The sequence below is a fragment of the Chelon labrosus genome (genome assembly GCF_963514085.1).
Source record: "Chelon labrosus genome assembly, chromosome: 13".
Classification (NCBI taxonomy): Eukaryota; Metazoa; Chordata; class Actinopteri; order Mugiliformes; family Mugilidae; genus Chelon; species Chelon labrosus.
The window spans coordinates 1,470,652-1,614,830 of record NC_140346.1 but is presented as its reverse complement, the minus strand read 5'-3'; the positions used below and the strand labels follow the sequence as shown (position 1 = coordinate 1,614,830).

At 39.8% G+C, this 144,179-nt stretch overlaps 1 protein-coding gene across 1 annotated transcript; it reads left to right on the top strand.

The window, feature by feature from the left end:
- Positions 1-39,570: 39,570 nt before the first annotated feature.
- Positions 39,571-133,181, top strand: gria4a (glutamate receptor, ionotropic, AMPA 4a; the record flags this gene model as incomplete). Its single annotated transcript, XM_084559394.1, is given in 19 exon segments — positions 39,571-39,664; positions 42,612-42,770; positions 81,300-81,539; positions 84,498-84,550; positions 84,819-84,950; positions 87,683-87,736; positions 88,519-88,677; positions 93,315-93,482; positions 96,660-96,764; positions 97,787-97,897; positions 107,173-107,379; positions 108,502-108,717; positions 109,443-109,603; positions 121,194-121,392; positions 126,161-126,408; positions 129,235-129,379; positions 129,382-129,437; positions 131,339-131,453; positions 132,936-133,181. Coding segments are annotated over 19 exon segments (2,868 nt in total).
- Positions 133,182-144,179: the final 10,998 nt, after the last annotated feature.

Genomic DNA, 144,179 nt, shown 5'->3' with positions numbered 1-144,179 from the left:
GACTCTCTTTCAAAAGAGATTAAATAAATAAATACATTTAAGGGAAAACTAGCAATATCAAATCCAATTCACCTCAGGTATCAAAATCCCGTTGAAAGCTATCAGCGCCACTATAAACAAAATAATTATTTTCTTTTCATTGTAATGCTGCTCATTCAGGTGTCACTTCATTGGCAGTTATCAGAGTTATTGCCTAAGAGGAAAAAGGGAATAATACACAAAATGGAAACCACAATGTTTTCTTTGAAATATTAAAAGTTCAAATGGAGTCACAGAAATATATTTGATTGAGTCTCTACTCAAAAATATCTTAGCAGCAGACCGTAAAGTGGCTGTCAAAAACACATTACAATACGAGATGAGCCCATATACTATACTTTGCATATGAAATAGGTAACAAGTGAAATGGCATTTTGAATATGCTATGGTTTACTAAAGCTTTCCTTTAAAGTCGAACTACTGTTTTTTACAACCGGGACCTTATTTCTGGCATAAAATACGATCGTTTACTCACCCATATAACTTGTTATTTGGAGTCATTCGTCAGATATTTACATACGCGTATATCCATATAGTGGGAGTGACTGGGGCACCGTAACACAGCCTCTAAGTAACGCATTATCTGCTGGGAAACGCGTTCATTTCACGAATATTTTGTCATGACATGCTAGTGCTATTCTCCGCTGAGTCCGGAGTTAGCTGTTATTATCATCCGGGGTCTGTAGGTTGACCTACTAACCTCTGACCTGGATGATTTAGTTCAATTCAATTTTATTTATATAGTTTCAATAACAGTACAAATCGTCTCAAGACGCTTTACAAAACCTGGCCTGAAACCCCCAGAGCAAGCCCGAAGGCGACGGTGGCAAGGAAAAACTCCCTTTTAACAGAAAGAAACCTTGAGCAGAACCCAGCTCATATGGAGGGACCCATCTGGTTAAGGCCAGCCGGGTACAGAGAGGAGAAAGAGAGAAGAACAGCAAGATAAACATACATCTGTCATAGACTCTGACTAAAGAGTACATGTGGAATCTTATGATACAAACTGATGATGTTACATGACAGTTTGAAAATGTAAGAGGAATCATAGGCAGGTTGAAAAATTGTTCATTCAGGTAGGAGTGGATAACTGCAGGAGGCCATGATGTCATCTCTGAGCGCTCATCTCTGGAGTTATTTAACCCCAACTGATGCAATGAGTAGCTTCTAATTTCTTAAACAACCATGTCTAAAGACATATCCTGTGGTCGTGGAAAAGACGTTAGTCTGTTTGAGAAGGGTCAAATCATTGGCATGCATCAAGTAGAGAAAACATCTAAGGAGATTGTAGAAACTACTAAAATTGGGTTAAAAAATGTCCAACACATTATTAAAAACTGGAAGGATAGTGGGGAACCATCGCATCAGAGTAAGAAGAGAGGCAGATGAAGTGATGCACCTATCATGCCTAGTGCCTACTGTACAAGCCTGTGGGGGCAGTGCTATGATCTGGGGTTGCTGCAGTTGGTCAGGTCTAGGTTCAGCAACATTATGTGCCCAAAGAATGAGGTCAGCTGACTACCTGAATACTGAATGACCAGGTTATTCCATCAATGGATTTTTTCTTCCCTGATGGCAGGGGCATATTCCAAGATGACAATGCCAGGAGTCCAGACCTTAACCCTATTGAGAATCTTTGGGATGTTCTGGAGAAGGCTTTGGGAGAGTCTGACCACTGCGGTCAGACTCTCCCATCATCAATACAAGATCTTGATGAAACATTAACTTCTGTCTGTACCCGGCTGGCCTTAGGCAGATGGGTCCCTCCATATGAGCTGGGTTCTGCTCAAGGTTTCTTCCTGTTAAAAGGGAGTTTTTCCTTGCCACCGTCGCCTTCAGGCTTGCTCTGGGGGTTTCAGGCCGGATTTTTGTAAAGGGTTTTGAGACGATTTGTATTGTTATTGACGCTATATAAATAAAATTGAATTGAATTGAATTGAATTAATGCAACACTGGATGGAAATAAATCTTGTGACACTGCAGAAGCAATGCCACAGTGAATGTGAATGTAATCAAAGCTAAAGGCGGTCCAACGAAATATTAGAGTGTGGGGCCTTTTTTTTGGGTGGCGACTTTTTTTTGGCCGGGCAATGTATCTTCCGAAGGACTAAAAATGACACCAAAGTTATATGGGTGAGTAAACAATTGTATTTATGCCGAAAATAAGGTCCAGGTTGTAAAAAACAGTAGTTCCCCCTTAATTTATTGCCTGGCAATTTAGGGCCATGGACTGAATTAAAATTCCGTAATTAAATTCTTTACTTGTTGGACATTTCACACACTATTCCGGCATTTAGCCTTAATGTATTTAAATATCACAGCCCAAACTATTAAAAGAATAAATATTTCAGACCCTTTGGGAGCAGGATTCATCCGTGGCAGACTGTAAAACCTGTATGAAACCCGGTATGAAAGTTTTTAATAAGTCAGAAAATACTTTTTGTGAACATGTTAGCTGCCCTGGGATTGTTGTTTGTTATTCTCATTGCCTCAAGTGATCCATGAGTGTCGACACAGGCGGCATTAAAATATTGACCTTTACATTCACCACCATTTTGGAAGTGCTGCTGGAAACTGATTCACAGCCATTGCCAGAATGGATGGAAACAAATATTTTAAAATGGTTCTGCTGCACAGTCTCTGGTTAGTTGTCCAGACTGCTTTATCGAACTGCTTTTTAAAGAGCAGTTGTAGTCTGAGCTCCAGTGTGTCTGTGATCATGTGTCTACTGACCTGACAAGGGAAACTAATTTCTGCTACCTGAATTCAGCATCCTTCTTTCAGTCACTACCCGGCGCGTGTGATCATATAGATTGATTGGTAAACTGAGTGCTTTGCTTTGAGACTCAGCCTATTCACCCAGACAGATCTGCCTGCATCAGTGTAGTGGTGACTACTCCGTTCCATTCCTCTCTCTACTCTACCCTCACCCATGGGGGCAGCAACCTCCTCCAGTTTCAGTTTTACTCTATGAGTGTGGGAGTATAGTAAGATTCTTGTTTAGACAGATCGATTAGCATGACTGATAGTTCAGTCATGTGTGAGACGAATGACTGAAAAACAGAGCCTTATTAAACCTTCTAAGCCACTATTATTACAGTAGATATATACGTATATATTTTTTGATGATATGCATTGTTTACCTTTTTTACTATTTAACTTTGTAATAGATAAGCATTACTCATTTAATGCTTCAGTGTTGTGTGTTTAAACTGTTGTTTAAATTAATATAGAGATTTTCATCTTCACCCGTTACCCGACCATACACACTCACACGCACACAAAGGTACAGAGAGACAACCATCTCAGTCTTAATTGAAAGATGTAATCTTGGAAATGGAAGCCATGAAACATTCATAGAGAGAGAGAGAGAGAGAGAGAACGAGGGAGAGAGAGAGAGTTTGTGAGGGTGAGTGTTTATGTGTATATACTGAATGTGCATAAGCCTTAAGAGACTCACTAAGAGACACTTCTGTTTGAATAGAAAAAAACACTGACCTCCCCTCATCTCTTTTTATCTTCTTCCCTCATTTTTATACTCCCTTCCTCCATTATGTTCTTTTCCCCTACTGCTTCCTCTATCACTCTCTTCCTCAACTCACTCCCTTTTCCCTACCCTTATCCTTTTCCAAATCTGAGTCTCAGCTGTCCTTTCTCTCCACCACTCTCCTTCATATATATATCCTCTACTTCTCCCATCTGCTCTTCTCCTGCTGACTCTTTTCCCTTTCTCTTAATATCCCCTCTTTCCTGATATCTGTCCCCATCTCTCACTTCTATTGAACCCCTGTCATCCCACACACTTGTCCACTCAATCACTCTAATTTCTGCTCCTCCCATTCATACTGGCCTCTTATAGGTACCATGTCTCACAGGCCCTGCTCATGTTTTTTTTATGCCGTTTTATATCTGTCCTTTTTTATGTCCATGTGTGTTACATCTGTCACTCTAAACAATGTTTTGCAAGACAGTAATAATTTACTGTGTGTCTGTGTGGTGCTGTTGTTGTTGAAGAGGTACACGGTAAGGGCTAAATTTCTGCACCTTCAGCCATTTCTCCTGCAAAAGACAACTTATAGTCTTGTGTTTTTGCTGCGTTTCCTATTTATGTAGTGCCAACAATATAATTTCATACAGTGTATATATATATTGACTTCTGTCTTTATTTCTTGTACATTTGTTACTTATACTATTTTATTTTATCTTACTAGAGTCTTACCTGTATTTTATTTCTATTTTTTTTTTTTTTTTTTTTAAATATCTTCACCTATTTTTACTTTTACGTGTGGTTCCCAAGAGTGTTTTTTGTGTGTGACTCAGCTACTGTGACCAAGCAATTTCCCTTGTTAATGAATAAAGTCTGTCCAAGTCTCAGTCTAAGCAGACACATACATACATGCATCTGGGTAAAACATACGAACAAAAAATGATTACATGCTGATACAGTAGGTGACCCATGACACATGTAAGATTGATGGTTTAGTGACTTAGGGGGTATACAGTGTGCTCCCAAAGTAGCTGTTATAAGAATAAACTATGTCAGTGATGATAATCATTTGATTTACAGGTGATTCGGCTGACAGAGTATGAAAGAAGTATCAAAAGCAGAATTGAATGCAAATGTATTCATAATAGTTTGAAATGAATTAACAAAGGTGTGCAAGGGCACAAAGTTGGTGGGGCCAGGACTAAAAATCTGAATCACGCAGCTTCAGACCAGAGACAGAGAGACAGAAAGACAAAGAGTGTATGACCTGTAATAATGGCATGTGAAAACATGAAAAATGGGAGACAGGGGAGTAGAGGAGAGGTGTTCTGACATCATGGGATGTCCCCCACTCAGTCCTATAGGCCTATAGCAGCATACCTAAGGGATGGTTCATGGTCACTTGAGCCGTAATCTTTATCAAAAAGGAAATTTTAAACTTAACATTAAAAGTAAAAAGGGTGCCTGCCTCCCGAACCCCAAACTAGGAGCTGCTCCTATATGAGAGGAGGCTGATAGCTGAAAGCTCTGCTTCCTATTCTACTTCTGGAAGCTCTGGAAACCACAAGTAAGCCTGCACTTTTTTTGTTATTTGTATTGGAGTAGGAAGCGGTAGTGCTGCTTCTACCACCACAGACTGTGTATACAGACAAGAACCAGATTTTAAATTATTATCATGTCATGTCAGATTTTTATGTAGTGTTTATTGTGCTGATTCTCTAAAGCTAGCTCATAATAAAAGCTAGCTCGTAATTTCCCGTATTTTCTACAATTTACTTCTACTTCCGTTGATAATTTCCTGAAAAAATGAATATATACTGTATCTATATTAGTGTGACTGTACCCTTCAGTCATAGTATGCCTTGTGGCAAAAATCAGATGCTGCTGTTGTTAGAGAATTTGGAGTCTAAACCTCTACTGCAATTGATTTCTGACTGTATCTTGTTCAAGCCTTAGGAATGAAGAAGTCAAAGATGAAGGGAAGAAAGAGCAGCAGGTGGACAGAAAGAAACAGAGAAGGCTGGGCTTGGAGGACGGAACAAAGAATACACAGTGTCATCGATTTGAAAGCCTGGAGCTCTGGTCCTGCACAGTCCAACCCCTGCTGCTTACAGTCAAGAAAAGTGATAGCTTTACTTGCACCACCGGCAGGCAACCAGTGTTACAGCTACATCTTCCTTTCTTTTCATTCATTCATTCATTCATTCATCTTCTGTACCCGCTTATTCCTGTTGAGGGTCGCAGGGTCTGCTGGAGCCTATCCCAGCTGTAATCGGGCGAGAGGTGGGGTACACCCTGGACAGGTCGCCAGTCCATCACAGGGCTCTTCCTTTCTTTTGTTTTTTGTAAATGCTTTTTTTGGGCTACTGGAATTTGCAAAATTAGTTTTATTAACTGGAACATATTTGCTGAGTTTATACGGTCCATACACTCAAGTGGATGAACACCTCTGGTTAAGTTTGGTTCACTAATAATATATATTCTATTACTGTTTTAACAAAATCTGCACTAGCTAATATCTGATGTCTGAAGGAACATACAGTATAGGCCATTTGTCTTTGCCCTCTGTTTTTGATTCTGTTTGGGTAGGTTTAGGCACAAAAAGCTTGGTCATATTTAAGAAAAGAAAGATTTTTGTTGTCATGGTTACAATAACAAACAAATTGGGTAACCCTATGTATGGTTTGAAACGGAAAACAAACAGCAATCCCTGAAGCACAGTCTGTTCATTATCCCATCAATCCACTGCAAACTCCATAAGTGGATGTTGTGGTTTTACAACTACTTTGGCTGACTTGCTTCATTTCTGCAATACTACAGAAATAGAAGGCTCGTACTGGTCATAATAAGGTCATTGTGCAAATGACCCTTGGCACTGCTGTTCATAGGAAGGCAGTCTCGGGAACGCTGATGAATTTTAATGTAGCATTCGATTTCACAGACTAGAGAAGACGTAAACTGTAGCTTTTTTTTTGAGACATTCAAATGATAAGCTCTGGATGCTATGCTCTGGAAGCTATGCCTGCAAGCGGTGCAGGTTGGTAGGACTGAACTGACCTGACAATGACCAAACAGTTTCCCTTTGTGCAGTCTCGTGTAAATGTCTGTGAATTAAATGTGATCCCTCATTCACTGTATAAATGGATTGAGGTAGTATATTTTCATGGCTGTTATGTTTGTCTTAACAAAATAATAATCCAAACAGGTTCAATTGCCAGTTATATAATACAGAGAAAATGGAGGTGTTGCTTTTCATAATTTTTGCTCAGAGGCAAAAATCACAGTCAAATTGGAAACTTCATAGTGGTCCACCCTTTCTGTTCAAGCAACAATCAGCACAGTGAGATGTCCAGCCATGTTCGATTGCAGCCACTGATGTTGATACCAGCATGAAGCTAAACACTGTAGCTCACTTTAAGGCACTGAATCATTGAAGTTACAGGGCTCCCCGCTGTCTGTTCCGCTTACCACAATGTGATGGATGACACAGATGAGCTACAACAAGTTCTTTAACTAACCAGAGGGAGAATCAGACATAAGACATTGTTTCTTTATCCCACGTATGGGAAATTTCCTTGTCACAGTAGCGCGGAATTTGGCAAAAATACATACAAAAAACAATAATGAATTTGACAAGAATATTACAAAATAAATAAATAACAAATTTGAAATATATATACACACAAAATAACACTGAAAAATATAAGACAGTGAGGTAGTGGCTTGTACAACATACGGCAGTGCAAAAGCAGATTTATTTGTGCAAAGAACAACTATAAAAAAAACAAAAACAAAGTCTAGGGTGTGGGTTATTGTTGACTCAGGCTGGTGTTGTACAGCCTGATGGCAGTTGGGATGAAGGACCTGCGGTAACGTTCCTTCTTGCAGCATGGATGCAGCGTGGATGAGCAGTCTGCGGTTGTCCATGATTGATGTCAGCTTGGCCAACATCCTCCTCTCATCCACCTCATCCATGGAGTCCAGAGAGCAGTCCAGGACAGAGCCGGCCCGCCTGACCAGCTTGTTGAGTATTTTTCCTGTCACTGCTCCAGCAGGATGGCAGAAGCCACCACAGAGTCATAGAAAGTCTTGAGCAGTGACCTGCTCATCCCAAAGGCGTTTGTATTGTGTTCCCAGTCCATTTTAGTGTTGAGGTGAACATCCAGGTATTTGTATTCCTCCACGACCTCAATGTCCAAGTCCTGGATGTTCACTGGTGCAGTGTGAAATGGTTTCCTGCTGAAGTTGATCACCACCTCCCTTGTCTTGCTGGCATAAATGTGCAGGTGGTTCAGTGCACACCAGTTTTCAAAGCTGGTGATGACCTCTCTGTACTCCAGATCGTTTCCTTGAGATACACGCCGACAATGGCTGTATTATCAGAAAACTTCTGGAGGTGTCAGTTGTCTATACTGTGTCTGAAGTCCAATGTATACAGGGTGAAGAGGAAGGGAGAGAGCACAGTACCCAGCCCCTGTGCTGCAGACTACCACATCAGACACACAGTCGCGAAGCCTCACATGGTCTGTTGGTGAGGTAGTCGGTGGTCCATGCATCCAGGCTACTGTCAACTCATGCTCCTTCCAGCTTCCCCTTGGTGGTTGGTTGATGGTTGAATGGTGTTGAATGCAGTGGAGAAGTCAAAGAACATGACCCTCACAGTGCTACTGGTGTTCTCTAGGTGAGAAAGACATCTGTGCAGCAGAAGACTTTAATCAAAAAGTGAGCAAAGAAGCATGAAGAGTCACAGAATAAACACATGTAGAGGGGGAACAAAGTTCAGAAATAAACAAGAAAAGGTTAGGCTTTTTAAGTAAGCTCACAGACCTCATTGGAGCAGACATCAGAGCTTTGTTAAGTGAGAGTCACCACAAAATAGTCACAAATTTGTTGCATGGCCACACACTCTGCCACACCTGCAGCAGCAGGAAGCACCTTCATTCAGACTTGGCACTGCTTTTGCAACAGTGGGAGCTTTTTTTTCGGTTTTATTTTTTATAGGTCACAGCATCAAGCAAACAGTAGTGACAGTAGAGTAAGAGTAGTCAGTCATAAGAGCTGGGTGATTCCAGCTGGGCCTATTGACTTTTAGGCATAAATAGTAACAGAAAGTACCTGTGAGTAACGTTTTATGGACACACTCACTTTAAAATTGGTGCACTTCCTGTTTTAAAAAACAAGGCATGAGTAAGACATGTCACTTCCCTTAGACATTGCAGGGATTGTACATGCACAATTAGTAATCAGCAAACATCGTTTTCTTCTAATGGCAAATCAAAGTGTTTCTTATCTTCAGTGACAAGGTCATCGTGGTCTGTCTCAATTATCTGTTCTCAGATCAGTGAATCAGAGCCAGATTCAGAACACTTCAGACTACTATACTAATTATATATTACTATATAATTCATAAAGTGACTGTTGCAAGGAGATAGAGTCAAATACGAAAAGAATAAAATAAAAAAGTTTTACTTGTCAGTAAAGTGTCTTGTGTTTAGTGGCGATCGAAGCATGCATAAAGCTGGAATAATTCAATCATCCAAGGTTGTAAATCAAAATCAATAAATTACACACATGTATGACACGTATGGTCAGTTCATTGCATGAAGCCACATAGGTTCACAGAAAATGTTTTCTCATACATTATGAGACAGAGATTTATAGAATGGAATAGGGATGAAGGAACATCCACAGCAAAGACAAAGCGATAAAAAAAAGGAATAAGAAAGTAAGATGTTTCGGAGGATAAGAGAGGGGAGTGAATAAGGGCAAAGGGAAGAAGGAAATGACACAGAAAAGGCAGAGGGGACAAGGGTGTAAACACATACATAGATGAGAGCAGATGGGAATGCAAGAGATGTGAGAGATAAACAGGTCGAAAGCGGAGAGGCTGCTAAAATGTCACTTGGAAAATGTGATGATGGTCCACAAAAGACTGTCAGGAAATTCTACAGGGAGGATTCCTTAGAGGGACAGATAAAGAAGAAAATTGGGGAAAGAGTATGGTGTGTGACTGGGGGAGGGGAGGAGATTTAATGTAGAGAATAGGAAGTAGCAAATGACAATGAGCATAACAAGCGCTATTAAGTAATGGTGATAGTGAGTGAGGGTAAGTTCATTGAGCATGAAAAAGGAGACAGTTGAGAGGATAGTCCAGACAGAGAAGGGTAAAAAAAGGGAGTAGAAGGGTGATCCAGAAAGTGATGGGGAGAGGGTGGGGGTGCAGTAGGCAGAGACAAGCTCAGAAAGGGGCACTTCTTCCGCTCAGCTGTGTGTCTTGGCCGGCTGTGAAAAGCCGCTCTCTTCCTGTCAGCACAGGAAGCCCACAGGGCGCCATTGTACCAGACTCAGAGAGAGAGATGTGGACAGAGAGAGCGACAGGGGATTGCATAATTTAGTGGAGTTATTGATAAATGTAAGTTTGAGAAGGTTAAGTATTAGTTGATATTCAAGCCATGCTGGTTTGGTATATAGTACCTTATGCTTGATTTCGCAGTTGCATATCTCCATGGCTAATACCAGACTGGTCTCATTAAGACTAATAAGAGACTGATTTGTGTTTGTTGGATGGATTCACAGTCCAAATCACCATAAAGACAGAATGAGGCTGCCTTCAAGCATGACAGTCACACTCAGTCAAGCTAAAGCCCCCTTCTCACTCCCTATGTCTGTGTTGACTAATACATTCAATTACAGGGCCATTTTTCTGGGTCACTTCTTCACAGACAGTCTATTGTCCTCATTGGTCACATTATCCCTAAGGTCAGTCAAATTATTTGCCAAGAGTGGGAATGAGAGCATCTTTCATTTCATTACACTTGTTTTTGTAAGTAGTTGAGCAGTCACATACTACGAAGAGGTGTCTCAAATGGTGTGTTGGTACAAAAATGTGAATAATCTCCCCTGCATTATTCATTCATTCATTCATTCATCTTCTGTACCCGCTTAATCCTGTTAAGGATCGCAAGGGTCTGCTGGAGCCTATCCCAGCTATCATCGGGCGAGAGGCGGGGGTACACCCTGGACAGGTCGCCAGTCTATAGCAGGGCTAACACAGAGAGACAGACAACCATTCACACTCACACTCACACCTACGGCCAATTTAGAATCATCAGTTAACCTAATGAGCATGTCTTTGGATGGTGGGAGGAAGCCGGAGTACCTGGAGAGAACCCACGCAGACACAGGGAGAACATGCAAACTCAGTCGGCCCATGGATTCGAACCCGGGACCTTCTCGCTGTGAGGTATCAGTGCTAACCACCTCTCCACTGTGCCGCCCCTCCCCTGCATTAATTGAAGCAAATTGCTCATCAGGAGATTACAGTACATAACAGTGAATCTTCTAACTTTCATTATTTTTTTTGTCATTCATGGTACGACATCCTTTTTTTGTTATTTGGTTTAGGGATACCATACCAATAGTATCCCTCACTGATTGTGTGCTTGAAGCATTGGTTAAGCAACAATGATGGCATTGTCTTTTAAAACTGATAAGAAAAGCTAGCTCCATACCCTAGCAGTATTTTTATGTTCTGTTTGTTGCTTTCTGAAACATGTTGTGTGCAGCATTTACAAGAATAAACTAACAATACACTGTCAGTTATGGATGCCCTTGGTTTTCAGCCGTACTGCATCAGGTCAACTCCTTCACAACTATTCCAGCTGTGCCTATGTTATGTTTGAGTTCCTGGCTAGGGTCTCCATGTCTCGCTCTAACTATCATCCTTACTATTTGAACTAGGGCATTTGTCCTTGTTCCTCATTCTGCCTACCACCGAGTGATTGGATTTGTGCTCTTGTCCTTAATCCTGGTCCCACTTGCCTCTGCAACTGACTGGACCTCTCCCTGCTACTATGTGCTAATCAAATGGCAGTAACATCTGCACCAAGGGACTCTAATTTTTTATAGGAACATTGCATTGTCACAAGATGGTCAGTGTTAATCACTTCGCCTGATCGCTTTCATCAGTATATATTAGGGGTTGTACCAACTAGTCAACTTTACTGCTGTGCCATGACGCTTTAAGTGGGAAGTCGACTAGTCGACGATCACGTGACAATAACAACACGGACGCCTCCAAGACAGGCTGCAAATCAGCAATTTGATGGTGAATTTCATTGTCTAAAGTTAATAGACCTTAAGCTGCTATACACGGAAATGGCTTCGGAGACATACCACTTTTTTTTTTTCACCAATTTATATAGGCTAAACATATCTGCAGCGCACGGTACTGATAAGCTCATGTGTTTATTTTCAGTTCTGTTGTGTTTTATTAGTTGACATTGTTGCTGTGGTTGCTGAGCATGTGTTTTTTTTGGGGGGGGGGGGGCTGAGCGAGAGTTGCATGTCAGAAGCGTCAGACTGACGCTGTTTATGGTGTTGACGTGGGTTACAGACGACAGTAGTCCGTGTTCCACCTTCAGTAACCTTGCAGAAAAGCCTCCGTAGCTTCATCTGTGTGAAATGCAACAATATGTATTCAGGTCAAGAATATAGATTTCATTGTTGCAAAGCATTACTTTCCATTGTGTTTTTATGTGTGACGTCGACTCGATTTTCACTACATATTTGTCGACTTTAAAAAAATCGGCAGTTGTTCAAACCCTAGTGTATGTGCATTCTTGCTTCTGCTTTTCATCTTATGGGTTTGTGAAATGTCATATCACTCACTGCCCAATTCTGTTTCCATTACAAGCATACACATCTCAATAGTACAGTCCAAATATGTGGATGTGTACTTGCTTTGCCTGTTTTATTGCAGAAGGCATCAGGAGGTAACTTGTGTGGACTTGGGACAGCCAGTTATCCCAGAATGCAATTCGCGGACATCATCAAGAGCGCTGCTGTTGCAGTAATAGAATGACAGCCTCCCTTCCTTTACTCTACTTTAGAGTCGTACTTTTGAAGTTCCAAGTACGCAAGTCTGTATTGATAAACGCCCTTTCCTCATTCTGTTATCTCTTATGAGTTGTTCCTTCTTAACCTCATGTACTCTATAAACCATTCCTACAAGCTACTTCTGGAGCTGCTTTACCTGTTGTCTTCACATATTCTTTAGCTGCATATCAGTCCTGTTCATGTATTCAGACACCTGCGGAAGTACCAGAGACTAGACGAGGTTTGATGAATATTTCATCCATGGACACACTGAGATCAGTTTAGTGAGGTTGGGTAGTTGGGTTTGGTTGTGCTTATTGTAAAGATAAGAACAACACTGGGATATGTAGATTTAGTTTGGCCTTATTTCTTTCATTGATTTAGCAACACACACCTGCTCTGTTTTGTTTTGCTTTTCTTTTTTTTCTTTTTTTGCCTCACTTGCTTAATTGTTAATCCCCATCAGGTCTTACGTTACTTACCTTGACTCTAGCTGAGCTGGGATGTATGACAACAATGCAAAAGATGCTTTATATGTGGACAGAACTTTACTATTAATGCACACTGTCTACCATAGCAATGGGTTCTCACACATATCGGTTTGTAGAGAATGATATGAAGATATGTGACAACAGAAGAAAATAGTTTTTTTGACTATTTGTTTATTTGTTGATGTGTTTATAACTGCGTGTTTACATGACTGCACTCAGAATCCCATTCCACAGTGAAATAGCGCATCTATCCTGCCCGATTTACTATGCGTGTGCCTTCTCTTCCAGTTTCTTGTATGTCACAGTGACACGACTCCAAAAATTAGAGTAATTGGCAATGTGTGTGAGGATGAATGGGCAGAATGAAAGCAGAAAGAAAGTTAAATGCTACAGAAAAAAAAAACAAAAAAACAGTTGAAGACATTTTCCTGAACCTAGGAGCTGAAAAGAAAACTGAAAAGAAAGGGAGATGATGAGCAAACAGGGAGAGAAAAAATGGCTGAGAGGAAGTGAAACAGCGGATGAATTAAATATGTTTCAGGAGACACATCATCAAAAGTGGGGCAGAGAGATCCAGGGATAACCCTCTGTCATTCTGCTCCTTCATTTGCTGTAATTTCTTTTCCCTTGTCACAGTTTTGCTGTGTCCATTCCTCTAACCTTGCATGTTTTAAACTTTTTCTTCCTTATCTTTTCTCTCTGTACTCAAACATACTGTAGTTGTTGCAAATGCAAATATTGAAAAAGAACTTAATCATTTGGGTGCAAAATTATCCAACATCAGTATTCTTGACTGGAATTGGGCTTGCCTTTGTTCATATTTCCTTCTTCTATCATTCTACTATCGCTTCTTTTTCTCTTCACACCAGTTATTTATCTTTTCTTTCCCACTCCTTACTTGTTCCTCTCGACAATTTTCTACATTCCAACTGCCTGATCTACTTTTTTCTCTATTATCCGTGCTCTCTCATCTGTGTAATGTTTTGTTCTCTTTATTCTGCTCTGTCTTCTCCTTTTGTTTCCAAGTCTCTTGCTTCCCATTTTAAGCCATCCATCCCTTTAATGTTATATTTCTGTATTCCCCTTATTCCATTTCATATTTTGTCTTCTCTGACCCATTCCAATTTCCCCTGCTGTCCACTCTCATGTTTGCCACTCACTCCTTTTTTGGTCACACACATGCTTCTTCCATTACCATCTACTCCTCTTATTTCCCTGCCCATTCTTGACTTCTTCTTTCATCTTCACCCTATCATGAACCATTGTCACCGTAACTCCCCATAACAAATAAAGGCACGGATCAGCTATAGGGTAGTCACTCTCTGCGTTTTCACTCCAGTGCCTTTAAACTGCAATAATGCTAAGCCCTACTAACCGCAACTGTGACTATTTTACACATGGATGCTAATGTTAGAACAAAACACCTCAGGCAGATGTCTTAAACGCTAATTCTAACTAGCTGCTAACTACTTCAGGCAGAGGCTCCACTGTGTATTAAAATGTTGCACCATAACATTGTCAGCACAGGGTTTCCTCTGCTCTTGTTTTCCTTTCACTTGATGTAACGGCTTCCATCTGCAGCTATTTTCTGGTGTTCAGATTTATTCTCAGCATGAGGTTACAAAGCTGACCTACACAAAGTCTGACAGTTTTCACCCTCAAACGGTTCTCTCAAGAACAAATACAAAACCAGACATTTCAGCAAGTGCCCCAAAACCACATATGTTTGCTTGTGAAGGAGCTGCTGATGATGATGGTGTTCGTAAATTAGGGGGAAGTTACTTAATATAGACCAACAATAACTTCATATGTAGTGAGCTTTGGTGGATTGAGGATATTAATGCTCAAAGAAAAATAAATAAAAGCTTTGAGGTAACCAAACTACTTGATGGAACACCCTGTAGTGGCAAACATGCTGTAGTGGCAAACATGTTCAAGTTAATGTTAATTTTCAGTAAAGCCTCTTCAGGTGTAAAAGTGTTCAGGAACGCTACACATTCTTAAATTGCTTTATTTTTCTTCTGCAGAGTGATAAAATACATGACAAAGTACCGCTTTGCTAGTATTTGCTGTGCCAGGAAATAAATGAAAAGGATGAAAAATACTGTTGCTCCTGTAAAAAAGAATTGTATTTGTTATCGTAAAGTTCATACTCTGCACCTTTGTTACTGTAGCACAAGTAATGCACTGTGTCATATGTACAGTCTTAATTCTGTGTTACTGTAGCGAGGCCACTACATGTGTTAGAGTGGTGTTGACAGCCAGCCAAGCACAGACACGCATGTAAACCAACATATGATGCCTACGCACACACACACACACCCCTCCTTGTCACCACAGATTATCATCATGATCATTTATTAAACGTGGCTTCCGCCAGAACGAGTGAGACTAAGAGTGAGGGAGCTCAGGGGAAGGAGGGATTGCTTTCTTAATTAAACGAGAGGAAAAAAGAGAAGGAGCACGCCGCCACGGGCTGGGCTCCTTTGAAGAAAAAACATTTATCTCATTCACTGCATTCCCCTGCTCCTCGTTTCTCCCTCTCTGAGTTGGCTTAGTCGGCGGCAGAGAGCAACACAGCGGTACACACTGCACTGCGCTACTGCAGCTCATTTTCTTAGTAGAGGTGTTATTGAGCAGCATTGGTTTCCACGTCACAACAAAACATGTTAAATTGTATAACATTTAACATTTTATGCACCTGCCAGTTTGATTTGTCTCGCACTCACACACACCCACTCTAAATACAAACATATTCATGCCTGTAATCACAGTCAAACTCTGATATACCCATGTTAATAGTGTCATTTAAATACAACGTGTATGTAAATATTACTACTATTATTATTATTATTAGTACTTAATGATAGTTCTGTTCTCTTGGTCCTTTCAAATGGTGGTGTGTTTACCATGTGCATAAGAAAAGAACGCATACTTCCTGTGGCATTTACAGCCTTGTAAGTGAAACTTTTTCCAAGTTCAATTTGAAAATAGCATCAATCCACCTGAGTTTACCAGTTTAACCAATGTCCTTTGCAATACAGTGCTTCCATGTCACAAATGGCTCAAATGTCTCCGCTTTCTCTCTAATGTGAGGTGAAGGGTAAAAGGCATCGGTGAAGACCTAACAGCTGCAGTACTGCCCATTTTGTGGGAAAGCAGATAGCATGAGATTGGCCGAATACATTATAGTGGGGCTGACATTTTTTTGAAATATGAAACTCCACATAGAACCAATAAATTATCATTTTTGGAATTTCTTTTTTTCAAATCTTTTTAATTATTGGCACAAACAAACAAAAACACTGCTTAGTAAAGTTAAGTTAAGTTTAAGTCAGTGGTAGCTGCTAGTGCAAGGTTTTCATTTTCAAGTGTGTTTTATAAGCAAACTGTACACCGGTGGTACTTCTTTCACATCTTTATGCTTAGGCTAGATGATGTACCCAAAATAACAAGCAACTTGCGTTTGTAGTGGACTCACATTTTTGAGGCCAAAGCCAGCGTAAAAATTGGTCTTGATAGAAAATGAAATCTACTCGATTTGCTAAAACAGGACTCCAGAGAGCACTGAGCTCCTTTGGATGCTCCCACTGAGGGGATTTAAACACACACTGTGTGCATGCCTCACTCCCTGCAGGAAGCATGCTAAGATAAAGTGACTGAATACAGCCCTCTTGCTAAACACAAAATGACAAGGGGAAATAGATGACACACATACACACCAGATAGCAGATAGTGACAAGCCTCTGTCCGGTGGAAGAGTGGAGGAGGACAAAAACGATCTTAAACTAAGTGGACAGGGTGAGGAAATCCCATTTTTGTTGTAACATTTAGACAAAAGCCTTAAATTCAACAGGCAAGTCCATTCATATCCCAAACCATAAGAATCTACCTTCAAACAAGAACTAGTGTACTAGTCAGATTGTAACACTAGCACCATTAGCTGAATTATTCCTGTCATGTACTTGGTTATGTGTGTTCTCCTCACCAGCTGCTTGTGCCTTACCCTGGCCAACGGGGGGGAGATCCGATGTGGCAGGAAAAGTTTTCTGGAAATGCAGAGACACCCCAGAATGGATTGCCATATTGATTCAAGGAAACCCAGGGGACAATGGATCTTCAGCAATGATGTCTCCACTGAGGATATGCCTGGGAAGTGGAGGGCTAAAGAGGGCACAGAGAGAAACAGATAAGTGTCAGATAAGTGATTTTTTCATCTAGGCCTGAGTATTTATACTGATCACAAAAGCCCAGTTCCTATGGCGACAGCTGATGAGACCCAAACTTCAGATCCATGCACGGAGGGAAGACCAAAACAGGTACAGTGGGTGGAGGCAAAGTTATTTTAGACCTCAGCAGTCACAGACTGGTGAGAAATAAAAGGAAGAATCATGAATCATGAAGTGTCTGTCTGTTGAAGAGTCATCTATAGGAGTTCAACTGGATTGGATCCTCTCAAGTATGAAGACCTTTAAAATGATTCACATAATTTTCATATCCATCCAACAGTTCACTTGCCCTCTGTGGCTTTATGGAGGAATCTACAGTTGCAATGCTTCTCCTTTCATTTATTGAGGAAAATGGATGAACTGCGGGCGCAAATTGCAATGATCATACAAGGGGAAATATTTAGGCACGTCCTGATTGTGAGACGTTGTATATGTCTTTTAAAAGAACTAATCCTATAAAATTATATTAATGAAATGTTCATTCATTCACTCATCTTCTGTAACCGCTTGTCCTGTGACAGGGTCACGGGGTCTGCTGGAGCCTATCCCAGCTGTCATTGGGCGAGAGGCGGGGTACACCCTGGACAGGTCGCCAGTCTATCGCAGGGCTAACACAGAGAGACAGACAACCATTCACACTCACATGCACACCACCACCCGATTTAGAATCACCAATGGACCTAACCAGCATGTCTTTGGACGGTGGGAGGAAGCCGGAAGTCCCAGAGAGAAACCATGCAGACACAAGCATGCAAACTCCACACAGCCCATGGATTCGAACCCAGAACCTTCTTGCTGTGAGGCATCAGTGCTAACCACCAAACTACTGTGCCGCCCATTAATGAAATGTTGAAAGAGGAAAAAGTTATGCAGGTACAACATTTATCTTTTTTTTCTAAAGCACATTTGTTTTACCAATGTTCTGGCCATTAATTGAAGGTTAAGACAGCATGGAGCTATTTCCAGTTCAAAACAATAAACGGTTATTATTCTTTAAGAGAAATACCTGCATAGAGAAAGAAAGCTGATTGTACTGCTGATAAAGGTCATGAAAGGTTAGTGACTTCTCCCACTGCTCACAGTCAGGGTTCAGTCAGAGAGTGTGATGGGGGTGGGGAGATGGAAAGAGAGAGAGAGACACAGGGGTGGAGATGTCGTAACATAAAAATAAATGGTTGGGGAGAGAGAGAGAAGAGAAGGTAAGTTATGTAAATGCAAGGATGGTTTAGAGAAAAGGAAAAAGGGAGGGCAGAAAGAATAAATAAAGCACGGAAAATAAAGGGAGGCAATAAAAATAAAAATTAGAGGAGAGTGGAAATAGGATGAGAGGTTAAGAGAGAGAGAGAGGGTTTCACACAGTAGACCACTGACGGATGGTTGGCATTTAGCTCCCCACTATCTTCGGAAATAACTAATTAAGCTTGGTCTAGTGTGTGTGTGGGTGGGTGTGTGCGTGCGTGTGTGTATGTGTGTATATTTGTGGTGTGTGCACGTGGGCAGCTGTGTTTCTGCTTGAGGACAGAGTTAGGAACTGTGAAGGGAGATTAAATGATTTTAACAGTAACTACTGAATGTTTAAAGCCCATGTTATTTATTTGGTAAGAGTTGTGATCTGACAGTTTGCCCTGCCTGCGCCTGGTCTGGTAGGTGTGTATATTTTTTGTTGGAAGAGTTTGTAAATGAGCCAAAGGCTGTTGGAATGAGATTTGACTGGGTCTGTTTTAGAGCCTTGTAAATACAGTGTTTAATTGAGCAATACTTTGTGAATAATGCTGTCTCTTCAAGGTTTGGCGCACTACTGTCTAAACTGAAACACACACTTGCAGCACACAACTGATGCTGTAGATGATGATAACAGAGCAAAATGACAACAGGCAGTTTGAAGAGACTCCATTAGGAGGATCTGACTTTTGCCAAACACTACCATGGTCGCTTTAATTACCATCTCTGTGTAGTTCACATTTTAAATCGTCAGACTTTACCCTGCTGGAATCATTTTCTTCTTTGCATTCCCCACATATAGTTTTTGTGTTGTTTTTTTTCTGAGGCTACTGAGTCTGAGAGCTGTGGGACTGCTTTTGTGGAAGTAGTCCAACACAGCTATAGTAAGCCAGTGGTGTAGAACCTCCTGGCGAGTGACAAGGCGATGTTGGAAGATACTTCATATCCAGTATCGACGCCAGAGCTCTACATTTCTGCACATCTGACATTAGCTCCATGGTTCAAAGCGTATTGATAAAATACTGTTAAACCAAGTAAAGAAATTGCATCATTAGCATAAGAGATTTATTTATTTATTTATTTATTTATTTTTTTTAAATTCTTCCTCTAGATTCAAGTATAAACCCCTCTGGGTACATTGTTTGAGTTATGGGCCTTTATGAGAGGAAATGAGAGACTGGGAAAAAAATAAGTAATTATAAATTAATACATTTATCATCATGGAAGATTGGTTCTGAGCTATTTTGGGAAGGAAAGTGCACTTGCAGAAACTGTATTTACCACCTGAGATTGACTGTATGCATTTTATGATAAAATTCTATTATTTTATGTTTTGTTTGAATTTTTGTACTCATTTAAGATGCCATGCTATGTATCCAATTCACTGCATCTGTCCCTCGCCCATTCCTTGTTCTGTGTAGGCATTTGCTATCAAAGCAAAAGACCCATGAACACACCAGATTGCATATTAAGAGAGACCCACTGTTTATTTAGCAAAATACAACATATTGCCTGGCTTTTATGTGACTCTGTCAGAAAGTATTAGTATGATTTCATAGACAGGAACAGATTGCCTAGATTATGCAAAACAGCTTATTGTTGCCAATGTTTATGTTGTATATATTGTGCTTGTCAAGTTTTGTATAGTTTTACCACAGGCTTTCTTCTTAGACACTTTTTTTCTCTCATCCATCTGGTGTCTTTCTGTGTGGGTTGCTTTTGCTGTTTATTATATGGAGCATTGCCAGTGAGTAAACAGAGCTGTCCTCAGACAGATTTCGTTTTAATAGGTTCATTAATTTTGATATATTAAAAGTGCAAATTCAGACAGTGAGGCATTAGCTGTGAGTTTTGATTTAGCGGTGATGTTTTAAATGTCTAAGAGATTTCATTGTCTTCTTTACTAAACTATGTGATGAACAGAACACACTGTAACATAATAAGTGCACTACACAGAACACATTACAACAGCAAAATATATTATTAATATGTATACCTTAAACTGTGTGTATATTAAAAGATACTAATACGCAACTCTTAAAATGCGGTAGTCCATATAAGCTTGTGTGCATTTATAAAGTACTTCTCCCAATGAGTTTCAGAAAAAAAGTGATTTGATTCAAATTACTATTTTGTGTTTGAATTTTTAATAAGAAAGTTGAATAGTAGACATTTCTAATGTAAACAGATGAACTCACTGTTATAATCACACCTTACATCTTGTCCTTAACATACAGAAACTGAAAGTTTAACAGTATTTACTCATAACCCTCTTTTGTCTGATCATTTCCTCATAACATTTAAATTTACAATAATAGATTACACAAAAATTGGAAAGACATTTCATTACAGTAGATGTTTATCTGATGATGCTGTAACTAGATATAAGGAGTTAATTCCTTCTTTATTTACCTTTGTGCCATGTGCCAATGATGTGGACGACAGCAACCACAATTTAACTCCTACACAAATAGATTATTTTGTTGATGGCACTGCAGCATCGCTTAGTACAACTCTAAACTTAGTTGCCCCTCTGAAAAAGAAGGTCATGAATCGGAGGAGGTTAGCTCCCTGGTATAATTCACAGTTGCGCTGTTCAAAGCAGGCAGTGCGAAAGCTGGAAAGAATTTGGCATTCCACTAATTCTGAAGAAGCTCATATAGCCTGGAAAGATATTAGAACAGCATATTATTTATCATTAATAGAAGAAAACAAGGACAACCCCAGATTTCTTTTCAGCACTGTAGCCAGGCTGACAAAGAGCTACAGCTCTGTTGAGCCATCTATTTCTTTAGCCCTCAGTAGTAATGACTTCTCTACAAGTAAAATTATTTACATTAGAGAAAAAAAATTCAGACAGCTGTCAAAGATGTAAGTACAGTGGCATTAGAAACTTCTGTAGGACCTTATCAATATCTGGAATCCTTCTTCCCAATAGATCATTCTGATTTCACTTCAACAGTTACAGCATCTAAACCATGAACTTGTCTTCTATATCCCATCCCAACTGAATTGCTCAGGGAGGTTTTTCCATTAATTAACACCTCCATATTAAACCAGATCAATCTTTATTAACAGGATATGTGCCTCAGTCATTGCTGTAATTAAACTTGACTTAAACCTACTCACCTACTCTAGACCCAGATGTTTTAGCCAACTATAGACCAATCTCCAACCTCCCTTTTATTTTCAAAATTCTAGAAAAGGTTGTTGCTAATCACTTGTGTGACCATTTAAACAGGAATGGTCTGTTTGAAGAGTTTCAGTCAGGTTTTAGAGTTCATCATAGTACAGAAACAGCTCTGGTTAAAGTTACCAATGATCTCCTCATGGCTTCAGACAGTGGACTTGTCTCTATACTTGTTCTGCTAGATCTTAGTGCTGCATTTGACACTATTGATCATAATATTTTACTACAGAGACTTGAAAGTGTGATCAAGATTAAAGGAACTGCATTAGACCGGTTTGAATCCTATCTGTGACACAGATTCCAGTTTGCCCATGTCAACAATGATTGTTCTGTTTATACAAAAGTAAGTTATGGAGTTCCTCAGACTTTTGTGCTAGGACCAATACTCGTTTCATTATATATTCTTTCCTTAGGCAATAATATTAGGAAACACGACATAAAACTTCCATTGCTATGCAGATGACACCCAGGCTGGGTGACCCAGCTATATTTATCCATGAAACCAGATGAAACTAATCAGCTGGTTAACTCCAAGCATGCATTAAAGACATAAAGGCTTGGATGAACTGTAATTTTCTACTAAATTTAGATAAAATTTAGATAAAATTGAAGTAATTTTGGGCATTTGGCCCTAAACATCTCAGATTCATTATTTCTTTGGATGGCATTACCTTGGCCTCCAGTACTACTGTGAAAAACCTCTGTGTTATATTTGATGAGGATATGTCCTTTAATCTGCACATAAAGCAGGTAACCTGGGGCCTCATGTACGAAGACTTGCGTGGATTTCCTTCTAAAACATGGCGTGCGCTCAGATCTAGAAGGATTTTTCCTTTGTACATTCCAATCGAGCCTACCCGACCCCTCCCTGTCCACGCCCCTTTTAAATATGCAAATTAGATTTAAATTGACCCTGCACCTGAGATTCCCCTCTCTGCACTTTAATGTTGACCTGTTCAGATGCATTGTGGGAATTTGATATCCCTGACTGACATGCGGATAATTCCGTCCCACACGGCTGGCATGGCTCTACTCAGGGTCGACCGGCACAGTCCCGATCGGTCGGTCTAATAGTTTTCACATTTATGACAGTTTCCCGGCATCACCTCTAAGTGTCGCCAAAAGATCAACATCTGTAGAAGCCAGCGTACGCCAGCCATGGCGTTGGCGTAGGCACGTTCAAGTTTCCGGACATTTCACTCTTGATACATCTGAACTTTTACGTGAGCGAGTACGTACGGAACGTTTTTGTGCGCACACAATCTTTGTACATGAGGCCCCAGGACTGCTTTCTCAGTCTGCTTTCACCTGTGTAATATCGAGAAATTCAAGGCTGGATTACTGTAATTCATTACTGTCTGGCTGTCCAAATAGCTCGTTAAAAAGCCTCCAACTGATTCAAAATGTCGCAACAAAAGCATTGACATGAATTAGCAAAAGAGATCATATTACTCCAGTTTTAACTTCAAGGCCATTAAAGGCCTAGCGCCATCATATCTGAAAGACCTCATTGTACCATATCATCCCAACAGATCACTTCGATCTCAAAGTGCAGGCCTACTTGCGGTTCCTAGAATTTCAAAAAGTAGAATAGGAGGCTCCTCTCCTGTGGAACCAGCTCCCAGTTTGGGTTTGGGAGGCACACATCCTCTTTACTTTTAAGGTCAGGCTTAAGACTTTCCTTTTTGATCAAGCTGGACTGAACCATCCCTTAGTCATGCTGTAATAGGCTTAGGCAGCTGGGGGACGATGCACTGAGCACATGTCCTCTTCTGTCTTTTCTCTTGCACCAAACTCCTATTCTCTCATTTTTTTTTAAATTTCTAATTTCTTCTCTATTACTAGTCATGGAATTCTGTGCTACTACTGTATAACATGTTAACTGCTGTGTGTCCCTCTCCCGTCCATGCCCTTCCCTCCCCTCCTCCTCCATCTTCTTGTGAGCGTCTCTGGCCTGGAGTTGTGTGTTTTCTGTGGATCTCCATACTACATCTGTTGTCATGGTCTCATCAACCTGCTTAGTCTTCATGGCCTGCAGTTATGCACTCCTGCCTGAATGAGCAATTCTCCAACCTGCCTATGATTCCTCTTATTCTCAAACTCTCATGTAACATCATCAGCTATAGCTTGTATTTGTATCATCATCAGATTCTACATGTACACTTGTAGTCAGATGTACACTGCCTGGCCAAAAAAAAAACTTGCCAACTGGATTTAACTTAGCAAACAGGTACAAACCTCCTATTGGATAATTACTGCATGGGTGATTATCTTTCAGCTGGCAACAAGTTATTTAACCCCAACTGATGCAATGAATAGCTTCTCATTTTTTAAACAACTATGTCTAAAGACACATCCTGTGGTCGTGGAAAAGATGTTAGTCTGTTTGAGAAGGGTCAATTACTGGCATACATTAAGCAGAGAAAACATCTAAGGAGACTGTAGAAACTACTAAAATTGGTTTACTGTCCAAGAACTGTCCAACACATTATTAAAAACTGGAAGGATAGTGGGAAACCAGCACATCAGGGTAAGAAGAAAGGCAGATGAAGTGATGCACCCATGATGCCTAGTGCCTACTGTACAAGCCTGTGGGGGCAATGCTATGATCTGGGGTTGCTGCAGTTGATCAGGTCTAGGTTCAGCAACATTATGTGCCAAAGAATGAGGTCAGCTGACTACCTGAATATACTGAATGACCAGGGGCCTCATGTAAAAAGACTTGCATGGATTTCCTACTAAAACGTGGCGCACGCTCAGATCCAGAAGCACATTTCGTTTGTACATCCCAATCAATGTGGAATTGACCACACATGTTGTACCCCCTCCCTATCCACGCCCCCTTTTAAATATGCAAATTATATTTAAATTGACCCTGCACCTGAGATTCCCCTCTCTGCACTATAAGAAAATGAAAACATAAGAATGAGTAAGACGGGAAAAAAGAAGAACTTCACAGAAAGGGAACTGGAGACAATGTCGGTTAATTGCATTTGCTCATCACACATGATCTGTGCATTGATCGAATGAAAATGTTTCCTATTGACATATACAAATTCATCATGTGATGCCGCTTTTATAGCAATGTGTGTGCAGTCGATAGCTCCAATTACATTCAGAAAACTGGCTCTCGCTGCAAATTGCATTTTAATGTTTAGCTGTTCAGATGCATTGTATGGGAATTTGATATACCTGGTTGACATGCGGATAATTCCGTCCCACACAGATGGCTCTGCTCAGGGTCGTCCGGGACAGTCCCGATCGGTCGGACTAATTGTTTTCACATTTATGACAGTTTTCCAGCATCACCTCTGAGTGTCGCCAAAAGATCAACAGCTGTAGAAGCCAGCGTACGCCAGCCATGATGTTGGCGTGAGGCACGTACATGTTAGTGGTCATTTCACTCTTGATACATCTGAACTTGTCCGTGAACAAGAACGTACGGAACATTTTTGTGCGCACGCACCCTTCGTACATGAGGCCTGAGAGGTTTGGGATGTGCTGGAGAAAGGCTTTGCGCTTTGCGCAGTGGTCAGACTCTCCCATCATCGATACAAGATCTTGGTGAAAAATGAATGCAACACTGGATGGAAATACATCTTGTGACATTGCAGAAGCTTATCGAAAACAACACCACTGTGAATGCGTGCTGTAATCAAAGCTAAAAGCGGTCCAACAAAATATTAAAGTGTGTGACATTTTTTGGTAGCAACTTTTTTTTTGGCCAGGCAGTGTATGACAGATGTATGTTTATCTTGTTCCTCCTATCCTCTGCCTTCTTTCTTTATCTGTATCTACCGCCGGCCTTAGGCAGATGGGTCCCTCCATATGAGCTGGGTTCTGCTCAAGGTTTCTTCCTGTTAAAAGGGAGTTTTTCCTGCCACCGTTGTCTTCAGGCTTGACTGGATTTTGTGAAGTCTCTTGAGACAGTTTGTCCCAAGACACTTTACACTTTATTGACGCAATACAATTAAAATTGAATTGAATTAAATTGGTTGATGTTTTCATCAATAACATTTCACAGTCCTCACTATTAGAACTAAAGCAGTATTTATTAATGGTCAAAGATTTGAACCAATCAAGGTTGTGTTCTTTCTCTCCTGCTTTTCATCTTGTACACAGCGTCGTAACAAATATATCTCCTTGGTCACATGGACATTTAAAGCAAAAAAAATGTGGACTGGAATGACAGCTCTTTTCTAGATTCGTATGTATCCAAAACTAACAAAAACATGCTTATGGCTTCCAAAACACGTAGACAAAACTCCAACAATCATTCATGGTGTAAGTGTTGAAAATGTCCAGACTCATAAATCTTCAGGTGTTGATGACAGAGTGAGATTTACTGGTGATACAGATGTTATTATGAAAAAGGCTCAGTAGAGTCTGTCCTTGTTGATTACTTTAATCCAAAGTATTTATGAATCTTTATTTATTAGGTGGTTCCCATCCAAAAAGACAAGAGCCAATTGAAAGATTTTGTTAACCTCAGTTCAAAGATTGATGGCAAACCACAAAGATCCCCAGTACAGCTTAGTACTGTGCAAGAAACATATACGATTGTAAATGACATATATCCCCTATAATAAAGTAGTGTTAATATAATGCTGTCAGAACTGTGTTTAAGATAACTTGTACTGTATCCAAAATTAACAGAGGGAAGTTTTGGTTACATTGTGACTGGTGCTCGACTATCATTCAAGAGATGGTCTCTGCAATTGGTCTTTGTGCTTAGGCTTTTTCATGTTATTTGGAATGTTTCTTTCTTTTCAATATGTGAATTGACTGTGTATGTAATGCATTCTTGTGTAAGCTCATGTTAACTTGTTTGAAATTTTCTTCTTATGGTTACCTGTTGTGTAGAACCTCAGAAGGTATGCTGGTGCAGTTTTAGTCCTTTATTACCGTTAGAAAGTACTGCACTTTTCAAAATAACATTGTTACAGTGATTAGGAATAACAAACCTTTTGGTTGTTTCAAGACATCGTGAAGGCCATTACCAAGATATAATGAGTCCTTCTAGGCTGCAGGGGGGAAGTTTTAGTGCTCAGAAGAAGGAGGGTGTGGGAATGATGGCGAGGGAGCGATATCAAGACAGGTAACAGAAATGAAGAGATGAAAAGGAACTCACAGACAGAAAGCTTTTATATCGAATGGTAAAGTGGCAAAGTGCTCTGTAGAAAGAAGAGGGAAAAAAGGTCTAACACACAGATAAAAAGGGACCAGTACAGGTTTCCTACTAAACCCCACCCAAAGAGACAAAGTGCTCATTGAGTATTTTCAGCTTTTGGCAAACACTTCTCACGCTCACTCTCAAGTAGGTACATGTTCATCCAGCTCTGTTTAGAAAGCTTTACTGACAAACCGCATAGACCTGACCTGCATTCACACTCACACACACATGCTCCCTAGGGAGAGATTAGACACAACATGCTCACGCCTTCAATATATATGGATCAGCTGGCATTAAATCTACAAACACACACAACACAGAGACCAAAAATAGTCAGTGTGTCATGCTGAGAGCAATATGACTTTAAAATATTTTATTTTATTTATTTATTCACTGATTGCTGATCGCTGTTGCATTCATTTATGCATTGCGAGGCTGAGCACACACACACACACATTCACCCTCCTCTTTGTGTCTTGACTCACACATGCATGCAGTAAATGTTGAGGCATGCACAGAGTACAGACATAATTTTCTGCTGTTTACAGTGAAAACAAACAAGTGTTCCATTATTTATGATGATCAAGGAACGCCTCTGTTTCCGTGTTCCACTAACAGGCCAAACAAGAGGAGAAGCAGACAATGAAAATGGCATTGTCCTCATTCCCATCAATGCACTCATAGTGGCAAACGCTGACATACTGTACAACACATGCACAGCCACATTCTGCTGGCTTAGCATACAACTGAAATTTGGCATTACTGTGTTGAGATGCCTGGAGCAGCCCTTTGTCTTTATTGTGTGGGCTTGTCCATGATACTGACTGGATTTTCATTTAAGTGATTTCCAGCATTCCAACATTATTATGCAAATATTAGGGGTAATCAGAGGTAATATGCCAATTTGGTGCCAATGAAGCATCGCTGAAGAAATAATGTAGAAAATGTGAGGGTAAGTGGTTTTGTCATCTATTAATTTGAGATTTGTGTCTCCTCATCAGTCCATCCCTCCAAATCAATATGCATTTTGTGTTGTTTTTTTTCCATGTTATTTCATGTCGTATCTTAAAGAAAAGGCACCTGAGCCTGCTTGAGTTTTCCTGAAGATGTTGCACCATTCATCTAAATGGCTTTTGCATTTCTAAATGACTGATGGAGAGTCAAGCTTTTTATTTGGACATCAATGGGTGGTAAACACCTGAATTTATGTGTCTGACCAGAAACACGTAATCCAGATTAACATGGGTGGTATCTTCATGTACCAATTAAGAGTTCTTTAATGAATAGCTACAAACTCAAGGTGTGAAGGCTGGTAAAACGTTTTAGGAAGCAATGTTAAGAATGGGTTGTAAGTGGCTGATGAGTAGTGTTTCACTCCACTTCTATTCATAGAGAGATTTTCCAATTTGTCATAGATAGCTTCCCTTACTCCTCTTTCACTTTTTTTATGTCAGTGACAATCTTTATGTGCAAATTCAAGATGTGTATAAAAACATGCACACGGCAATGCACTCAACAAATAACAGACATTATGCAGCTTCTTAAGCCAAAGTGACTGGACCTGTGAAAGGGCAGCCAATTCACTGCTGTTACTTGTTGAAATGGTTGAGGTGAAGTTTATTTTGCGTTTTGTATATTTGATTATTTTACTTTATATCAATCTGCTTTTGCTGTGACACTAATGAGTCTTTTTCTTGTTGATCACTGTCACATTAAATCAGATGTGATTCTGTGATATTAAAGGGGAGCATGAAATCATCCAAGAACACTTTTTATAAGTACTGTAGTAAGGGTAAATGGCGCGTCTTTCTACATTTTGGTACTCAAAGCGCTTTACAGTCACAGACACACCTACCCATTCAGACAAGCACACTCAAGTGCCACGAACTGGGAGCAACTGGGGGTTCAGTGTCTTGCTCAAGGACACTTAGGCGTGTATCACATTCCGGGGATCGAACTGTGGACAACCCGCTCTACCTACTGAGCCACAGCCGAGGAAGGAAAGCAATATTCCAAAGGATAAAACGTTTATATACTTGTATACTGCATATACTGGATAACAACCAATTTGAGGATGTCTTATGATGTGTAATATCTTATAAATGGAGTATTTTGTTATGTGTGAGAGGGCAGAGAGGAGGTATGATTTGTGTTCTCAGCATTTTTATTGAATAGGCTTTTAAGCATTACCAGGAATGTTGCTTACTACAAAAATTACAATAATAAATAAATAAATCTGAGGGTGACCTTGTTGAAATCAAGCAGAAAACCCTGTGCATCATAATAGATCATTGGAGTTCATACCTGGTTGCCACAACACAATTAATGTAATTTCTTGGATGCACAACGGAGGAAAATAACCTTGAGATACCTGTATGAAGGCAACATTTCTGGCACCTCGATAATTCTCACAGTTCCCTGCACTCTTGCAGGCTGTTGTGAACAATTCCTGCTGAAATTGTGTTTCCCATGGTGAACCCAACTGTGCATACTGATAAAAGACAAGGATCAAGAGGAGAAGAGGGTGTTTTGATTCTGAACTCCTGCTGGAACCTCTGAAAAAATGATACAAGAACACACACGTGCATGAAGAGTTATACAAACAGATATGTTTCACACATAGTCACTCCATATACCTTTAATATACTTCCACACACACAGGCATGTGTTTAATGTTTGTTAGGTTGAAAAGCAGACATTTGGACCACTTCCCTTCATTTAAATATTCATGAGCACCTGTTTTCTACCAAACACTCACAAGATCGCATACACAACATTACAGACACGCTCTATATGTGCTTCTGTTAGGCTTAGTCTTTTTGTGTGTTCTGTTTGGACTAAGTTAAGTTGAAGTAAAAAAAAATGTTCTTGAAAAGTTGGATCAGCAACCTCAGAGGAATTTGTTATGTGACAAAACAGGTTTTATCATATGCACATTTTTCACTTTTTGCAGATGATTTGATTTGTAGTGATGTCCAGCATACGTGGGACTAAGGCGAAAGTAATGTTAAAAAAGAAAGAAAGAAACTTTCAGTATACACATTTTAATCAAAACTTAATTACAGCAACAGATTATAACCTAGAGAAATTATTCAGCATTCAGTCTCTTTCCGATGCTATCCTTTCTAAATAAGTTAAAGTAGTCCTGTATATGGCTGAACAATGGAACTGCTTAATGCCAGCAGCCAGAGTTGTCTAATACATACATTGCAATGCTAAAAAGCAATGGCATTGCCCTTTGCTGTTGAGATGAGGGGGTGGGATGGAAGTTGCATTTTTCATAGACTACTGTGACATATGGTATCGTAGTAGTCTATGATTATCATTAAAATAAAACACCAAAATACTGTACAAAAAAAGCAAAAGAAACAAGGAAAAATGAGAGAAGTAACACACACATACTAACATATTTCAGCCTATATAGTTGACACCATCACCATCTAACGCTTGGATTCCTGGTTATATTTACAAAGTTGTGGATGTTTTGCCCCAGCAGCCCTAAACACTTTCCAAATGTGATTTATCTATGTGCAGCAGTAGTAGAGGGATAAAGGGTTGGGGTGGGGGTACATATCTCTGCCTTTCTGCGTTATCAGGCCTCCACTGCCATCTTGTCCCTTTTAAAAGCAGTGGTTTGCTTACAAGGCACGTTTTTAGAAATTTTAAATTATTGGCAACATCGCCGGAGGGGGCCATTAAACATATTCATTTGTGCAGTGAATTAAATCTCAGAGGATTTTTTACCTACCAACACTGTGAAGTATTTATTAGACCAGAGAAGATGAGCTCTATCAGTATTTCTGATGACATAAGGATTATCAGTGAAACTTGCTTTGTTTGGGCTTTTATAATATTTTCAGATCAGTAAAAGAGGCCTGCATGTCTCCCTTTGGGAACTATAAAGATTGATCGTATTGAAGAATAGTTCCAGGAGGTGAATTTTAACACGCTTCAGGTCAACAGTGTCAATGGTGTAAATGGGAAAGTCATAGTTTTTTGTTTGTTGTTTTGTATAGTTTAAACATGCAAGCTGTATAGTTTATGTATGTTAATAGCTAGTGATGGTTTATATTTCACACACGCACACACACATTGCATGTCATATTAAAGGTTAGGGTTTCCCTTAAACATACATCTTCTCAAAAATATCCAACAGCCATGTAGTGGCGACACGTTCACTTGCACTCACCCGGATCACAAGTTGTATTCAGCTGACACAAAAGCCCTGATGGAAACAACCTCCTCCCCCCATCAAGCTGGTATTTTCGCTGAGGTCAATTCTCAGCAGGCACATTCACCTCAAAGAAAAACCTTTCCTCTCTCCCTCTCATACTCACAGCTGTACATCATGACTGCGATGAAGCCCAAGGTTATTATTGTGAAGGTGGTGTTGGTGAAGGGAACATAGTGATGGTCAGAGGTGTTGTTTGTATGGTTAGGTGTGTAAAAAGGAGGAGGGAGGGGATTTTGCTTTTAAATCTGCTGCAAAAGACTCCCTGAAGATTAATTAAAATGGCTGCTGATAAGGTCAGAGCCATGGGATCTCAACAACAGTTATAAGTTATTACTATTACTATTAGTATTGTGAACGTGAATTACTATTCACGTTCACATTACCAAAGCAGTTCATTCAAATGACATGTATAACATTTCATTTTGCTTTGAATAAATGAATTAGTACTACAAGGTAAAAAGAGGAAAGGATAGGGTTGGAGGTAAATGAGAGAAGAGCAAGAGATGGGTAGATCATCGTACTAGCAGGGAGGTAGAGAGATGGAGGCAGAGGTTTGTGACCGCTACATTAGCCTCTGTGCTTGTCTCCCTCCAGCACCATTAGCATATCATTAGAAAACATCTGAACTCACAGATGTTGGGCTCTTAGCCTGGCAGGCTTTCTGAGAAGCCAACACACACTAAAGCACGCACACACAGGCTCCCTGCAAATCAACTGGGTGAACTCACACACAGTTACACACAGTGTGAAATCCCAGATGTTTTAAGTTGGCCCATGGCAGGATTAGAGCAGAGGAGAAAGGAGTTGGCACAGATCTGACTAAGGCATATATAGAGAGTGAGAGTCTGTGTGGAACCATTCAGTAAAAGCAAAAAAAAAATTTAAAAAAAATGGACGTGCAGCCCCACCAACACTGGCCATAGTCTCCTCATTCCCGTGCGTGTTCAATTGTATATGGATGCATGCACTGGCATCAGAGCACATTTGTGTGTTTATGTGTGCGTGTGTGTGTGTGTGGGGGGGGGGGGGGGGGGGGGGGGGGGCTGTTTACTGTATAGCCATCTGCCAGCCTTGGGGACAGAGCTGTCTATGATCTGTCAAACTGTTTGCATTTGGTCTGCCTTGCCAGAACCCGGGAAGAGCATTTAGACAAGGTGTGTGAAGATCCAGGACCACAGCACAAGAGGGTAATCATTATCTGACAGGCACCCGGGATAGAGTTTAATAGTTTTGGCAACAAGCCCAGCTAAGTCATTTGCCTGACGGCACCATACCATCTCCACAAGGATTCCTCACAAACAAGGCAATGAGGGCAACTTAAAATGCAAAAGTACAGAAAATTAGGATTTCATCAAGTCCCTTGGTACATAATGTGATACGGTAAAAGCTAAATAAATCAATTTCAAAACTTAGTTTGAAACCAATTATAGTTATGCATCTAGTATGCTGAAATAAATTAGCAGAAGCACTGCAGGTTACTCCTTCTGCACAAAAGAGAGATTGTGAAATGTGGCATTTAACAAGCAAACAAGCAAGAGTGCAACACTTCAAATTTCACATATTCACAAAAGTCCAATAATGAGAAGCCTTCTGCATAGAACGCTTTTTACAATAACTTTGAAAATAGCAAAGAAATGAACACTTACAGAGCAGTCTGTATTGCACCCAAGACTACAAGGTTCAATCCCTTGACTTGAATGATTTTTAACATAGAATTTTAAAATGCAGTTTTTATTTAATTTTTTCAATTCAATTTTATTTATATAGCGTCAATAACAATATAAATCATCTCAAGACGCTTTACAAAACCCGACCTGAAACCCCCAGTTCAAGCCTGAAGGGGACGGTGGCAAGGAAAAACTCCCTTTTAACAGGAAGAAACCTTGAGCAGAACCAGCTCATATGGAGGGACCCATCTGCCTAAGGCCAGCCGGGTACAGACAGAAGAAAGAGATTAATTATTTTAATTAATTAATTAAAATAAATGTTCTTCCCACATTAGACAATGTCACTCCTTAAAAACAACAGTGAACTGTGTCTTGTTAAGATAATAATGAGCTCAAATGTGTGGCCTTTACCTCCGAATTACGAGCTACCTCACAGCTCCATGTAGCTGCCTGTAATTTAGCCTGACGTTTATTCTTGCCGGTAGTCATATTGATGCGGCGCACTGCCACTCTGTCAGTGAATCAAACCATAATACCATTTATTTACAAGTCACGGTTTACTGGCACAGAGGGCTGTAATTTCACAGATCTGAGAGAGACAGTCTGTAACCATAATGAGCACACTACTTCAGTCACACATCAGTGTGTTCCACAAACACCTTCAAAGCTCTTTAAAGTTTTGTGAAACTACCTGATGCGAGGTTCTTGCTTTAGCCTTGCACTGCTTCAGAACACGTTGCCATGAGCTGTTGACACATTTATTTGGACTGGAAATTTTTTATTGATTTTCCTAAACCGCAAGGGCCATCAAAGCATGCTTTTCACAGAATATAGAATTGTATTTTACCCAATTCCAGGAAAGTTGTGGATAAAAAATGTTCTGAACTGGCATGGAGCAGCATGGATTTGCATGACAATGAGAAAAACAACAACCATGACTATGTTACATGCCCACTGCCTTTACTAAACATCCATCTTTTCAGTAAAGGAATCAGCCTGAAGTCAGAGGGGCTGAACAATAGCCATGGCATGTTATAAATGCATTGTTCACCAGCTGCCATTGACTTGCATCGATCCTCACCTTACTTAGAGTAATGCGATGAGTCCCCAGCTGCAACCTCACAGTGTAACACCATCAATTGATTCGTATCTGCTAATGTTCTTTTGTCTGTTTCCAATATGATACTAGATAGCTGCTGCTGCTGCTGCTGCTGCTTCTGCTGGTACTGCTGGTGGTGGAGGTGTAACAAAAAATATATTTTCCATTCAAAAATAAGAAAAAAAGAAACTATTTTGCTTGGGTTAAAAGAGGGAAGTGGAAAGTTGGAGGAATGCAGTTAAGGGGATGAGTCATAGGGTACATGGCTTAGGTGGGGGATAAGGCAGAGAAGCTGTAGGAAGAAGAGTATGAGGACGGTGGGCAAGGAGGAGGAGGTGATGGGAGGAGGAAGAGGACATTTAGATTGATGAGTCATCACACGCCGGGGATGGAGAGTGAGAAAGGGAAAAAGGATGGATGGATGAATAACCAGAGATGAAAGTGGAAGGGAGGAGGGTTATTCTTGTAACCTTTCAGGCAGGAGTTGGCAGGAAGTCTGCTGGCACCAACACAACTTACAGCTTGTTATGAAAAGACAGACAGACAGATAGAAAGAGAGAGAGAGGGAGAGAAATAGAGGGAGAGGGAGACAGAGAGACGAACATAACAGGAGCGTTAATTTAAAAGTTCACTGTCTCAGTTGCTCATTTCTGTTTGATTTACAGTTTGTAGGTTGTCTACTAATGACATGGTTCACCCTTTGATTCGTGGCTCCTCCTGTCCATGTGTTGAAGTGTCCTTGGCCAAGAAACTGAAGCCCAAATCGATGCCATCTATGCCTGAGTGTGTAAGTGGGCTCGTAGTAGCAGAACAACTAGTGAGTAAAGTAAGATTTTGATGAATATTCCTTCCATTTTTTTCTGACCCTCTGACAAAATAAGTTGTTTTAGCCAGACAACTTGAAAGCAGCTGAGATGCTGGCATTAAGCCAGAAAGGCCTTGACATTTTTGGCCGGTAGAAATTGGCACTGGGCTTGTTCATTTTTGTACTGCTGTACGACTATAAGGATTATAATCTTAATCCGGGAAAAAAAAAAAAAAAGACCTTCGGCAACATGAAATGGGGCTAAATGTGGAAGCTGATGCGATTTTGTAATATCCAATTTGAGAAGTAAAGATATTCACCTTGTTATCATAGTCTTAATTTAAACCATTATGGTTGGAATCAGAGTGGAAAGTTAACATAAGTGTGTCCATTACCACATGCCTATAGGATTCTGTCTTGATGGGTCTTTATTACCAAGGTGGTATATTGACTGTGAACTAAGTAATTGACTTCAATCCAGCAGACAAAAGGAAAGCCTGGGAGGCATATGGATAAATGGATTTAGATACTGGATACAGATATATAGGTTATATGTGTCACAAGATATGGGAGGTGGAGTAATATTCTTCTACTGTGACACATTGATTTGCTGCTATGCAGGAAGAACAGAAACATACAGAAAGCGTATTGTCTCTGTCCATATACATATTTTTCCAAGTGTGGTTTCACTAAATATTATTTCGATTTTTTTTTTCTTTCTATTTGCTACTCTCACACAATATTCAAACTGAGGATTTCTTAGTGACATTACTGTAAACCACCCCTGCTTTACTTTTATCACCTAAAACTCTTGCTTAGTCAAATGTACAGTTCACTTAAACAGTGTAATGTTATATATAAGCAGTGGCATTTGTTTGAAGCAGCACAGTGAAGCACTAAACGGATGCTCTAACTGAATTCAATTAAATTAGTGTCAATAATAATACTAATGGTCTCAAGACGCTTTACAAAATCTGGCCTGGAACCCAGCCTGAGACCCCCAGAGCAAGCATGAAGGCAACGGTGGCAAGGAAAAACTCCCTTTTAACAGGAAGAAACCTTGATCAGAACACAGCTCATATGGAGTGACCCATCCGGCTAAGGCCTGGCCGGGTAGAGACAGAAAAGAGAGAAGAGAGAGGATAGGAGGAATGAGATAAACATACATCTGTCATAGATACATACATCTGACTAAAGCATACATAGAGTGTGGTGTAAGCAACAAAAGAATAGTGTATGCTGGGTTCAACAAATCTATTTTATTCCTAACGTTTTATGTCATCGGATTGCATTGATAATGTGCCCCTCGGTTGTGATGCATTTTACGCCTTTTCGATGCAGTGGAAAAATGTCAGCGGTACAAAATGAGGAACACTAGAGATGCAGCGTTTCAACATTTCAACAAAATACAGTTTCCCAAGCGCATCGACAGCACCTGCACAGGTTGTGTGCTAGTGTGTTAAACAAATATTGTTTGGTTATTGCTGGCTTGGCTGATTGCTTGAATCTTTCACTTAATTCCTTACAATCCCATTCTTTAAAAAAAATCCTGTTCAAATATTTAAAAGTATTGTTTTTATGCAGTAAAGCACAGGTATGTTTTATTTCATCACTGATGGTGAGCAGCGAGAGGTGCATCTCATCGAGATCCTGAAGAGACATGAGAATCCGTTTTTTCAAAAGTACCACCACACCACTGCATTTTAAAAGAACCGTAAGCTCATGGATCAAAAGAAGTGAATTTAGTTAATGGCATCATCATTATTTGTGGAAAACAATTATTGGCTTAGTATGTCATAAGAGACTTGACCATTTTTGAATAGGATTCTACCAGAGCCAAAGCCATATAGGTTTCACTTCTCAGACCCTGTGGTTAAATGTTGGTCTATGCCATAGACCAACATTTAACCACCAAACATAGACCATAGACTCTATGGTCTATGTTTTAAGACATAGACTCTATGACTCGTCTATGTTTGAAACTCAGTGTAACAGCGATCTGTATATTGTTACATGAATGAAGACATGTGTCACATGCCCCTAATCTTTGAAAATAACCAAAATGAATCTGAATGTTTACAGTCAAAAAATAATCCTGAAGCACTAGTACAAGTAATAGCTTTTTTCTGTTGGTTACACACATGCATATGAGATAGAAAACAGTGAACCAACACTTTGAGCATCATACTATATTCTATTGCTTGCTTTTGGATTCTTTGCTGACCTGGGACACAACATTATTAGTAGGTTTTGTTTTCATGTTTAATATATTACAAATGAAGGAAACAGCTGAGAGTTTGTGATAGATATGTTTTCTAGAAGCCACTGATGTAAGAGGCCTTTTCATTGTATCATGTGAAGTTGCAGCAAGATATGTGGCACAGATCCTTTTCAACTCCAAACAAGTGGCGCTACTATGACAGGTTTCCATGGGGCACAATTCACAAAGGTAATGTAGTGTGTACATGTGTGTGAGTATAAGTGTGCCATTAGGCTTATATAATTTAACAGAGGGGAAAAACCCATAACTGCTTGACTGTGCCATTATCATTAACACCATTTACACCCTATGTATGCATAGCCCACTCACAGTAAAACCTAAGGTCCCACACAATGAAAAATCACTTTAAGTGACATAATTATCACATTCTGTTAGCGTTCACAGAACAGAATTTTACATCTAGAGTGATTGTGGCCTAAAAATAATCTGCAATGAATCATCATTACCATCAAACTAATTAGTTTACACATGGCTTAACCCTGGTCCACTAAGAAAAGTTCCAGAAAATTACTTTATTTTAACTCAACTGTGTCTTGCACATTCAGTTGTAAAAAGCCACACAAAGTACAGTGGCACTGCAAGAACTTTGTTATAAATGGCAGTTACATTATTAAGTATATAATAAATAGCAAAGAAGTAATTAAACTGTATATCTGAGAGAGTTAACTGTATCTATGGCTCAGTCCATATGAACTTTTACTGGTTGGGTGCACAGAATTTTATTAAAAGAATTATTGAAAGGTGCATATTTAGATGCCATATTGGAGATGCCAGAGAATGTAACTAGATGTTAAGTGTGGGCCATAGGCCAACACATTAACGTCCCATCGAGGCAAGGTGGAAGTGACACTTTGCAGCAATAGATGATTTTACTAAATGGTGCACCTTTGTCCAGAGGGAAGCAACTAATCAGCCTTATCTCCTGGTGTGGTGATTGTTTTCAGAATTACCTATAAACACTGCGCTGTCAGTGGCACATGCTGTGAAAGCAGCGGAGAGCCAGTTCTCATCTTCATCCTGCAGTCTGTCTGCAGCACAGTTTGACTTCAGCACCATGGACAGAGACGGTATGGTGGGGAAACTGGACGATGGAAAAGTTTAAACAGACTCGATGCTGGCTTGGTTTAAAGGATTTCATAAACGTCTAAACCTATAGCATGTGTATCTTATTGTGCATTCCATACTCACTCTTTTATACACACACCGTGCACACTGATCCATTCAAGCGCATTGAAGCAGATCTGTCTTTGGGCAGCAGATGTGTAAAGTCATACACATCCCATACTCATCTGTTATGGATGGAGAATTGGGACAATTTAAGTACACGAAGACTCTGATTTCATAGGAATGTGTAGCCTGGTGAAAAGTGTCAGAAACGTTGAACACGCATTTTCCCCACACTATTTAATTTACTCACATACTCTGCAGCCGACCGGGAAAACCCTTTCAGAGATGGACAGAACGCATCTTTCACCGGGACATGCCGTGAAGCATCCCTTTCGTTTTGCCATCTGGAAAAATGAAACTGTGCTCTCCACCGTGTAACTACGCGATCCCAGACCGTCTGTCAGTTTTACCGACCTGCTACCGGCAGGCTTGATTAAACGACTCTGAATAGGATACGGCTGTAATATAGCGTACTCTAACAGAATGTACTCCGGGCTATGATTCCCCTTTTCTACCGTTTTATTATCGTACTTTCAGCTAGTCAGAACACCTCATTATTTCAGTCTTTTATCAGTGTGTCGCTGAATGATCGCGCTGTCTTTCTCTAGAGTGTGTGTTTGTTTGTTTTTTTCTTTCCGTGGCCAGATGTTTGCTCACATTACGTTGTACTTGTCGTTACGTTGAAATAACGACATTTTTAGCAGGTCCCCAGGGCGCCATCAGCGTCCCACAGCTGAAGGCGGCCTGAGGTTTCCCTCTGTCAGCTGACCTAAAGGCTGCCGCCTTGGTGGGACACCATAGTCTGCTCTGACAAAGGAGTGTATAGGGATGGATTGGCTTTGTAATGCAATTACAGTAATTTGGCGCAAGCACAAGGTCTCTGTCACTCATTCTCACTTGTGCTGCCTCACTAATCAAAACTCAACAAATCAGCAGTAATCATGTCTCATCTCTTCTTCCAGGTGAAACGTTTTCTCTTGCATACCTTATTTCATGCGCTCAAAAGCATTACTATTTTAAACACAGATCAGTTAGTGAACGATAACAAATGGTTTTCGGTTAAATGCTGTCGAGCGTCCATGGATAGGTTCCACGACTACAAGTGTGTGTGCGCAAACACACGTGCACACACGAGCCAGCGAAGCCTTATCAATTGACAGTGTTACAGCAAATCAAAGAAGAATCGGGGAAGTAAAAGTGGGAGAAGAGAGGTAGGTGTGTGTGTTGGGGGGGGAGAAAGAAAGAAAGAACGAATAGGGAAGGGTGTGTGGGAGAGAGAGGAAGAGAGAGAGACGGGCGCGCATGTCCAGTTCTTCCATGCAGCCTGCTCTCCCGGCTCGCCAATCGTTCTAGCGAGTTTCCCCACTCTTTCTCTCTCCCCGTCTTTACATGTGCACCGGACACACAGCTCTCTCCCGAGCGGACACTGCAGGGGAAGAAACCAGCGAACCCACCATGGAATAGGAATACCACTGTGGAAAAACGGGGGATAACGCCTCTTTTCATCTTTCTTCCTTTTCCCTTTTCTTGACGCCTTTTCTCTCTTTCGCATCTCACCCCTCTCTCGATGTCTCTCAACAGTTTCTGAAGGGATCGAAGGAAAGAAAAAAATGAGGATTATTATTTTTTCTTGGCACTTTCTCGGGGTGTATTCCGCCCTTTGGGGGCTGGCGACAGGGGCTTTCCCCAGCTCAGTGCAGATAGGTGAGTTGGAGGATTACTGTTTTTACGCACGGACACACCACACTGATCTGACACACTACACCGAGTATTAGTGGATGTTTAGCGGGCAGTATTCACCGCGGAAAAAAACGGGAGGGGGGGGCTCGCTGGTAAATGCAAGAAAATCACTCGAGAATGATTGGGTGCAAGAACACACAACTATAGAAACAATTTCTCTGTGGCGCATCTTTTTCCACTTGCTTCTTAATAACAAGACATTCCTCTTCTCTGTTGTGACTCGTAAGGTTTGTACATTCACACAGAATTTTTTTCACTCCGTCCATCCAGCATCCTTACTGGATTTGGATGTATTTTAAAAGCTGTTCTTGGCTCATGAATGTTTCAGCGAGCTTTGTTCCCTTCTAGTCTTCTTCAGTGTTTAGACACTGCAGTATTCTCTCTCTCTCTCTCTCCCTCTCTCTCTCTCTAACTCTCTCTCTCTGCCCTTTTGCAGTTAACCCGTGTTAGTGCGAGATAAAGCTGCCTTTCAACCATCCTAACACATCAGAGATAAAGTTAACAAAATCTGGATGATCATTGGTCTGCTCAGTGCGTGTGGACCACACATGCATGGAATCGCTTTATCCCCTCTTTCTTAAACACAAGTAGGCATGTGTGTGTGATAATGAATGCACTGCATCACTCGTTGTGGGGGGCAGCTGGGAGGTCCTATAATGAGATTCGGCTCCTTGACTCTGTCTCCCTACAGCTGCCAATAAACTTAATGCGCTAAACATTTTCTGCTTGGCACACACATATCTGCACTGCTCTTCAAACGAGCATGCATCTACATGGTGCACATGCAGTCAAGAATGCACACAATGTATATGACATTCAGTTGCATGTGGGTGCACACATCTGCACAGGCAAGAAAACATGCACAGAGTGAACATGCTTGCATGCACACAAATGTAAAGTCTATGTCATCACACAGAAGCACAGGCGGCCACTCTTTCCTTCCCTCCCTCTCACATCCTTAAACACTCACATACAGGACCATTCACTTGGCTCTCCGGTTCACTTGAGGATTCATTTGCATATCTCTGCATTGCACACAAGTGAACTGTCAGTGGAAGCACTGACAGTTACACATGTGTGTGAGCGTGTGTGCGTGTGTGCAGGAGAGAGACTGACAGATGAAATTTCTTTGAGAAACTGGCGCAATACCATGTCATGTCTGGACATATCTAGACTCATCTGGATGAAGTGTATGTGTATGAATGCCTGAGCTGTAAGGTGGAATTCCACCTTAAAATGCAAATCACCTTTTTTAGTCCTTGGGTAATATATTGCCAATTTTCAGTCACAAACAAGACAGTGTCTTGTAATATGAATTTTTCTTAGCCACAGTTTTGGGAATTTATCTGTCAGTGCAAAATACTTTTTGAGATTTGCGCATGGCCCACATGTACTCCAGCTGTCAAAGCTGTGTGTATTTATATGTGTGTCTTAACACAAGGCTTTACTAAAACAATTTCTAAGAGAAAAAATGTTAAACTTGGTAAAATCCAAACCTTTAAGGATGAACAAGACACATGCAGACACATACACAGTTTAGTGACCTGTTGTAATGACAGTTGCTTCAGTCAATATCCACTCATCCACCTGACTTCTCCTGTGTCATCTTTTTACCCTCCCTCCTTTATTACTTCTTCCCAGAGCAATGTCAAGGCTCCTCAGTCTGCCAGTGTGATCCAGTTAAGTTGAACTGACTCTGACCTTAAGTCTCATTAGTTAATTTCAGCCCATGAAGCAAACTTGAACAATCGATTAGATTAGCATTTCAAACATAATGATAAGTGCTATGCTACAACAATAAATAAAAAAGGACTATTCTGTTCATACAACGATAAAAACTATGCACAAAACAATAATATGACATTTCATGTTTTCTTGCAGTTTACATCTCCATAGTACCTAGTGAATGTTCAGAAACCAAAGCCTCAGTTTCAGTCTTGCAGCACTTCAGAATGCGTGTTTGTGTGCTTTTTGTTGCATCCTTCTGGATGTTTGTGCTTCACTGTGCAGAGTTAGAAGGTTGTTTTCACATTCATCCTGTAAGAAAATCTTCTCCATGCTCACTTCTTTTTAATATGAGAGATCCGTCTGTGGGCAGAACCTGTTATTTTTTTAAAAAAAGATCACATGGTGTCTAATGAGTTGGGTTACTGACCTGTTAGTCTTTGTCATTTCTTTATCTTTCTCATCTTTCTGTCATCTTCCTACATATTTTCAAAATTTTTATCAATCCTTTTTGATCATTTTGCTTTTTTCCCTTCTACTCTATACTACAAGCTTGGTTGTTTCCTATCATCTCTTTTATGCCTTTCCTTTCTCATCTTTACCTGTATAGGTGGATGGTCTCATTCTAAAAGCCAGTGACATTTAGCCCTTGGCTTCTTTTTTATAGTATGGCCCATGCCCCTCCTTTATTTTACTGACACTATGTGATCCAGCCTCCATCGTCTGTTTTCTTTTATATTCTCTTGGACTCATTATCTCTTTGACGGCTTTCCTGTGAGCTTAGTTGTTTCTCTTTTCTCTTTGTCTCCTCTCTCTCTCCTCTCTGTCCTTCTCAGATTTCATCAATGAAATGTGCAGTGTGAGCATCCACAAGTGTGCGCTTGTGTTCATGTTTGTGCGTGTAGACAAAGAGGGAGGATGTGCTGAAAGACAAATTACCTTTTATAACCAGGCTAATGAAGATCTTGGCTTTCTTCTCTCTGTTTCCCCCTCTGTTTTTCTCTACCCTCTTCATCTATCTTTCTATCCCCACATTACTCACCTTATTCCCATCTCTCACCCCCTCTCTCACCACATCACCACCCCTCACCCCCACTCCCACCCCTTTGCTCTACAATAACTCACTTCCTCTCCTCTCCATCATGCTCCTTTCCTCCTTGGCCTCTCTCTTTTTCCCTCTCTCTAGGTGGATTGTTCATTAGGAATACTGATCAGGAGTATACAGCATTTCGACTTGCTATCTTCCTTCACAACACCAGCCCTAATGCTACGGAAGCCCCCTTTAACCTGGTTCCACATGTCGACAATATAGAGACTGCCAACAGCTTCGCAGTCACCAATGCATGTAAGTGTTTAAATGTGTGTGTGTGTGCGTGTGTGTGTGTGAACAAAAACAAGTCTGAAACCAATGCATTCAAGTATTTAGTTTGGTTATTACTTTTTCTCTTTCTTGGACTCTCTCCTCATTTGGTTTTCAGTCTCTTTGCTTGCTCTGTCCTTGCTGTTGCACAAAGATTGATTTAATTAGGTAACCCACGTTTTTAAAGGCTCAGACCTTATTGCTTTGTGAGACACAATAAAGCAGCTGAGTGGTCTTTGGTGGACATTGGTGGGTGGACGAAATGGCAAATTGCCATTTTAAACATTGTAAAGTACAGTTTAAAAATCCTAAATACGTTTGTAAAAGGCAATGTCAATTATAGCCCATTTGTTAATCACACTCACCCTCCCATGTGTAAAAAGGTAATATTTCCCCGTCACAAAATATTGTAGAACAGTTACAGGCCGTGTTTAAATTGGGTCGTTTGTGTTCAGAACAGTATAGAACAGTTGGAACGCGTGTCCTCTCTGATCTTTTGAAGGATGACAGCTAATCTTTCACCATCCCTGTCTGTTCTCTCTGAGCTGTGATCTAATCCATCACACTCCCTCTCGACCTGGAAGTCTGAGACGAGGAGTTTGTATGGGCAAGTCAGTGGTAACAAGACTATGCTGGCAGCCAGTTGCCGATATGCTACAGGTGTCTGTGTGATTCATAAAAAAATGTTAGAATGATGAAAGAAAAAATTTAGAAGCATGGTTATCGCCCATTTGGGATATATTAACCAAATCTACAGATTTTTGTGTGAGACCAAAAAAACAAAAGATTTACATACGCTGATGTTTATTTGGTTTAGTTTTTCCACAGTGTCAGTTCTGATCAATTGTAATTCTTTGGTCTCTGTGTCATCGCTTGTTGAAAGCAGTACAGGTTACTGAAAATGATGTAACTGGTCATATAACATCATAACGCTAAATGTTATTGATGCAGTCATTGTATTGTCCCGACTTGGTGATTTGCTCTCTCTCATTTCTTGCTCTCTGCGGTGGAGCTTTGTTGTGGCTGTCTGTGTGTGTGTTCAAGTTGACCAACATTTGGTTGTTTCCTTTGTGACATCTGCTTAGTTATACTGGTTTATGCCACTATAATCTAAAAGCCTACATTGCAGTGTGGTGTGGGCCCCCTGCATATTTTTAGCCTGTTTGTGTGTTCTGGTTTCGATTGGGAAAAATATTACTCTTACTCATCTTCCCAACACTGGATTTGTTTAAATATTTCATCTTGACTGAAATCATACTGATCAGAGATCCCAACTTATGCTTATATGGACAATAACATAAAATGATGAAATATTAATTTATATGTCCTAAACCATTAATTCAGCTATACTTTTTTGACATTCACAAATGGGTTGTGCCTGTTGTTTGTCAAATCTGCCGGAAATATGAGATAAGACATATTATTTTTGCAGCTTTACACACTACACTGATTTCATTCAACAGTAAAACATGACCTAGACTGATCCGGGTTCAAATCCAGGCTGACTGGGGCCTTTCTGTGTGGAGTTTGCATGTTCTCCCTGTGTCTGCGTGGGTTCTCTCTGGATACTCCAGCTTCCTCCCACCGTCCGAAGACATGCTCATTAGGTTAATTGGTGATTCTAAATTGGCCATAGGTGTGCATGTGAGTGTGAATGGTTGTCTGTCTCTCTGTGTTGGCCCTGCGATAGACTGGCGACCTGTCTAGGGTGTATCCCACCTCTTGCTCCAGCCCTCCTGTGACCCTTCACAGGACAAGCGGTTACAGAACATGAATGAATGAATGAATGAATGAATGAATGAATGAATGACCTAGACTGACTCACATTTTCAATGGTGCTGCCCACATCCATTCAGGCTTCGTCATGTACAAGTCATTGCTTTGCTATTGCTATATTTCTGTCCCTCCCAAAAAAACCTTTGCATCACCTGATGTTTACCTCACAAACATGCTCAGAAAGAATGTATTTATTCCACCCAGAGAGAAATGATTGGAGCAAGTGTTGACATGGTTATTAGGTGCTAATAATTTCCTGTCCAGTACCAAAAGTTTACACCACCCCTTTGTATCCAACTGAAAATTCCTTCTTATTGGGCCAGTTTTTGTTCTGATTGGGCCATGATTCCAATTAACAGCAGATGATGTAAACATAGTCACTATCTTCTGTATTAGTGCATTAAAAGGGCCAAATGTTCTGTTTATACGCTGTTTAGTTTGTTATGTTTAGTTTAGTCTCTGAATAAGCTTCTTGGACCTTGATCTTTGGTGAAACTAAAAAAGTAGAGTAGTAGGACTGAGCTTTAGTGAACACTGTGTGTTGTTTAAATGATTAAAAAGAATACCTTTTAATCATTTAACATGCAGGTTCTATTGAAGGTGTGAATACTGGAGAAAGTTGAATTTCCCTCAAGGGTATCGTATCATATCTCATCCTCTCGTTAGCACAGTCCTGTGGCCCATAAATCATATTTTAAAATATTTTTGTATGATTATGGTGTAATATTTTGTCTCCTTATCTCATTAAGCTTTAACAAATCGACCACTGGGGCTGCTAACTAGGCACAGCAGAGAAAATCAATACAGTATTATACAACAATACAGTGCTTCACCTTACAATATTATATTGGTGGGTTTGACAGGAACAAAGATACGTTTCTCACAGGGGTGCTTCAAAGTCTGAAAGGTTTAAATGATCATCTGGCAATTGATTTATGCGGTGTTAAACATGAGTAAAATATATTTAGAAATTTAATATCCCTGGATGCTCTTATTATAAGATTTAACTGCAGCCGAAGGCAAGTCACATATTGTCATAAATCAGAACGTTGAAATGCAATCTCCAGGTTTGTCTCCTAACAACTGTATTATAGACCCACATGAATGAATAGATCAGTTAATACAACTTACAAGGATTGGAAAATTAATAGTCTATCCACTACATCTGTCCCACAAATAGTATTACACGCTGCATCTATTCCTGTTTACTGTGTGAGTGGTGAGGTACACAATGAATCTGTGGCTTTCTTTTAATGTAAGGGGAGGAGTATAAAACAATCTGGCAGGCATTTTATATTCCAAATGCATGCATTGAAGCTGGACTGAGGTGTATTGTAGTGAACTCTGTTTGTAGTCTCCACCCTGTTTCTACTGTTTCTACTTACATCCCAGTGACTGACTTCAGTTAGCTTCAGATGTGTAGCCAAACAGTGGTAAAGAGAACTAAAGATTACCCTCCAGTAAACATTCATTAATGCATTCATCTTCTGTAACTGCTTGTCCTGTGAAGGGTCGCGGGGGTGCTGAAGCCTATCCCAGCCGTCATCGGCCGAGAGGCAGGGTACACCCCGGACAGGTCTCCAGTCTATCACAGGGCTAACACAGAGAGACAGACAACCATTCACACTCACATTCACACCTACGGCCAATTTAGAATCACCAATGAATCTAACGAGCATGTATTATATCAAATGTTGTTTTGGAAGGAATGCCACTATTGGCAAATTTGGAGGGAAAAAAGTGTATAAAATGACACATCAAGGCAGGCACTGATGATATATAATTTTGACACAGTGGTGCAGCCAAGGAAAACATGAAGACCTCAGTGTGAATATTTCAACATAAGGGCCACACTGTATAGCTTTAATGAAGAACTGAAACAATATGATGGAGAATTTATACGTGATGCTGTCATACAGCTTGGAGTTCGTTAATAAAGACCAAGCTTTAATTGATTACATATAAGTTTTTTGGTAAACGTGGATAGAGGGATGAGAAGCATCGAAGAATGTGGCGTGAAAATGGGTCGAGGGGATAGGTTGAAAAGGGATAAAAGGGACGGGATGAAAAGGGGTCAAAGGGATGGGATGAAAATGGATTTAAAGGAAGACATAAAGGGGGCAGAATATATAAAGAGATGATGGTAGAGGAACCCAGGGTGGGGACATATCTCAGGAAGCTTTGGATACTTGTGCCCTGGTTCCTCAAATCAACTGAAAACAATTTCAATGTGTCAAGAAAATGTTATAAGGGAGGATGCAATTCATCCTGAGTATGACATCAATGCCCCTAACCTCTACCTAGTACTTTTAGATGAAGAGTTAGAGACTCACTTAAGTCAATTGGGTTAATTCTCCATATACCATTGATGTGAATGGGGATAAAGTCTTGGCAAAATGATAATCCCACGTCAATAAAACACAATATTGCAGTTTCTGACATGCTCCTTCATTGCCAGAAGCTGTTTATTTTCAGTAAATCCCACATATGGGTATTCATCTGTGGTTGGAAATAGCCACAGATTTTCTCTCCAGTTTTAGAAAAGTTATCTAAAAGCTACAGTGTCTGTTTGAGGAAATTAAGAAGGCTAATTAAACATGAAATCAAACATTTATGACCGAATTTAAAAGATTTATGTCTTCAGTTGAAATGAATGAGCTTACGGCTCAGGGCCAATAACATGAAAGTTGAGGTAAGTTGTTAGGATTTATTTAAATTTAAAAGAGAAAAAGTATACACACAAGTAGCACAACATAAGCCAAATCCAGATACATAATATGTTTCTTCTTCCTTTCCATTTTTATTTCATTATGTTTCTTCTTAGCTTTAATATATCTTGCTGTTTATCCTCCTCTTTTACCTGCTTGTCTCATCCAATTTCCCTTACTTGTGCTTGTGTCTGCAACCTATCATTGATCTAGTTCTCTATCACAGGTGTACAGGCACGCACACGCACATGCACACACACACAGTGTGTTTGGAAAATGACGCTCTTCTATGTGAACAGTCTGCTCTCTCTCGCTCTCTCTTTCCGCAGGCTGCACATAACAAGAGGAACCACTTCCCTCTGTCTCTCCCTCACTGTTTCTCTCTCACACTTTCTTGCTCACGTTCTTCCTCTCTTGTTTCATCTCTCCCTCTTCATCTCCCCTCTCCTCTGTCATGCTCCCGCTTGTCTCCCGATCTCCTCAGACACTTCCTCCTCTCCCCTTTTTCTTCATCACATTTGCCGTCTCTCCCCTCCGCACAGGCGTGGTGAATGGATCTCTAAATTAATCCCTGACTCTTGCTCCGGGTGGTGAGCAATGCTCCGAATTAGAATAGGGAATTCTGCCTCTGACCTTGGCTAGTTCCTCTCTATTCTGGTATTCAGAAAGCGTGAATGGATCATAAAAATCCCTGGTCCCCATCGTTTTTCCCTTATGCACCCAGGGATACAACCAATTTTCTTGTACCAGGGTCACATATTTCTTCTGCTGCTGTCAATCTGCCTTTCTTATTTCCTCTACGCGCATGCATACATGTCTGTTTCTAGCATAATGACACATTAAACGTATCCAAGTGTGTATTTATGTCTTACTTTGTTAAATTTGTCTATATATGTATTATTTTGATGTCCTTTAACCAGAGAAATCCACTATTCCAGTGGGCTCACTGCTGCGTCTCTACTCACTAGCTTGTATAGATTAATGTATAAGGATTATCATGACCAAAGGCTGCAGTTAATGTGTATGTGACATTACTGTTCATGCAGAATGCATGTGTGCAAACATGTGTGTCATTGAGCACAAATGAATATGGCTGTGTGAGTGCGTTGTGAAAAAAATCCATTGAGACAGAGGATGATGAAGATAGACAGAAAGTGATAAGTTGAATTAGGGATGGAGGTGACAGAAATGGAGAGGAAAGGATTTGTAACAAAGAGGTGGTTATGGCTCTTTTGTGGTGCCAGAACTGAGAGTCACTGTACGATTTCATTCCTTGTATGTAGGATTTAAACTTCTATTTTAATGCATCTGTCCATTCTGCTCCATGCTATTCTAATCCGTCCTGTTCTGTTCTATTGCTGTGCAGTTGTAGAGATAATAATAATGATGTGTGGCTTGGTTTGGTTTGCGTGGTTGATTATTGCGATGATGCATAACCTCATTCATCATCTAGAGTTGATATAGATTGTGCCTATAGTGAATCATTCACAAATCAATACTGTTTATGTAATATCGACTGCCACCAATTGCATTTACATGCAGGCTGCACCTGATTATCTTTGCAGCCTGACTCAGTCAAACTGTTGGAGTCTCCTTGATGTGTCAGCCTTGTTTTGTCCTTCTGCTGATAGAGATAAGGACAAAATGAATCAGCTTAAAGATGTGATGGCAAATAGTAAGAAAATGGTTGTGGCACCTGTGCTCATGACAAATGGGTTACTACATTTTGGACTGATGTAAAGAACATTTGCATGTTTCAATACTGTATCAAAACATTGCTGGTGTAGTGCACTTAGTGAGGTGTGTGATAATGTGAACTCAGCAGTATGCAGTCAGGCATAAATATAATATAAAAACAGTAAACAATCAGAGAGGGACCTATTGCATCAGGTTTAAGTAGGTAAGTTGAAAAAAACAACTAGTGTTAATTAAAGGTTGAAGTGGTAAGGACGCTGAATATACATAATGACGTTCACAAATATCATGAAAAAAGACAAACTCCAATAGGAGTTGCACCAAGTATTGCACCAAAATGACATGAGATAATGATGTAGTGTCAGCTTAGTCAAAATTATATTTGGGCACCAGACAGGAGAGTAACTTATTTTTCTTAACTTAGTAACTTATTTATCAGATTAATATGCCATGTCATCAAAACCAAACATTTTCCCAAAAGGTCATAAATCAAACAGAAATTCCCATAAATTCAAAATAAGGTCAAAATAACAACCAATTACAATAAAAAGAAAATACGTCAAACATTTACTCTTCAACTTTTGAAACAAAATCCAAAATGTCCATGTGGGAATGTATGAATCTGAGATGTTTGTACGTCATTTTCAGTTTGAGGCTGTCCAGTTCAGTTCAGTACAGTTCAGTTCAGTTCAGTGTTTGTGGGTGAAAATGTAGGTGTGTACATGATTGAGAGTGATGCGCAAGGAGGCAGGAGTGTAAGAAGCCTGGAGAGTTGGCAAGATAACTCAACTGAACGAGAAGGTAAAGTCCACCATGGGAAACCAAGTCAGTCCATAAGATCCTCATGCAGTGTCATAGGAAAGACTTATAGGTCTTCTTTATTTTCTTTGAAATAGGTAATTAATTATTTTCTTTTTAAACGTATAATTCCCAAAAACTAAATTTACCATTATTTATCTTTTTTGTTGCTCTCACTTCTCAGTTCTCCTCCATGTTGCTTAGTTGATTGAGAATTTTTTTTCCTCAGGTGTGTCCAATTTATCTCCCCCTTTGCGCCTTCACTTCCCGTCTAGGTGGAAAAGGACTGGTTGCTCTGTAGTCCCATGTCTTCAATACAGTGAAGTAATACAGGGATGAGTTGGTATATATACATATATATATATATTAATATGTATATATATATAATGTCCATATACAGTAAATACAGAACTCGGAGCACTGTTGTTTTTCAGTGACTTGTTTTCAGTGTTTTCCATTAAATATGCCATGGAAGAAAGTCTATATTCCCCTGTGGATTTGATAAAGATGACTAGGTCTGTACTGATTAAATTGTTAACTGGAAGGGCGTTAATACATCCACATTCGAACACATGTTTCCAAAGGGTCTATCAATGCTTCATATTCAGTCTACATATTCAAGCTTCAATTTAAACAGATTCCTGAATAGTCGGTTACAGCTCAGCAGCACCACCCACCCACACACACCTACATAAATAAAATGTTTTACTCTCTCTCATTCTCTACCTTTCTGACACATAACAACAACAACAACATTTATTGGCCCACCTGTCCATATATTTCTAAATTCCTTACACACAGCATTCCTCTGTGCTCTTGCCTCCCTCGCTTCTTTCATCAAATGGCTCAGTCATCTCAATGATGATTTGAGACGTTCAATAATAGCACTCTGCCATCATCCTTATTGGTGACGCTTTGCATGGTTGTATGTCTTCATGATGACCATACTGGGGACAATAGAATACAATGATATTTAAAACCCTGACAAGGCAAGCTGAGTTTTACTTTGCAGCAAACTTTTAACAATTATTCCTGATATGAGTGTCAGTTCTGAAGACACCCTGATTGTTTTTCCTGGTATTAGACACTAGACACGTTATATGGTCTATTGCTAATACTACAGCAATAAAAAGTCATTATTTATTTAAACAGTCTTAAAAAGTCTCCCTGAAGAGTTTCACCGGCTAGTAATTAAACTGTAATTTAAATATTTTAAAGGCTAGTTTTTGTGATAATTAAGGGCAACATATCCACACTGGGGTGAGACAGAGGTGTGGTGGTTAGCACTGATGCCTCAACTCTGGGGCCTTTCTGTGTGGCGATTGCATGTTCTCCCTGTGTCTGCCTGGGTTCTCTCCGGGTACTCCAGCTTCCTCCCACCGTCCAAAGACATGCTGGTTAGGTTCATTGGTGATTCTAAATTGGCCGTAGGTGTGCATGTGAGTGTGCATAGTTGTCTGATTATCTGTGTTAGCCCTGCGATAGACTGGCGACCTGTCCAGGGTGTACCCCAATAGGCTCCCCCTCGTGACCCTCCAGAGGGTTAGGGTTAGCAGTTACAGAAAATGAATGAATGACTATATACACTGTTCCTTCCATAATACCATGAGCTTGTGAGCTATTGAATCAGATGGGTATTATTTCAAACAGTCAAGCAAAAAGATAAGCACGGCAACTGCTTCAAAACAGCCTGTTCTTCCAGGACGTTACACGACTTCTTCTAAATTGCACTTAATGTTGGTCATTATGAGTTTGCTGAGAAGTGCTGTGACTGGAAAAGACAAAAATTGACATTCTGCTGAGAAATAACAGCAGTAACACAGTGGGTCATATTTTGCTTGCTGTGATTCAAACAGACAGTTTTGCTTGTAGCAGACCTGTGAGTGATCAGCTGCGCATGGAGTGCAGTGGATACAGAAGGGTCAGAAGTTTGGCACTCACTACAGTGAGCAGATGTTGTGGTCACTGTGGCAGGCTGACATGTACATGATGCAGGGGGAGTATAGTGAGCATTCCGGGTGTTTTAGAGTCAATTTAACTGAGGTGAATAATGAGTGAAGAAAATTAGGTTCATAGCCCATAGTGTACATACTGCATGCTATTACCATGCATGTGAACCTAACCAAGACCACACCTAGATTGATGCAAATAAGTTTAATTGTTGACAGTTCATGAGACAAATAGATGGAGGGATGAGAAGGACCAAAGGGTATGGGATCATAGGGGATGAAAGGGGTTTGAGAGGATGGGATGAAAAGGGGAATGAATGTGCAGACTGATGATGTGGAACCCAGGGAGTGAGGCTTAGGGTGGTGGTACATTTCAGGAAGCTTCATATCCTTGTCCCCAGTTTCCTGGATTGAAAGGTGGAAGAGGAAATGAAGAAACAAGAGAGATGGCGTTGAGAACTAAGATGAACAGAGAGCGAGAGAGGGTCAGGATACACCTTTGTAGGTAAGCGCTGGAAATAGAATTCAGTTCCTGAACTTAAACTATAATAACTTCATTTCATTGTCTATTATAGAATTTGCAGCCCTTCCCTTTAAAAACATTCAAGAAAACTGCCAAAATAAGATATCATGGCATAGTGTGCATTAAGTGATGAATACCACGGTATCAGTTTTCACATTTTCTCATTTTCTTTTAGTCACCACTGGAGCTGAACATTTTTCTCTGTGTTCATCATCGCTCATGAAGAGTGCTGTAAGTGCTCCCTGAAGAATTGTTACGTCCTTTTACTCTAGCCTCAACTGCGATGACCAATGAGTGAGCAATATTATCAGACCACGCAGCATTTTGCAATAAATCTGCAGATTTCGAGCTTCAATAAAACAAACTGTTTCTCAGTATCTAACTTATTTAGTTTAAAAAAAAAAAAAAACACTTGACATGATTGTAGTTGTGACACAACATTATGTGGTGTGAAACCTTGAGATGTGTAACCTGTCATTTGCAGCTCTTCATCTTATCTTATCTTATCTTATCTTATCTTATCTTATAGTGTGAAGGCAATGAAAATCTAGTTCAATAAAATTAATAATTATTATTAATGTATAATAAAACAACAATTTAGAAAGCTAGTCACTTTTAAATACAGAATATTGAAGAAAACCATGGATAACTCAAAAGATTATCAAAAATTGAGGTCGATTTCAGGAACATCTTTGGGATGATAACTATAAACATAACTGTTCACATACAATAGAATAGCAGCACGAAAGTAGTAAACAGTATGAAAAACAGAAATCAGAGTAATTATTCGAGAACTTACAAACACATTAGAGTACACTACAATTTGTCAGCCAATATCAACATGGATGTGTTTTAAAAAGTGTAAATATTTCAAAGCAATTATGATAACTGAATGTGCATCTCACTGATTGAAAAAAAAAAGACAATAAAGTAGAACATTTACTGTGTCCTAAAACCACTGGTGGCTATGGTGCAAAAATGTGGGTCTGCTGTTCCTTGAGGCAAGATAAGAGTGAGACACCCTTATTGCAGGTTTTACAAGCTACCAACCCTGAAGCTGGTTGAGTTAAATCCTCCTACATTATATGTATATGAGTAGTCTGGTTCATCCAAGTGATATTAAAGTAACTATGAGAAAAACTGTTTAATTAACTTGATATCGTCAGGGAGGGAATATCAATCAGACGAAGTTTTTTTTTTATCTGGATAGAATTTATGGGTTATGGCCTCATTCTCTTACCTATTTGTACAAGCTCTGGTAGTAATATACAGTGAATAATATTATTAGACCATACAGTATGTCTCAGTGAATAGCAGCGTTCCCTGCAGGTAATTTGACTTTCCAGGGATGAAAGGCTGACTGGGTCTCTTTAACACACTGACCCACACCTACACACGTACATGCACTCACACAGTAAGTCTCTGTCTGTCTAATGTGTTTCAGTAAGACCTCTATTGTCCCAGCAGGCATGATAGCTGCACTGTAAACAGAAAAAAAGTATGTTTCCTCTGTGTTTGTTTTTCATGCTCTGGTGTTTGGAAGATGAAAAGCACGAGAAGAGATGACAGCGGATTTTAAGTGTTACGCGTCGCCTTAGCAAAACGCAGGGGTGTTTATACTGAGTGGAGCCATGTTCGCAGTAATTGTCTGTGACATCTTTTTGTTGTTCTTCACTCTCTCCACTTTGCTGCTGTTGTTTTTTTTTTTTTTGATCTGATCAAAGGATTTACATTTGCAGACATTCATCCCTTTCTCCTCTGTTTCCTCTCACTTTGCTTCTTCACACCCATAAGTATATGCAATTACTCAGACATAATCACAAACACATTTGTGCTATTCTCTTTTCCAGTTTCATCATGTATTTTTTGTTTTCACCATGCTTGCAATATTTCCTTCCTCTCTCACTTTCTCCATCTGTATCACACCCTCCGCGGTCTTTCTCATTAGTGATTAGCTGTTAAAAGGCTTTCAGTGTGGGACAAAAGCTGCAATGTGTGACTAGTGGGTTTATCTAAACTGAGACTGACACATATCTGCTGAAGCACACGCAGAACCTACACCAAGGATTTCACATCGGTCACCTGCAGCATCTACCCCTCTCTTCCTCCTCCTCCTTTTTTTGGTTTCCCTGTAGTCTGGTACTGTTGATTTAGACTTTTCTTCTTAATCATTAGGCTCAAACTGCAATCTGAATCCCACACACAACAAGGACTTCCCAAAACCCACATGTGTGTGTTTGTCTCCATGGATTTATGATGTGGATGAAAGGAAGGGCATTAGTTAATATTGATGAGTGCTGCCACTCAGCCTCTCACTTAGAGATGAGAGACATGACCTTTACACACACACACACACACACACAAACACACGCACAGGCACACACACACGCACGTGCGCACACACACAAAACAAACAAATACAACCCACACTGTTTTTGTTCATTCATAGGTGAACAATCCCCACTCTTAAACTGTTCCCAACTCCTTTTTAATTGTAGAAACATAGTGGTCATGTGGTTATGAAATTGCGAAGGCATTATTTTCATGAAATACTAAAGTTGCGGGGCCATATTGTCACAGTGAGTGTGTGTGTGTGCACGTGTGTGTGCGTGCATGTGTGTGTGTGTGTGTGTGTGTGTGCTCTTGTACAGCTGTCTTTCTGGGGACCAGTTTCAGTTTTACACTTTACACAATAGGAGGAAGGACACATGTGCAAAATCCTCACGTCTTTACAAGGCTGAGGGTTAACAATCAGTTTTAGGGTAAAGGTTATGGTTAGCATTAGGGTAAGGATTAGAGTCAGGATCTTAGCTGAGATGATCAGGGTTAGGATATAGATAGCCATACAAACGTGTGTGTGGGTGTGTGTGAGTGTGTATGCAAACACATACATGTTGGTATGTATAAGATTCTCTCAAACATTAGGGCCGGTGTCGGTCTTGAACCAATTCATTCCTAATGGCCCATTGGTATTCAGCAAGGGTAATAGATTCCAAGGTAACCAGCAGGTAATTCATCACACTTGCAAATGGGAGGAGACAGAGTAGGAAGCAAAAAAAAGCGATTAAACTGATCGGAGCAGGAGCAGGGCTCATATGAAGAGAGAGAAAGGCTCTCATGGAAATAGAGGGAAATAATTAATTATGCACTCTCTGACCATTACCATGAGGGCAGATACACATAAAGAGGCAGGGAGGGCAATCCTATGAGCACAGGACCACACACAAACGCACACACACACGCATACACACAGGCATCTAACCTTTGCGCTAGACGGAGATGGCTGCGTTTGGATGTGCCTTTTGTTTATGTGTTTACTGGCTCTTAGAGGTCAGTTTTTTTTTCTGACAGCATTGGTATTTATCTCCTTAAGCTCAGTGGTTTACCTGTGTGTGTCCATGTGCATGTGTGTCTTAGTGTGTGAGAGCAAGCAGTCTGTGTTCAAAAGTCACATCACAGTTTTCCCACTCACATTCTGGCTCTTCTGTCTGAAATAGTGGTGTGCATCAAACACCACACACACACACACACACACACACACACACACACACACACACACACACACACACACACAATCGATCTGGTCCATCATACAGTCACAGTGATGGATGGACACTCCCTTGCTTCTATTTTTACCCCTGAGCACTCTGTTGGTTTGCCATCTTCTCTTCTTCTCTTCACAAGTGTGGTAACATAAAGAAAGACAAGAAAACCCGTGTATCATATTAGCAGACTGTGCTGGGGGGATGTGCGTGTCCTTATTGTGTCTGTTTCACCAGCAGGTTTTTCCTGGCTGAAACACATTCGGACTCCCGGCTTTCCTACTTATGAGGCAACAGTTACGCACAGCACCACATGGCAAAACATGCCGCCTCACAAGGCGGTTCCTGAGGAGAGTTTCTTCTATAATCATACGAAAATCTGTCAAAACAGGGTACACTGAAGCACAGTTGCAGCGTCTAATGGGACGTGGATCTGCAGTGCTCAAGAATCTATCTCTCTGCGCTTCAGCTTGACAGCAAAGACTCTAGAAAAAAGAAGCATTTCCACGCTATTAAAATATACACAAATGCCATCACATTGATCAGCTGATCATTAAAAAAACCCTCGTGACTAAATAAGGATGGATTCACACTATATTTTAATGGTGTGAAACTTTATGATTCTATATCACTTCAGAGGGGAATTTTGATGTTACTTTGCAAATGAAAGACTGCACACCCACACGGTTCATCTGGCTGATTGGACCTCTAGTTATGTTGGGCGGAGCTCTGTTGGAAATGACGTGATGTCATGGTACCACATGTCACAATAAGGACAGCTGTAGGGTTGTTCCTTTTTAAAGAAAAAAAAAAAATTAGTGTGAAGACATTTGAACACTGTCTGGAACACAGTGCAAGCTGATTGTAGTACCTGTGAACCGTTTTAATATGTTGTTTTTCCCCATATTAAAAAAAAGTAATATTTTCAAATAATATTTCAAATGACATGTCTAGTTTTTTGTTCCACCGTATGAGGTGCAACAGAACAAAGTGTGCTTTATGCACTAATTATTAATTACAGTGGGTGGAATATCTTTTAGTTGTGCTGGGGCTGAGTGTGAATGGTTGTCTGTCTCTCTGTGTTAGCCCTGCGATAGACTGGAGACCTGTCCAGGGTGTACCCAGTCTCTTCAGTTACAAACAGTAAAAAAATTTACTCAAACTTTTTACAGTGTATGTTAATGACATAATCTGTGACATTATGAATGCAGGATGCAATTTATTATTGTTTGGCAATAATCTTTAAACTTACAAAAAAAGGGGGGGGGGGGGGCATGAGAATATAGATGGTTACAGTTAACTCAAGGGTGTCAAAGCTCCTCATGACTGTGATCAGTCTTATTACTGTTGTAATCTTAACCAACTGTGAACAGGGCTAGTGTTTCTACTCTGCTGGCAAATCTATGAAACTTTTGAGACTAGAGGCAAAAGGACACGCTGTAATTAATGACAACCATATTTCCTGTGCTCGCCCTCACTAAAATCCTGTCTAATATTACATGAAATATTTCTGTATAGAAATATTAACGCTGTGTCATTGGCAGCTTTAACGCCCAAGGACACTACAGCTGTTTATTATTGTACTGATAATACATTGTGTTTCATTGTTAGACAATAAAGTATGATTGAATGCTAACACAAATTCATGTAAGCCAAGTGGCTTTATTAAGTGTACCAAAGTCACCATAATAATATAAAAACACACTAATTTCCAACTGTGGGTTCAGTCTATGTTAGAATCACAGTGACACATTCTTAATCACGGCTCTATTTAGAGGGGCATTGAGTTGGGAAATGCAAATTAGCTGAGCATCCACATTACCTTTTGGCTGTGCCGAAAGAGTTCAAAACCAGGTCAAAGCCTTCCCATCTGGGGCCCTCCTTTAGTTGGAGGAGTGACCAGAGGGTGCTCACTAAATGGGATCACAAACTGCCTCGAGAATCTCACTGCTGTTGCCCCCATCTTTCTTTCGTTTTATATATATACACAAGGCAAGTTTCTAGAAGTGTCTAGTTGGTGTTCTTTTTTCTATTCATAAGTATGTGCTGCATTCCGTTTTAAATACCTACATACCATTCATTAGTAGCTATTACTGACTGTCGACTGAGCAGCTGGAGGGAAACACTCCACTCTAAAGCCCTTGACTACGACACTTGTCAAAGTACATTTAGCAATTACACTTAGGCGGAGCTAGAGCTCCCATAGGTACATGTGAAGCTGTGTATTGGAGATTGGAGTGTGTTCAGTATCTCCAGATTGAGACTATTATGTTTCTACATAATCTCTGCAGTCTCTTTTTTATCTTTTGGTGTCTGAGAGAGAGAGAGAAGCATCAAAAAGAAAAAGGTTAATGATAAAGCTGAATCAAAAAGGTTCATACTATGTGGTGATCGTAAATTCTGATATTGCCTTGTTGGCCTCCAACAGGCCTTCTGTCCTCAGTCATGTTTCCTTTACCATTAGAAAATACAGTTTTGTTTGAAATGTTTCCACAGACAAAGAGCAAGAACTGTGACAATCAGCTCTAGGCAGAGATTATTACTCTGTCTTATCATGACAGTGTTATACACTGAGTTTAGATGCGCACACAGACACACACAACTCCCCTTGCGCATTTTCCCACAGGCTCCAGTCTTCATGCACACAGAAACACACACACAGTCATACACTCAAGGGGATGATAGGATGATAGTACAGATGGCATACTAGAGTAATATTCTCCATATGGGAAGGTAATATTGTCAGAGCAGTCATGTGGGGAGACAGAGAAAGGGAGATTTGATCTGCAGTGGGTGAGAGAGGCTGGGCTTCTGTTGGCTGAACATGGTGAAATTCATGCAGGACTGCACTTACCAATGTTAAATATCCACTGTTTGTGGACTATGGTAAGTAGTATAAATGATACCATACGATTCAGTGCGATAACAATGTGATTTATTGTCCATCTGGGGAGACCTTAAGTGCTGCATATGTGATAAGTTTTACCATAGCATAGCAAGAGCAAACAAACAACATATACACAAAACACTACTTTATCAAATCACAACCACAAATTACTTATGTTACACATTACACATACTGTATGTAGACTGCTCATATCACACATCCAGTTATAAGAAATGATAAGAACAATGTGAAGCAATTGAAAATTCAGGTACTCTAAGTCATGAGCAAGCGCTCATAGCATGGGGAAGCATATTCAGTGTGCTGGCCTGGAATCATAGGAAGTATAATCTCTGCTGCAAAAATCACACGAGAGACACTCACAGGGAAGGGACATAGCTGAATACATTAGCCTCAGGCAGGAATACTGAAGAAAAAAGTGGTGCATTCCATAATGCGCCTTTGTCTGACACAATCAGCACCATGGATAGCGCTTTTAACACAGCATCTCCATAGAACACAACCGCCAGCCAGTTATGAACTCTGGTTAGACTCAAGAGTCGAAATCACATATGAAAACAAAAATAAGGGTTTATTTAATTTATGCAGCTATTGTCATTTACACTACAGTAAGTATTCTTTTTCAAATTGTGGCAATAATGCGATTTATATCTTCACACAATTTATCTTAATGGTAGCATTTCCTTCACCTTTCATGCACCACAATTTTTTATTTGGCATCCAACCATATAAATTTCAACAGTTGTGGAAACAACTCACAAAGACTGGAGTGTATAGATTGTGTGGCTTTTCGAGTGTATGCCGACTGTGAATGCTACATATGTACAATGCTGCCAACCAGGACAAAATGAGAGCAATACTGACTTGCATGACATAAATACAAACACAGCTTTTCTTATTAACTGTAACAAGAAGGGATCATTTCTCAGAGTTGGAATATAAGCAGCAAATTAGTATCCACTGTATCTGGGTGCTTTTTTACATTTTTGCTCATCTAACTGTCCATCCAAGCAGTTGTTCGTATTATGTGCTTGGCTTGGCACATTCTTCCCCTTTCTTTCATTTTCTGTATACAATTATCTGCACTGTTTGTTTGGGGTTATCTGCATGCAATCAGCTTAGCCTTGAGAAAGATAGATACATATTTGCAGCTCCTTAAAGCTTGATGAGTAGATAATACTCTGAACATGTGTGATGATGTGTGCATATCATAAAGCTTTGTTTTTATGTAAATTGAATGGTTTCTGCAATTTTAGTGCAAACTATATTAGTCCCAATACCAACATGTAAAAATGTTGTTATAGCCAGAGCGGGATTTGTTATGTATAGATACGTGACCCCACAGCTAAGGATAATGGCAAAAGCTTTATTCAGCAGATTCAGTCAGTGAAAAGCTTTTTGCTGACATACAGCTTTCTTCAACTAGTCATTGTCATTGAGGGGACCCAAGATCCCAAGCCAATTATATCAAAATTGATTGTGTTTACTGAAGTCACAGTGCTAAATGTATCTATTTGTGGTTTTGCTTGGATGTTGGAAGTGGAAGTGTTGAAGTGCATGTGTTTGCTGTGGTTGTATTACTGATTAAAAACTGCAATATTAATTAGCGCAATGTCTGAGCTGAAGAAAAGAGATCTACTTCCCATTTAGCTTCACAGAGTTTCTCTGTCTGGAGACAGCTTTGGAACTATGAAATTCTGGTGCTGTGCGTCTCTGATAAACTTTATTCAGTGCATTCATTGGGCAAATCCTCAGCATTAGATTCCCCAAAACATAAATAAATCCCCGGACAACAGTGTGAAGAAAATGTGAAAATTGTGTCCACCGCTAAACACTGTGACTCATACTGTAACCACAAAGCCTGTATGCCAATTTAATGCACTGTTATCATATACACAGCAGCCCTAGTCTATTTGATTACTTAATAGCATTGTATTATGGTCACTTAAAACTGCAAGAATCAAGGCTTCAGCCTTTGATGGCGAGGCAAGGATGTGTTTTGCACTCTCACCTCCCCCCAGTTTATCAACACTGGCTCAGTTGCTGCTAGAGTGTGGTCTCTATGGTCAACTGCTGCTCAGTATTATTTTTGACGAGGTATCTTTGTTACCTCATGTTTCTGTTTTGAAACGTCTTCATACATAAAATTGGTGGTCAGTGACTCCCTACACCACATATACAACTGTTAAATGGTAAATGGCCTTGTTTTTATATAGCGCTTTTCTATCTGTTGGTACTCAAAGCATCTACCCATTCGCTCACACAGACATTCACACACCAGTGCCACGTACTGGGGGCAACTGGGGGTTGAGTGTTAAGGCTTTGATCCTGTAGGCTTGGGTTTGTGCCCCGTGTGACCATTGCTGTTTTTGCTTGTAGTTGACTTATTAATGCATGTTTTAATATTATTTTCCAATATGGTTAGGTTTGGGAATCAAAATTAATGTTGAAAAAGCTCATGGTCTTGGTTAAAAGAGACGCTTTTGCAGCGCACATGTAACGAACTTCTCCCGTTTGCGGGAAGCTTCTTTGTCATTTCTTAGCTACGAGTTCTACCCCAGCTGGAGGGGATTTTACATGCACTTATTCACATGACGGGGGGCACATAGCTACCTATCATTGGGGTGTTCTTTTTCTCTAGAGCTGCCAGAAATTATTTGTATGTGTTCCCTTTGAAAAAATGCAACTGTGATTTTGTTTCTTCTGTGATGTTAGCTATCGGTTTCCAGGGTAGTTTTCCTATGGAGGGTTTGTAATTTTACTTAATTCAAGTCAGTTTAATTCAATTTTATTTATATAGCGTCAATAACCATGCAAATTGTTTCAAGGCACTTTACAACATCCGGTCTGAAACCAGGCCAGAAAACCCCAGTGCAAGCCTGAAGGCAATGGTGGCAAGGAAAAATTCCCTGTTAACAGAACGAAACCTTGAGCAGAACCCAGCTCATATGGAGGGACCCATCTAAGGCCGGCAGGGTAGAGACAGAAAGGAGAGCAGAGAACTTATTGAATATCGTTGTCAGCTCATTCCTTTCTAAGCCACAATATAAATATTAGCCATGTTCAATAACAAAACCTAAGCAGGGCCATGTAACTATTAAATCTTAACAAATTATTGTTTTGTTGTAGAGGCTACTAAACTGCAGATCTTTGGCATAGTCTGTATTTTTCTTTTAATTCCTGAGAAGTTAACTAGCACTTTCTTATTTTCAGTTTTATGTTGTGAGTATCTATATCTGCTCACTCATGTCACCAACCTGTCTATAAAATCTGACACCACAACTGGGGTTTAAGCTGACATTTAAACATGTTTTGAATGGTTAATTCCAGAGTTTTCTGTGTCTTTTTTCTGAATGCCTTATCATTTTCATGAACAGCTACATGCTCAGTCATTGCAGTTGAGAGTGCAAGCAAAAGGATAAGTCCTTAACTGAGAAATTTTGTAAATGGAAGTGAAGTGCATTGAGTGAACTCAAGACTTTTGGACCAAATTCATTATCCCTTCACAGAGAAAGGGCAACACAAAACTGCTCTCAGTTTTCATAAACCAAGGGCAACAAACAAATAGATTAGGTTCACAGTTATGTTTTAGAGGTCAATTTAAGTGCTTATGTGGGCAGAGGAGATTCTGTCCTTGATGTGTGGTAAGGCTACAGCATTTTGAAGCTTTTCCACCCATGTGGTCAAGTCTCAAGAGAGCCTACATTTGTTTAAGCTTGACTTTTGTTGATCTGTTTGTATTAATTTACATCACTAATGCTGTGAATTGTTAGTAAGTTCGTCTAAGGTTAAGGTGGACTGTCTTGAGGGAGCAGGAAAATTTATGAGTCTTCAGTCATGGGGAATAAGGCAAGAGTGTGTGCATGTGTAAGTCTTTTCAGCTTTCATCAGCAGAGTTTGAGGACAAGGACTGTTCACTGTGCTGCTACGATGGAGTGTGTTTGTGTCTGTGTGTGTGTGTGTGTGTGTGTGCATGCGGGCGTGTGTGTGTGGTTGGGCTCCCAGGGGAACAGAAAGTGTAGTTACACCACTGTGCAGAACTGTGGACACTCGGAGGAACAAGGAGAGGGAAAGGTCCTGTTCTCCTACATACTTCCTGTCTCCTCATGTCTCCTTTTTTCATTTTACTTTTCCCATTCAGGTGAACTCTGCTAAGCTTTGTGAGACATGTGGTATCAAAACTTGTAGTGGATAAATGCAGCAACAAACACATCTGTGCCTGTAAACTTAATGATGAATACAGGAATCCATAGAGCAAATCTGTGTTTTATATACCAACTTGCCAGAATTATTCCCCCATGTTTGTAGCTCTTTTTACTCCTTAACAGCTACATTAGCACTGGAAGTAGTATGTCATTACCAGACAACTCTCTCGCAAGTTTTCTTTAATGATTAATGTGTTGGTTTTAGATTCCCAGACCTTCTGTCCCAGACTCTCTGTGTTTATTCCTGCTGGGAGTTCAGCAGACACAAATGGTATCCACAGTCTGGTCGCAGGTTTTGCGAGATTTAATTTTGGTCCTAATTTTCCTGATGTTTGGCTGCATGTTTCACGATGAAATGTGACATTCTGTTCAGCCTGTTGGTACATTAGACATAATGCGACTGCCCCTGTGTCTTCTCCATTTAGTCTTTCCAGTTTTTGCAGAGGTTTTTAAATTTAAGAGTCATGAAGAGTGGCCAGTTATACACTAAGTCAAATGGAAGGTATGGACCCCATTTACAATAGCATCAACTGCAGATAATGCTGATGCCATACTATGTACAGTATTACAATTGTATTTCAAATGGCTGTAAACTTATGGGCTATGTAATAAATTTCATTAATTTCTTGAATGAAGCACTGAGCTGTCACAGTGACAGCATCTATAAAGGCATATGTTGAGGTCTTGTAAATTTGAAGTAGAAAACTTTCTACAAACTGGTCATAGACAAATCCCTCTGTAGAAAGATTATCTTTACCTCTATCAGCAGGACTGCAGGGTCAGCTGAGGCAGGATGCTCCATGGATCCCCGTGTCTGTGGGAGCAGAAAGCGTATTACTGAAGTGGAATAAATATAAACAAATAAGATTTGGTATTTCTAATTAAATTGCTGTCTTTTCTCATTGCCAAAGACATATGAGGCACTTAAGGCTTGTGTCCACCAAGCACCCCTTTTTTTAGCTAGCAACAGCACTTAGCAGATGCTTGGGGAAAGTGCTAGCCATGGTTTCTACTGTTGCTATGAGACGATAAGAGACTACTCAAAGCACAAAGCTCTTTGGGTGAAATTGGTTTTTAACTTTAATCACACTGGCACATTGAGTAAAAATATGCTCGGCTCTTAGCACTTTAAAAAGCAACCATTATTTTCTTCACAAACAAGGTGGTAAAGAGGCCAGTGAAGACGTTTTCAGCACACAGCTGGTGTGCATGAGAGGATTTACTGTTGAATCTCATTGCCAACTGACAGACTTTATTGTCATTCAGGTATACAGCAAGTGTTCACAGAAGGAAATTTTGTTGCATTGGCTCAGCACAGTATTAGAATTTTGATACAACAATAGGCTAGCTGTGTATAGAAATGGGTACGTTTCAGCAGTATACAGGATACAGTATAACATACAGAGTATTGCAAATAATCCGAATGAACAAATTCAGCAGATGAAGTAATTTGTAGTGTTTAGCAGTAGTGCAAATAGTCAGTAAATAGTAAAATGGCAGAACAGTTGTTTAACCAGTGTGCAGAGTAGGACCATGTTGTGGTGACACACACACGCTGTGTGTGTGTCACCACAACATGGTCCTGCACCGATTGCTGCAGATCCTCTTTCCAGAGGCCAGCAGGGAGGACAGTCCATGGTGGGGGTCTGAAGATGTTTCTTGCTTGGGACATTCCACGCTTTGGTGGAAGAGTCCCTCCATTCAGGTCACCATTCTCCCCACATTCTTCCCATTGGAGGTATTGCAGCCTTCACACCACAGAGAGATGCAGCTGGTCAGAAAGCTCTCTGTGGTGGTCCTGTAGTATGTAGTGAGGAAGGGTAGGGGCAGGAGGTCTGGTTCACAAGCCTCAGGGGCTATCTTGTATTGTGATAGTCCTATGCCATTACACATATTCCTGGTGTTGCTGGCGTCATGGAAAACGTCTCGGATTGTTTGACTGCGAGCACGCTTTTCTCATGAGAACACTCCTAGCCTCCTTTGTGTTAGCGCTGTTGAGCATGTATACAGCAATGATGGTAACCAGAGCCAGCTCTGACCATTTTGGTGAGGCGAGATTATGGCAACATAAACCGTGTTTGGTTTTACAAGCCAAACATGTAGCTGCAGCGGACAGACTACTACTTGATGTGTTCAACATAACAAATTATTATCTAGCTGTAATTATGTATAATGTTGTGCACAGCATTCATTGAACACGTTCATATTTTTGTGAACTGAACGCATCATTTTTCCGACTGGGAGCGCAGACGTGAGTTTCGCTCAGTCTGGAGGGAAATAACGACGTTCACCCTGTACAGCACAATAAAGGAAAAAAAAGTTTTACAACAGCTGTCAGCCCAAGTGCAATTTACGGCATGCAGCATGGCTGGTGAGAAGCCGCCTCCGGTACCGCAGAAACAACTGATCCACACAAAGATTTGAGTTATTTCCTAGTATATACAGTCAATTGTTATTCAAAAAAGCAGCACAGATCCTGGTGGAAAAAATATCACGGTCGGGGGATGGATGGGCAGGTCAGTCAGAGATTCTACTGAACAAGAATAGCACGAAGCTGCTCATTAAAAAAAAAAAAAGAATTAATTAACGTGAACTGTTCATTTTGAATCTATGAACTGAACTTTGAACTAGTTCTTGTTTAGTGTGAACTTGCACAACACTGCATTACTAAAATAAAAGAGGTTGCACTACAATGATATAGTTATACAGTAGTGTAGCTACGCTAACATTATTAGGCAGCTTTGCTTTATTTCAACTTAGCTAGCCCGTAGCTAGTACAAATGAATAGTATTTTTTTATGTTAAAAAAGACAACATACCGCTACACTATTACTATTTTTTTTATTTATTTTGAAGAGCAGCAGCGCCCCCTCCAGTGGGTGGGGCCCTAGCCAACCGCCTATTCATGGGTTTCATCAGGTCCCTTTCCACAGGTGTTTTAATCAAGCACCACGCAGTCTACATTCATAATCTAGGTGCTTGATTTTAAACACCTGTGGAAAGGGACCTGGTGAAACCCATGAATATGGCCTATGCCAAGCGCCAACTCTGATAGTAACTAAAATAAACTGCCTGGGCAGATAGAATGGTCTACCATTTACAGTCAAAAGCTCAATGTCCACTGGGCAATGCCTCCAACCAAATAAATGCTTAAATGACTTAAGACTTTTTTTCAGGTAAAATATGTGATATTTTTTGCTGAGAATTATTTACTTTAATGTGTATCCTTTGGGAATTAAATACTTTAAAGCATAATTTCTCTTGGCTTGTGTTCTGACAAATTATCAGGATTTAGCTATTGGATCCTTTTGCCTACTTTTACACATTATTTACATTTTGTAGTGTAACACCTGTGAATAAAATGATACCTGCTCTATGACCCTTTGAAGTGAACTGAATTGACAAGACAAACTGAACTGTATTAACAGGTAGGGTAAAGCCAACTGGCAATGGAAGACCAGAGGATGGAGAGAGATAAAAAAGAAGAAGAAGAAGAAGACAGAAAAAACAGCAGGACAGTGAGATGGATGGGCTGTATGAGAACAATGAGGGATAGTGATGTGAACAGTGAGACAGCAGGAGAAATGGGTGGTGGGATGTCGTTTCCTCTGTTACATTACTGCTCTGTTTATCTTGTGAGCACACTCAATCACTGTGGCCTTACTCAGCTGGAAGAGCATTTACACACAAACATTTGTATGCCTGTGCATGTCTAGCACACACACATACACAGAGGCACGTACCAGGACATGTTTTTATTACTTTTGAGGATATTCCATCAAGTAATATTTCTCCATCCATTGTGGTTACAAGGCTAAGAAAGGTTAGATATACAAAACACATTAACACACACTTTCTCTTCCTCTCTCTTTATCTCTCACACACACATGCACTCAGATTTAGTTTTTGGCTGGAATGTGCATTTGTCTCTGAACTAGTCACACACAGCGTGTCTCCTTTTTAATTGTGGTATATCCTACACATACATTTTTAATGTCAATGAAGAATAGACAAGGCCAGAGATAAATGAAGCTAGAGGCAGAGAAGCATTTTTTAAAAGTGACAGCAGGCAACAATAGTTAGACTATAAGAGATGGTTATCCCTGACAGCTTCACGTTGTCGCCTTGGCTCATTAAGCATCGGTCAACTGCCAGTGATTTGTTTTCCGGACTGCAAGTAAAACTTCTAAGATTAACCACATGGTGTTTTTCTTTTCCAGTCAATGCTGGAAACCATACGAGTAACCTTCAATGTTTTTGAGTTACTTCTTTGTCATGCTGTGTGTTTCAAGTGTGTAAAATCAAGCTATTTTGTTTTCATCTGGGAAGCACAGATGCACCTCTCCCTTTCATGCAGGACATTAATCTGAATCCTCACTGATATATTCTGTAAAACTGAGAGACTTGTAGTTGATTTTTGAAAACTATAGCAGTCGTAAATATAAAAACTTGTGGGAACTAAGGAAGAGATAGGTTGACATTGAGAGTCTTGTTGTCCACAGGAGACAGAAGATTGAAATTCGCTTTCTGTTTCTTATCAAAAGTTTGCATTGCTTTCTTTTAACCATGACCATGATAACCATAGCCATTTATTGATATGGTAAGCATGATGACGAAGATTTAATTTAACCCAAAACAAAATGTTTGCCTAACCTTAAATCTTGTATTTAGGTAAAGAGAAAAGAAATACTTGGTTGTTCCCAGTGACATATGATCCGCAGTTCATACATCTAGACGGGCTAAAACTGTATGTGTCTGCAAAATAAGGAGATGTGTTAATAATTGCTTATTAAGAGTTTATATAGTTACTTACAGTAATACAGTACTAGTTTATATTTCCATTCATCTTGAAACATGCACGGCTCTACAATAATTTTTCTCTGACCTGGTTAGCTTTCTTCGTTATTGCATTAAAGACCGCTTATCATGTTTACTCAGGCAATCCTAAGGAGCAATCACACAGAGGCATGTAACCACTTTGAAAACACCTACAGGTAAACCATGTCCAGCAAAATGGCTTTACGCTCCCGGGGCTGTCGAACCAAAGAGTGAAATTAACATGCTGAGAATATTTGAAGGTTTATGCACGGTTACCAAACAGCAGGGAAATTTAAAAAAATAAATAAAAAAAAGTGCACCACGAGAGAAAAGTGCACGTCAAGTGTGAAAAGATTATTGCAGATTTCTCTGTGTGATTACTCTTTCAGAAGGAGATGAAAGCACAGTACTTACATATAGTACCAGTCTAGCATAGTGAGTGAATTTCTCCTCCCCTCTGCATTTTTCCTCTTCTCCTCCTTCTCCCCCGTCTGCCATGATGAATGGTTTTGATATCAGCAATGCATGTGTGTGTGTGTACTGTGTACCTGTGCGTGCATGAGCATGTGTGTGTGTGCGTGTGTGTGATGAATGACTGTGTTCACACTGGACAGGCCCGGAGGGGCTTTAGCTACTGTTAGTAGTGCTTAAAGATGACTGGAGTAAAAAGGCTCTCTGTCACATCTCTCTCTCTCTCTCTCTCTCTCTCTCTCTCTCTCTCTGTCTCTCACACACACACACACCACACACACACGCACACACACACACACATAGATTATCCCTGTTTAAAGGCCTGTGTCCCAGGGGCACATAGCGCAGCACTATGACAGGTGACATGTAGTTTCCTTCCTTCTTTCTCTCTTATCTTTTCCTTGCTTCTTTCGTACTACCTCTATCTTTTATCTTTGTGGTTGCAGACCTCATTGGTAAGGCAAAGTTGCTGCCGCCCATTGTCCATATTGTATATGCTACGACATGTATGTGTATACAGTTGAAACCAGATGTTTACATACACTGTGTTAGAGACACATAAACCTTTTTTCCTCACTGTCTGAAGTTAAATCAGACTAAACCTCTCCTGTTTTAGGTCAGTTAGGATTATCAAAATTATTTCTATTTGCTAAATGCCACAATAATGACAGAGAGAATTTCTTAGAGAATTTTTTATTGCTTTCTTCAAAGTCAGAAGTTTACATAAACAAAGATTACTATGTCTTTAAACAATGAAGGAAAGCCCTGATGATGATGTCATGGCTTTGGAAGCTTCTGATAGGTTAACAGACAACATTTGAGTTAATTGGAGGCACACCTGTGGATGTATTTTAAGGCTACACCTCAAACACACTGCTTCCTTGTTTGACATCATGGGAAAATCAAAAGAAATCAGCCAAGAGAATTGTGGAGCAACATCTCAAGACATCAGCCAGGAAGTTAAAGCTTGGGCCCAAATGGGTCTTCCAAATGGACAATGACCCTAAGCATACTGCCAAAGTAGTTACAAACTGGTTTAAGGACAACAAAATCAATGTTTTGGAGTGGCCATCACAAAGCCCCGATCTCAATCGGTGGGCAGATCTGAAAAGGCGTGTGCGAGTGAGGCGGCCTACAACCCTGACTCAGTTACACAAGTTCTGTCAGGAGGAATGGATCAGAATTCCAGCAGACTATTGTGAGAAGCTTGTGGAAGGATACCCAAAAGGTTTGGCCCAAGTCATACAGTTTAAAGGCAATGCTACCAAATACTAAGGAAATGTAAACTTCTGACTTTGAAGAAAGTAATAAAAAATTCTCTAAGAAATTATCCCTCTCATTATTGTGGCATTTATCAAATAGAAATAATTTTAGTAATCCTAACTGACCTAAAACATGAGAGGTTTAGTCTGCTTTAACTTCAGACAGTGAGGAAAAATGTTTATGTGTCTTTTAACACAGTGTATGTAAACATCTGGTTTCAACTGTATATGTGTGCATGCACGTACAGTATTTCTGGTGTATTGAGATGTAAGCAGATACATGTATGCTTAGGGCAGAGTCGAGCCTTTTAGCAAGGTTTAGTATGGCATGACTGTTAATATGCCTCAGTAAAGTCAGGTCTTCAGGATATTTTTAATAATGTGGACGCGAAAACAGGAATTGTTTTGTTCCCAAGAGGGCATGAAATTTTGAATGTCAGAGTATGTATTGAAATTGCTACTTAAAGTTTAATCAAAAATGTGATTTTCTGCCACAGGCAAAACTTTACTGTAAAGTGTTAGTGGGGGTTTTTTTGATTGTTTTTTTTTTTTTTTTTTTTTTTTTTGTAGTGCAAGCATTTCTTGTCCTTAATTATCTGAAACTGTCTAAAACTCTATGTGCCAAACATGCAGCAGATTACTGGGTGGAGGCAATGTACTCGACCAGTTGTGATTGGTTGCAGTTCTAGGAAATGTGAAGAATGCTTGACTTCAGCAGTTTCGTGCGTAACATTTTTTGTCGTTTTGATGGGGTAGCAACAACATCTTCGCCAGACGAGCCTGATGTTCCAAGCAATGTGCTGAGCTAAGAGATATGAACTTGAGACACTAATGAGATGTAACCAAAATCTGTTCATTTCCTCATGACGTTACAGAAAAGGAAACAGAAGTGCTGATTGGTCATATCCATGCCTCATTGGACTGAGATAGCACCAGTTACAACCAACATGAATGCTCAATCACTTTTGCATGTACAGTAATTTCCTTGTCACTCTCCATTTTCAACACTGAATAATGCAGAGAAATGTCACCAAGTTAATATTAAGAAGTAATTTTTGAAGCCCATTATTTCCCTAATGTGCAGGGCTTCACACCACATCACAACAGGATATTAAAAATTATTGAGTTAAATCCAGAGTTGGCCATCTATGAAATGTCAATTTCACAGTTACCCATTTGATTTTCATATACTTAAATGGTGTTTTTTCACCAAATGTTAACTGTATCACAGTTCATAAAAAGAGGTTATTATAACTTAAGTTAATAAGTTATATCGCACTCACCGGTCAGCATCAAAACGTCACACTGGCACCTCATCAACAGCCATTATCTTCATCCGGAACTCATCCGTAACACTCCCCGTCCGACAGTCACGCCTGAATGGAAAGTTTAGACTCACTAAAAGATAGTGTCTTAATATGCCAACTCCCACACATTCCTAAATAACTCATTGGTAATATTCAGGACTTGTGCATGTCTACAATGCAATTATTAGTTATTTTAGCTATTATGCTTACTTGATAACTAGTCGTGTTCTCTCTTCCTACATAGACGAGTTTGATGACTACCTTTTTATCAGCCCTTATTGAGTTTTACTCTCTGCATTCGACTCTCCTCCTAAGCCACAGATTCACTCAGGCTAACCAGGGTACTTATTGGGTTAAATTTAATTCCAAACTCTAATGCAGTGGTTTTATTTGTTTTTCTGCCTCCCCATTCACACCCTGCACCTTTGATCTTCATCATCAACTATTAGCTCCTACACCAATCAATTTTTTCCAGACTTCATGTCTTCATCCTTATCTGTATGATACCATAAAGAGTAATTTTCTTGCATCCTTTATTGCTTCCAATAGTTTGCGAGCTTTATTTAAAAAAAGGGAAAGAATAACCCTAATTTAGTACTATATTATCACATTTTTGTCCATACAACAGTTGCCATTCAGAAGTCGCCTGAATCCTACTCTCCATCTTGCTCCATCAAGCTTGGGTGTCATTGGACCTTCCAACAGTGATGCCAAGCATTCCTCAAAGCTTGGTTTCAGAAAAAGCACTGGGAGATACTAGAATGGCCACCACAGTCATCTGACTTGAAATCCATGGAAAATCTCTGGTGCGCTTTGAAAAAAGGCAGCACACAAACCCAAGATTATTAGTGAACTGGAGGCCTTTGCCCATGAGGAATGGGCTAAGACTCGCCAGGAACGCTGCCAGAAGCTGGTGTCTGGCTATGAATCACGTTTGCAGCAGGTCATAACAGCAACAGGGTGCTCTACTAAGTACTAAAGATGCATGTCATGAAGGGGTTGAATAATACAAAATAACATTTGTTCAGAATCCTACGCTGCATTCTAATCATTACACTACCTTCCATCCTCATTTCTTTCGTACATCTCAGTTCAGCACAATTCCCTCGACAAGGGAAGCTCTTTAGGGACATGAGTGGCCTAAAGGTCTTCTTTCAGCATTAGAACATCCAACATCCCAGTAAACATCAGCAGCTTAATTTTGTCTATATCAAATCGTGCATAAGACCTGCTCACTTTTTATTTCCGGCTCCACAACAATATGCTAACCAAAGTTTATGCAGAATCTCTCTTAGCTCTAAATGCTCCCCACCATCACTCATCCAACCATCAATTTCATCCATGTCAAGGACTCGCCAAGTGCTTCTCCAGGAATCCTCTCTGATTCACACATCCACAGCTTCACTGCAAAAAAGTGGCGTCTGAAAACAAGATAAAAACACTAAAGGTACTCAAAACAAGTGAAATTATCTGATTTAATTTAATTTTTAATAATTTCACTTGACAAGATTTCTTGAATTAAGATTGTTAAATTTGATTTAAGATTATAGTATAAAGTTGAACACTTAAAATAAGAAACCTTGGCATGAGAAGAGCCCACTTGTCCTCACAAACCTGATTGGCCTCAAGCAGATGGGTGTCCCCTTATATGATCCAGGTTCTGCTCAAGATTTCTTCCTGTTAAAAGTGAGTTTTTCCTTGCCACTGTTGCCTTAGTGCTTGCTCTGGGGGTGTCAGGCTCTAGTTCTATAAAGCATTTTCAGACCATTTTGATTGAATCCACTTGAAACTGGAGGAGCTGAATTTTCCTGAGGTGTGACCCCACCCGAGTCTCACTCCCTGGCTTCCTCTACCAATCATCCATCTACATATTCTGCCACCTTCATGCCTTCCCTTGACCTCTGTCAACCATTGCCCCAACCCTTCTCATCTATCCCACTCAACCCCTCTCATCCCATCCCGTTTGAGGAGGCAACAAGGAAAAGAGCTTGAAGAAGTCCCAAGAGACCTATAGTGTCCAGTGGCTTGCAACGGTCTCAGTTTTTATTTGACAGCTTTTCTCTATCACATCAAAACAACCAAACAGATAAATACATTCACACGTGGATCTAAGGGCCGTGTCACACCAAACCAGTGGTTGGCCATTTGCTGATTTGGGCCAGTCAATGATAGTCTGTGAGCCTAGCCTTTGTGATATTACCCACATCTGTGCCACTAGCTGGACCCGTAGCCACTGCTTTTCAGCGATTTGAACATTTAAATTCACACACATTTTCACAATGAGGGTCCTTTGGAATACCTAAACTGTAGACCAGCTCTGTACGACAGTTTGTAGCTCTAGCTACGTGGTTTCTCAGCTAATTCATGCTCTTTCAGTTTCCCCTTTTCACTTTTGAGTACAGACTGCTGGTATAGAAAGGGGCTATGGCTGTGGTCTTTGCTGCCTCTGTCTGGTCCAGAAAGTTGCAGACGAACACACTGCAATGTCACAGTTGGCCCTTCGTTACCTTCTGATGTCAGATGTTTGATGTTACCAGACTATAATGCATACCTGCCAACACTCCCGATTTATGCGTGAGTCTCCCGATTTTTAACAATTTCTCCTGCCCTGCTCCCGATTTGTAATTTCTCCTGCTATCTCCCGATTTTAAAGTGAAATGAGTCAATGGTGTTTCATGTGTCCTGGTACCTGACAACCTGGCAACCCAACCCAAACTCTACGTGCCTTGTGTCCCACACGTCACTGCCCATGTCCAAGCACACATCAATTCCCGGGCTACACAAAATGAGCAAGATGGAGACAACAAACGAAAAATATGCTTCAAAGTTTTCAATCTGCGTGGTGTGACACGTTTACCTTTGTCGTCGCGAGTCACGTAAGTGTCTCCCCTGACTCTTGTAAACTGTGTCGGGGTGACTTCCGCGTGGAACGCGGAGGGAAAAACTACGTTGTGCTAAACGCAAACAAGCAGTGGAGGCACAGAAAGAACATCAAGCATCGGGTCGTTCTTGCTGAGGGACGTGATGGCAATGTTGGTCGCGAAGAACAACAGGCCTTTTGTTTTCTGTGATGACTTCAGTAAAAGTGTGTCTTTATTTTGACCCCATTATTAAGGGGGTAACTATATTAATTTAAAGCAAGTGCTCTATGGACTGGAAATTGCTGTTTTGAATTTTATTAATTCACAAACGAAATATGTTTGGTTTTCTTCAGTTACAATTAATAATGAACGCTTCACATTTACACCTCGCCACTGTGCCACCATCCAAAGACATGCTCATTAGGTTAATTGGTGATTCTAAATTGGCCGTAGGTGAGAGTGTGTGAATGGTTGTCTGTCTCTCTGTGTTAGCCCTGCGATGGACTGGCGACCTGTCCAGGGTGTACCCCTGCCTCTCGCCTGATGACAGCTGGGATAGGCTCCAGCAAGACCCCCGCGATCCTTAACAGGACTAAGCGGGTATAGAAGATGAATGAATGAATGTATGTATAATTGTATATTGTATTTTATTGTGATTAAAATTACACATATATGGCTCCGAGAAGGCTGTAGAGTAATTTCGGGACGTACGTTGTAGCACATTTCATTGTAGCTCTGGATTTAAGTCTCATTAAAAGTTGTTTACAACATGGCAGGGATGTTGCAAGTGGAGCAATCCAACCGCTACCCCAGAAAATCTCCCTCTTTTTCATAGCTCAATGTTGGCAGGTATAATGGCAATTTGGATTCACCAATTAACCTGATACAGATACGATGTACCCACAAATCTATATCCCCAATCATGTTATAAATATACTGCTAAAAGTATAGTACCTTGAAAAAGTTTATTCGTGTGTGTGTATAATGTTCATTCACCCCATATAATTTGTAGGGAGGTGGTCTGGGTGAGGGGTGGTCATACAAAGAACAGGATGCTGAAATGACTGACAGTTTACTCAGTCAGAGAAAAGATAAAGGGAATATGCTGTATCTGCTGCTTCAGGACAATATTTTTTCCTTTTCTACCCTTAAGGAAATTCTGTGAGCCACAGTTTAAACAATGTGTTGTTGCTACAGGTGGAAATACACTCTTTGAGAGTTTTTTTATTTGTTCCTTGCCAACCTTGCAACTTGTTGGATAAGTTAATTAATCAAAACTTCTAATTATATAGAAGCAAATGTAATTTGGGCAGCATCACATTTCCTTTTAATTTTAAGATTAAGATTTAAAAGCAAGCAGTGAAGCCACAGCAGTGTCAAATAAGAACATCACTGCTGTAATTTAAGAGTCAGTTAATTGACCAATGAAAGAAGCCCAATCTGTAAAAGAAGTAAATGGGTTCTAAAATAATACTATGTGAAAAAATAAGACAAATTATGTGTTGGAGATTTGAGGATCCAAGCAAGCATTAGCTAATTTGTCTCGCAAACATTTTAATCTTTCTAAACTGTAGATTGTAAAAGCCATTACATACCCACTGCCTTCTTTGTTTAGTTTGTTTTTGATTGTTATTGAAATTCTCACTACAACTCAGCTTTCTTTCCTTTTCTTTTTTTAAATTCTCCTTGAGTGGGGTGGCTAATTGGCATTTGACAGGCCCTGTGGGAAGAGCTGGGGAGGGGATGGGGAGAACAGGTGCAGAGAAGTAGAAAAATGTAATCAAGACAATAAAGAGAATAAAGAAGTAACAGAGGAGTGTGGCAGTTTTACCCAAGAGCCTTTTCTCATGCTGCCCCTCACCTCTGACCTGGTAGTTCTGTGCATGTGTTAGTTTCAACCGGTATGTGTGTGTATGCACTAAATTCATCTGACAACCCAGCTCCCAAAACTCAAAAAGCTGTGAGCACATTTAAGGACTGATTTCCAGCCTTTTCTTTTCTTTCAGTATCCTGCAGGGCAGTATCTCCTTACTTTCTCTTTCTGCCCGTTTGCATATATATTTCCCTGCCGCTTCTTTCTCTCTGCAGTGTCTTCTTGGCAGACTTTATGCACTCTTGTTACTGTCAGAGCCCCTTGTGGGTTTTGGAACTACTCTCTTCCCCTCTTGCCTTTTTCTCACTCTGCACTTCTTCTTTTCTTCCCGTCCTGAGAAGAACTGAAGCCTCCGTTTCCTCTCTGCTTGAGGCAGTTTTATGAAAGAGGGAAGAAAATGGGAAGATAGACATAGATAGACCTCAGAAGGAGGCAAACAGAGGGATGAATGGCCTCATTCACAAGCACAGTGAAGCAGACACACAGACACAGCATGCCACATAGACTCTATCACTCTCAATAATCACTGCCCTGTTTATGAAGCTATTGTGGATCAGTTATCTTGTAAACTATGCTCTCGTAGAGAGGATCTGATACGAAATCCATAAGGTGGCTGAATGCCCTTGCCAGACCATTGATCTTCAAGCTTTATCTTTTATCCTGTATTTATGATGCTGCTGTTGGGTGCACACTTGAGGTGTCAGCAATAACACCTCAGCAAGTGAACACTGCATGTATACAGACTTTCTATTGCAAGGGAATTAAGCCAATTATAAAGCATTCATCCATGCAAATCTAAATCAGCTTCCCAAAAAAGCAACGTCATTTTTGTAAATTGTTTATATTGCTGTGCACATCTCTCTGTTTAGGCACCCTCAACTGAACAGTTTGTCAGTGCTTAAAAAACACTCTTAATGTCTTCTAATTTTTGTCTGTGTTACAAAGTAATGAGCATGCTCTCTGGAGGTATATTGATCTTCAGGCTTTTAGCTTGAGATCACATAACTACTGCTTAGGATGGATTAGAAGTTGTGGTCTGGGATATAAATAATGTGTCTATGGTTATCTGATGGAGGAGCATGTGCTTATCTATCTCATGAGAAATTACTATATCTGGTTTCTTTCTAAACATCAAACTTGAGCTTGAGCTTGGGCCTGCTATCAATGTCAAGCACAGACATTTGAGAGACAGAGGTTAAAAATGGTTCAGCCAACTCTGGGAGGATATTCTGACAGAAAAATAAAATAAAAATATAGTAGCAGGGTGTGAAATGTTTTGTAACAACTGATTGTTTTGCTCCATCAAATCTCAGCGTACTCCACCCATGCAACACTATTTCCAAGAAAATATGTTAATATGGTATTAATTTGCAACAGCAAACACATTTAGGAAACAAAAGCTTGATAGATTACGTTTTTGTCCACATTCCTGAAAAATGCTGTTAATTAACAGGTAAATATGGTAATAAATAATTAATGGATGAGCAAATTGTTTACTGACAAAGTATTTAATACATTTTCTGCTAATGCAATGTCACAAAACAATAGCCTATTTACTCACAAGCAAATATGCATTATTACATGTTTTCTTGGTTCTGATTATGCCATCACAGCTTTGTTAACAGCAGTTAGTAGAAGGTCGCAAACTTGGCTTAGCACAGAAAAAGTTGAGAAGAGCACACAATGCAAAGTATTTATTAACCTTTAAGTAAGCCCATGACATTTCACTAACCTTAACCAAGTGTTTTTGCTGTCCAAATGGACCTGTTCTTACTCAGGACTCAGAAACTGTGAACCCTGAGCTCTTAAAGCCCACCATTCACCCTAACCATAAATAAATATAAAACTTGATTCACCCAAAAAACATTGTTAAATGTGAAAGGCATATACGTGGCTTTGTTTTATAGTGGTGTACAATCTCAGTTATCCACAGGGAGCAATTAAAGTATTACACTTCAGTGCATTTAAATTAAGTGTATTTAATGCGGTTACACTTCAGTTTACTGCACTGCCCCACCTCATTATACTGCAGCAGTGATATTATTGCAAAGCACAGAACATAGTGGGACTGCTTCTTCTGCTTTCTTTTATTTTCTGTTGCTGTGACTTCGCTCAGTCCGATCCTATAAAACAGCATAACCATGTTTAGAAGCAGATTCTTTAAAACTCTGCTTTTTTGCAGTGCTGAATCAGAATATATACAGTACACAAGTTTTCTCTTCTAAAGGTTACTACTGTAAATAGGTTCAATGTGAAATGTCAGTGTAAGGCATGGGACAGTAGATTTTACACTAATTACATTGCTCATAAAAGCTTATTATTGGCATTTACCTTCATTCTCCTTCTCAAAGTATCACCATGCACTGTCGGGAACCCTGGGCAGTGACAGGAAAAATACACCTTAATGACTTTTTAAACTAACTTGTATTCCTCATTTACTCAGGTGCTTCCTTTGTTTTGGCCTTCACCTGCAAGTAATGAGAGCTTCCAGTGTTTCTGCTTCTGTCTGGAGAATGTCTTTGCAGGGTTGTTATTCAGACTAATGAGTGAGAAGTGACTGCAGCATCAGGACAGAAATTCTGAAGGTTGGTGAATGGTGGGGAAGGTTATGATTCGGTGTGCTCAAAATGCGTATAGGTGACTAGAGTTTAGCTGTGTGTATTACTTTTGGTTGTGCTGTAGTGCAGTGACACTGAAATCAGTAGCAGGTTTGTTCTGTGAGCAACTATTCTTGCTGCTGGCATGTGAAAAACAAACAAGGAGCCTCTCTAAAGACACTATACTGAGAGACATATAGAAGGGAGGGATGGGTGAGAGAAATATGCAAGAGAGCATGGAGGACAAAATCAGAGAAGCAAAGAGAGCGGCGATATCAGTCTGTGAAATACTGCTCTGTTTCAGCAACATATTTCCTGCCCTGTTGTGCCTTGTGAAAACAAGAAATAACATGATGCACATATTGTGCACATGAGTGAAAGGGCTTTCTAAAACGCACAGACACAAATAAATTAATCAGTGTGAAGATGCAGGGATAGCTGCAGGAGAAGATACGGGCATGCACAGGATGGATATTCTATAGAGTAATGCAGACAAATGAGGGACCTCAGATTTATGGAGAGGTATGCACAGTGAATACCTGTTTGGCATATGGAGCGGAGGTAACATTTAGTTAAGCCAAAAAACAGGAGACTGTAAAACATATGGAGATGCTGAGAGGACAAGTGAGGAGGAGGCAACAAGGAATAGAGCTTGAAGAAGTCCCAAGAGACCTATAGTGTCCAGTGCTTTTACTGTGGCATTGATGCACCATGCCGCTGGTCCCCTCCTCTCATTAAAGCTTTATGAAGCAAGCTTAGCACACATTTTATTACAATGACGCCACTGTCTGGCACATTCCAGCCTTGCAGTGTGGCGGTGTTGGTGAATGAGGTTGCAGAGAAACAAGCCCAGAGAGAGACACACACCAGAAAGGGAAATGTGGAATAAAGAAAGTGATGTGAGTGTGAGATAGGCAAAGCCAAGATCATAAAGCATAGACGCATATGTGTGGGTATTGTTTAAAAATAGAATGGTTTGGGGATTAAGGCTATCAATATTTCTTTAAGTTTTGATGGAGGCCCAGGAGTGCATGTTGCAGACAGAACTGGGCCAGAAATTACCAACTAAACGCATCAGTTGACTGGCTCCAGCCCATATGTTGATGTGTGCAATAGAAGAAAGTTGTGTTTTCACTCTGCAGCTTTTTGTTGTTTGGTTTTTTTTTACTCCAAAGATCAGATCCCTCAAACAAATTAATCTAAAAGCATGTAAATGGTATTTTTTCCTGATGCTGCTGTCAAAGGCATTCAGTTGTATGTTGATTTTCTTTTGTCGTTAGACAGTGTCTGGATGTCATTTATCTCAACCAAGAGTCATTTCTCGTCAGGCAACTGCCATCATGGATGAGCAAGCATCATTTTCTCTGTGTGTTCTAATCTGAAACTGCTTGTTGTTTTCTTCGGTCTTTGTCATTTTGCTGTTGTTTCAATTTTAGATTTTGTCTGAGCACTTAAATATGTCAACTTCTGTAATTTAGTGTTACCGCCTTTGTGCACTCCAGGTACTCAACACTCCTGGTGCCTGAGTAAAATATAACACCTGTCATTTAGTAGTTTAACACACACTGTCTCATCTCTCACGTTGCTGTGTGCTCTGAAATACCAAATAAAATCAGGAAACGTAGCAAAATGTTTCTTGAAAGTCACCAAGAACACTGAATTTAAGGACACCATGACTCAGCTTATGCTGAATGACGCATGCTAAGTACAGCTAGTATGCTAGTTCTCTGAATTGAAGACATTTAGCTCCTGTCATAATCGGAGACTAAATCCCTGCCTTATCGCTTCCTGGGTGCAGGGGCCTCGGCTTTGTTTAATTGCCACAAGCCGAACCGTCAAAGCTGCGTCTCCCTCAGTGTTTACCCCCACTGAGGCTTATAGCTGATAATGGAATTACTCTGAGTCCCAGGAGGAGGGAGGGAGAGAGGAGGGGACAGAGAAAGGAAGCAGTCATAGATGAAGAGAGGGAGAGGAGCTGAAGGAGAGTGGATGGTGAAAGCTGAAAGAAAGGGGATGGATGGGGTTTCTGCCCTGAAAAGAGAAGAAAAGAGAAAAGGTATGAGATGGTGTCATGCACGAGGTGATCAAAAGAGGGACGAAGAGAGAAAAGGCTTCAGGGTAATGTCCGTCAGTTGCCATTACTCTGCAGTCTTCCTGTCTTCCTGTTTACTCCAGTGTGACGTATTACAGGGTGGAGAATGAATTATGACGCATGATAGAGCTGAAGTTCAAAACATGCCAGCTTAAAAGAACCTTGCTGAAAGGATGAATGGAGCTAAAGAGAGTAAGGAGGGGAGGAAATAAAAGGATGAAAAATAAAAAATGGATGTCGCAGTTTTAGTCTTTATCTTACACTCACTTCATTCTTAGAAAGTGAATTAGATGTTTGTTTGTTTTTTGTTCAAACAGCTTTGGTTGAGTCATGCACGTGAACAAACCAAAACAGAATAGATTTTTGTAGAAATGAGCTCCCTCCTCTCCGTAATGGTTGAAAGATTTTGGGTGTTTGGAGACTGTAGTGGAAAATGACTTCACATTTGAAGAGAGCTCACGGCTCGGTCAAGGCATTTTGTATCTGCATGTATGTGTGTGTGGAAGAACGGATCTTAAGGATGTTAAGCTCGAAGCAGGTTGAGTTATTTAACTGTAATTTCCTTAGCAACTTTAAGCAGCAAGTTTTTGCTCTTGGGAATGGTTTTGTGCTAGTCCAAAAAAATTTAAAATTGCTGGCCAGGGGCTTATAGGGCAGTCTGATTCAATCCAAGCAAACGTTTGCGCTTAACTACTGTGTATGTATATAATGAAGCAGGCAGATGACGATTTTATGGATTCTTGTGAATGAATCTGTCTCATTGCTCTGCTCAGTAAAATAAAAGGTATTTTTTAGAGTAAGTTTGGAACAGGAACAGTTTGACGCATTTTGGAGATCTGCTCGGTTTCAGTAGGCATATTTGGAAAACAAGTGTGTGAGCCTAATTAGGAGTGAGAAGGTGCTGTATGGCTGACACAAGCTGAAGTTGTCGCTCATTAAAATGGTTGACATGTTTAACCAGAACCTACAGCTTGAATTTAATTAGAGACTTCAATTCTGCTCTCTTATATTTCTGGTTTTGCTAATTTATATCCGTTTACCCTCTTTTTTCTTTCTTCCATTCGAATCTCTGTACCCCCGACACCATCGCCCTTCCTTCTTTCTCCCATTCTTCTCTCCCCTCCTCTCGTCAGTCTGTTCTCAGTATTCGAGGGGAGTCTTCGCCATCTTCGGCCTTTACGACAAGCGCTCGGTGAACACGCTGACATCGTTCTGTGGGGCCCTGCACATCAGCCTAGTGACACCCAGCTTCCCCACCGAAGGAGAGGGCCAGTTCACGCTGCAGCTTCGGCCGTCAATCAGAGGCGCTTTGCTGTCACTGTTGGACCACTACGACTGGAGCCGATTTGTCTTCCTGTATGATACAGACAGAGGTAAATGCACAAGGACGAATATATTAAGATGGTTTTATAGAATGTAAAGATCCAAACTAATTGATCACTGTAAAGTTCTCTATATCCTTTATGTTTTCGGGTTGTCTGTCTGTCCGTGCATACAGCTTGCCCATCCTTGTGAACGCAATATTTCAGGAAGGCCTTGAGAGGATTTCTTCAGATTCGGCACACATGTCCACTTTGGTTCAAGGATGAACTGATTAGAATTTGGTCACCAAAGGTCACTGTGAGCTCACAACTCAAGAATGAACATGCTATTTATGACTTTTCACACAATTGTCTACTTGGATAAAATGGTGACATTTTATATTCTAGATGTCAACATAATGTTCTGTATGCAAAACGGGCTGTGACTTTATCAACTTTCCCCTCCCCCGGTGCAAGTTGTTTTGACTTCTTATGTTGTAAAAGTGTGCTCATATGTGCTTATGTTGCTGAGGTTTTTTCCTGGTCCCACACTGTACTCCCCCAGAGGAGTGTAGTCTGGGAGCTGCTTTTTTCTCCTCTTCTCTCCTCTTGTTTTTCTCCCCTTTCCTGCCCCCAATTTTCCTAAGATGGCTCCGCGGAGGGTAGCCACGGTCTTTTTCTTTTGGACCAAAGCAAATTCCTTGTATGTACAAACATGCTTGGCAATAAAGTCTGATTCTGATTCTGAAGCTGCAATGTGTCCTTATGGCACTGGCAGAAAATTGTTCGAATAGCACAAATCATTATCACTCGTATTGCCAGCTACTGCTCATAGGATCATATTATCTCATTAAGGATAAACTCGTCTAGCTCTGCATGAAACGACATTCTCCCCCTGTTCAAATCTGTACGCCACTGGCATTGTTTATCTATGGCTCTAAATTCAAAATTCACTTGTGGAAGATTTCCAATTTAGTTTGGTTCAAAAACATTTGCATGAAGAATCTGGGTTTGGAATGGAACCGAAACATAAAATAATCTGTAGGATAATTAGCTGTTGTACCTCCCATATTAAACATGGTTTTCTTATGGAAGTACAGAGGCTTATTAGTGAAACTGAACATGTCTGATAAAGGATACAGCTGCAGAAACAAGAATAAAATGGGAGCGCTTGGTGCATTATTTTCTCTCACACATAAACATACACACACAAAAACACACAGACTAATTCCTTGCCACAGGGAGTGAAAGTCAGGTCAAACATGACGCATAGTCCCTAGATAACAGTATATTGGTGTGTTAGAGAGAACCAGTGAGTGGTTCACTGTGTGTGTGTGTGTGTGTGTGTGTGTGTGTGTGCTCTGTTTGTACCACTGCCAACATCCCTGTGGCCTAGGTTGTCTGGGTTAGTACCAGGGGGGACCAGAGGGTGAAAGTGGAAGGAAAAGGAGAAGCAGGAAAGACAGGTTAGGTGAGTCAAGCTGGTGGAGCAGCCAAAAGCACAGAAAGTAGTTGTGAGTCTAGGGAAGAGGAGACAAACTAGTTGACAGGGAAAGGGATAGCAAGAGGAGAAAGTAAAGGTAGACGTTGGCAGCGGAGGACGGTAAAGGGGGGATTACATAAAGGGCAGAATGGAGGAATAAGAGGACAGACAGGATCATCTCTAGGGATATACCATGGCATATAGCAGAGGGAAGTGACAGGGTGAGGTTTGAGGGGGGGGGGGGTGGACCGGAGGATGGATGCATAGAGTCTTGGTTGTACTCACCCGTGTTTTGGCCAAGGCAAGGCCCTTCATTATAGGCTCCCATCAGGCCCTGGTGCCGGTAATGTGCTGGAAAATGGGCAGTAACACTGTGATGTGTTTTATGCTCCCTGCTCCGCTCAGCTCCACAGACAGCCCAGTGACACACACAAACACTACAAGCTGTGGCATATTCGAATACCTGCACATTTCCCTACAAACACAAATGCATGCACACAGGGTCGTGCATAAATTCACATACAACAGAAGAAAATGTGTGGCACCTGTGCAAACATTAAATTGATTAATTAATGTAAGGACAATACAAACCAAACATTGATACATGAACATATCACAGACACACGCCAGTGTAAACATACATGCATTCATTTAGGTACAGACATGCTTATTATAATAATATAACATGAGAGGCTGTGTGTAAATGAGGCATGCAGCATTAAAAGGGTCGGTGGGTCTTTTTGTGTCATTGTGTGCATGTGACTTTAACTTTTTACCCTATTTCCACTCTGTCTAAGAGCAACCTAACAACTTAATTCATCATAACAGTAAAAGTGAAGGTGTGTGCCAGTATTATAAAGGATTATCACTGTGATATTGCGTTACCGCTAATTATTGTAATTTTTTCCTTCTTGTTTTAACCAATCCCAATCAAGACAGATGTTCTAGTAGTAAATTGCAAATCATTGTCACTTGTGTTGCTGCCTGCTGCTCATAGAATCACATTAACTCATTAACTATAAACTCATCTAACCTCGCATGGAGAGACATATGCACCTTGTTCAAAACCAGTGCTATAAACTGGTAAATGTGTTCTCATATGAGTTATATTTGATTAAGTCCTAAAACATAAGCAGTGAGGATTTAGATTTGAATGAAATGTCCCGTATAACTGTATCATTAGCAATGAATCAGGCTGTATAGTTTCACCAAATTACTCTTTATCCCGACAAGCTCTGTAGGTTTGTTGTTAAAGTGAAGTTAAAGGGAGGCTTGTTGCTTCAAGTACTAAGCACTTTGCCCCCACTTTGGAAGACAAGACATTGGCGTTTGATAAATGAGACAGGCTGAGGAATCTGCTGGAAAGTAATGAACACCTGGAAAGGCATTTTGTGAGAACGCATTGCGACTAAGATAAAATAAAAGATTGAACACTGGTGGGACATTTTACCTGCAAAATATAATTACCCCATTTCCCAATGCAGCATCGTCTTAGACCAGCATTAATTCTCTTTCTCTCTCTTTTTTTTTTACCCTTTGTTGTTTAGGTTATGCAATACTGCAGGCAATTATGGAGAGAGCCGGCCAGAACGGATGGCAGGTCAGGACACACGCAAGCACACACACACACACAGCCTTGGAAACCTGCTGGGGAATCACACACAGAAACAAGAACACATGACCTCTTGCAGCATACATGTGTAATTTGCACAATCATATCCACACACGGACACACAGAACACATAATTATTTTTGGTGTTTTGTCATTAATTCTTCAGGCGCCATTGCTTTGTGTGCATGACCTCATTCTCACCTGTCTGTATTCATGTACACATTTTTTATGAATACTTGTTTGTATGTAAAAACAGGTGAGTGCAATCTGCGTGGAGAGTTTCAATGAGGCGGCGTATCGCAGACTCTTAGAGGATCTGGATCGACGACAAGAGAGGAAATATGTCATTGACCTGGAGCCCGAGAGACTACAGAGCATCCTAGAACAGGTAACATTACTGATCAAATGAACTAAGCTACCTTAGCACATGAAATTAACCGTAAGAGTGTATTACGTTAACTTTGAGGTAATGCAATACAGTCTTACAGTTAATTTCCCGTAACCTTTAAAGCATAGTGGCACTGTAATCAGCAATTTAATCAGGCATGTAAAGACCACATTTTTTATTGGGGTATTGTTGCTGGAAACAAGCGCACCCTCTGGGACTGAAAAAATAAAGAAAAACACACCTCAAATGAGCAATAGAGGCTGGTTCCAACAGCCAGTCAGTTTTCATAGACCGTCATGTTAACATATGCAACTTTAATGCAGAAATAAATATCTTTACAGCCTTGCATGTGTCCGTCATTCACTCATTTATTTAATACGAACTGCCTAAATAAAATTGGCATTTTTGTCAGGATTAGTTATTAAGTTATGTATGGAGATATGTGTAAATATTGGCATGGCCCCCTTTAAGTGACAACTGGGTGCCATCTGAGGTTTCTAGCCATCTGCTTCAGCATTCTCTGCTTCGCCTCTTTGCGCATTTTTTAATTAGCCATTTGTCAGAGTCAGACACTGCAAAGATGGCCACCCCCGGTACCACACACACTGAACTTCAAAATGGCTCTACAGGAATTCTATGGGTGACTGTATATGAAGAGGGTTCATCTATCTTCATATACAGTCAGTAACTCCAAATATATTGCTGACAGAATAAAACATAAAATAGAAACTAACTGAGTATAAAATATCTTTCAAAATATGCTTTTATAGTGTTTATTTACCGCAACATCATATGCTCCATTACTAAACACTCTATAGTCCTCTGCTACAAGGACACTATTATTAAACTGCAGTCGCATGAAGATATTTGATATTAATCTGGAACCTGATTGACCCTTCAGGATTTTAGGCCATGACATAATGCTTTAATGGTTTAATGGAGACACTATAGTTTTATGTGGCACTGTTACTATCACTGAGATTACTAGTGACAAGACAGATATTACACCACTGACCTGGACTTAACAGCACTTAACACTTAATAAGGGGGTACAGCCATGCCACAATGACACATTATTACAGCTTTAAACCACAGAATATGATGTGGCAAGTAATGAAAATGAGACCCTGTGAGAAAATTGAGAACAGTTAGAGTATTATGTTACTAATTATTGTACTAGTATTGCATAATGTTTTTAGTGTCTGTCTACCTGCTCTCTGCTCCACTCAGTTAGTTGCAGAAGTGCTCCTGATGATTTCTGACATCTGGAAAGAAAACAAGATTTTGAGTTTTTCCCTGGAGTTCATAATGTGGAATGAAAAATGTGACTTCCTCGGCAGCTACATCAGCGTGTGATTGCAGTATTGATACTAAGCAGTCCACTAACATACACATCTTTACAATTACACAAAGAAAAATGCATACAGCACATTAAGGCATACAGTCTGACACCTTACGCTTGTCTAAGTTCATTAGATTATCTGTCTTGTTGGTTAAGACTTGAGCTCTGACAGGGGTTGCAGTGTGTGTTAGTGTATGTCCCTGTATGAGTGTGTGTCTGTGTGCCCTTTGACTCAAGTTGGAGCGGAACATCCCAGTGGTTCTTCCACCTGTCATCACATCTGATCTTCTGTCTGCACATCTGACAGACTCAATGACACAACACACACAAGAAGATACCCTTCACGCACACTAACAATTACTAGCACTACTTAAAAATTGAATACATGCTGGATTCCACAGGCAAACAAACACACACCAGCTTTCAGACACACATAGTCACAGTACTGCAGTTATACAGGCACACAAACAGACACCGCTATCAGCATCCCAGACAGACTGTTTCTTAATTGGCTTCTGTGGTGACTGAACAGACAGACGGAGACACGCGCATATAAGTGTATACTGAGACATACAAGCGGATACACACACTCCCATCACAGTCAGCTCTGCAGTGCTGGCATTGGCTAACATCCCTGCTCTGAGACAGAGACTGCTCTGTTTGTCTGCCCCCGCCAGCTGCGATCTGTGTGTGTGTGTACATCTGTCTGTGTGAGTATATGGCTGTTGATATGTGTGGGACAGAGAGACGATTAAAAAATGTGAACAGTTTTTGTCCAGTACTGTCCTGTTTTTGTTTTGTTGGACCTATGTTAAACTGTAAATTATAACAGCAAATTAAAAAAGACCTTGATCAAAAAAATAAATAAATAAAAAAAAATGTGACCAGTTTATTAATTAGGTGTATGCAGCACCTTAATATGAATATGCTAATTCCCTCATTGTCAAAAATCTCACAGTGTGCTTCATTTCACTGCATACCTCTATACAGATACAAGTGTAATGGGTTTCAGTTTTCAAAAGAATGAACAGCGAAACTTGGAATTTAACAAGGTAATTCATCAGGTTTTGTTAGTGTGAAGATCTTTTAATCATTTGAGGCAAGCTGGCTTCTGGAGAAGTGTTAATAGCAAAAAGGTTGCAGATTTGTTTACAAAATGTTACAAAAGATCAGTGAAAACCTCATCACCTCTTAAGCTTTTATTCAAAATAACAAAAAAACAGCCATAGTGTTAAGAAGGAAAGGGAGCAACAGATTGTAGCTTGACTTGACTTTCTTTGTAGCTCGACTTCCCTGCGACGTTCCCTTATCCTACTTGTCCCTTTCTGCTACTACATTCGTTTCAGGTCCTGGCAAAGCAATAATGTTTTTTTCCTCTCTCTCATTCCAGGCTGTCAGTGTGGGGAAACATGTAAAAGGTTACCATTATATCATAGCAAACCTGGTAAGAACTCTTAATTGCTGTTTTTAGACGCATTTGCTGCAGTGTTGGTGTAATATTTTGTTTGAGAACGTTATAGAAAGACAGAGTAGTTTAGAGCTTTACGTGTATGGACCCACATGGACACACGTTTTTAGGTCATGTTACTCATATTTTCCTTACCCTTACCTCGACATTCAGTAGCCTATGTTGCAAAGCTGAGAAGAAAAACACACTACGTTTGTTAGTTCTGATTTGTTCTTTTTAGATTCCCACTTAAACCAGATATTCTTTTTACACTGGATTTGCCATGTAACCTTTTTTCTTCCCTCGACAAAGTCACAGCTGTCAAAACCTGCTGGAAACCTGAAGTATTGTTTCAGCCTCATTCCCTTAAGTCTGTTCAACTGTAGTTTGCGGGATAGTGAAAAAGAGGCCATTGTGCTCAGGTCAAGCTAGATTGGCTCTCAGTAATTAGCATCCATCAACTCAGGATGACCCTCACATGTCTGCACTCTTTGCCTCTGTCTCTGGGCGTATCCTGAATTGATCCCTCTTCACCACCACTTCACTGGGACGTGTAACTCTACATATATTATACTTGCAGCTGTAGAAGCCACTCTATATTAAGTAGTGAAACAGATGAGGTAAACTGAGTTTACATAGTATGACGAGTATGTGAAGTGACATATCAAAGAAAAGTTGTGTAGGAGGGGTTTGTCACTTTTTTTGGGATGATTTTACTTTTTCTGTTCTTGCATTGTCATCTTTCTTTGTTTCTTCCTTTGTTTCTTTCTTTCTTCCAGGGTTTCAAGGACATATCTCTGGAGAGGTTCATGCATGGTGGGGCCAACGTGACTGGTTTCCAGCTGGTGGACTTTAGCAAACCCATCGTCATAAAGCTGATGCAGCGCTGGAACAAACTTGATCAGCGAGAGTACCCTGGGTCGGAGAGCCCTCCTAAGGTAATGAAAACATAATGACTTTACTGACTGCAAATCTGTGTTCTCAGAGTTCTTGCTACCTAAACAGTGTGACAACCGTACAGTAATCACAAAATAAAATATAAAATAAAACAACAAAGCTTCCATTGAGACGTACTTCAGAAACAGTATTGTTGTATGCAGACACAAACATATTTGCGCCACACACACCAGGATCTATTTAGAGAGGGTGGCATTGGTGTGTGCAAACTAGCATTAATAGAGGAAGATCTCTAATGCACAATTATGACAGATAAATACATTGAATAGCCCTGCGATGGACTGGCGACCTGTCCAGTGTGTACCCCACCTCTTGCCCGATGACAGCTGGGATAGGCTTCAGTCCCCATGTGGTTACAGAAGATGAATGAATGAATGAAAATACATTGAACATACTGTATTTACAAAATAAAGGCAACAGGGTTCACACTTTTCAGACCTGTAAACACTAATAAACTGCCTCCAAGGAAGATTTAAATTCTTTTGCAACCACAAAAAGGCTGTTTTGCCAGCATGACTTTTGCAAACATGGAAATAAGAGTTTAATGATAGAACAGAATAACAAGAAATCAGATACCTCCAGTGACAACAAATGCCTACAAATTGCTGCTGGCTAATTTGTACTGTGTAAAAACTACGCTTACTTAGCTTTAGGCCAACTGATAGCCTTAGGCCAAGTGAAAATCTGTTCAGATAATGTGCAAGTGTGAGAAGCACTACTGGGACTTGTCCCTTCTATACTGAAAACTGGATTTTAAGATGGCTGCTTTTGGCCATCAATCAAAATTCCTTGACGGCTGGTGTGCCTTGAAATGAGCTCTGGTATGCCTGGAGATTTTGTTGAAATGTTATGAAAATGATCAGTAACCTGGCAAAGCAATATATGCTGTTCATCAGCACATACCCACCATTCTAAAACATATCTCACACATATCTTCCCCAAGTTACATATGGTTTACTAGCATATCTAATAGTTAATGGGACTGCTTTTATCAGTAATTGTCCACGTATAAAGCATCTAACGTTTGCTCTACTCCTGTGGAAAACCATGTCCTAAAATAAATATGCTTGTCCAAATTGTTAAAAAGCAACTGTCTAGATGTTTTATTTCTAGTTCTCTCCTAACTTGACCAAAAAAAAATAATAAAATAGCTTTGTGTTTTTAAGAGTGTCATTAACTCTGGCGCTGCTATGTTATGTTCCCTGTAGTACAGTGTAAGGTTTGATTATTCACTATCACTGAAAAAGCAGATGAACTGTCCTTAGTTTGACACAGAAACGGTCTTCTAATGGCGGCTCATTAACTTTTGTGTCTTTATGATGATGTTTTGAGTCATAACGGCCTGAAGTTTTAATCCAAATCCATTATCTGATTAGAATGATTCTAATATTGCAAGATAATATTATCCAGATTAGCCTTGTTCCGGTGTACTATATAGACAGCAATAGTATAAAAACTTGAAACAAACCCGTTTAAATCAATAACTCTGCAAAGAATAACTGTGTATTGGTTGCACTAACAATAAATTCAAAAATGCTGAGCATTTGTCTTCAGAGACAGTTTGGTTGGAATTATTGACAAAAATGCAGAAAGAGCACACTAATGAGAGGTTTTCTCACCACTGAGGTGTGCCGGACACTGTTCTGCTCGTTTAGAAGAACAAGTGTCATGGTGTTACTTCAATCTGAAAGATTACTTTATCTTATTAGGGACAGGGACAAACCATTTTACTTCGGGGGACTCAGTATTAACACTTGTAGTATAATGACAGAACACATTAACCCTAACCCTAACCCCAGACTCAAAGTGGCAAATAATACAGAGACAAACTCTCACCCCTTCTGATCAACCACCACGTAACCTTATTTTGGAAAAACTATATGTGATTGGATGTTAATGGCATGAGACAAAAGCAACAAAGTACAAAACTGTGAAAATACATAATAAAAATATTACAAACCGAAAAATGACATCATCATAATTTTCTTTGCTTCCTTGAGCTGCTAAAGAGATTTATTGCCCTCTCTATAATGCAAAAATTCATTGCCTCCTGTAATCTAAATTGTTTAAAGAATACATTGTGAAGTCCAGGCTCTTTGAGGGCTAAAGAGTACTGGTTGGAGCTCAGACTAAACTGGCATGGTTAATGTGTAGGCTATAAGGTAGCTAATTATATTGTCAGCACTGTATTATTGTTATCTTGCGTAGTATTTGTAGAGGATTGAAAAGTAATATATTTGCAAAGGAATTAGCTTACCGAGTTTTTGCTTGATACTGGGAGACCGAAGGGACTGCAGATGGATTTCATAGATTAAACTGATTTAATTCTGGTTGCTGTCTATTTTGTATTGTTCTGTTGTAATGTTTTGGGTTTTTTTGGTAGTATTTGATCGTGAATCAGAGTTGTCAAGTCATGTTGTCATGTTGTCAGATGTTGATGTGGTTGTCGAGACATTTCAGTCTGAACCAAAAGACAGTATATCGACAGACTGACCTGACATTGTCTTATCGTATCGTCACTCCTTGATGGCTGCTGACATCAAGGAGTGTCATTGCTATGGGGTGGGGGGGTACCTGGTCTGTTCTAGGTGGATGTCTTAGTAACATCCACACGAATGCCAGGTCCAAAGGTTTTCCAGCAGAACACTGAATTGTCACATGATGGTCAGTGTTATTTACTTCTCCTTAACGTGGTCCATGTATATTCTACATGCACTGCATGCATTTTTCATGAACATGTGTAAAAAGTAGAACATGCTTTCTATTACTGTATGCATCATTTATTAAACCTGCTAGTTGGCCTAATACGTAATGGTAGGGTAAACTTGCATTTGGCTAGATGTTTCATCCTTTTTGAGAATCCACATTTACACGTTTTGACTATGTCAAGAGATTTGCCAAGATCCTGGAAATATTACCCTAGAATGTGGTGTAATGCTGTTTTCTATGTGTCCCAAAGGTGTTTCTGTCCTGCCCCTGACAGACACAGAAAATGGTATGCTAGTTCAGTCAGATTTGTTGTGGTTTCCTCCAAGATTTGGATTCTATAGTCGTCATCTGTCAGTCGCATGCCTAAAGGCTTCTTTAGTTTCAAAGGGTTGAGATGAAAGGAGGATGACATGGTTGCGCAGCCTTCCAAAACACACCTTGTGGGATACAAATCAAGATATGTCAGAGTGAGAAAACTTGCAGAAGCGTGGAGAGCATCAGCAGAGTATCTCAGCTGACTTCCCTCTTTCCTCCCGCTTTCGTCTCTCCACTTGCTTCTGCTGTGTGTGATGTGAAGGCAGCCCGCTGTGAGTTTGAATGCCTCTGTCTGTGTGTGTCTGTGTGTGTTCTCGGTAGTGGTGTTACTGCTGAGAGTGTGGCATTGTTCCCTACACTGCTTTGCCTTACCTATAATGAATTTGTCAAGCAATCTGTCAGGATCACTGCCACTTTTAAGAGTTTCATTAGGGACCAGATACTGATAATGTCTTACCCTTTCTTTTTTCTCATGTGCTTTTCAGTGTTCCCTCAGAACAATTAACTTTTTTGATTGTAATAATTTGTTTAGCCATTTTCAGTACTGTACTGTTTTAGAATATGACATAATGAAACATTTATAAAGCTCTATAAATTTGTCAAATTTGAACATATTTTAAATTTCATTTTAATGGCTTTCAGATCTTGCCCAGTAACTGTATTAGAAAACTGTAACTCTGATGTAAAGCTGGCACATATAGAGTGATGTTACATTTACAGATGTTACATTTACAGTGGTGCTGACTGATGTTCACTGGTGTTAACAGTGGAAGTCAGATAAAGGTCAGAGTAGCAAGATGGACCGAGGCACTGATCAGTGTGTATGCATACTGACCATAAGCCCTGATGAAGCAATGCAGCTATTGGGAATAATTTGATTCTCATGTTAGGAGTAAATCCAACGTAGGCTCACAATGTATCCCTGCATTTTTAGCATAATGTACTTTGACTTTGATAAGCAGCTTGGAAGTTGTCAGTGGTTGTCAGTACAATGTTTTTGGGCTCCCAGCACTGCCAACTGGAATAATAATTGGGACATACATTTAAGATTTTAAAGGAACAGTTTCTCACTGGAAAAACACATGAATCTACAATAATTAGCACTCTCAAGCTGCTTTAATTGACAAGTAACTAATAGCAATGACAGACAAATCCATTAAATCTACCTGTTCATCTTTAACCTAAAGTATATAAATAACATAAATAGTAAGTCATAAGAGTAAAACTAGTCTATACTATAAGACATTTAATCCTTTATTAGAGCTGACAGTAGACAGCTGACTGTTAATGAGTGAATACTGAGAGTCTTTATCCAAAAAGGTTCAAAGGTTTGAACCTTTTTGGATATACCATGACCATGACCTGGATGACTGAGAACCTTCACAGACACTGAGAATCTTTCTCTTAAGGTTAAAATATTAGTAGGTCTAATTTTCCAGTGTGTCATAAAAGATATATGGTGTATATTTTAATGTTCCTCTCTTAATGAGAATTTTTGCAGTGACTGGTAACTGTAATTGGTTATGTACAAATACATCTGTCCTGTTCTTAACACAGAGATAACCTTTTTTCTGTGTTCTTCTTCATTCCACAGTATACCTCCTCTCTAACTTATGATGGTGTCCTTGTAATGGCTGAGGCCTTCCGCACCCTTCGCCGGCAGAAAATTGATATCAGTCGCCGTGGCAACGCTGGTGACTGCCTGGCCAATCCAGCTGCTCCCTGGAACCAAGGAATAGACATGGAGCGTGCACTCAAACAGGTTAGCACACGTTTAATTAGTCTGGTTAGTAGGTATAATTCAGTGTGGACATATATTCACAAATACATACACAAATGCTGTAACCAAAACAGTTGGTGTAAAAAAAATAATTCGAGAAGTTCAGATAGATATGATGGAGCTTTGTAGTGAAGGGTGTTGAAGGTAAGTAGTAGGGTCTTGTACTCCATATGGGATTGTAAAAACATTTCGGCCAAAGTTTCAATCACCATTGATGAAAGTGAAGCAACAAGTGGAAAGTGAAGCAGGAAATAGAAACAAAAATGAACCAGACTGGCAAAAAAGACACAGCATCAACTAGCATTTGGCATTTTTACAGAGTGAGCCAGACTGACAAGCGCACAAGTAATGGCTCACACTGGCGTCTCTGTCCTGCAGAGGTATAAACTTCGCTTTACAGCAGTCGATGCGTGAGGTGACAAAAATGCTAGTTCCAAAATTTTCCGAGCAGAACATTGCATTGTCACAAGATGGTCAATGTTATTTACTTCTCCTGTCAGTGTTTACTATATAAAGTTATGCCTGATTGGTGTAAGTTCTCAGTTGCAGGCAAACAGTTGATTTCATCAAAAGAAGCACATAAATCAATGTTTTTCGTATTATGAGAATGAGACTAGGTGTGACAGTTTAGTTCGGGATAAGGTTAACCTGACACTGAAGTAGTATCAACTGGTATGCAATCGTGTGGGGTGAGGCCAGAACAGCAAATCAAGTCTAATGTGTGACCCTTGGAGTGAATGGGAAAGCTATCCAAACAAGATGTACAGTCTCTGAGTACATTAGTGGTGTTGTCCATATGTATATTAAAATCGCCCAATAATATTATGTTGGGGGAAAGAGAACTTAAATGTGTGTGAAATGTAGCAAATTTGTTTATGAAGTCATTGTTTGGCTCAGAGCCATAGAGAGAGAGAGTTGCGACACTCTTTGATGTCGCCGCTATGGCTGTCACGTGGTTCATGTAAACCCAATTAGTTCCTAAACATACGCTGGCTGTCATGTTCTTCTATGGGACAGACAGCAGCGATTGCATTATTGAACGGTAAATATAAAATAAAACACACATCCAAGTACTTTTTCAGCTGTTATTACATTATTGCATTTTTGTTAATGTCAGTTTTGCATTTGGAGAGGCAGGGTGACAACGAAAAACTTATATTACTTAGATAAGTTTTAGGCTACATTTTTGGAGGGAAAAGCTTAGTGTTCATGTTCGCATGGGTAGAAGCACTGCTGGCTTTAGAGGCTCTAACTTAACTTTTCCATATCATTCATCTGATGGTAGACGTCTCATGATATTCATTTGAGCACAACTGGGCTGTATTAGGCTATTGATTCCCGTGATTTTGCTTCTAAATTCCGATTCAGCTATTAGCCTACCTTCGTGATAACGCAAAGAGGTCTGCCATGGCGGTCCGTTCAGAATTCGCCTAGAAGCTAGCTCACTTCTTCTGATGAGTGGCCACCCCCAGGACCACAACGTGAAACATGATCATGTTAAGACTAAGAATGTATATTTTAAGATTAAGCCATGCACATATTATCAAAACTACAACAGAATAGAAATGAATTTACGCTTTTATGTTTGTTAAAAGTTGCTATAAAGGTGGTAGTGATTCATTACCGAACTGCCTTCACAGCAGGGGAAGTCGTGCTGGCTAATTAGCTAGCAGGCAATGCTAGAAAATTGGTTGAAACAACCAAGATAAAATACAAATAATTACGCTGTGCATATACAAATGAAGACCAGTATAAGCATCGCAAAGGGCCTCTGATACAATATAGACAGTTGACAATTCAAAAGAGTTCGATATTTCAGCAACTTACCTCTGGAACAACTCGATGCGCAGCAATGTAAGTGAATGAGGTCCAACGCCCAAATGACAGTGTTAGGAACTAATCCGATTTTAAAATCCCAGAAGTAGGCGGTTAAAAGCGCCGCCGTTTTTTACAACGGAGGTCTATGGGAGTGTCGCAACTCTCTCTCTCTATGGCTCTGGTTTGGCTTAGGTGGACGATAGACACCAGCAACTATACTGGGAGTAGGTCCTGTTAGTTGTGTCTGTTGGTTTCAAATGAAAGAAACACTGGTACAGACCGAAGTTGATGTTGGCATTGTCGAGTTTGAGGTTCTCATTAGCTGACCTGGTTATGCTGTCCAATACACTGTAGTCAACCACAGAACAAGAAAGCAGAAATATTTTGGAAGCTCTAACTGGACACATGGTTGTCCACGAAACAGAGGGTTAGTGGTTCGATCCCCAGAATGTGCTACATGCCGAAGTGTCTTTGAGCAAGACGCTGAACCTCCAGTTGCTCCCAGCGCGGCACTGGTGTGTGTGCTTGTGTGAGCGAATGGGTAAATGAGTCTGAGACTGTGAAGTGCTTTGAGATAGAAAAGTGCTATTTTACCAATATGTTTTTTACCAAAACAAAAACAATATATGGGTTTTAAAGTTTTGTTGGAACTTGGATTGAGTTCATGACTTTTGGTGCTATGCTTGTGGCAACCTCACATTGACTTTTCTCAGTTATTCAATGCAACATAAACAATAAGCATTATTTGTCTCTAACCTTAACTTCGTCATGCTCCAAAAACCAAGTATCAGCACCAAAATTCTTTTAAAATACTTTTTTTTGTCAGTTACTGAATTATTAGTATTGTATGACCTATTTATTTAAATGTGAGGAAAAAATACTTGTCAATCCTAATTCTCTTTAACTACCATTTATGGTTGAACTTCTCTGCAATAGTCATTTAATATATCTGGACTAAGTAATTACCTTCCTATGTAGCAGTTTTCATTGTTGATGGTAGTGTCCATCCTTCCCACGCAGGATTCAAGCTGCCTGCCCAAGCAGGAAACAGTGCATGCCTGTAATCCAATTTAATGTTTGTAACAACATCCCTGATACCACCCTCATTGTTTAATGTGTACTACATTGCTGCTAATGCAAACGCAATCTCTTCTCTGCTGCTGCTTTTTGTAGCTTTGAACCATTTGTGAAAACACTTCTTGTTTGGCCGCCTTGTAAATGGATACATCGATTGACCATTCTAGGAATGCCAGTTTGCTGTTATCTTAAGGATTATCTTACCAAAATAGTATTTGATTTTTTAATTTAACTCCAGCTCTGTCATTGTTGCATTTAAACCAGGTGCGCATTCAGGGCCTGACCGGGAATATTCAGTTTGATCACTACGGTCGGCGGATCAATTACACCATGGACGTGTTTGAACTGAAGAGCAACGGACCTCGCAAGGTACACTACTCGTTGCTTGAAAACAAAGTGAAACACTTGGAAATTGTGCATTACATCGCTTAAAACCAGAAAATGTAATTAAATTTACTGCACACTATGTTCTTCTTGTTTTATTCCTATTCCCTTTATATTACATATCTTTTTCTATAATTCTTAATTATAACTGCATCTTCAGTTTTAAATAACTTTAGATAACTTCAGTTAAACCATCTGTGTTTTAATAGCTTTGCCGAGTGTGCATTGAAGATCATCAACCAGACAATCTAGGGGTGCCCAAACCTCTGCAGTGACCTAAACGAAAAAAAGACATAATCCGTCTTCATCATGTTAGCTCTTGTTTATATTAATTTTCAAACTCTCATTTAACATGCGTCAGATATATCCTGTACTCGTAGCAAAATTAGATTCTACATGTATGCTTTAGTATGCTGGCCGTCCTCAAGCAGATGGGTCCCCCAGTATGAGCTGGGTTTTGCTCAAGGTTTCTTCCTGTTAAGAGGGAGTTTTTTCTAACCACTGTCACCTTAGTGCTGACTCTGTGGGTTTCAGGCTGGGTTTGGGGACAATTTGTATTGTTTTTGACACTATATAAATAAAATTAAATTGAACTGAATAGTAGCAGAACAATCCTCAGTTTGAAAGTTCTTACAGTTCCATTTTACTAAAGCAAGAGGATACACGTAGGCCCTATAATAAAGAAAAGACACCATGTTCGATCGTTGCTTTGACAACAATGTGTTGGGCTCACGCTCAGTATCTCTCAATATCTTATACAGTTCCAAAGGGAAATTTGCAGGAGGGCACTCATTCTATTGACTTATTTTTTACTTTCTTTCCATTTCATTGATTCTATTTCTTTTAATATTTCTATTTTATCTTCTCTAACTTGATTTTATTGTCAGTACACTGACTCATTTTTTGCATGAATTGTGCTTTAAAATTTGATTGAAATGATATTTTCATACTATTACTACTCTCATTCACATTCTCCCTCTCTCCTCTTCTTCCCGTGTTTACTTCAGATTGGCTACTGGAATGACATAGACAAACTTGTGCTGGTCCAGAATGAAAATGCTCTGTCCAATGACAGCTCAGCGATGGAGAATCGAACAGTTGTTGTGACAACCATCATGGTAATGTACCCTGTGAATGCTTTTCGTTTCTTTTGTTTGAGATTTAGGTGTAATTGTCCTTCAAAACTGTCAATGAATCAATGTCTGTAACCTAACTTCACCAACATCTTGTTTTCACCTGACTACTCATCTAGAGTCTTGACATTTATGGAGAGACAAATTGGTTGAAATTCAAATGATATACTAAAACAGGTGATTGATAGTTTTAGGTGAATGTAAAGTTCAAGAAAATAGAGAGAAGAGCTTGGTTTTCAGGGAAGATGGATTTAAAATTAAAATGTGGTGTGAAAAGCATGTGGCAGTCTTCACTTTGTAACTTTGGTGAAATATTGGGACAGCATCAATGTCTGCTTAGGCCAGACTAGACACAGTAATAACAAGCATGCTTCAAGACATGGTACAAATGTTTCCAGTAAGGTTCTGAATCACTACACAGGGTTGGCAATACACACCAAAGGGGTAACAAGATGATTTACCCGTTATGGCCACACAGTCTGCTGCAATGCATTTCGACAGTGCTCACTGTTGCTTCCATTACTTTTTGAGTTTCCTCTGAGAACATTTCAGGAGCGGAGCAAGTGTCCTTTGGCAGTCACTTTTCTTATATTGTTTATATCCATTTAGATCATTCGTGCATCCACTACAAAGCCTTTTGTGAAAATTGTGGAATAGAAAGCAATATTGATAACAAGAAAACTGCACTTCAGCAAATGATTATTACAGTATTTTTATTATTTTTGTTCATTATTCAAATAAAACTACACAAGTGCTTGCATACTATACATGTATGCAACCATTTTTTTTTTTGGAAGTCACTGTGCAACTGATAAAATACTGAGTTGCGCTGGAAGCCAATGTTTTCTAGTTGTCCAGCTGGAAGATAACACTAATGTCTCATTAGCAGGCAGATCTACAACTGAACTCAGATCACCATTTAGAGGTGACCTCGGCCTAGTAATGGCTTTCACACAGACCCTGCTCCACAACCCAGTTTAATTATTCCACTTTCTTCTACAAACAAGGATAAAGGAGGGCTAATCGGTGGATTTGTGCACATTCTCTGCTTACATTTGATTTCATTTCACCCATCTGCAGTCTTTTTATGGTGGCCATCCCCTTCCTGTAAATCCAATCAGACTAATTCAATTGGGCATGCAAAAAGATGCAAGTGAAAGCAACTCAAAAGACTAATTTCAGCCCAGAGATAAAACAAGCCACAGATGCTTGAGTGTTGGTAATTCAGCATTTTTATTTTGAGGCAAACTCAAAATAGCAAATAGCAAACTCTTAAAAGTGACCAAAAAAATATCTGTAGTCTTATTTACTGTAGTGCCCAGGCAAATACATATAGATGGACAAACTAGAGATTTGGTAATACAGTAAACGTCTACAGTGAGTTTGGTGGCTAGAAGCAGTAATAAACAGTCAGGTCAGCACAGAGAAAAGCTCATGCTGTTGAGAAGAATGCAGAAAAATTAATTCAGTTGGATTAAATGTCCTCCGTGACAACTGTACCATCAGACATGCGCACTTCAACTGGCAGTGTTTTAGAGTAGTGTGTGCTTTGGTGCTTAGTCAGGTTGAAGGCAAGTAAATACAGCACATCAGCATGATCAGGTAAATGAAAGGCCAAGTTTACTCTGTGACAAATTCCCGATTTGAATATGTTCATGTTAATATATTTTGTTTGCAACAATGTATCATACTTGGTTGTTGTTCATGTGGCTGTGGGACATGTGGTTCTAGTTACATTCATTTTGTGTGGCTGTAAAAGAGATGAGTGTGCAAAAGAGTTTGGCATTATATTTCCAAAGTTTGTTCCTTCTGTATTGCTACCCTCCCCATTCGTGGCTTTTTTCAAAACCTCTGTCCTCTCTGTCTCTCTTTTTCTCTCTGTCTCGCTGTTTTTCTCTAACTCTACTCATCTCCTCCACCCCCCGCACACCTTTCATTTTCACCTTCATGCCTGCAACCCTCACATATTTCTCTGTGGATGGTGACCTCAGCAGGCCTTGACTAACGTTAGCTCAGCCACCTCCTCCTCTTTGCAGCCTCTGATGATGAGGAAGCCTCTGCTGCGACACTGATGCCGGGTCTGCAGACAGAGCAACAGACTGAAACACAGACTCATCTGAGTCGCAGACCCTCAGGAATTACTGAGAACAGACAGACTGAGTTTCTCTAAAGCTCTGCATAAAGACTGTCTTTGACTAGTTCTTTTTTTCTATATGTATATTTAATTTGAAAAACTGTTGTGATATATTTACTTTGCTTTGAAGTGATTTGCCCTGCAGTAACATTGGCATTAAGAAAAAATGAAAAGGAGATTCCACCATGTTTTGAGCTTGTCAAGATCTGAGGTCATTGCCTTACTGTGCTTATGTCTTCTCCTCAACTGAAAAGTCACAGCTGGACAAGAGTCCGGCGAGGGATTCAGTGGCGTCTGTCAAGGTTTGACATTTGGCCACACAAAATCACTGGACTGTGGAACATCATTGTTAATGAAGATTCGTTTTGCTCTTTTTGTAGAAACTCACCCCCAGACTCTTTGTTACACCACAAGCAGAAGAAAGTGTCATAACACATTTCTTTCTATTCTTTTTTTATTTTACATTATTTTATTGAAGAGAAAGTGTGCTTATTTTTATGTCAGTCCTGTATTTTTCAGCCCTCACCTTTTCGTACCGCTCTCCCTTAATGTTCATCTTTCTGCTCTTTTATTCTGTAAATCTACACCATCATGCCTAGCCTTTCAACTTCCCTGGACTGTATTTGACTTCCTCTTTGAGGTTTTCTTAAATCTCTACACTTAAATGGAAAGATATTTTAAATAGATTGAAATGCACCATCATCTAAGTCTTAACAATGTCCACAGCAACATTGTGGTTGTTTTTACAACATTTTCTACAGATATGAAAGAATGAGCTTCTTCCTACTGTCCAGAGACATGCTGGTTTGGTTAACTGGTGATTCTAAATTGGCCATAGGTGTGCGTTTTAAAAAGTGCACTGATGGAGACTGTTGCTAAACCTGCTGCCATTGGCCTTTAGTACAGTACACTTCCAGTACACACCCTTTAAGATGCTTTATCCTCATTGTAAACATAATAGTACTTTTTGGGATTTTGTGCAGTGTACCTGGTTTAATGTTATACAATATGAAATTTATCTGAGTACTAAATAATAATACCAACATTCTGTGCTAGTTTTCAGCAGTTATTTTTATTGCTGAATTTCCTTTGCATAGAACCTTAACATGCTCCAAGTGTATTTATAAAAGAGAGGCAGTAATTAAAAGGTGTAAACATTCGATGAGACATTTACTTGAGCCAGTAGTTTGTATGGCCCCCATGTGCTTGACTGTATGCCTGACAATGTCGGGGCATTCCCCTATGACATAATGGATGGTTTCCTAGGGTATCTCCTTCCATATCTGGGCCAGGACCATTGAACTCCTGGTCTGAGGTGCAACCTGTCACGGAGGTGTTCTGTTGGATATAGGCCAGACCAGCATAGGAACTGCCTGCATGCTCTCACCACATGTGGCCAGGCATTGGTGTGCACCAGAAGGACCCAAAGACCCACTGCACCAGTGTAGGGTTGGACAGTGGGTCCAAGGATTTCATCCCGATACTGAATGGCACTCAGGGTGCTTTTGTCTAGTGTGTAGAGGTCTGTGTGTCCCTCCATGGATATGCCTCAGGGTGAACCTGTTCTCATCTGTGAAAAGCACAGGGTGCCAGTTGCGGACCTGCCAATATCGGTGTTCTATGGCAAACGGCTATCGAGCTCCACGTTGCCTGGCAGTGAGCACAGGCCCCACTAGATGACGTCGGGCCCTCGGGCCACCCTCATGAGTCTGTTTCTAATTGTTTCATCAGAGACATTCAAACTAGTGGCCTGCTGGAGATCATTTTGTAGGATTCTGGCAGTACTCATCCTGTTTCTCCTTGTACAATGGAGCAGATACTGCTGATGGGTTGAGGACTTTCTACCATCCCGTCCAGCTCTCCTAGAGTAACTCCCTGTCTCCTGGAATCTCCTCCATGCACTTGAGACTATGCTGGGAGACACAACAAACCTTCTGGCAATGGCATGTATTGCTGTGTCATCCTGGAGGAGTTGGACTGACTATGCAACCTCTGTAGGCTCTAGGTATCACCTCATGGTACCAGTAGTGACACTGACCCTAGCCAAAAGCAACACTTATAAAATCATTCCTGTTAATTTCATTAACACCAAAGCAGATGAAACTAATTAACAACCCTCTCTGCTACATAACTGACCAGATCAATATCCCAGAAGTTTAATTGACTTGATGCTATACTCTGATTAAAAAGTGTTCCTCTATTTTTTTATTTTGAGCAGTGTATAATAAGTTGTAACAATAAGAAACATTCATGTTAATTAATATGTTGTCCATGGAAAAATATAAAAGTGGTTTAACCAAACTGAGAATAGGTATTTTGGATTGACTTTTGGCTGGTTACTTACCTGGTACTATGAGTACCAGTAAATACCTGATTGACTTGTGACAGTCTTATGTTGACTAATAAACTGTTTAGTGGTTGACTTTCCTAAATGGCTGTCCCACTAACAGCTCATGTGCCCTGCTTCCTTTAGGGCTAAATACATTGGAGATAATCACCCTGGGTCACTGGCCAAATATGTGACTGGATAGATGACTGTGTATTGTAATTGCAGTAATTGCCTAATAAATGCACTGACTGACCAGCTGACTGACTGACACAGGCTGCGACTAACTGACAGACTTGGCTTGCCTCCCTGGCCCTCTGAATGGACGGCTTGCAGGCTGATTATATGTTTCGGTGGCCAGCAAACTTGTTACGTGACAATCTGGCTTTTTAAATGCTGAGCTGATTGAGCGTCCTGTTGGCAGGTTGAGTGAATGACTGGACACTTAGGTGACTGCCCAGTTGGACGCCTGTCTTTTTCAACGGCTGGCTAACTGGCTTACATAGCAAGTCCTGTCTGCCTTCTTGGCTCTACTGTGAAGTGTTTCATGTCTTATCAGCCTCAACCATTTGTGGCCACAAAGCTGTTCCCCCCTTTTCACCACCCGTTTTCTCTCTTTATGTCTGTCTTTCCAGCCAGTCCTCTCTCTCACATGCTTTCTCCCTTCTTATTCATTTTCTTAATCTCTTCTTCACACTTTCATTTTCTCTGTTACTATCTATCGTCTATTCTTCCTGTAGCTATATCTCTTTGCATTCTGTTCATCCCCTTTTTCTTGTCTATAGTTTCACACAGCCAGTGCACTGCCCCCCCCCCCCCCCCCCCCCCACACACACACACACACAGCTTCCTGTTTTTTAGTCTTGTATCTTCTATCCCACCCCCCACCACCTTTTCTCACCTCCCATTTCATGCCCTGACTCATGATGCCACATTAGGTAACACCTAAACATGATACTTTCTTCCCAGCAGCCAAGACAAAAGCATCTGGAGCAAACTGATAAGAAACCTTATGGAGGCATTAAAGTGAAACAGTGGCACCGTTGGCAGAGCTCCTGCTAATATTTGTATATCTGTATGACCGTGTCTGTTCATGTGTAGTTGTTTAAATAATACAAAATTAACTCAACAGTAGTCTTCTCTGATTTCAGTCACTCGACCTTGTTCCTGATATGCTTGAACTCTCCTTAACACAAATTAATGAAAAGATTCCCCTTTGAGAATCAATGACATAACAAGAAAAACTAAACGTGTTCTAAGGGACAGTCCCCGATAAAGACATTTACACATTTCATATTTCAGTTACACAGAGAATAAGTGTGCTCATTTGCTAACTTGCATAATTCAATGACAGTTTCATTTAACTCCTTTATGCAGAGCCCCCTTCTTTGTCGTTTTTTTGTCTACAATTTGAATGTCAAAGAAGTAACTCTGCGATCTACTTAACAAATAGGTGCTTCAGTTTTATAATTAAACATTTTAAATCTTCTAATTGCCATTTCATTTTTATCACGAGTACATCATGTATACATCAAATTTGACATCAACCCGAAAGTTAGAAAGTTGTGCACGGTGACTTTACAGTATTTGATGTCTTACAAATATTTTATGCTTCTAAATTTAACTGTACGTCTGTCTTCTTTGGTTTATGTTATCTGTGGTTTTGTGATGTTAAGTCAAAAGACAAAAAGCTCACTAATTGCTGCGTCTAATTTATTTAATCCAATAGAATATTTCAGAGTAAAATAGCAACCGGGGCATTGTATTTGTCGGCTGGTCGACTGGTTGCCTGCAAACTCACAGTGAAGACATGACTCCAGTCATTGTGCTAAGATAACCTGTGCATCATTTGGCTGCAGCTTCATAACTAACTCAGAGATGTAAGAGTGGTATCATTAATCTCATCTAGCTCTCAGCAAGAGCACCAATCGGCATATTTCCCAAAATGGATTTTGTAAACTTGATGATCCTTTCTATCCATTTGATGGGTAGCTAAACATTTACAGTATGAGGTTTAATACGCTGTACAAAGTTGAATTTGTGTTTTATCATAGACAAAGAAGTCTGTATTGTACTATAGAGTTTTGATTATGTATTAATTACATTGACTGTATATACTAAATACTGTAATCACATCCATCTGGTTACACAATTGTCATCATGTGTCAAAATAATTGTATTGCATTGTACTTTTATTTAGTTTCTGTTCTACCTTCATCTTTGTATTCAGTTATTCCCACTGACACTACAACACAAGATAAACAAAATGCCCCAAAATAAACTTTCAGGCACATCGTCCTAAACATTAATTCCATATTTTTGTTGCTAGAATGTTTAGGGTCTCTGAGCACTTAATAAAGTTGAGAACCATCAAGTATGTGATTGTAATACAATGAAAAAAATATATAGTACAGTTATACAGTATATTATGCAGTATGTATAGCAAGGGGATTGGGATAAATAAAGGATTATCTTATCTTATCGCATTTATCTTAACTTTGTATACAGTGGTAATGTCCTTAACATAATATTCAGCTTGCCTTCTCTTTTCTTTATTCCCATTACAGAGTAGAGTGGATGGCTCTGTAGATCTGTTTGAGGGATTTCACTTGTAACTCTTTTGGTGTTCATTAACATTATGATTCATGTTGAGTGAAAGGAATGAATGCCCCGGGACGTGCTAATGTTTCTTATAATGACATTTGCACCGTCTGTTTTGGAATAAATGAATTTTGTTTTAACAAACTGTATACTGATGAGCATTTATGACTTGTAAAAATGTGAGTATGCAGGGCTTTTTAAGTTTTGTTTTCAAATGTGTGTTTTTCTTCCTGTTACTATTTTCTTATGCACAAAGAAATGGACATGCACTTACTTAATGTTTTTTGACAACTGGTGCAACTGAATAGAAAACACAACAACAGAATGATTTAAAGTTCACAAACCATTTAACGGAGAAAAATGCATTTCTAGTTCCAGCCGTGATAGCAGCTCCGTCAATTGTATTTGCTATCCTCAAATCGAACTTGTTAACTTGTGACTATGTCATGTACACAAAATGCTTTGAGTTTAAATGGTGACGTCAGCTGTAAGTCACAAGAACTCTGTTGCTAAGCAACACTTGGCATCTAGAAGCCACCCATTCTTGCTAATGAAAGTGTAACTTAATGCAGGAAATGTAAAGAGAGAATGAAACTTATTTCTTCATATAAACTGTAAAAATATGAAGGAAACACTATATGACTAATGTATTAACTTGCCATCCTCGTCCATTTCTGACAACATCAGCAAACACGCCACAACATGGAAACTCTGAACTGATGAAAAAAATTCCCACTTAGGACATACCAAAATACAAAAAAGGGAGCCATTCATGTGGACTTTTCTCATGAACATGGCAAACATGTTGTCACAGAGGTGCTTCCAGCTAAATGCATATTAGCATGTTAAAATAGTAATAGCATTTTGGTGTTTGACAGACACATTTTTGGCCATATTCACTATATTAGTTTCATGTGTTGGCATGGAAACAAGTCCAGCTGAAGCTGATGGGAACACCTCTAGCTTTGCGGATATTTAGTCATAAACCGCTTAGTCATCCTCAAGTACACAAGTAAATGATTTCATTTTAAGCTTTATGTTTGCTGAAGAGAAAACAGATCAATGCATAAATCCAACTTCCGTCTGTTGGCTTTGTTTGTATTGTTCAGCTCCCATTGTAAGAATGTTTTAATCCTTCTGCCTGTTTGCTTCTCAGCTAGACTTGCTTTCAATGTAATTCATTTTCCTGGATTGAAGATTCTTCTATTGATTCCAGACAGATCTACGTCTGAGGGATTCCATTGCTCATTTGACCCCTTTTTAAAACATGGTGGTGTAAAAATCCTCTTCGTAAATCGGTTTCCTTGAATGAAGAATTCAATCCAAAATATGCAATTATTTTATTGTATTTTATTATTCCAGGAACAGTTTCATAGCTTTGGAGTGTTGAAGAGTCTTCTTGATTAATTAGATGAGATTAGTCTTTGATTAAAATGGGTTTGATAAAAATGTAATAGGCTTGGTTTCAGTTGGATTACAGGGTGAGCAGCCTCAGGCATAATACTATAACTCACTGCTCTTGATAGATGCACTGTCACTCAAAAGATACGTGTGCTCTCTCTGGATTTCCTAGGTGCGGTAATGTGTTTGTGTGTGTGCCATTCCTAATACACCCACCATCTCACTAGACAACATTAGACTCTCTCTTCGCTTTCATCTCTGTTAACTGCATGCACAGAAATCATTCTACTACTTATGACACATTCTGAAAGCAGCAGTCTTCCTTTCTTTTTCTTCTTCCTCTGTAGTTTTCATCTCTCTTGTACATTTCTCTCTTCTCAGCATTAGTCTCATACTAAGTTAGGTGAAACCCTCAGTGGAGTCATGCAGAGTCAGACATGGGCATAAAACAAGGCACTGGAAGTCAGAAAAACAAGATATAAATGATCTGCCTTAGACTGGTTGAAAACAGCTCTAATAGTTTTGTGTTTCTATCCATTTTATGTTTGGCTAACAAGATGAGTTGTGTGTGCATTTTCCACTTTGATTATCTGCAGCATTGCGTTGCAGTATACAGCTACGTCCCTCTTAGTATGCTAAAAGTAGTATTTTGAAAACATATGTACCTGCATTTCTTCCACACAAATAACATTGCTTTTCTCTGGTGTGTTGTTCACAACTGAAGTGCTGGTTCCTCTTGATTGCTGCTGTCATGTCCCTCCAAACAGTTGTCTTTCTCCCCTTATGCTGGTGTTGTAGGAGGGTCCTTATGTGATGCTGAAGAAGAACTGGGAGCTTTATGAGGGAAACGACCAGTATGAGGGATACTGTGTGGACTTGGCCTCAGAGATCGCCAAACACATCGGAATCAAATACAAGATCTCCATTGTACCAGACGGGAAGTACGGAGCCAGGGATCCAGAGACAAAGATATGGAATGGCATGGTTGGCGAGCTTGTGTATGGGGTAAGGATGGAGAATAGTAAGCAAGTATTGTCTTGTTTTCATTCTGGATTATTGGTTAATGTTCACCAGACGATGACCAAAAATCATCAGTGTGTGGTGTCCAAATTAAATAACATACAAATTATTGCCTCTGACAATTTGGAATCAAATGTAGGGGTCATTTAAATAATGCAGAAATGCAGAGACTCTGCATCATCTTGGTTGCTGTGATACTTTCCCACAAAGATGGTGTGTCATAAAGGATTCACTTATTTATTTAGAATTTGCTAAAACGTGTTCCCATGCATAGTCTGACATTGTCTTCTGTATGTTGAGAATGTTCGCATCCAGGAAGCAATGTGAAATTTCAGTCATCACTTTAAGGGAGAGTGAAAGTGGAGACGTTGCTGCAGAGCAACGCATTAATTACCCTCCAGAATCCGTAGTGGAGGGTGACACAGCAGAACCTCTGCATTGATTAATTAGGTTTGATTTGCTCCAAACACTCACAGTCCTTTCTGACGGCTCTTCTGCCACACTGAGAAAACATTTCATCATTTTGTTGTTTACATCTACTCGCTGAGCAGTAATTTTTTTCAACTTCCACTGTTCGTTCAGTTGTGGGAGGTCTCCTCACTCTTTTCTTTCCATGTTACGACTGACATCCTTGTTTTTCTTTTGCATTTTCCCTTGCATTGTGACATCTTCAAACCATGTTTCGGAGGAACACTTGTTAATTGATATGCTGTTACCATAGTTTGTTTTCATCTATTTTTCGCCATTTGCATGTGACTGCAGACACATTCAAAGACAGCTTCTCAGTGTTCTAAATGAATGATGTCTTGAGAATGTAATACTGCAATGTGTGTGACACTTTGCTGACTAATTTATATCCTGGAAGTGTCTTCTCAAGCCTACGTACTGTATGAATTACTCCTCTGTCATTCTGGTTTTCCTTCTCCTTGGTCAGTTTGCTTTAACACCTCTCTCTCCCTGCTTTTTCTCTCACCTGTGACACCACTTTCTTACCTTTGTTTATGGACACTTCTATTCACTATCACCTACACATTTTATACTGTATATATCCACATTAACTGCATTATAATGTGCCTGAACTCAACTCCAACTCCCATTTCTTTGCAGAAAGCAGAAATTGCTGTTGCCCCGCTGACAATCACTCTAGTGAGAGAGGAGGTGATCGACTTCTCTAAACCTTTCATGTCTTTGGGAATATCTATCATGATCAAGAAGCCTCAGAAATCTAAACCAGGAGTTTTCTCTTTCCTGGACCCACTGGCCTACGAGATCTGGATGTGCATAGTGTTCGCTTACATTGGAGTCAGTGTTGTGCTGTTTTTGGTGAGTGATTGTTACAAACTAAAAGGCAGCACTTGAGTTGGACTGTAGCAGCGTTAATGAAGGACTGGCTCCAGAACACAACAACCTGGTCTTATGTAACCTAAGAGGTCAGAAATCAGTTTGGTTGACATGAAAAGCCCAAGCATGCCATTTTCACTGGAGCAATCATGCATCTTGATGTTTCAGAGAGTATGCAATTGAGTATGCATGTTTTACAGATTATTAAACCCTTCAATTATTTAAGGAAAATGAAGAATTTTTCAAGTACAACGATGTTGCCTGGAATGTCATTCACAGCCTTTAAGAAATGTTCCAGGCATGAAATCATTAGATACTTTAAGGCACCCTATCTGGACAGAAATAGCATATCAGGCAGTTATGTATGCAACATATGCAAATAGTTAATGTAAGATATATAAAACACGCTCACACGCTCAAAGACCAAATCATCATAGCTCCTATGACATCAGAGTGTGAGTCAGAAAGATATCATCCAAGGTTTTCTACATATTGTCTGTTGTGATGATTAATGAACATATTCTTCCTCTGTTCAGTGTTTCTTCTGCTTTTAAACTCCCTGCACATTTATGGAACAAATGCACAGATTATTCCAGTTGAAAACATTTGTGTGGTTGTGCAGGACCTTTAATAAAAATTTTCATGTGTTATTCTGATACACCTGATTGGCTCCTGCTTGCTTTCTGACAACTTTTCTTCCATCTCAGGTGAGTCGTTTCAGTCCGTACGAGTGGCACGCAGAGGAACCAGAGGACGGTGCAACAGAGCTGGGCCCCACTGACCAACCTCCCAATGAGTTTGGCATCTTCAACTCCCTCTGGTTCTCACTGGGAGCTTTCATGCAACAAGGCTGTGACATCTCACCGCGGTGAGCGAGGGAAATGATGTGTGGGAGACAAACAGAGTGCATTTGTGTGTGCTTGTGTGTCAGACTGAGAGAGTAAGAGATAGTATTTGTGTCTGTTTGCAGCATGTGTGTGGGCTGGGAGACTGTGTGTGTCTGTCTAACTGTCTGTAATGTCGGAGTGCTGTAGTATTAGGCTGTGGTGATTCAGACTGTTGACAATGTGAATCACCTTTCACAGCACTTGTCTTGCTTTTACTGAACTGGACTGATGCGGCAAGACACTGTGCGCTTCAGACTCTTAAAATGCACTAGAAAACAAACAAACGCAAAAAAACATAAAAGTGAGAAGAAAACACCCGCACCCTACACAGTCCAGCGGTCGTGTCCGTATGAATCTGTTATGTTGGAAGATTTAGCAGTTTGCTAGGTGTGTATGAATTTTTAATGCACCACTGAAAAAGTCCAGCTGTATTTTTAGAATATTTATAAGAATATGGCATTTTATTATTGATAACCTGAGAATGCAGTTTAGTGAAATATTCATAGCCACCATCCCCAAGACCTTTAGGGAGCAAATCTAAGGAGAGAAGGAGCAGCAAGAAGAGCTTCTCACCAAGACAAACGAAAGAAATGACTGAGATGAAAGGAGAAGGAAGTGTGAGTAAAAAAATAAACCCTGGTATATATGTTTATACGTGAATGGAAGCATCTCAAATTATCATTGACGAGCCGGTGAAGTGGTCAGTGGCTTGTGTGGTAATACAGTAGAATAGTCACAAATTCCTTGTTTACTTGCGCATGTGACATATGCAGACAGTCCAAGGTCCCTTAGTCATTTTTCTTTCAGTGCTCTCCAACGAGGAAATGCCTATGTTAATCCATGGTTGTTCTCATTACATTGCAGTCATTACTGCTTAAATAAAAAGATATCTATCTGTGCACAAGCACAAGAATGTCACCACAGACAGCCAATTTGAAAGACAGACAGTTTCCCTTGGAGGTAAGTAGTCTTATTGTGTGTAAGTGGTGTGTATTGAATATTCAGAGATAACGGAATACCCACAACGTCCATGAATTTTTTCAGTTGTTTGGTGGGCCATGTTTTACTCTCACATGCCATCAATTAGCCATATCTTACCGTCTGGTATTGTTTATTTCACACTGAAATAACATGCACTTTACGTAAGACATCAATATTCTACTTGATACTCAACGTAAGAAATTGTAGCATTCCTTACTTACTGATACATTCCTTTATATCAGTAAGTATTACTAGTAAGTGATGAATGAGTAATAATTACTGAATTCCTGCACTGTAGCTTTAAAAGGGTTTTTGCTAAAACGTATCACTTCCTGTTCAGTTCCAGATTTTCCCTAAGAAACAGGGTCTATTTTGTAGGTGTGCAAAATGTTTTATAATATGAATTTGTACATAAAAGGTTGCTAATTTTATTGATCCCACAAGTCCTTTCTCAATATTAACTTTATTCATGTCTTGCGTAGTATTTGGTCACCCAGAGAGCTCAGCGCACTGCAACTTGAGAAAACACATGGATATGAGACAAAACACAAGCAAATTATCATTTTCATCCATGTGATAACTTTTGACAACATTTCACAACACAACCGAAAACAGATGAACAAAAACGCACAGCACCCGCAAACACAAAAAACACGCTGCAAAAACGCACAACACCAGCAATAACAGATACGCGCTGTGAAACGCTACTAAAACTAAAGTTTTTTATCAGCTGCCCGAACTTTTTCTCCTCTGCCCTTCTCTTTTGCTCGTACATCCATCTCTTTCACACTCTCTCCTTTTCTTTCTCACCTTCCAGACACCTGTCGTCTCCCTCTCCTCCCCACTTTTCTGTGACTGACAGGCCAATTCTAGCCCAGGCGCACAAAATGCATAACACTCACACCAGCTGCACGCACACGCTCAAAGACACACAAAACATTCAGGATGTGCACATGAACACACTTTTAGCACTCTGACTTTGCTTACACACACATGCGGAAAAATAACGCCCACTGCACAGTTTCACAACAGTTTGACACACACACACATGCAGACCTCCCCGTCTCTCGCAGGCCCTGTGCATAAGCTACAGCTGTCATAGCAATAATATGATACTTAACGTGAAGCCTGTGTTCATTGTATAAATCACTAGGCCCTGTCACTTCCAATACAGCACAACTCTTCTTCAGGCCAGATTATTGCAGTCATAAATGCCACATTATATCCTTATGATGAGAAATACGTCCCATATATAGTTTTTCTTCTTCTCCTCCATTCCACTGTATCTGTTGGATGTTTTGAATTCTAATAAAGTGAACTTATACAGTAATAATTTATCATGTAAATTCAATGTCTAATGTATCACAAATTCAGACTGATCTGACTGATACTGCAATGACTGATGTTACAGCCGTATTTCTTGATGTGGCCAGCAAGTTGATGGAAGCGTTCTGCAGATCTGGATCAGGGATTGCAACTGTCATATGCAGATCTTTGGAGAATGACATGTCTCATTGGTAGTGTTAACCATGTTGGGACATCTTGGGTGATGAAATATTGCTTCCTAATGAGGAGGAGCAGGACAATGGGATAAAGTAGCCAGAGACTGTATACTGACCACACATTATTTAAATGGACAGTACTCCGATCACTATACCTTATAAATACATTTGTGGTTTGGTATTTGCTTTTTTTTCAAGGGATGATAGATTGTGGCTTATGGTAGGAGTAGTCAATTTTAGAATTTTTTCTGTGTAAAATCATTTACAACCAACTGAACCATTCTCTGTAGAGAAAGTAGTGACTGTCATTACTAATGTGAAGTGTTATTTCTGAGCTCCTTCTTGAATTCAGCAGCCCACTTCTCCATTGTGCTGTAAGTTGCTGCCACGGTGACCTCGTGGCCTTCCTTGCGTGATAAACCCTTCAGACCAACACAGCGGATGACTGCACAAAGGCAGATGTTGTCCATTCTCTCAGTCCATGCTGACTTGCAATATTCAATTTCCTGAAACAGAAACACCAGAGAAGTTATAAACTTCAAAGTTTCTGCATAGTCACTCAATGAGTTGGACTGCACATGGGTGCAAATGGCCTTCATCCTTTGACTTATGAGGTTTTGTGCTTTCAAAGGGATGAATAGTTTGTCAAATTAGATTCCGAAAGGGCAGATACCAATGAAAATATGGCAGCAGAATTTTCAGTTGTCCTGGTTAGTATTAAGGGGTGACTTTAATCAGAGTTTTATGCACTCATCTATTCAATCCATCATGATTTGCTCAGTCTTTTGTGTATCTATGGCTACACTGTGCAACACAGCATCATGATCGTCATCACAATGCTTACAGCTGCTGATTGTGGATAAGAATGCTAATGGATGAGAAAGCTGTTATCGTCACTCATAATCTCTCATGGTGTTGGCTTAAGCATATGCTGCAGGAAGTGCTGAGGCTTTACTGGTGTCCTTAAGCATACCCCCCATTAGTTTTCTCCTTGTTTCTTTTAATGTTATACTTAGAACTAGATCTAAAAGATGCCACATTTTATTGCATTCAACCTACCACTTCATAGGTTGCTGTGCATGTCATGATAAGACTCTTGCATCTAGCTTGAATTCAGTAAGGTGGAAAAATATACAGTTATGGTCAGAAAGTAAAGTAATCATTAAATTTACAGATGAAATAATTAGATAAGCGTGCCAACCAGGCTTTTTTCCATAAAATCATGTGATGGATGTGCCAGACACTGTTCTCTCCAGAAATACGACATTGTGTCCTTAGAAAAGGAGATGTATCATGCATATCATAATGTCATATAATTCTTCTATCCACTCAGTTTATTACATTAAATCTCCCAATCCCTTTTTCATCTTTCCAGGCAGGCAGAATCATAATACGTCCTGCAGTCACACCTGACAGCAAAAAAAGTGCTATAACTACAGCAAGGATATAAACACAGTATTCAGAAATAGTCAAATCTTACAATTATTTCAATAGAAAATTATTAATAGACAGTATATCCCTTATGTGTGACAGCTGAAATTTTTTTATTTTTTTTATTTTTTTGCACCTAGATTTAAATCAACATGTCAATGGGAATCAAAAATGGGCATTTTTTTGTTCTTTAATTTGATTCACCCATTGTATACCTATCTGTGTAATTTTCTGTTTGAGTGATTCCTTGCTAATGTGCCTACTGTCCTGTTGAAGGGTCCACTTCCATTTCAATTCCAATTTCAGTTTCAATTATCGACCTCACATTGTCTTCAAACAGTCTTTGATATGATGCAGAATTTATCGTTGAACCAGTGACTGGTTCTTCACCTCAAAAGCTGCTTATTCTCATTGCTAAACTTCTTTTGTTACTGTGGACAAACATCATGTAACGTCATAGTTAAATATTTAATTTCCTATATGTCTGCGTTGACCATGCAATGCTTTTTTTGGCTCTGGTTTTATCCTCCCATTCTCCATCATGCCACCCGTATCGTCTCTGACCGGTCAGCAGGGATCAGGGTTTAGAGGCTGACATTTACTGTGGAGCTGAGAATAAAGGGAAGGTGGCAGCCTTGACAGGAAGAGATTTTCTTACACACTGGTCTAATGCCTTTCTATCTATTGTGGAGGATTTTTTCTGAATGTGTGTGTTCGTCTGCATTGCAGTCTGCCTGAGTGGCTGTTGACAATATTTTTGTGGTGCTCTTTTTGACTTGTCTTCTGTCCTGTAATATGTGTTGCTTTCACGAGCATCTGTTGTTTGAGTACACTGTGTGTGTGAGAGAGAGACTCTGTCCATTGCATATTGTGTATTGAGCTGCCATAGTAAGTCCATTGGTATTCAGTGTGGGTCCCTCACTCTGTACTGCAGTCATTTTTGCAGTCTGGGAGACACAGTACAACACACATTCCTGTTCAGCCCTTCAACTCTTCCATTTGCTTTCTATCTATCTATCTATCTATCTATCTATCTGTCTTTTTTCTTGGAACTACTGTGCACATACACATATGGTGACACGTCAGCATGCACATGAAAGCACTCCCTCTCTAATAATGTCTCTGAGAGCCCCACATTCTGTCTCTCCTGCTTTTCCACCTACTTGTATTTCCTTCACCCTTCCACTCAACCACAAGGCACTGGCTGGCAGCAGACATGAACATTTTTACACACCCTTACACACACTGTCAGAGTGACCTTGATAAAGCATTTGCACCTACCTGTCATCGTTCAGCCCAGGCTTTTGGCTTTTTCAATGTCGCAATTGGCCTGGTCACGACACAAAGGCTGGCAACACAGTGATGGACAATAAGGTGATGGCACTGAAATTTGTTAAAAAATTGAAACAAATGGATGTTAGAAAAGAGACAGCTCCTACATCAAACGAGACCAAGAGCAAGGAGAGGGAGAGAGAGGGAGAGAGATGTAAACTAATGACCAGTGAACATCTCGCAGGGACTGGATCTGTCTTTGTCAATAAGCATCTGAAATTACAGCTCTCTTCTATTGTGTGCGCGTTTGTCGATTAGTTGTGTGTATTTGGGTGTATGTGCACGTGGGCTGCTTGCTGAGGGCAAGTCTTGTGCACTTCTGGAGTGTGTGTGTTTGTGAGTGCCATGTGTAAGGATTGAGTACATTGGCTGTGGGTGTGCTGAATAGTTAATCATAGCAACAGATCTAGCTAATGGCATGACTAACTAACTGCAGTAGGGCACTGGAGCTTACTCAGTAATTAATTATTAGTCTCAAGGTCACTGATTAGAGCCCAGTCATGCTGACAAGCTGACTGTGTTTGTGACACAAGTACATTTTTTTTTAAATTCTTACTTATCTAAGTCTTAATAATCTTTTCAGTGCTCATCTTTCCTGTCGCTTCTTTCCGCTTTACAGTCCCTGTGGCTATTTTATTTATTTATTTGTTACGCCTATTATTATCTTCCTGCTACACCTAGTTTTTAATTTTTTTCCATGTGTGACTTCTTGCCCTATGTTCTGCTTCCATCTACTGTGGAGTCTGTTTCAATCAATTAACCAGTGCACTTTATTTCAAAACTGTAGCCATTGAAAGAAAATGATAAAAGAGAAGAAAGACAACATGAAGAAAGAGTGTACAAAGGATGTATCTTCAATCCCACATTCATGTTTCACTTCCCCAAACCATCAACCACACTCAGTAGTGGCTCGTGCCAGTGAAGACAGTGCTGGTATTGTTGTACAATGTTGCAGTGATGGCTGTGGTAACCGTTCACTGGTTACATTAACCACAGACTAACTACACATTGTCACATTACGTTTCTTTTTTTCCAAGGTTACCACCAGTAACCACTAACTGCTAGTTACATAGACTCAATTTGTCCCCACTTCCTTGTTTGAAACGCTATGTAAAGGAACACTAGTTTCCCCGGGATACATGCAGTGCCATCTTGCAAGTTTGGAGCCAGAGTCTGTGCAGTACAGTCCGAGAGTGTTGCCACACGGAGCCCCATTATCGAGGACCTGCTGACACTTCTGCCAGACTCACTCGCATTTACTGCGCTCTGCTCTACCTCCACCAGTTACAAAGAAATGTTGGATTATACACTGTACTATTTTTTCCTGTTCTCACGGTCCGACAGCACCGCTTCACTCTTCAGCACTTATGATTTATACCGTAGCTAGTCACCAGGGGGAGCTCTGCTTGCTTTGGCTTCACTTTTGAGGAGCTGTTCCACCCGTCTTTATACAGTCCATGGCCAGTTATCAGTTAGGCAACTTTGGATGCTTTGGAATGAACTGACTATTCATAGAGCCGTGGCACTAGGGTTGATAATGTGCAATAAATTGTTTAACATTTATAATTTAACCATGCACTTCTTGCATTAAAAAAGTGAAAACACATGACTTTAAATTACATTAGTCGTTTATATTGAAGCTTCTTCTAGCTTCAAAACAGCAAAAGGATCAGTTACCTTTCTCAGTAAAATCAGGCATGTCCCAGACTAGTTCCCTTGCCATGGAAAACACAGCATTCCTGCTCTTGTGTTAAGTGGCTGGCACAGGAATAAAAAAAAAGAAAACCTGATAAGGCAAGGTTGCAATGCAGCATATTTAGTTTGAAAAAAATAAAACTCTTAATATGAGCATCAGTGAAAATTAGGTCAAAATTAGGTTATCATTTGGAGCCAAAAATAAACTTGCCTAAAAGGTGCATGTCAATAGCCTGGAAGCCAGACCAAGCACCACATCTGGACAGAAGACACTGGATCTGGTGTCCCACCATTAAAAAATCCAATCGTTTGGGCCGGCTTTGTACGGTGATGGACAGAAGAATAACAGTAGTAAAGTAGTCATACATGACAACTGAGTGCAGTGGCGTTTAATTTGTTTACACCAAAATATATTCTATTCAATAGCAAGCAGAGGTATTTTTTCTGTATTGGTTGAAAAATATCTAGTGTGTTACCAGACTCATATTATGATAACATTTGAGTCTGGTAATTCCATGAAATCGGGACTGGATAGTTGTCAGAGGCATGTGGATAATTTACTACAGAGACGGTCACTGGTAGCGATCCAAACACTGGTTGAATGTTGAGAAAAATATTTCTTCCTTCTTCCCTTTGGCGGGTGTTGCCCATTTCCACACTTCTAACTGACCTATGTCAAACTGTGTGGGCATGGATGATTTGGATGTGTTTAAAGGCACATAGCTGTGCAGTATAATGAAAGTAAAGTAACAAGTAATGTAATGCGTTCATTTTGCTCACACACATACACAGTCAAAAATTGCAATCTCTTCTATCAGGTGAGAAAATCCAGAAGTATTGGATGAAAACAGTTCTTATAATTCACAAGAGCGTGAGTTTGTGCGTGACGGTGTGAGTGTGACTGTGTCTGAGAGAGTAAGAGGAACAGCATGCCATTAATCTTTCACACAGAGGATTGGGGAGGCAATCTGTTGGCTATCATAGATGATACATGACCCGCTATAGAGTGATTCGCCTGTTGCATACCAACACACGTTACACCACTACACTCACAGGCGGCACACACGCGATGACACATCACATAAAGCATTAAAGATGCCACTCCCATGACTCGACGATGCAAACCAAAATGCAGTCATACAGCGGTAAAATGGATGTGCATATGTGAACACACACACACGCATGATATATGTAAACTGAGCATGTTTCCTGACTTTGCTTCAAGGCCACTGATTAATACATCCCTCTATTTTTTCCATTCACACATACCCACACACATATAAACAAATCAAGGACTACACATTTAGTAATAGACAGCGTGTTAATCATGATGCCCTCAACCAATCAATTTTCCCTTCCTGCTCTATATGGGATGCTTTTCTATCAAGCCCCTCGAGGTTCAGAACCATTTCAGAAGTTCCAGTCAGCCACATATGATGTGATTTGCTCACAGACTAAGCAGGCCAACCCTACCTTTACCAGTAACACATCTATGGTCATTTTCTGCTTGAATAGCTTTAAGCAATAAAGTGTAAAACTCTGCTACTTGAGTGGTTAACACTCAGTTTAAAACACAATAAAAGTCTGCACAATCTACACTTGTTATTACATGCTGTAATAACTGTGTGAGACTTTACTGTGAGGTTTTACAATGTTATACTAGTCACAGATATTAAGGTCTCGGGTCAATCTTGAGTATAGGACAGAGGTAGAAAGCCATCTTATTCTTGGACTGATGCAATAGCTAAAAAGGATCACTGTGTTTTTGCACTTCATAATAAATAGAATAAAATAATATAAGACCACACTGAAATGGACTAAAATTTGCACACAAAGGTAAATTGGGTTCCAACAAGTGCTACCCAGTTTGTTGCAACAAGTATAATATATAATATAAGTATATTAAAAGTAAATGTATGATCCATAGACATATAAAATATGAAGCTCAAGATATAAAACCGGTCACTCCAGTACGAATCAACTGACTAATTAACTATGCTGTTTTTGTTGACACTCTGACTAAATATGTACATTCCTAAACTTCAGTTGATACAAAATAATTCGATTTCTTTCCTCGAGATTCATTTTGCTAGCACATGAAGCACACTAGCAATTATTTTAATATAACTGTAAGTTTAATATGATCTTGTACCCATCTTAAATAAATTAGCTATAAAAAAAATTCGATGTATGCATTCAACTGCTGGAGGGGAAGTTATTAACCTAAGGAATTAATTCATCAAGGAGTACAGCTGGAACTGCAGCCAAGTGTTGATGAATACAGCATTTATTTAATTTGGCATGACAATTGTAATGCAGAAGAAAACTATTCCAATTAGCTAATGAAAAGCTCACCAGATTTGCATCAATGATTTGTGATTATTCCTAGGTTTCACTCAAGAGTCTTTAAAAATGTAAACACAAGAAACTTGATTTCCTCTGCGATGTCTGAATAATTATGTTTGTGTTATATAAACCCTTTTTTTTAAATATATTGTTCGCATTTATTCTTAATTTCTCATTTTCGTCACAGCACCCAAACCAACTGCTTGGGTTGTCTGACAAAACACTCAGGGGTGCAACGTGAGGACATTCATTATCTGTTCATAATTGGTCCCTGAGGACAACTTGTAATACAATTTGCATAGAACAACATTATGTTTTCATGATTTTTTTTTTTATCATTCGATAAAAGTTTATATAATGTTTAGTAATTCAAAACATAAATTACAGTACAGGAGTTTCCTTTGCATTGATCTACTCCCAGTATTTACAATTAGTAAGTCAAACTTTGATTAATGAAGTGTAACTTAAACTTCCATGGATTCTTTACATGTTCACTCACTTAAAATGACAATCTAAACAAATCAGTGCATACCTCTCGGCTCTGCTCTTAGCGCTCTGCTCTTTGGCTTAACATGTTCATGAAATGATAGCTGTATATACACAATCAGCCACAACATTGAAACCACTGGAGAAGAAATTAACCATCTTGTGACAAAACAATGTTCAGATGGGAAACTTCTGGACCTGCCATTCAAATGGATGTTACTTAGACATATAGCACCAACCTAGACCAGACCAGGCACCCCCACCCCATAGCAATGACACTCCTTGATGGCAGCAGCCATCCCCAGCAAGATGCAGCCTGACACAGGCACACACACAAAAACAGTTTAGGAACAACTCAAAAAACATGAAGAACAGCACAAGGTGTTGACCTGGCCTCCAAATTCACTAGATCCCAAACTGATCAAGTATCTGTGGGATGGTCCACAGAGGCCCCTCCCCTCAACCCATAGGACCCACAGGTCTCCACTAACAGCATTCAAGACCTATGTCCATTCTCTGATGAGTCAGAGCTGTTTTGGAGGTACAAGGGAGACGTACACAATATTAGGAAGGTGGTCATAATGTTATGCCTGATGGGTGTATAGATGCGTATATTTCCTTATTTCTCACATTTAGGGTGTAGGGAACACAGTAGAGACATGTACTGCTCTTGAACCTTTTCTCCATGTCTTTGATCTTGCTCTACAGTTGTACTCTTTTTTCCTTATTCCTACTTCTTTTTCTGTCTGAATGTCCACTTAAATCACAGAGTCTCTCCATCAGGCTAGATTAAAAATGCTGTCACAGCTAATTTACCAGCCAACCAATCAGATCACATGCCACACTTTGGCCTCTGTAGGAAACCTTGTAGAACTGATGAAAATGAGCCTCTAAGTATGCGATCCATTTTCCTTTCTCCTCCTACTCCTAATCCCTGTCACCAATATCATCTTTGGTATTCTGAATCAGAAGACAAACATCAGGTCTAATATTATTGTTGAGGTTACAATTTCTGTTTTTCAGCAAAAATCAATATTTTTAATATGTATTTAGCGCTGGAAGCTCTCTTTCTCATTGTTTTTGAAAGTCGTTTTCAATTCATCTCAAAGTGTCAAAACAGTGTATCCTATTAAGCAGAAAACAAAACCAAACAGAACTCACCGTATACACTGGCTTCATTAAATCAGGCAAACAGATCAATGCCTCAAGGACTAACACTATCAGTTCATATTTGTGCGTGTGTTATGTGTGTCGGTGAGAATTAAGAGGTGCGCTGGGTTTTGAGCAGCAGCAGAATGCGGAGTTGCTCTGAAAGGTGGCAATTTATGCCAAGTCAGGCATCAATGCACCTCTCTTCTCTCTCACTCCTCTTTCCTCTCTTCTGCGCACACTCCTTAAAACCAAGTCCTCCCTAACAATAACTCTTTGCTTTCACTTCAGAGTGGTAGTATAGTCGAGCAGCTGCCTGTCCAAGAAATATTAGACCTTATTGACTGATTGCATCTAAGACAATATGATGATCTCCTCATTTAGTTCTTTGGCGTTTTTACAATAATGTAAGATCACTTGTGTTTAAAATGAAAGGACTTGTGAAGCCAATGATGTTCATTACATGGGCTCCAGTGTCTGAGCATCTTTCAGTTCCTGTTTCTTGTTTTTTGGGTCAGAACTTTACTGTATCAGTTCGCGCAGGGAAGAATTGGTAGACCAAAAACTGTTCGTGTGTTCCACCTCTTACTCCGTACTCAAATGGCTGTTTTTTTTCTCCCCTCCACTCCCTCCTCTCTCCTTCCTCTAGGTCCCTGTCTGGACGTATCGTTGGAGGTGTATGGTGGTTCTTCACTCTTATCATCATCTCCTCTTACACAGCCAACCTGGCTGCTTTCCTTACTGTGGAGAGGATGGTCTCACCTATAGAAAGTGCAGAGGACTTAGCCAAACAGACAGAGATAGCCTACGGGACCCTGGACTCAGGCTCTACCAAGGAGTTCTTCAGGGTATGGACGCAACAGACGCTGCTAAGTTTTTTCTTATTCCATGAGAGGTTTCACACTTTCACTATGTTAAGTAAAGTTAATTAAGCCCAAGCCGTGGGGTGCAAACACATTTGACTGGCATTGTATACTGCGTGGCAACACTCTCCCCCTAAAATCACATTCAGATTTCAAGTCCATTGTCAGAATAAGTATTGTGTCATCAATATGCACAGCATGCATATCACTGCACAACAGAAACTGAATTCACATCCCAGAGGATTCTGCAGGAATCTTGTAACCGACAGGATTTCCAAAAGATTCTTTACTCTGTAGTTTCAGTTATAACATATATTTAATGCTAATTTACAGGGGAGTGCACATGAATTTTGACTGCTTAATACGACAGCCAGAAAATGTTTAAAGGTAATCCATAGAGTTTTGAACAGAAATCCAAGCATATAAGCCCCACACAACAAGCAGAAAAAGAAAAAGAAAAAACTCAATCCGGTACGAACAAGAAATCTGAGGGAAGTATTGTCTCTTCAACTGAACCTTGGTAAAAGCCAAGCAGCAAAGTTCTGCTCTGACTGTAGGTGGGACAAGGACGAGTGACTAATCCACCCATTCACAATAGCCCAGGTGGGAGGATAGGAATGAATGGATCTTCTTGAATTGTGAGATGCTTAGATTTTGGAAGTGATGCTAGATTGAAATGCCTCGAGTTTACTTTTCCAGGTAATTTGTTTATAGGACTTGATGGTTTCATCAAAGTTTCCAGCAATTCTGAAGGAGTACACAGAAGAATCCAATTCAGGCAATTTCCGTAATTATAGCAATTGTAACCATAATGGTGAAGTGCAGTAAGTAACAGTAAAGTAGAAGTGGACTAGGAGGACAAAGGAGGAGGACAAAGCTCGAGCAGAATGTACTTCAGAGAGGTGTTAAAATTAAATACTGAAGAAGCCCTGGAGGAGGAGACCTGCAGTGGTTTCACCCTTTGACCTTTTCACCCATGTGGATTGCAATTATGTTAATACTTTTAATAGGAGACACACACTGCTGAAATGTGTCTGCTGAAGACTTTTTTTTTGCAGACATTGAAAAACCTGTCTTACGTCACATTGTCAGGCAGAAATATTCAAAATGGGGGGGGGGGGGGGGGGGGCATTGTTGCAGACAGTTTGTGCTTCTGTGAGTGGCTCTGGCATCATCAACATAATGAGCAGGCTGAAATCTGTGGAGGGTGAAGAAGCAATTTACTCTCCCACAGCTGAGGGGGATTCGCCACCACCATTAATTATCTTTGTGTGTGTGTGTTGATGTGAGCTTGTGTGCAAGCATGCATGTATGCTCATTCAGCAACATGCTGCATGTAAGTGTTTTATATGTGTCTGTAAGTTTGAGTGACATTCCTCCCACAGAGAGCATGTTGCGTGTCAATGGATATTTAAAGGTGTGTCCATATTGTGGATGCCTGGAGGTGACTTTCAGTATCCATTTCCCCTGTCACGGTCTCAGATTGTTAAAGAATCTGGAGAGAGTCACACTCTATGGTCACACTTCCATTCCTCCAAGGCCAGACGCTGCTTTACGCATGCAGAGACATCATCAGTGTTACTGCACTTTCTCATGTGGATGGAAAGGTGGATGCATGACTAAAGAAAGGGATGGCAACAAAGTATGATGGACATTCGATGTAATAAAATAAAAAGAAAGAATGGAGATAAAGTGCCGGTATAATAGAGAAAGGCGGGGCTTACAGGTCGTCTTGGATGTGAGTGACATTATTATGTGATAGGTGACCGTCATGCACTGGCAACACACTCACACCCTCCCCTGGGTGCTGGTTTCAGTGGCTGAGGTCGTGGCTTGTCGCTTGTAGAATCAGTTCACACCAGGGGTTGAACAACTTTGGATTTTTTAAAGTCGACTAATACATGGTAAAAGTCAAGTCGATGTCGACCAATCGATGATGACACACATAAAAACACAGCAGAAAGTAATGCTTTGCAACAATGAAATGTATATTCTTGACCCGAATACAGTCTCACACAAAGGAAACTACGGAGGCTTTTCTGCAAGGTAACTGTTGGCTACTGTTGGTCACATCCCACGTCAACACCATCAACACCGTCGGCACCAATGAAATTCAGTCAAGTCAAGTCAAAGTTTATTTGTAAAGCACATTTAAAAACAACCTCAGTTGAACCAAAGTGCTGTACAAGTAGAACGATACAAATAAAATCAACAATGTCCGTTAAATATAAAACAGAGTTAAAATAGGCAATAAAACAAACTGTGTTAGCAAAATAAAATTGGACTGAAGGCCAGCGACAAGAAGTGGGTGGGTTTTCAACAAAGATTTAAAATGCTCCAAACTCTGAGGAGCTTTGATAAAAAAGGGTAGGCTATTCCAGAGTTTCCAGGCCACCACCGACAAGACTCTGTCACCCCTGTTTCTGAGCCTGGATCTAGGGAAGTCCAGTCTGTTGGTTTGTTGATCGCAGAGCTCTGGGTGGAGTGTGGCGACCAAGTAATTCAGACAGGTAAGATGGTGCCCGGCCATTAAGACTCTTAAAAACTAGTAGTAACATTTTAAAATGAATCCTAAAATGGACTGGAAGCCAGTGTGGGGATGTCAGCACTGGTGTAATGTGAAAAGACGAGCTGCTGCATTCTGTACAGCTTGCAGGCAGCATAATGATGATTGGTCGAGAGAGAGTTACAGTAGTCTAAATGAGAGGTCCTCTCAAAATCGTGTGGGGTGGGGTCGGTGGGAGGTGGGGGGTGGTACTTAGAAGCCTTAATTTGAAAAAGCACGTTTTGACTAATGAAATCTGCAGAGTCAACAATCACGCAGTCTCCTGTCTCTGTTACCGCAAGACCTTTGGTGAGAGGATTTAGACCATTCCTCTGCTAGCGTTAGCTGATGTCTTCTCAGATGAGTGTGCATTGCAGTAGTTCTTTTGCTGTGTTTCAGGACTGACTTACATATTATATATGTCACGGTACAATGGGCTTCATCTTTAGTGAAGTATTTCCACACACATGATGAACAGCTGTTTGTTTGCTGCAGTGACAGACCTCATGTGTCTTCTGCGTCCGTGTTGCTATTGTCACGTGATCAGCGACTAGTCGCCTTCCTTTTTAAGGCGCCATGGCACAGCAGTAAAGTCGACTGGTCGATCAGTCGATACAACCCCTATTTCACACGTGTTCAATATGGACAGAACTGGGAACGCATGTGCCGGGTAAATACACAAAATAATACAATGTACAGTATTGTATCATGCTAGACAGATGTCCTCTGTAAAGCTTTCCTGAATCTGTAACTGCACAGCCTATTAGTATGCCACTATTCCTGTCATAAACTAATCTAAAGTAAGATATATGCTTGACTTGTCAAGTGAGACATAGTGTTACATTTTAAATGTGGTTATAAAATGTCATTACATGCCAGAGGATCAGAATGGAAGACGGAAGACACAGCTCTCCATCAGCAGTGTAATTTTATTCAAGGAGTATAAGAAAATGGAAATCAGCTGCAGCAGTTTGCTCTATATCATGAGACACTGTAGCAATAAGTGAGAGGCAGTAAAAGCAGATTTTAAAATGTCTTATTACGTTACAAGTCCAATTTAAATCCTGCAGAATAGTTTTTATTATGCTTTTGTGGCATTGTGGTAACAATAGCACGCATAGTTTTCATCTCCTCAGCTTTTGTTTTTACATCTCAGCTTTATCCTTTTAGTCTCTATATATGTTGATTTGAATCTTCTAATCTGTTAGACAAGATGCTTTGGCTTTAGCCATCAGTTACCACCCATCCATGAGGGGACTAGCACTGGTGTGTGTCTATGTGCATGTATGAATGGATGAATGAGAAACGCTGTCAAGGTCGAAAAGAACAATATCAGTGCAGATTATTTACCATTTTAACTGAACTTCGGTGTCTGTGGCACTCAGTCACAAACACATTAATTCCAAGTCATACCCAACACAGACATCTTTTTAATTTAAATGATGTAGTTTATTTCAAGGTTAAAGACTTAAGTCAATCAAGAGTGAATAGTTTGCTCGTTGAGGACTGTTTTCAGTGGCAGATTAAATGTATTTGACATTGCAGGATGATGACAAGATGTAACTAGTGCGATGGTGCAACTGATATTTTTGTGAAACAGAAATATATAGAAATATTGGTCATTTTAGAGAACAAATTGGCGTTTTTGATCCACAACGATTATACTTCTCGAGGAAATTGAACACTTTTCACATCTCCATGACAATTTTCTTATTGTATTGTTACTGGAACATTTTTTTTTCTTATCTTTTATCTTTAGCCTTCATAGTATTGCTGCTTGCTTTGGGAATCTGTCTCCAATGGAACAGACATGGGAATCTTGGTCAAAGTGGCTGGTAGAATTTCAAGAAGGACCAGGACCACTCACTCAGGGGGAATTTTGATCTGCTGCCTCTGGGATGTCGTTTCGGGTTTCCTGGCTAGAGGACAAAAAGACTGTTTGTCCTTCATAACAACAGCCGTAAAATTACTGTATGGCACCAGCTCTTAGTGTGTAATAAACACACTAGAACGTGGACAGCGACTGTGGCAGTTTTTGTCAAATTGCCTGAATCCGGTTTCATATGGTCTCTTTAAATTTATGGTAATGGTGTGCTTTGCCTAAGACCTCGTCTTATCTACTCCTGTCAAAGAGTGAGGAAATTTAGAAAAACATAATATGACTAGCTTCTCCTTTACTTTCTCCCCTGAATCCTTTCTCCTTCCCAGAGGTCCAAAATAGCTGTTTACGAGAAGATGTGGTCTTACATGAAGTCCGCTGAGCCTACTGTCTTCACCAAGACTACAGCGGAGGGTGTGGCAAGGGTCCGCAAGTCCAAGGGGAAGTATGCTTTCCTCCTGGAGTCCACCATGAACGAGTATACGGAGCAGCGCAAGCCATGTGACACCATGAAAGTTGGAGGGAACCTGGACTCCAAAGGATATGGCATTGCAACACCGAAAGGCTCACAGTTAAGGTGGGTGGAATAATGTAACAATAGTAAACAGTACCAACACTGATACTGTACTATTGCTACGATATTCCACCTACCCTGCTGTGCCTTTTATACCACAATAGATCAGTCTGTCACTGCTGTCAGATGAAAATTTGCCAGCCTAATTTAAGAATAAACTTTTAATTGATCATTTTAGTACACTGATTTTTTGTAATGAGGGCCATAGATTAAAGATGTGTAGACCAGTGCAGTGTGTTTCTATTATTTAAATTACTAAATCAAAATAGCAGTGTGTTTTCACCTAGCAGCAGCGACATAGATATGTGTCTTGTATGTGCAGATTATGTGTTCCATTGCACTTTCTTGATTTCTTTCAATCTCTGGCTTTGTTTTTGTTTGTTTTTTTTTTGTACTGTATGTAATTCTGTCCAATTCTCTTCTCTGTACTTTTCATTACTCTCTTCTCTCTTCCATCCCTTTTAATTTAGAGCATGTTACCTCCACTGTCTTTGTCCTGTGTCTCTTGTCATCCACATGTCCCTTTCGTTCCTTCTTGTTGCTCTTTCTATCATTCTTTCTCTCTACAGGGCCACCTTCCAGGTAACTCTGTCCGTTTGTCTCATGTCTCCGTTTGTTATGATTATTGTTGGAGAGATTTACTGACTGAACGTGACCAGGATGAGAGGGCAGAATCTCAGACTGCTGCAACTGCTACACCCAGAGCCGCAGGGGGAAATTTATAGACAAACAGGAGGTGAGAAAGGTAGCAGAGGGGCCTGACCAATGGGGGGACTAAAAAGAAAATATAACGCAGTATCAAAAATCCAAAGTATATAGTCACAAAGAAAAAGAAAAGCATTACTTATATTCTTAAACTAGGGCAATTGGACAAAAAGTAAAATATTACAAATTAAAACCCTGCATAACTGTGTCCATAAACTTGAACAAAGAGAGAATAACATGAAGGAAACTAAAGATAAAGTGACTGAATATAAATCCTAAAGTTGGTCATCTTGTTTGTGTTCTTCCCCTCAGCAGACACTTGTTTCTCTGGCTTGTTAACTTCAGCTTACACTAACAGTCCCAGCTGAGGTGTGCTGGCAATGCAAATAATTCAATTTTTATGTGATTGTGACAGAAGCATTGAAGCTTTGTCTTTTCAATGTGACAAGTGCCTGCTGAGGAAAAATAAAGAACTAAATTCAGCAAAGCCGGACCACTTGCTCTCTCTCCATCTCCGTCTGTCAGCATCTCAGATTTGCCGTAAAAGTCAGCCTCACATCCTGTCCTACAACTTCCCCCTGTGTATGCTGCAATGGTCCTCGATACCCCAGTCACCCTGTAGTTTACCTCTCATTATTTATTTTAAAAATGTTTTGCCATTTATGAGGGAAAAGTGACAGACAGCAGGTGGATAGGTTTCTTGTTAAGCCCCTGCAAAACACATTCTTGGGACTATCCACGGTTGTCTCTGGTTTTTCTCAGTTGGTGGAAACAAGCGTGTGCATCAGGTGAGCCTTCCTCTCCTCCTGGTGCACTAATCACAGCACTAATTTGAGTTGATGATGTTGATGAAGAGCATGAATGAATGATGATTATAATGAACACTATTAGTATTGTATGATTTCTGAAGTATACCAACTTTATATGACTATTGATATATGATTGTTGTTATTGTGATGCACAAATATGTTTGAACTGTTTTCATCCATACCTTTTATGTTGATTAGTCTGTAGATTAGATCACCCCAGAGAACACTCTCTCTCTCTCTCTCTCTCTCTCTCGCTCTCTCTCTCTCTCTCCCTTCATTATCAGTTCTCAGAAAATGATGAAAGTCATATCTTTCACAAAACATTGTTTCCTGAGTGGGAAGAGTATTTTACTTTTCTAAAGGGTCTCTCGTTATAAGTTATAAACCTGCAGTTTGCCATCAGGCTCTGAAATGAGATAAGACTCCCAGATAGGCAAGTGTACACACAGATGGGGCGGACCAAAAAACATGTGGCCAGAAACTGCAGGGACCTTTTTGGGGAGGTTAGCCCAGCAGCTCACAAACAAAAGTGTGGTGAGCAGAGGATGATAGCGGGAGAAACGAATGCAAGGACAGTCTGCGAAACAACAAGATATACTAATGACAGAGACAGAGGGAATGCAGGGAATGGAAATGGCAAAATATCAAATTGAAGAAAAACTGTACAGCTTTCGAAAGAGTGAAATATTTCAAATATTGACAAAAAAAAATTGTACAATATGTAATATACAACGTCCAAGTCACTCCAGATATGGAGAGCAAAGCCGAATACATTTGCACATGCTGCATGAATGCTCAGATATTTAGTACTGTGTCCTGGACTTTTGTTTGGAGGTCAGTCCCTTCAGCAGTGTAAGCAGGAGGGCTGTAGGAGCCACTCAACCACATACACGCATACAGACTATTAGGATGGTAGGGGAGCAGCAGGAGGGAACAAGAGCACCATCAGCAGGCTGGTTAACACACTTTATTTCAGCAATCTGACACTATGGAGCATCTTCTAGTACAGAACAGCTACAGAACATAGATAGTTGAAAGTACAAACATAACCAGAAAATATTTAATAAACAATGCTGAATAATAATGTCAAATATATAGTCAGAGAGAGATCATTGTCTGGGGTGCATCTCTCCCCTCTAACTCCTTCAGCCCTCCTGATTTATCCTCCCTCTTCTCCCTCTCCTCCTCCCTTTCTTCTCCTGTTGGCTGTGGTCCCCATCTATCTTGTCATGTTTGTCCCTCCATCCTCTGCTCTGACCAAACTATCTTATCTGTTCCTCCTGTTTTTTGTTTGTTTTGTTTTTTTTACTCAAAGAAATGCGGTCAACCTGGCCGTGCTAAAACTCAACGAGCAGGGCCTGTTGGACAAATTGAAAAACAAGTGGTGGTATGACAAAGGAGAATGTGGCAGCGGGGGAGGGGATTCCAAGGTTAGCCCTCTCTGTCTGCCCCCCCACCACTAGGTGACAGGGGCCGCTCACTAGCTGAGCGCCTCGCGACGGCCCCTGTCCTGGGAGTGTAACGCATGCATCTGCCCTGGTAAAGAGTCAATGGAGGACAGTAGTGAAACCCTCCTAAAAATCTCCTGAGGCACCCTGAAGCTTCAAAAGTAGGCACAGTACTGCATCGGTTGTCAATGGTGTGTGACTTTTTATGGAAAAGGTTAAGACATGTTGACAAAGGTACTCTTGATGAGACGCAAAAAAAATAAAAATTGTGGTCAGGTAAATTCTAAAATAATAATAATAATAATTATGTCTTTCTTTCAAAGAATCAATTGGCTTGGAGAGACCCAGAACCAAATTGCTTCCAAAGATTAATATATCATTGATTTTATGTTAAATCATCATGAAAAACATTTTCATTTTCACTGTAATGCAGGGAAATGTGTCCCCTTTGTGGGTGAGTGCCTGCCAAGATAAATCAAGCATATCTCCTAATAATAACCATTTCAGATGTGCTTGGCACTGATCTCGTAATGCCCCTCTGAAAGGACAGCACACAAGGTAATGGGAAAAGATTAAAGTGATGGATAGCTGGAGGAAGAAAGAGAGCAAATACTGTCAAGACACAAATATTTGCCCCCTTGTGGCAGCTCTGGGAAGAGGAGACATGACTCCCTCAACTGAAAATCTTCATCACGGATGAAACAGGTTTTAATGGAACAACAGACCTAAATTAAACTGTAGCTCTCGGATTGTTCAAGGTTCAGGTTGACTTGAAGCAGATGGGGAAATAAATAATTGATAGAGGAGGAATACATGTGTCTGATTTCACCCATTCTGTGTCAAAGAGTCAACAACTCTTTTGTCTGACCTACTCTTGTTATCTTTGCAATATTTTTTAAGTGTCTGATTCCTTTCCATGAATGGAGACAGAATCAGATCAGTCTATCAACTTAAATGTTATGTTTAAATAAAATGAGATTCTTCAGTCTTTGTAGTGGCAGTTTCAGGCCGTTAAAGGCTGATTTACTGATGTTTGCAAGGTAATTATTATTCATTATTTTAGCATGTTTACCACTGGATATATTAAAATTCTCACATGATATTAGTAGTACAGGAAGGGTTGAGTTCACTAGAACTATTAATCTTCAAAGAAACATGAACGTCAGTACCTGATTTCATAGGTATCCCTCCAGTAGAGAACTAAGTGGCCAAGAACAAAGTGATAGACTGGCATTGCCATTGACATGCCTCTGTAGCCTTGTTGTTAGTCTGTAGACAACATTTTTAATTCACCAAAAGTCGTATCAGTGCATCACCAACTCATGTCTGTACAACTTTTGTGCCAGTCCATCCTGTAAATATTTTGCAGGTGAAACTTTGACCAGCTGGCGGCACGAGGATTTTCCCTCTGATGACTATCTGTTGTAGAGCTCTCCACCCTGAAGGTGTCAGAATAATTCAGCCTAGACCAAGTAATCATCCAACCGACAGACTTGAACATTGCTTTGAAATAAAAATATTTGTTGGGTAAACAAAGCAATTACATTCCAAAGAAAATGTTTTAATTGTAAAGAAAAACCAAAGACAATTTCTCTAGCCTTCTAAGTCTGTATGAGATCCTCTCTCACTGTCTCACTCTCCCAGTCATGACACAGAGCTCTCCTGATGCCAATAGTCCTGGTTTGACAGTATTCTTCTCTGGTTCATTGTAGGATCAGCTGGGGCAGTATGCGTGTGGTACCTAAAGTGACAAAGGTGGGTCCCACTCATATGTCTGTAGCTCGCCTTAGCTCCTCGCTCCCCCCAGCCCCTCCTCAACGAGCATACACACATGTACTCAGTGGGATCCACGCTAGGTCACTTCATCTAAAGATTCTATGTTACTAAGCTGTGCAATGTAAATGTGAAATACCCTAATAACATAAAATAACATGACCTATGATGTTATTTATGTTATTTTTACACGCGAAGAACCCCGGTAAACCTTGCAGTTTTGAAACTGAGCGAAGCAGGCGTCTTAGACAAACTGAAAAACAAATGGTGGTATGACAAGGGAGAGTGTGGACCCAAGGACTCTGGAAGTAAGGTCAGTCTCACGCTGCTGCAGCCTGCAGAACGCTAGCCTGAAACTCTCATCCTGAATACGCACCAGATTACTGCAACTACTGTCTTAGCAATAGCAATTTAAAACATCTCCTCAATTAGACTTAAGCACGTCTTAAACGTGCTCCACATGACACTAAACTGTCTATTTTGTGACTTCCTACACCATTTTATTATTAGCTGTTTTGATGTTCAGTTTCTGTAGCAATCTGTGGCAATTCCATCTTCATTACAGATAATGTCAGAAATGCGTAAATTTCATCATCAGTTAATCAATGTCATGTATTTTTTTTTAATTCCAATTTTGGTAACCTGAAACTCATCCATCAGATGAGGATAGCATATAGCAAAGCGTTTCTTGATAGCATTTTGAGAATATAGGATTTATTAAGGACTAGGTCTAATTTTAAAATCCAAAACTTAGTATGTTGAGTAATGCTTTATTTTACAAGTCCAGATTTTTCATGTCTTGGGATCTTTTATTGGAAATAGCTCTTGTTTGGTGCCAGTTACGTGTAAAATAGAATAGGGTTAGGGTGCTCCACTGTAAAGTGAGCACAGTAGACAGTAGGCCTATATAGCAAGTCAGCTGAACATACAAAAATGGAGAAATCTATTTTTAGTAACTAAAATTTTCTAGAAAATAATGGAAAATAAAGGACCCATAAAGTAAAGCATGTATTAGCATTGTTAAGTTGTTACAGTTAAATTATATTGCATATCCCCCCAGTTAAAGTCATTCATCACAGTTCATTTCCCAGGTAGACAAAATTGATAGCTTTTTAGATTTTTTCACAACATGGATAATGGTAGTTACTCTAAATTTCTAGGGTACTGGAGTCTTAATTTTCACTGAAAATAGAACAAAATCACCGCTCAGATTAAAACCTGCTGTGTAATATTTTCTAAACTGTAATACTTATGGTAACGTAGAATGTTCTGTAGTTGTAGTTGTAGTAAATGATTGTTAGAGATGTGTAGTATATTGTATGTGTGTAATAGCTGTTGTGGTGGCAGTAGTGATAACTGTAGTTAATTTTTAGATGTTTTTGTAGTTTGTAGAATTTATTACTATGGTCATTTATTAATACCATCATTTTAGTAGTGTAGAAACTTATAGATGTAATCGTATATAGAAGAATTTGTCTCTTAATAGTTTCTCTGGGAGTCTCCATTTCTTTGTGTCTAACGTACCTGTTGTCTCTGTCTGCTTTTTCCCTATATTCTCATCATTTTTCTGTTCTGTCTCCACCTACCTCCGCCCCTGCATTCCTTTTCGCACCATTTTCTTTGTCATACACCCACCCAAACCCAAAATCTCTAACATAATTATCCCAATCTAAACTCTTAATTCTTCCATCACTACACGGCACTTCTCCTCTTGCCAAACATCCATCCCTCCGCCATGCCAACACTTGGCCTCGACTCCTCGCTCTCTCTCTCTCCCTCCCTCCCCTTTCCTCAGGACAAGTCATCCCAGGCTCTGAGCCTGTCCAACGTAGCCGGGGTTTTCTACATCCTTGTGGGCGGCCTGGGCCTAGCCATGCTGGTGGCCCTGGTTGAGTTCTGCTACAAGTCACGGGCCGAAGCCAAGCGCATGAAGGTGGACCTTAGCCCCCCCCACTGCCCCAGCCCCTCCCCCAGCACCCAGAATCTAGCCACTTATAGGGAGGGGTACAACGTGTACGGCTCCGAGGGGGTCAAGATATAGGGGTAGGATTTAGAGGTTCCCATATAGGTGGGGTAATGGTGGTGTTGATCATGGTGGTGGTGCTGTAGATATTGTATTGTTGAGGCTGTCGCAGCAACCCCACGCAAACGTGTTGTTCTTCATGTGGTCATGAGGATGTGGTCAAGCATTGTGGAACCAATGTACCTGTTGATGTGACTTTGAAAGCTTATTTTGGCTGTTTTGTGAATTTATTGGCCTAATATATTTTCTTAGATCTTTGGGTTTAAATTTGGTTTGTGTTTTGTAACCGTCTGGATTGGGGTTAGATTTGTGTGACTACAGATTTGGTTCCATCGTCTTTGGCTGCTGATGGTGATGATGATGATGTTGATGATGATGATGATGACAGTGATGGTGATGCTCCTGGCTAATGACTTGACTAGGCACCTGCATTGTAGATTTGATTCCTTTTTAACAACATATTGATGAAGCGGGGATGCACAACTCCAGTGCTGCATTAACTGTTTTTTCATGTAATTCATTCAATATTTGACCTATAAAAATATATAAAATAGTTAGGATTTATTTGTTATCGTGTATTGTCACCAACCATGCAATAACCCAAAATATCCAGTTTATCTTCTCTTAAATCAAAGAAAAGCAGCAAATTCTAACAACTGAGAGGCAGAATTATTTTGGGACAGTAAATGATTTTTTTTTTTTTAATTATCAATATATTTGCAGATTAATTTTCTTGTGAATGTTGCAGTACATAGTGTATAAACTGTCCTTTTAATAATAAATAATAATAATAAATTTTATTTAGAAAAAGCGCCTTTCAAGGTACCCAAGGACACTGTACAAATTAGGATAAGAAAGGACATAACATAAGTTGGACATGGATACAAGGATACGCAGTACATATAATGGCAAGACGCAGAGGAATATAAAACATAAAAACATAAAACACCCTCAGACAGATAAAACAGGGAAAATAAAACAAGAAATAATAAAAGAAGCAGTGCAAGTAGAGATCAGGGGGCTGAAACAATGCCAATACAACAATACCATTCAAATGAAAAGTACATTATGTGTTAGTTATAAGAGAAATAAAAAAAAAACACCTTTAGGTTAATTAATACTAATACCTAATGTTTTAATGTTTTCTCAGTTAAAGTTTGTAGAGAACATTGGTTTTGTTATTTCACAATCCTGAGAGCAAAAGTTTGTTGGTGTGGTGTTCCTCATTAAAATCTGAGACTGCTTCTAGCTACAGATTAATTAGCTACACTGTGGACAGCAATTGCCAGGGATTTGGGTCTGATTAGAATATTTTTTTACTTATATCATGTGAAGTAAAACCTTATTGGGTTATTTTTATATTCAGCAGATGTCCAGTCTTTCATCACCATTTTCCTAACTGGACTTCTCAGTAAGCCACTGCAATGCCAGAAAAACATATGTGTGAAGGAGGTTGTGAAACAAACATGAACACAGAGGACGCTGCTTGTTCTGTGCCTGTTCACACAAAGCTAATTCATACTAATTTGGTCTGGACCTCTGACAGCTTTAGAAAAGTGCATAATTTTCCCTTGAAATACTGATTTAATCTTGATCAGGACAAGTACAAACCCTTAAGGGAACAAATGTAATAGCAAGGCGAACTTTATGTGTTTATATATATTGTGCACATTGGACTATTATCTATTCTTAATTTAAAATCTAATTGTTAGTCAAAGGATGGTGGTTTGTGTAAATTAAATGATATCTGGTCCTATATTTCTATTTGACAAATACAGGAGAACTAGAGGTATTTACTGTAAACATGTGAATTCAATTCCCAATAACAAAGGTATAAAAAAAAGCGCACAATAGCTAAAGGTAGTTTGTTCCTTTGAATTGAACTTTCCAGGCTCTGGTGGATAGTAGTCAACACTGGAGTTATGCTCCCCTGCTGCAGATGCTACAAACAGGCACTTTGATTCATTCCAGTCCAGACAACTTCAAAACAGCCCAGTTACTTACTTAGTGTTAATGCAAAGTAATAATTGATGAAGCAAACACTTCATATAAAGCGGCTACTTGGTGATGTTGGTGCAAATACATGACTCATGTTTATTGATGTAAAAGAGCAATTAACTGAAAGTGAAAGGAACACTGAAGTTAATTTTATTGGCCTGCTTAGCAAGCCACTTACAGGCTTTAATAAGGTCATGATTGATGATCGCCTCAAGATAACTGACAGGATCAATACACCGGATGCAAAACTAAAGCAGGACATTAAATTTGGTTGTTGGCATATAAAGCTGATTTTAAATCAACTATAACTTTTGCCAGGTATGAACCATTTTGAGACTATTTTGGACCACACTCAAGAGCAAAAACACAGATGTTAGGAGCAATTCCCTGCATGATTCTAGTCTGCATCATTCAACAGTTCAGTTAAAACATTTCATGTCTCCGCTGGGCAATAGTTTTTAATCCAAATATTTAATTTCAGATATTGCCCTCCATTCCATAGATCCAAAAGTTGCAGGGCTATTTTCTTAGAGGTGAAACATCCTATATCCCTATATGAAACATAATTTTCATTGCTTTCTGTGTAAAACCTTTTTACAGAAGTTAAAGCAAGTAAAGCAATGACATTTTAAAGAGTGTCCCAATCACAGCTCCTACAACACCCACTGAACTCATGAAGTCTTTTTGCTGTCAAGGACATGAGGTTTTTATGCAGACTGAAACATCACAGGGTAGCCCATCTGTGTGAAGTGTCAACCGACTCTGAGCAGTATAGTCAGTCTCTCCCTCTCTATAAATCTGACGCCTTAAAAGAAAATTCACTCCTTCCTGTTTTCCTTTTGTCCTTCTGAAGTCCTCACCTTCCTGATCCTGTGCTTCCAAATCCACACCCAAATCTTCTGAGATCACTCAAACCCAGACCCCAGAAATGCATGGTCACCTATGAAATGCAGATGTCTACAACCCAAACTTTTTTGTCTACTCTGTACATGTTTGTTGCCTGCGTTGCCTCTAGTGAAACTGTTACAGTAGCCTTTGCACTGTGTGGTAGCCTTTTGAGAGTGAGATTTGAATGTGTAGCTTAGGGTGCATTCACACTTTGTCTGTTTTAAGTAATTCAAATGAAATTTAGACCATTTCAACCATTCAAAGTTGGACATATTAAATGCATATACTAAAATTACATATACAAAAATGTTAAAAAATAGTTTAAAAGTTTTTACTAATTACTAACATTATAAAAAATGTATGATTTGGTTCCTATTTATTTTGTGTCATGTACAATTATGCACACACACAAAGGTAATTAATTCCCTGCCGTAGTTTAGTACACCAGTAAAGGCAGGGAAGAAGACTGCTAATGGAATAAAATGTAAATTTGATTAATGTAATTAATCTAATATCATTCTGCAAACACATCACAATGGAGAAAGCAGAAGTCACAGCTTGATTTATAACAAATCATGCTTTTTTTATATCATGAGTGTAAAGCAGTTCTTCTAACTATAGAAGTACTTGGTAATTTTTTTTTTCTTTAAGCTAGCAGCCGAGTTTTAAGACAGGGTGCAGACAAGGGATTTCTTTAATTTAATAACTTACTACTTGCAGTCCAAGTAGCATTTTTCATAGAATAATCTGCTGATGGTCTCTCTAAGTAATCAATAAATACTTTTGGATGGATATTTTAGAACAGTAAAGACATTGCTGGTCACCAGTTCCAAATTTATTTATTTATTGTGATAAAAACTCTTAAATCCAAAAACAGTAATTTCATAATAACAATACATATCTATGGCAGAAAAATAATGTAAGTCCCCAGTTTTAGGTCAGAGCTGCAAATGTTTGGATTCATCAATCATCTAACCTGCCGTTGATTAACCTGATAATCCACTAACCATCACAAGTTGGGTTTTAAAGGTCACTTAAAATGACTGGATACATTAAAGGTAAACTTTCATTGCGTTGTTTGAGCTTTTTTGTGTGATTGCACCCTCAGAAACCTTTATTTGTTAGTGGATTTGTGCGTAGTGTGCAGGCGCATGCATGTTTTCGTGTTTTGTTTTGTTTTTTTGTTTTTTGCATGTGTTTGTATTGTTCACGTCTTAATGAAACCGGTCGCATTTGTTGTACAGTTTCTCATGTCTACAAGAAGATTTTTTTAAACAATATCTCCACTCTGCTATCTCCACTTCCTGCCCTCCCCACCATCTCTCCTCATACAGTTGTCTTTTTCTGAAGCCATGCGGAACAAGGCCCGTCTTTCCATCACAGGAAGTGTGGGGGAGAATGGTCGCGTCCTCACGCCAGACTGCCCCAAAGCCGTGCATGCTGGCCACGCCTCCATCCGACACCCCGGGCTTGCAGTGGTCTCCTCCGGACTGCCCTGAAAACCAAAAACACCTGCCGTGCCTTAACGACACATAAACATACAGACTTTGACATGGAGACAAACACACACTCACCTACCATAATGACGATACGCACACACACATAATTATAGTTACGGGAACTTAAATACAGACATACACATTTTTACACACTTGAATACACACACATATGCACACACTGCATCATCATTTCACTTTCCTGCTGCCACTGACTTATTTTACAAGAGACAGATGAAACTGGAGTGAACCGTGTAGGAAATGAACAACAAGAAACTAAGACGTCACACTTGCCTGCAGCATACCTTTTTGTTTTTTGGTGAGGACGCCATTATAATATGGTCAAACCAACAAGAAAGCCAGCACAGATTTACATGATAAGAACTATGAGCTGTGACCATGACCACAAACTTGATCATGATGATGATTGTGATAAAGATGATGCTTACAGCTAAAACAAAGGCAACCAAAGGACTATGTTCCTGCTCTGTCTTTATTGGACAATGATGGCCAGTAAGCCACACCCCTTTGACAACGCCTTACTAAAACTACATTGTTTTCATCATCATCATCATCATGGTCCTCATCCTCTTAACTTGGCTGCAAAGACTGAGTGCCAGGTATTATAACCCTTAGAAGACCAGAAAACTGTAAGCTTGAACGTTTGGACTGTGCAAACCCGCTACTTTGCCATGGACTGTTCAAACTGAATGATAAATGCTTTCTTACTATACATATAGAATTTCTCGCCCCAAACCAGCGAGCTAATCAGCCAATATAGTACAGAAGTAACCTCGAAACACACGTGGCTGATCTCGGCCACAGAATACACAGGGGTTTGTAAAAGAAAAACATAGTAATTAAACAAGTCCTTCATCAACTGCATCATCATGACAATAGAAATGCTAAATAGTGAAGTGATGATTACTTTTTGCTGAGAGGCAAAGGTGAGGTTTAAAGTCCCCATGAAGCAACTAGGAGAGTAGTATTTGTTTCCACATATTTGCATGTTTCATGTAAAAACAGACAATGGGAGGCCATTCCCCTCCCTTAAAGCCCAGTCTCCTCTGAATGAGCAGCTCAAATGGCCTGAGCAAGCAATGCCCATACATGTTAACTCAGAGCCAAAGGCCTGCTGGTGAAGGAGAGATGCTGGGGGACGGACAATGAAATTTTGAGAAAGCGGTTAATTGGACACAAAAATGGCACACGCCCTCAAGTGTAGAATGAGTCATCATCAGTTTTTAAATAATTTTTCAGTAAATGAAAAAATGACAAAAATATTACTTACAAAATGACTTGGAGCAGATACAAACATATAGTTGACAAACAGACATTTCATGGGGTCTTTAAACTGTATATTAAGTGATGAACAGAAAAAAAATAAACCACATGGGAAGATCTCAAATGGCTCTCAAAACAAAGTGCTTCTCAACCTAAACACTGGGAACCTAAAGAGGAAAATTAGGGATAAAACTTTTTGATTTTGGAAAAATTCAGGCCCTCTTTAATAATTAATCTAAATAGTGTGGCAACCGAAAAGGGCAAATCAAAGTTCATCTTTCTGTGCATGTTTGTCCACTGCAAGGGTGACACAAAAGACTTTTTTCACCAGCTGTGATAAGGTTGAGAACCACTGGGCTATGCTCTGTGCGTTTCATTTGACTTGAACTATGAAGACCTACCAGTACATTTTCCAATTTCTCTAAAGGTGTAGACTCTAATGGTCAGTTTGGTTGTCATTTGAGATCCTCAGCTTTTTCCAGTGACTGGGGAAAGGCACCATATAAGAGAGCTTGCTTTTTAAAACTCTTGTAAATAACTGCGTAGCAAAACAGAACTCACCTGTCTTTTTTAACCATCTTAGATAACAATTCATTGCAATAATGAATATAAAAGAAAATGCCACTACTTGTAATTAAGATAAAATCTTTTTTTTATAAATCTACATCTTATATATAATACAAATAAATATATATCTATACGTCTATAGAGAGCTATAGAAAACATTGATCACTGATTGTTGGAGGCCATGGCATATGTTCTGTTATATGGCTGTTTTTTTTGATAACTTGAGAATATTATATGCCACAGTCTTTGTGTGTCCTACTCTACACTGAATGTCCAACTGGCACTCACACGGACACACATAGAACTCACGCACATGCATTGTTGCATACACAGGGTCAGCTCAGAGTGATCACCATTTGTTATTCACCCCTTTTCATTGTTTAATAGTGTCGTTGGCCCAAAATCTTCTTTTTCTGTCGGGACACAAAGACCCCTGAAACAACACGTAGATGACTGCATGAGTGCAGCCCACACACTCACAATACGTTTGAGAAATCTCCGGAGAAGATGGGCTGATGTGATTGCTGTACTGTTGAAGAAACAATGCTGCCTGACATTTCAAGAGTGTTGCATTTCATTTCGCCTCAGTGCATTTTGTCTCAGCAGATGTGAGTCAGCTGCAGATTGAAATCCAACATGCGTTCAGACTAAAAAGGGTTTGCACCTTAGCCCTACATTATTTTTTATAAAAAATAAAAATCTGTTACATGTCATTTGGCATCCTGTTTGGGGACATCTAGACATTTGAAAGCACTGGAGAGTGCACGTTGTATCACTATCTGTAGAACAATTTGGATAAATAATACATTTTTAGCAGCATCATACATCAGTGCAGTCCTTTTGCTCCAACTCTAACATAATAGTGATACTTTAGGGTTTGGGATTTAGGTTTTCCATTCCTATCCTCTCCATTATTCTGCACACAGTTTTTTATTTAAACTGATTGTCCTATGCTCTTCTGTCAAATCTTCATTGTTCCTTCAACCTGTCCTCCCGTTCCTCCGCTTTCACCCCTCGCTCCTACTTTCCAACAGCACTCTCTGTACATAGCCCATCCCACCAATGACAGGTGACTTTATCATCCGCCCTAATAGACTGCAAAATAACAGATAAGGATGAATCAACTTGAGACAAGCAGAGTTTCTTCTAGCTCTTGGTTTTGGACACTGCACATCTTTTGTATTGTAGACATTGTTAAACTCACAACATACAGTATACCTCATCATCAAATTAGTCCTGCATCAAATGTATTCATAAATAGAAAAGAATACCCTGAAGTATTTCCAGCAGCTTATTAAAAGAACTCCTTCTGACTGAAACAAACTCAACTCTTCCTCTCAGCCGAAAGGATCAGTGCAACAGTACTGCAGCAATCCAGCATGACAAAAGCTGTGAGAATAATGGGTTCTGCAATTGGTGCATTTGCAAAGAGACAGTTATCATTGATCTGCTATCACCAGAGCAGACACACCGGGCAGTTAAACTGTACATGATACTGTTTTTATTTTATTTTTTGCCACCTCCAGCACATACAGTAAGATTTCATGCGTAGACGTCGAGAAGCTGACTGCTGGGCTGTCAAGACTCTGGCTTTAACACTGTTTCTTTCTTCCTTTGTTTCTTTCTTTTCATTTGGTTTCTTTTTCTAGTAAAACATCAATGCTAAATCTGCTGTCTCTCTCTCTGGTTATTTACTCGCTGATCTAATTCCTATACTGTGTACTGCAACCAGCCTGTGGGCCTTTTATTTATATTCACTACGGTATAGTCAATTGTCAGCTTATCTAGTTTTATTTAACAATGAAGTGTGGAGAAATGTGTATAGACTGCATGTACACAATGTACACAAATCTTTACAACCAGAGACTGTACAAAGATGGACAATGGAACAGCTCCTCAAAACTGAAAAAATAAATAAATGCCAAAGCAAGTAGAGCTCCGCCTGGTAACTGGCTGTAGTATAGGTCATAAGCTCCATCCCCTCCATGTTAGTGGATGGGACTTGGACCAAAATAAAACAGGAAAGTACACAGCAAATTATTATTTTTTTTTTTCCAAGGATGGTCTCTGTCATTTTAGGTAGTTAATTTAATACTAATGCATACTGAGTTGTCCATTTTTCTGTTTACAAGTTGCCATGCCAGCGGACCTGTAGGACAGTGAGAGTTGGAAAAAATAAATAAGTACAGTGTGTAACCCAAAATTTCCTTGTAACTGGTGGAGGTAGAGCAGAGCACAATATCAATTAAACCAAAACGCAAGTGAGCCGGCTGTTCTGTAAATATAGTAGTGAGCCTAATTTATGATCACGTCACTAAAATCTGGTGTTCAGCCAGGATTAACAGATATCAGTTTTGTGGAAAGAGTAATGTTAAGTATGATCACAGGTGTCAAAGACTAGTAGCTATGGAGAGAGTCAAAATTCCACACAAGGCACATTATTTCAGAAAAAAAAAGTAGTTTGGAGTGAGAGACAAAACAATCTTGTCCGCTTTAAATATATTATACAAATATAAATGTTGGTGAAATGTGCCTAGGTGATGACCCTGTTGGTGGTGGTGTGACGTACATATTGTGCAAGATGGTGTAGTTCACTGAGCGTTTTCACACAGAGCTCAGTTGCAACCTTTCCCATCAAGCTGTGACTCTCTTGACTTGCAGAATTATCTTTTAAATCAACAATATGGGCACAATTCAAGCTGATTTAAAAAGTCTGATCTATATATCAGCATTGACTATGGCATATAACTTTTCCAAAAGGAAAAGATGGGGCAAATATTTTGTCTTTCTGTTCCTACAAGGTGTCAGAATCTATTAAAGATAGTAGTTTCTCTGCTTCTTTCCCGCTAATTTTATAATGTGTTGTTCCATCTTGTTGGAAAACCAATGCAAAATCTGTAACTAACTAATGCCTATTAATTATATCAGTTTAAGGCACATATTAATACATTTAAATCCCAAATTCTACTAGGTGCAATTATATATCAAAAATTTCTCTACATAAATCTCTTCCAGAAACAACAGTGTCACAGTAGGCTAGAAACTAGAATATATTACAATGTATGAACTTAAACCAAGAGGCGATCCCCAGCGCTGCAAAATAAAACAGAAATACACATTTTTACAATCTCTGATACAAAAACATTTAGAAGTCTAGAATTCATTTCCACATTCATGACAATTGTACATACATGTGTATTTATATAATTCAATGCTTAAATAACATTAAGGCTTTAGGGTGTGGTCTTTTTGAGTGATCTTGTGTCACCCAGCTGTCACCCAGTTTATATAAACTCAATTATTTAAACCAGTAATAAACAAAACTAAGCATACAGACCCATACTATTGACACTATTGGGTTGTTCTTTGGTTTAGAACACTTTGAGCTAAATGTGAACATTACTTGTTGAGAAATATGCAAAGTTTACCAGTTTTATTTGTTGCGCTCAAGGTCTTCAATATGTGAACACAGCTATTGTGCAGGATTTAACATGATAGCCAATTCAAGTCAACAGCTTTGAGATACCTTGAAGGAAAGCTGGATTTTTCTATTTGCTCTATGTGGATCCTCACACTGCACAGTCTCTGCTCTAGACCCCCGGGTTGATGCTTCCTGCTGTGATTCTGCCGTTTGGGCTCCTTTTTGAAGTCCTCGGGGACCTAACACTCCTAATGCAGAGCCATCACTGACAAGCATTTCCCATTATTTCCCATCTCACTCACGCTCTCACAGACACACTCACACACCATGCTGGGTTATTACTGACAAGTATTTCCCATTTACCCAAAGATGAAGCAAAATAACAGTTTAGGGGAGATTCCACCAGTCTTTTAACTTTACACCTTCATGTGAAAACTCACACATGCACTCAAACACATGCCCCCTCTAACTGCCTCTTTTATCGTCACTGCAAAGTGAAAGCCTTTTCTCCTTTTTATTTTTATTGGCTCGATCCGTCTCTTCTCTATCTTTCCCCTTTCTCAGCTCTGCATTATCCCCCTTCTGCTCAGCCCTGCTCATTTCTCCTCTGCTCTTGCTCTCTATTCCTTTGCTCATTCTTTTTATCTTCCCTACTCCTGTCATACTTAATTCTCCATTTCTGCATCTTTCTACTGGGGGAATCCATCACAAACCCAGAATTCGCATCCACAGCTCCTCTCATGTCATGACCACCTCCGCTACGCTCTGTTTCTCTTTGAGGCATCTCTCATGATCGGATAGAAAATTAAATTCCAACACTCTCCACACCCACAAGAATCCCTATGCTGGTTTCTTGTTGTTGGTTCCGCTACAGCTGTTATGGTCGGTTAGTTTCCAGTCTGCTGAGAAGTGTGGTTAATTCTATACATACTTGTATATTTACACAGACCTATTACTCATGATACACAACAAGAGATGACAACAAATGAACACACAGCTGGTAGTCTGCAGGGTTGCATTAACACAAATATAATTTTCTGAGTGAATGAAGAATAATCAAATTGTTATTTATTTAATGGTGTCTAAAATGTGTGACTATTTTCAGACTAGATTCAAGGGTGAATAAAATGGAACTGATTACAAGTTTATTGTAAAAACAAAGGATTTGTTTCTGTTCCTTGCTTCTTCTGCTCACTCAAAATAAATATTTGCTGCATCGCTGGCCTGTGTTCCCTCCAGCCTGTGATGAATATTTCTGACAATATTAAACACAAATTCAGAGTAAGCATTGGCCTGCAGGCTCAGGTCAAATTAAGTGCACATGCAAGTGTAAGTCTTCATCTGCAAATTCCATTGTGTTTA